Here is a 144,179-nt window from a genome sequence, read left to right on the forward strand (position 1 = left end):
TTTTCATCTTTGCTACTCTTTTATTTCCAGTTTCTGAAGGTTAGTCATTGAACTTTTTACTTTTTATTTCCTCTTTTTGTCCTCTAAATCTATATCCTGTCAACCTTCCTTTAGAAATATCTCTGAAATATGACTTTCTTACTACTATCAAACTACACCATGATGGTCTACCTGAATCTTATCTTTCCCAAATCCTTCCAGCTACCATGACACCAGGTTAATTGTATCAAACACCAATGGCCCTGTCCCTCATTCTCAGAAAATTACAGTAGTTAAAAAAAAAAGTTATGCCTTCTACAATCTTATCTACCTTATCTCTCTCTCCATTTCTGCATGAACTGTTTGTTCTAACCAGACTGGTCTTATTCCTCTATTGTGAGATACTTTACCTTTGCATTCCTGAGATTATGTTCTCATTCTTCTTCCACTCATCTCCACTTACTGAAATATTAACTATTCTCCAAGGACTAACCTCAGGGCCCTCCTTATCTGTTGGGTGAAACCATTTTAGGTCATAATGTTCTTTTCAGATGCTAGACTAGTCAGTCACTCTATGTGCTATTCATCACATAACTTCTTGTCTTGCTAGGTATATTGGACAAGGTTCTCGAGAGAAAGAGAAACAATATATTTATATATCCATATATCCTATTGTGTTTATTTACATCTTTATCTTTATATACTTATATAGATATGAGAGAATGGATAGATAGATAAATCTTGATTGATTGATTATCTTAAGGAATTTGCTCCCATGAGTGTGGTGGCTAGCAAGACCAAAATCCTCAGGGCAGGCTAAAAGGCTGGAAATTCTGGCAAGAAGTTGACATCTTGAGTCTGGAGGCAGAATTTTTTTCCTCATCACAGGACCTCAGTCTTTTCTCTTAAGGCTTTAACTAATTGGATGAGGCCTACCCACATTATGAAGGATAATCTGCCTTACTCAAAATCTACTGATTAAATGTTAATCACATCTAAAAAATACCTTCACAACAATATGTAGACTGGTGTTTAATCAAACATCTGGGTGTCATTATCTATCCAAATTGATACATAAAATCCACCATCACATTGGGTATAGTATATTTTTAGAGCATATATAAATATATATATATATACATATATATATATATATATATATATATATATATATATATATACACACACACACACACACACACACACACACACACACACTCTGCAATCAAATAGCTTTATGGAGAAGACAAAAATGTTTATGAAATTTGTCTATACTCAGCAATGATCTTCTTACTATTAGTTTGTTCACTTTGTAGCTTCTATAAAATTTATATCTTTCTTCATCTAATTAAAAAATCCCATGTTTTCCATCCAACCTGTCTATCTTAACTAGGCATCATATTATTCTTATTAACCATGTTTCAGAATTAATGCCACTCAAAAAATTTCTTCCCAATTTCCCATCTGACTTCCCATCTTGGCACATAAACCCAGAACACATTTTTAAGCAAGAGCCCTTGTAAACAAAATATATCTTTCTAAGTTTGTATTTTTTTGTATCCTCTATAATATTTGCTATGATAATCTACATAGTTATAAATCAGTAAGGATTGGCAGACTGACAGATTATTTAGGCCAACAAAGAGTTCTATTCTCACATTACCTACTAACTGTTAGATATTACTGCCTGATTATCTCATCAGTATCTCACATTTACCATGTTTCAAACCAAACTTCTTTTTCTTCCAAAACATTGGCTGATCTAGAGGAACAAGAAGTAGCCGTCATTGCCAACCTATATCTTCCTCTGTAATAATGACCTCTTCACTGTCCCATGCTCTTTCATCTTGTGTTCCTTTGTCTCATGCACTTTTATCTCCACCTGCCTGGGATACTCTTCTTGATCTTTACATGTCACTAGAGGCCTAGTGCACGAATTTGTGCACAGGTGAGGGCCAGCTGCCCGCCCCGATGGGGGCTCATTGGGCCAGGCCAGTGGGGGGGGGGGGGGGAGGGCAGGGGCCATGGGAAGTTGGCTGGTCAACCCTGTCCTTGGTTGGGGTATTGGTGGCTGATTGGGGCCCGGATCAGGCTGGTTGGCTGCTGCAGTGCACGTCATAGCCACCAGTCATTCTGGTCATTCTGCCATTCTGGTCACTGGGCTTCTATATATATATATATATAGATTCTCCTTGTAGTTCCACTTTCACCTTAAACACTATCTTCTAGAAGAGGTTTTCCCAGACTGAACAGGAGAAGCAAATCTGTCTTTTTATTTTTATAAACTAATGGCTTACATATCATATAAGCTCAACACTTTTTCAATGAATTCCTGAAGGAATATATTAAAGAAATATAATACAGTAACTAGGAATCTATAATAATAAAAGCATAATATGCTAATTAGACCGGACATCCTTCTGGATGAAACCAGGGCTGTGAGGGAAGCCCAGGTCCTGGGTGCCAGAGGGAAGCCAGTGTTGGCAGCCAGGAGAAGGAAGGCCTATTCTTGCACGGATTTTATGCATTGGGCCTCTAGTTGTAATATAAGGCACAATGTATCAATGCACATAATACAGATATGACCAAATCGCAAAAGGAGGTGATTATTTTCAGGTAGCAACAATGAGGTAATTGAATGAATGCCTTGTACTCAATGATTATTTATTGTCATTTACTATTATTTAAATGATTATCTACTGTGCCACTGACATATTAAAGAGATTAATTTTAGTTATTATAATTACTAATTCAGCTAACTAAAAATATTATGGGACTAAACAATAGAAAACTGGGCATACATAAACACTACAGATTTTTTTAAAAGAGTGTTTGTTTGGCTCAGTGAATTTTCTTTGCTCACCTTGTTTCCCGAGTGCAGTATGACATGAAGAACACAATGTGCTTTAGCTGGAAATTAACTGCTGTAATCAGATGTTACAGCATGATCAGAAAATAAGCTTTTTAAAGCATAGTTGTGAAAGTGTAGTTAGTTATTTGTTGAGAAGAGAAACCACACATGACTTTGATGTAAATGAACGGATCATGCATTTAATACGGTGAGCCTCAGTTGTTTTTATTTCTTTTTTTGAATATGAATCTTATTATATAATTGTTAATTTCCATAAAATGCAAATGATTGATAGAGTATATTTTATTATTTTTCCTACACATATGTCAAAATAATGAAATGATATAAAGTCAGTGTGGTAATTATAAAGATTTCCTATTTGGAGTTTTGACCATTGACTTCTAAAAAAGGAAGAGCATGCCTTCTTTCTCAGGCACTTAAAACTGACCCGTTAGGTCTTATTTCTTCATGAATAAACTTACTATTTCAGAGTGTTGGGGTTTTATTTCAGATGTTCCGGTAAGAATTAAATAGTACTTCTACTCTAGAGTTAAAATGCAGTTTCTCCATATTCTGTATAATCATCTCAATACACGAGGTTAACTCAAAACAAATGAGGTTCAGTCAAAACATCTCTATTACATTTGCATTGAAATGATAATTTATGTAAGTAATTTAGATCTTAAGACAAGCTAAGATTCTGAAGTGTCATCCAAAGGAAGATACATTATGCTTAATATAATTATAATGATGAGTGGGTTTTCAAACTATTCTATTTTTTAATAACTTAATTTATATATGGCAGAACTTCTAAATTGCTTACATTTGGTGAACTAGAGAGGCCTTTTCCCTCAAACTACTCACAGGCACTATTGCATTAATTTTTTAAAGAGAAAACTAAGCATGTGATAGTTTAAAGTTTTCATCAATTACAATCAAGCCAGTGGAAGAATAGAAATAAAATCCAATGTCCAAAAAAACTATCCATTGTCATGGAATTTTACATTCCTTCTTTTTTTTCCATTTCTATAATTTTCATTAGCTTTACATCTAAGCCCAAATGAGACAAGCCATAAATAATTCGGTGATAAAATCTAAAGATACATAACCAGAAACTTCAGTTGGGGTGGAGGGGTGAAGAGGCAGCATGATTTTTCAGAAGCTGTTAAGGATATAAAGAATGCTTTATATCAGCTAAATGATAAAACTTCACATAGTCATGATATATTTGTTGATATTTTATTTCAGAATAATTAAATTATAAAGAAGATGGCAGATTATGAAAAAGCTGAAGAGATGCAAGAAAATTGCCAGAGAAATAGGTAAGTTTTGCTCAAATCCTACAAAAAAAGTGTTCTACAACTTCATATACACCTTATCCTTTTCACAGCTGTAGCAAAAAGTAACATAATTTTTTCCAAAAATAACAGTGCTATTTGCATTTTGCTGTACTTCTACATAATCAGTGTTACAACTGGTTTAATAGTAATTTTAGGAAATGAATAGCTACAGGATTTATTGAGTTAGCACTTCAGATATCACGTCTTTTGTAGCTTACCAGATACATAGAATTCCATTTTAGATATATGGATCCTTCATTCCACTTGGTACATTTAATAAAATAAAATACTAAGTTTGATTATTTTTTCATTGAATGGATGTCTGTGTGTATGTGACTTATAAAATTTTTCTTCACCTATAATCCATTAATTTAGAGATTTAAAGTAGAAATGGTTTAAAATTTATTTCCACCTTTACCATAATAACTGGGTTAAATTTCAATGTATAAACTGTGAGCATCAGGTGGACACCTCTAGATTCTGTGATTCATTAATGCAGGGCTGCAGTAGCCAGAAAGGAAGCTCCCACCATACCTGTACTCTTCTTCACTTTCTTTTTTAAAAATTATTATTATTGTACAATATTTATTTTTATTGAATTTATTGGGGTGACATTGTTTAATAAAATTATATAGGTGTACAAGTCTATAATATATCATCTGTATATTGTATTGTGTGTTCACCACCCTAAGTCAAATCTCCTTCTATTACCATTTACCCCCCTATGCCCTCTTCTGCCTCCCCACATCTACCTTCCCCTCTGGTAATTACCATACTGCTGTCTGTGTCTATGAATATTTTGTGTTTGTATGTTTGTTGTTGTTTTTTGCTTCATCCCTTCATCTTTTTCACCCAGACCCACAACAATCCCCCAAACCCCTCTGAAAGCTGTCAGTTTATTCTGTATCTATGAGTCTTCACTTTCAACTCTGGTCTTTTAAAAGACTACCTAAGGGACACCCATCTAGCTAAGTCGCTAAAACGTGAGGTTCTTAAAAGACTACCCAACCACTCCTTTCAAGACTTTCCATGAAGGTCAATAGAGACAGAAATGTTTTCCTGAAACAAAATTTATCAAAAGAGAGCTTACTGGGTCTTAGACTTTAAACTCTGTGTTTAGAGTGGGTGAAGGTCTTTATGATCTTAAAGCACTTTTTGTCATCTATGAGACATTGCAGAGAAAATTGGCCTGTATATAAGTAAATTATTAACCTCAGGTGGAATAGAATTAAGTGACTTCTCATTTATTTTATAATAAAATAAAACAGAAAATAATAAGTATTGGTGAATATGTGAAGAAACCTTGTGCATGATTGGTAGGAATGTAAAATGATGCAGTTGCTATGGAAAACAGTATGATGGTTCCTTAAGAAGTTAAAAATAGAATTGAAAGCAGAAATTGAAGTTATATTTGTACAGCCATATTCATAGCAGCATTATTCACAGTAGCCAAAAAGTAGAAGTAACCCAAGTGTCCACTGATTAAGGAATGAATGGTTTTAAAAAATGTGGTATATACATACAATGGAGTAATATTCAGACATAAAAAGAAGGAGAATTCCAACATTTGCTACAACTTGAATGAACCCTAATGATATGCAAAGTGAAATAAGCCCATGAGAGAAGGACAAAATACTATAGGATTCCACTTATATGAGGCTCCTAGAGATTCAAGAGACAAAAAGTAGAATGGGTCCACTGGTGTGGCCCAGTGTTTGAGCATCGACCTATGCACCAGGAGATCCTCGTTCAATTCCTGGTCAGGGCACATGCCTGGGTTGATCGATGTTTCTCTCTCATGGATGTTTCTGTCTCCATTTCCCTTCCTATCTCTCTCAAATCAATAAAGACATTTTAAAAAAAAGTAGAATAGTGGTGGGCAGAAGCTGGCAGAATTTCTGTTTTTCAAGATTCATGGTATTCTGTGGATGGTTAGTGGTGATGGTAACACAACAATATGAATGTACTTGATACCACTGAAAAGTACACTTAAAAAGAGTTGCGATGGTAAATGGTAAATTAAATGTTTATGTGTATTTTATCACAATAAAAAAATTCACTCGAGATGTATATCTTCAGATGTTACTCTAATGTGGACTGCCAGTGACAACTTACTTTTCCAGGGATTATACTAAAAATCTTTGTATTGTCTATGATTAAATTTGTTTTTAAAATTGCAGTGTTGGTATAATTTGCTACCCTGGGTGAAATTTGACTCTTCAGCACACTTATAACTAGAAAATGTTGCAAATTACAACAATTGTAATGTTACCTTTTAAACATTTACTTTCCAGAAAACTGCAAGAACAACTGCCCAAAGTAAGAAACCAAGTTGTTGGACCTTTTGAGATAGTAAGTAACATCAGTTAGGAAGTATGCATATCAGAAAATTTTAGGGAATTGTCAGTAGTGTATAGAATGTTTGTTTGATAGTTTACAACCCAACAGGTCCACAATAAGGCATGGAAAAAATCAACACAAGAACTAGACAGTGATTCCAATTTGGGGAGGAGGGAGTGTGTGCATGTGTGTATGTGTGATACATAAATGTTATCAGAGGATATTTCTGAGTGGTATCCTCTATAATAAAGGGCTAATATGCTAATTAGACCGAACAGCAGAACAACCATCCGGACGACCTTCCAGACGAAGCCAGGGCTGCGAGGGCCGACCGAGGCAGGTGGGGCTGCAAGGGCCAAGCCCCTTGCACAAATTTTGTGCATCGGGCCTCTAGTGGAGTTATAAATGACTTTTACTATTTTGTTTACATTTCAATATTTTCCAGTGATATTGACAAAAGTTGCTTTTATTTTTAAAGTGGTATGAATCCTTTTTAAATAAAAAATAATTATCGAAATATTTTGTAAAGATTATGTATGCATAAGAGTATGTTTCAGCACAATTCTTCAGCATTATGGTTAAGGAAAATTTTCAGAAATGCATTCTCAAAACACCTCCTCCACTTAATCTAATCTTTAAATCAACCTATCAGATCAATATCACTAAAAATACACTTGAAACTACCTATTTTTTCAAAAGTCCATTTTTTTTTTAATTAAATTTTTATTGTTTGGATTACATTTGTTCCTCTTCCCCCCTCCCCATAACTCCCCTCCTTCCAGTTCCTGCCCCACCCTCCGCCCTCACTCCCCACCACTGTCCTCATCGATAGGTGCACGATTTTTGTCCAGTCTCTTCCCGAATCTCCCATTCCCCTTTCCCCCCCAAGAATAGTCAGTCCATTCCCTTTCTATGTCCCTGATTCATTATAAGCACGAGTTCATTCTGTACATCAGATTATTTATTCACTTGATTCTTAGATTCACTTGTTGATAGATGCATATTTGTTGTTGTCAATTTGTATCTTTACCTTTTTCTACTTCCTCTTCTTAAAGGATACCTTTCAGTATTTCGTGTAATACTGGTTTAGTGGTGATGAACTCTTTTAGCTTTTCCTTGTCTGTGAAGCTCTTTATCTGACCTTCAATTCTGAATGATAGCTTTGCTGGATAAAGTAATCTTGGTTGTAGGTTCTTGGTATTCAGCACTTTGAATATTTCTTGCCATTCCCTTCTGGCCTGCAACGTTTCTGTTGAGAAATCAGCTGACAGTCGTATGGGTATTCCCTTGTAGGTAATTGAGTCTCTTTCTCTTGCTGCTTTTAAGATTCTCTCTTTGTCTTTTGCTCTTGGCATTTTAATGATGATGTGTCTTGGTGTGGTCCTCTTTGGATTCCTTTTGTTTGGGGTTCTCCGCGCTTCTTGGACCTGTAAGTCCATTTCTTTCACCAGGTGGGGGAAGTTTTCTGCCATTATTTCTTGAAATAGGTTTTCAATATCTTGCTGTCTCTCATCTTCTGGCACCCCAATAATTCTGATATTAGTCCGCTTGAAACTGTCCCAGAGGCTCCTTACACTATCTTCACACTTTCGGATTCTTTTTTCATTTTGCTTTTCCAGTTGGGTGTTTTTTGTCAGATCTTTGGTTTGATTCTTGTGCTCCTCTGGTCTGCTATTGGGTATAATATTCTTTATTTCAGTCCGTGTATGCTTACTTTCTAATTTCTTTATCGTAGCATCGAGGGTCTCATTAGTTTTCGTGAGGCTCTGCTCAAGTTTATAACAAGCCCTCAAAATTGCGATTTTTAGCTCCATATCCTCCATTTCTGTCATGTTTTTTTGTCTCCGCATCTTTTATGCTTTCTTGGTGCACCCCCTTGTGGTCTTTGTGCACAGTCTTGTTCTAGCCAAGCCTTAATTGTTGTAGTTAACACTAGAGGGATTTGACCACCAGGCCGACTGGCTGTAGGAATCAGCTGTGTGGAAAACTTCAGTCCTCTGGGGAGGCGCTAGTACAGCCTTTGCCTGAGGCGATCCGGCAAATGGCTCTGCACAGGGCTTGGGCGGGGCGGGCTCAACAGGGCGGGGGGAGGGAGCAGCTATGGCTGCTCTCAGTCCGTCCCCAGGGACTCTGCCTCTCTGTCCCCGCAACCGCTGCAATCCTCAGAGGGACTGTAGCCAGACAGTCCCGCTTCTCCCGTTTGAGTCTGGGTCCCTGGAGACTCGCCCGGATCTGTAGCCCAGAGTCTGAGACTCTCTCCTGATTGAAAACGACAACCACGCCCTCAGCCACCAGCCCGCTTTGCGCTCACACCGCCGCACCACCGTACCTTTAAATTTTCCACACTGCGCCTCCTCTGAGCCTCGGTTTGCTGTTGTTTTTCCTTCTAGTTGAAGAGTCTCTCCTCAGCCAGCCTTCCTGTGGTTCTGGTTGATGTCCGTTCCGTCTTTTAGTTGTATTTTTGAAGTGGTTGTTTACAGCGGCATAGCCGGTGTTTACCTATGCCGCCATCTTCGATTCTCCTACCGGAAGTCCATTTTTTAAAAATCTGAGAAGTAGCAGAACATGTGAAACTTTATCAAGGAGATAACACACTACTCTGGAGATGGTGGAGGAGCAGATACCCTCTTATCTGTAGTAATGAGTACAATGGTATGGCAGTTAATTCATAAATATTTATTAGTGCATGAATGAAAGGAAAAACATTAAATTTTTTCAGTTTCCACTTACAAAATATGTACTAAGTTCCTGTTATTCAAATCTAATTTTATTTCAATAATATTATACATTTTATCTTGACCTCTCTCAGTAAGATAAATAATCCACATTTTCAAGTTCATGTTTTGGCTTTGGAATAATATTATGGGGACTTGCTATAGAATAGAATGTGAAGCAATCAATATTTGCCTTTCCGTTATTTCTTTCTTCTAAACAGCTTTGCAAATTATTGTAGACCTTAATTTACAGAATAGATGTTGTCCTAAGTAAAAAAAAATCTGAGGAATTTAAAATAAGAATGAAGAATATAATTTATTACATTTGGTGAACTGATTTTTACTAGTTAAGTACTGTTCATTGCACTTAGTTTTCATTGCTATGATGTAGATAAGCCTAGGGAATTGAAGATCATTGTCCATCAATCAAGATATTGTCATTGCAGTCTTTTGAAATATCTCAATTTATTCCAGAATTAACCAAATGGAAGGAAGTTTCTGATTCATATCCACATCTGACCTGACTTGTGTCACAGGTCTACAATTTTTACTGATTTTGCTACTTTATATTTTTCAATATACATTGTAATTCCTTAGAATTGGTGACTATTTTTTTTTTTTACTTTATAAATATTTTTCCATTGTTTTATTCTTTTATTTAGTCAATTAATTTATAAAATGACATTTACTTGATGGCAAAAACTGTAAGTTGGTTTTGGGTTTTAATTTTTTATAGCAAAATGCTACCCTATTTTGTTTATTTTCCTCAGTTTCGCTTTGCTGATGGGCTGGACATCACACTCATGATCCTGGGATTACTGGCATCAGTGGTAAATGGAGCATGTCTTCCTGTAATGTCACTGATTTTAGGAGAATTGAGTGATAACCTTCTTAGTGGATGTCTACTCAAAAGCAACACAAGTGAGTACAGTATTTACTTTTTTATATTGCTGGAGACTCAGAGGTGTTAAAACAGTGAGCTCATTATACAGATTATTGTATTGTCATACAATATCTACATGGTATGTATTAAAGTCATTCATTTTTCTATATTGCCAGGGATTAAAGAACCAAAATCTATATTCATCAATATTTTTCAAGGAAACAGAACCAACAGGATGAGTGTGTGTTTGTATACATACATACACACATTATATGTGTGTTTGTGTATAGAGACAGAGATACACATATGCGCGCGCACGCGCGCGCACACACACACACACACACACACACACAGGATGTCCCCAAAAAATGTATACATACTTTGAATGATTATAAAATCAGTATTTATTAGCATACAGTTCATATTCAAAATTTAAAAGAATCTACAGAAATTAATAATTTTCTATCAATGCCTGTATTCAAATTGATGACCATTCTGATCCAGGCACTACTGATAACATGAAGCAATGGAATCAATTTATTCAGTATTTGTGCACTCTCAATTCATCAACTGTTGCTGGTTTTGTGCCATAAACTTTATCTTTTATGTATCCCCATAAAAAAAATGTCTAGTCAAATCAGTTAAACCTGAAAAGGAGTGAAAATTAAGTGAGTTATCAGCTGCTAAAGTGTGCATACATTTTGGGGGACATCCTATCTACACTAATAAAAGACAAACATGCAAATTGACCAGACCTTCACTACACCTTAAGCCATGCCCATCAGCCAATCAGAGCGACTATATGCAAATTAACCCAACCAAGATGGCAGTCGGCAGCCATGAAGCTGGAGCAAGCAGGAGGCTTGGGTTGCCCCTGGCAGCCAAGTTTCCCGCCCCACCCTGGCCGGCTCTGAGCTCCACTCAAGGCTACAAAGTTTCAATTATAGAAGGTAAATAAATCCCAGAATAAAAAAAGAAAAAGAAAAAAAGGAGAGGCTTGGAGCTTCCATCGCCCGGGGGCTTGGCCAGCCTGAAACGGCCCTCAGCCCCTCACCCAGACTGGCCAGGCACCCCAGTGGGGACCCCCCACCCTAAAGGGGTTGTGGCCAGCCTGAAAACAGCCACCAGCCCCTCACACAGACTAGCCAAACATCCATGGGGTGAGGGTCCCCACTGGGGGGGGCTTGACCAGCCTGCAAACAGCCATTGGCCCCTCACCCAGGCAGCCAGGCACCCCAGTGGGGATCCCCACCCTGAAGGGGGTATGACCAGCCTGCAGAGAGCCATCAGCCCCTCACCCAGGCTGGCCAGGCACCCCAGTAGGGACCCCCACCCTGAAGAGGGTGTGACCAACATGCAAACTGCCATCAGCCCCTCACCCAGGCTGGCCAGGCACCCAAGTGGGACCCCCACCCTGATCTGGGACAGCTTTCAGGGCAAACCAGCTGGCCCCCACCCATGTACCAGGCCTCTATCCTTTATAATAAAAGGGTAATATGCAAATTAACCCTAACAGCAGAATGACTGGGAATGACTGGTCACTATGACACACACTGACCACCAGGGGGCAGATGCTCAATGCAGGAGCTGTCCCCTGGTGGTCAGTGTGCTCCTACAGGGGGAGCTCTGCTCAGCCACAAGCCAGGCTGATGGCTGCTAGCACAGCGGTGGTGGCGGGAGCCTCTCCCACCTCCTCAGTAGCACTAAAGATGTCCGACTGCAGCTTAGGTCTGCTCCCGCTCATAAGTAGACATCCCCTGAGGGCTGCCGGGCTGCCAGAGGGATGTCTGACTGCCAGCTTGGGCCCGATCCCCCAGGGAGCGGGCCTATGCCAGCAGGTGGACATCCTCCAAGGGGTCCCAGAATGCAAGAGGTCATAGGCCGGTCTGAGGTTCCCCCCGCCCCCAAGTGCACAAATTTTTGTGCACCGAGCCTCTAGAGAGAGAGAGAGAGGGAGAGAGATGAGATTTTAAGGAATTGGTTCACTCAATAATGGAAGCTGGCAGGTCCAAAATCTTCAGGGTGGGCCTGCAGGCTGGAGTCTCATGAGAGAACCAGTGTTGCAGTTCAAGTCCAATGGCCATCTATCTGCTCATCCTATATAATAAAAGCCTAATATGCTAAGTGTCCAGTTGTCCAGTTGGCCATTCAACCAAAGTGTAATATGCTAATGATATGTTAAGGCCGCTCAACTGCTCACTGTGATGTGCACTGACCACCAAGGGGCAGACAGTCGACCAGTCGCTATGACATGCACTGACCACCAGGGGGCAGATGCTCCAACCAGTAGGTTAGCTTGCTGCTGGGGACCAGCCAATTGGGACTGAGCGAGACAGGCTGGACATGCCCTGGAACCCTCCTGAGGTCCCTCCCTAGCTGGTCAACCTCCCACGTCTCTCCCCGGCCCCAATTGTGCACTGGTGGGGTCCCTTGGCCTGGCCTGCACGCTCTCGCAATCTGAGACTCCTTGGGGGTTGTTGGAGAGCTGGTTTCAGCCCAATGATGGAATTACCAGTCGCTATGATGTACACTGACCACCAGGGGGCAGATGCTCAACATAGTAGCTGCCCCTGGTGGTCAGTGCGCTCCCACAGCGGAAGCACCACTCAGCCAAATGCCAGGCTCACAGCTGGCAAGCGCAGTGGCGGTGGCAGGAGCCTCCCGCCTCCATGGCAGCACTAAGGAGCTGCTTAGTGCTGCCCATGGGGAGCAGGCCTAAGCCATTGGTCAGACATCCCCCTAAGGCTCCCAGACTGCGAGAGGGTGCAGGCCGGGCTGAGGGACCCCCCCCCCCGCTCAGTGCATGCATTTTGTGCACCGGGCCTCTAGTGATATATAAAAATAATCTGAGACTCAATATAGCTCAGCTTGTCTTTCTAGAATTTCAAATAATTTTCTATCTAAAATATGGCATAGGGAATATAGTCAGTCATACTGCAATAACTATGTATGATGTTAGATGGGTACTACATTTATCAAGGTGATCATTTAAGAAGTTATGTAATGTCCAATCACTGGGTTATACACCAAAACGAATATAATATTGTATGTCAACTATAATTGAAAAATAAATAATTATTTTTTTTAATTAAATCTTTATTGTTCAGATTACATTTGTTCCTCTTTTTTTCCCCCCCATAACTCCCCTCCTCCCAGTTCCCGCCCCACCCTCCGCCCTCACTCCCCACCCACTGTCCTCATCCATAGGTGCACGATTTTTGTCCAGTCTCTTCCCGAATCTCCCACTCCCCTTTCCCCCCCAAGAATAGTCAGTCCCTTCCCTTTCTATGTCCCTGATTCATTATAATCACCAGTTCATTCTGTACATCAGATTATTTATTCACTTGATTCTTAGATTCACTTATTGATAGATGCATGTTTGTTGTTCATAATTTGTATCTTTACCTTTTTCTTCTTCTTCCTCTTCTTAAAGGATACCTTTCAGCATTTCGTATAATACTGGTTTAGTGGTGATGAACTCCTTTAGCTTTTCCTTATCTGTGAAGCTCTTTATCTGACCTTCAATTCTGAATGATAGCTTTGCTGGATAAAGTACTCTTGGTTGTAGGTTCTTGGCATTCATCACTTTGAATATTTCTTGCCATTCCCTTCTGGCCTGCAACGTTTCTGTTGAGAAATCAGCTGACAGTCGTATGGGTATTCCCTTGTAGGTAATTGAGTCTCTTTCTCTTGCTGCTTTTAAGATTCTCTCTTTGTCTTTTGCTCTAGGCATTTTAATGATGATGTGTCTTGGTGTGGTCCTCTTTGGATTCCTTTTGTTTGGGGTTCTCTGCGTTTCTTGGACCTGTAAGTCCATTTCTTTCACCAGGTGGGGGAAGTTTTCTGCCATTATTTCTTGAAATAGGTTTTCAATATCTTGCTGTCTCTCATCTTCTGGCACCCCTATAATTCTGATATTGGTGCACTTGAAGCTGTCCCAGAGGCTCCTTACACTATCTTCGTATTTTCGGATTCTTTTTTCATTTTGCTTTTCCGGTTGGGTGTTTTTTGCTTCTTTGCATTTCAAATCTTTGACTTGATTCTTGCGCTCCTCTGGTCTGCTGTTGGGTGTCTGTATAATATTCTTTATTTCAGTCAGTGAATGCTTAATTTCTAGTTGGTTCTTTATCACAACATCAAGGGTCTCATTAGTTTTCTTGAGGCTCTCATCAAGTTTATCGGCAGTTTCTAGCAAATTATTGAAAGCCCTCAAAAGTGCGTTTTTTAGCTCTATATCCTCCATTTCTGTCATGTTTTTTTGTCTCCGCATTTTTTATGCTTTCTTGGTGCACCCCCTTGTGGTCTTTGTGCACAGTCTTGTTCTAGTTAAGCCTTGATTGTTGTAGTTAATACTAGAGGGATTTGACCACCAGGCCGAGTGGCTGTGAGAATCAGCTGTGTCTGCCATGGGAAAACTTCTGTCCTCTGGAGAGGTGCTAATCTAGCCTTTGCCTGAGGCTATCCGGCAAATGGCTCTGCACAGGGCTTGGGCGGGGCGGGTCACTGGGGATCAACAGGGCGGGTGGAGGGAGCAGTTATGGCTGCTCTCAGTCTCGTTCCCAGAGGCTCTGCTTCTCAGAACCCCAGCAACCGCTGCAAACCTCGGAGAGAAAGCTGCCCTCACGTTCTGACTGATGCTAGACAATCCCGCTTCTCCCGTTTGAGTCTGAGTCCCTAGAGACTTGCCCAGATCTGGAGCTCAGAGTCTGAGACTCCCTCCTGATTGAAAAAGACAACCGCGCCCTCAGCCACCAGCCCGCTCTGCGCGCGCACCTCCGCACCTTTGTGTTTTCCACACTGCGCCTCCTCTGAGCCTCGGTATGCTGTTCTCTTTCCTTCTAGTTGAAGAGTCTCTCCTCAGCCAGCCTTCCTGTGGTTCTGGGTGATGTCCGTTCCACTTTTAGTTGTATTTTTGTTTCGAGGTTCTAGCAGGGGAGCGCAGCTACTCGTATACCCTTGACCGAAGACCGGTCCTCTCCTCAGGGGGGAAGGTCGTCCTCTTCGACCGAGCGCGCAGCTTTGGGAGGGACGCACATGGATCGGTGAGGGAGGAGGGGGACACCCGCCTAGCCAGCCAGATCAGCCGAATCAACCCTGGCGATCAATGGGGTGACAGATGTCGCAGCCAGATCGCCCTCACATCCTAGTTGTATTTTTGAAGTGGTTGTTTGCGGCAGCAATCTCTGGTGTTTACCTATGCCGCCATCTTGGTCGGTCCAATAAATAATTATTTAAAAGGAAAAAAACAGAGAGGACAACCAAGATGGTGGCATAGATAAACACCTGAATTTGCTGCCCCACACAACCACATTAAAACTACAACTAAAAGACAAAACGAATATCATTTAGAACCACGGGAAGGCTGGCTGAGTGGAAATTGTACAACTAGAAGGAAAGAGAAAAGCACATTGAGTCCAGTAGGAGGTGCAGAGGTGTGGAGGTACCGAGGCACACACGAAAGGGGCTGGCAAGTGGAAGGGAGATAAAAACTCCCGACTGCTCTGAAATCCAGTTCGGGGTGAGAATTTGAGGACCCAGACTCATATGGAGAGAAACTGGACTGTCTGGCATCAGGCCGGAACGTGAGGGGGGTTTTCTCACAGAGGTGCTTGCAGCGGTCATTGTTCCTGCACAGGGCCACGGGACACAGACCCCGGGACCTTTCCGAAGCAGAGCAGACTGACAGCCATTGCAGTTTGCTTCGCCCTGGTGATTCCCTGAGACCCCGCCCCACCCAATTTACAACCCCACCCAAGCTGTGCACAGAGGCTTTTGCTTTTGAATGGCCTAGTCTTTCTCTGGCTAAAAACCTGGGCAGACTCAGTGAGCATCAAAGCCCCACTGAAGCAAGTCCTGCCCCATAAGGGTGTCTCCAGCACAGAAGTTCTCCCACCATAGACACAGCTGAATCTCACAGCCAACTGGCCTGGAGATCAAATCCTCCCAGTGTTACCTACAACAATCAAGGCTTAACTACAACAAGACTGTGCACACAGCCCACAAAGGGGTGCACCAAGAGTGTCCACCTCAGGTAATTAGGGAGGCTGAGCCACTGGGCCCTATAGGACACCTAGCACACAAAGCCACTCTATCAACACAGGAAAGCAGGCAAAATGCGGAGACAAAGAAACAGGTCACAAATGAAAGAAATGGAGGAAAGCAAACTACTGGATATAAAGTTCAAAACCATATAAGGTTACTCAAGAATCTTCTAGAAACCTCCAAGAAGTATAGTGAGACCCTCAAGGATATGAAAAAGGACCAATTAGAAATTAAGTATACACTGACTGAAATAAAGAATAATATACAGAGATCCAACAGCAGACTAGAGGATTGCAAGAATCAAGTCAAAGATTTGAAATACGAAGAAGCAAAAACACCCAACTGGAAAAGCAAAAGGAAAAAAGAATCCAAAAATATGAAGATAGTGTAAGGAGCCTCTGGGACAGCTTCAAGCATACCAACATCTGAATTATAGGGGTGCCAGAAGAAGAGAGAGAGCAAGATATTGAAAACTTATTTGAAGAAATAATGACAGAAAACTTCCCCCACCTGATGAAAGAAATAGACTTAGAAGTCCAGGAAGCGAAGAGAACCCCAAACAAAAGGAATCCAAAGAGGACCACACCAAGACACATCATAATTAAAATGCCAAGGGCAAAAGACAAAGAGAAAATCTTAAAAGCAGCAAGAGAAAAACAGTCAGTTACCTACAAGGGCGTACCCATAAGATTGTCAGCTGATTTCTCAACAGAAACGTTGCAGGCCAGAAGGGAGTGGCAAGAAATATTCAAAGTGATGAGTAGCAAGAACCTACAACCAAGATTACTCTACTCCGCAAAGCTATCATTTAGAATTGAAAGTCAGATAAAGAGCTTCACAGATAAGAAAAAGCAAAAGGAGTTCATCACCGCCAAACCAGTATTAAATGCTGCAGGGTATTCTTGGAGAAGGAGAAGGAGGAGGAGGAGGAGGAGGAGGAGGAGGAGGAGGAGGAGGAGGAGGAGGAGAAGGAGAAGGAGAAAAGGTAAAGATAAAAATTATGAACAACAAATACATATCTATCAACAAGTGAATCTAAAAATCAAGTGAATAAAAAATCTGTCAAACAGAATAAACTGTAGAATAGAATAGAATTGGGCATAGAAAGGGAGTGGACTGACAATTCTCAGGGGGAAGGGGGTCTGGGGGGTGCGGGAAGAGACTGGACAAAAATCTTGAACCTATGGATGAGGACAGCGGGGGAGGGGGATAAGGGCAGGGGGGTGGGAACCAGGTAGAGGGGAGTTATGGGGGGGGGGAGAGGAACAACTGTAATAATCTGAACAATAAATATTTATTTAAAAAATAAAAATAAAAAAGGAAAAAAACAGTGTTGGTTATGTCAGGATTTAATCAAAGGCTTGGGCCATTCCAGGCTATTTATCTGTAATTCAACCTTTAAGAAGAAAAAAATCAAGAATGGCTAAATCTTTTAGAGGTCTGTTTAGAGTTTCATTAATAGTATATAGACATACATGGCACTATGGAAATACTATAGCAAAAAAGCCGAAAAGAATATGCAGAAAAATTATAGTACTAGAAACAAAAAGCCTGAATAAAGATAGGGGGGGGGAATCTAGCAATCAGGTGTGGAAAAAGTGTTTTTGTGCTTCCTACAATTATAAATATCCTTCATGTATTGTTACCTTTGTAGCATCCTATTTTAGGGTCGTGTCCTTAAAGGTGACATTCTTTAGATGTAATTTCTATCAATTCTTCTATGCACCAATATAGTGAATATCCACTTTTTTTAATCTGGTGGATAGTATAAACATTAATAATTCCCGGATATGTTTTCCCCAAATTATACAGTAGGTGGTATCCTAATAGCTATTTATTATAACTAGGATAAATGTCTCATTAAAACCTGACTGTCTTTTAGACATAAGCCTAGTTTTATACAGTGTACTTTCCTCTGTGCCCTATTTGACTTTAAATCCTAATTTATAGCCTCTTGTTTTCCACCTGAAGGCTAATCTTTCTAGTGTCTCAATCTTATTTGAATGGAGTAAAGCCATTGCTTCTACCTCTGTCTTTGCATGTGATGATCTCCTGTCTACACAGTTAATAATTTTTTGATATTTTAATGATAGAAGCTAAATTAAGGATGTCATCATCTTTGTTAAACAAAAGAAACAGCCAATTCACTGAGCAAATATTTATTTATTTATTTTCTATTCTTTTTTTAAAAATATTATAATAAGTATTACAAAGGGTATTACATATGTGTCCTTCCCCCAGCCCCCGCCCTTGACAATCCCCTGCCCTCCCTTACCCCCCAGTGTCTTATGTCCATTAGTTATGCTTATATGCATGCATACAAGTCCTTCGGTTGATCTCTTGCTCCCCTCCCTTCTGCCCCCAACCGTCTCTGGCATTCCCACTGCAGTTTGACAATCAGTTTGAGGCAGCTCTGCCTCTGTATCTATTATTGTTCAAAAGTTTGTAATGGTCTTTATTATCCATGAATGAGTGAGATCATGTGGTATTTTTCCTTCATTGACTGGCTTATTTCACTTAGCATAATGCTCTCCAGTTCCATCCATGCTGTTGCGAATGGTAAGAGTTCCTTCTTTTTTACAGCAGCATAGTATTCCATCATGTAGATGTACCACAGTTTTCTAATCCATTCATCTACTGATGGGCACTTAGGCTGTTTCCAGATCTTAGCTATGGTGAATAGTGCTGCTATGAACATATGGGTGCACATATCCTTTCTGATTGGTGTTTCTGGTTTCTTGGGATATATTCCTAGAAGTGGGATCACAGGGTCAAATGGGAGTTCCATTTCCAGTTTTTTGAGGAAACTCCATACTGTCTTCCATAGTGGCTGCACCAGTATGCATTCCCACCATCAGTGCATAAGTGTTCCTTTTTCTCCACATCCTCTCCAGCACTTGTCGTTTGTTGATTTGTTGATGATAGCCATTCTGACAGGTGTGAGATGGTACCTCATTGTTGTTTTGATTTGCATCTCTCAGATGATTAGTGACTTTGAGCATGTTTTCATATGTCTCTTGGCTTTCTGAATGTCCTCTTTTGAAAGGTGTCTATTTAGATCCTTTGCCCATTTTTTGATTGGATTGTTTATCTTCTTTTTGTTAAGTTGTATGAGTTCCCTATAAATTTTGGAGATTAGGCCCTTATCAGATATGACGTTGGCAAATATGTTTTCCCACGCAGTGGGTTTTCTTGTTGTTTTGTTGATGGTTTATTTTGCTGTGCAGAAGCTTTTTATTTTGATGTAGTCCCATTTGTTCATTTTCTCTTTAGTTTCAACTGCCCTGGGAGCTGTATCAGTGAAGAAATTGCTTTGGCATATGTCTGAGATTTTGTTGCCTTTGGATTCTTCTAGAATTTTTATGGTTTCCTATCGTACATTTAAGTCCTTTATCCATTTTGAGTTTATTCTTGTGTATGGTGTAAGTTGGTGGTCTAGTTTCATTTTCTTGCATATATCTGTCCAATTTTCCCAACACCATTTATTGAAGAGACTATCTTGGCTCCATTGTATGTTCTTGCCTCCTTTGTCAAATATTAATTGAGCATATTGGGTTGGGCTAATTTCTGGACTCTCTATTCTATTCCACTGATCTATATGTCTGTTCTTGTGCCAGTACCAGGCAGTTTTGAGAACAGTGGCTTTGTAATACAGCTTGATATCTGGCATTGAGATCCCACCTACTTTGTTCTTTCTCTGGATCGCCACAGCTATTCGGGGTCTTTTTTTATTCCAGATGAATTTTTGGAGAGTTCGTTCTAGATCTTTGAAGTAGGCCATTGGTATTTTAATGGGAAGTGCATTGAATTTATAGATTGCTTTGAGTAGTATGGACATTTTGATGATGTTGATTCTACCAATCCAAGAACATGGTATGTTCTTCCATCTCTTTATGTCTTCCTCTATCTCTTTTTTCAACGTCCTGTAGTTTTCTGAGTAGAGATCTTTCACCTCTTTAGTTAAGTTTATTCCTAGGTATATTAATTTTTTTGGTGCGATGGTAAATGGGATTGTTTTTCTAATCTCTCTTTCTGAAAGTTCACTATTGGTGTATAGAAATGCCTCAGATTTCTTGGGGTTAATTTTGTATCCTGCTACATTGCCAAATTCATGTATTAAGTCTAGTAGTTTTTTGATGGAGTCTCTAGGGTTTTGTATGTATAATATCATGTCGTCTGCAAATAAGGACAGTTTTACTTCCTCTTTTCCAATTTGGATGCCTTTTATTTCTTCTTCTTGTCTTATTGCAATGGCTAATACTTCCAGAACTATGTTGAACAGGAGTGGTGAGAGTGGGCATCCCTATCTTGTTCCTGTTCTTAGGGGAAATGGTGTTAGTTTTTGTCCATTTAGTATGATGTTGGCTGTGGGCCCGTCATATATGGCTTTTATTATGTTGAGGTATGATCCTTCTATTCCCACCTTGCTGAGAGTTTTTATCAAAAATGGGTGCTGGATTTTGTCGAATGCTTTTTCTGCATCAATTGATATGATCATGTGGTTTTTTTCTTTCAATTTGTTTATGTGATGTATTACGTTTATTGATTTACAGATGTTGTACCATCCTTGCATCCCTGGGATAAATCCTACTTGGTCATGGTATATGATCCTTCTGATGTACTGGTGGATCCGATTTGCTAAGATTTTGTTGAGGATTTTGGCATCTATGTTCATGAGGGATATTGGCCTGTAATTCTCTTTCATTGTGTTGTCTTTACCTGGTTTTGGTATTAGGGTGATGCTGGCTTCATAGAATGAGCTTGGAAGTGTTCCTTCCTCTTGAATTTTTTGTAGTAGTCTGAGGAGGATAGGTTTTAGTTCTTCCTTGAAAGTTTGGTAAAACTCCCATGAGAAGCCATCTGGTCCTGGGCTTTTGTTTGCTGGGAGCTTTTTGATGACTGCTTCAATTTCTTCCATAGTTATTGGCCTATTGAGATTTTTAGATTCTTCCTGATTGAGTTTTGGAATGTTGTATTTTTCTAGGAATTTGTCCATTTCCTCCAGGTTGTCTAGTTTGTTGGAGTAGAGTTGTCCGTAGTATTGTTTAACGATCATTTGTATTCCTGTGGGGTCTGTTGTTATTTCGCCTCTATCGTTTCTGATTTGGTTTATTTGGGACCTCTCTCTTTGCTTCTTGGTGAGCCTGGCTAGAGGTTTGTCAATCTTGTTTATCCTTTCAAAGAACCAGCTCTTGGTTTCATTGATTTTCTGTATTGTTTTTTTGGTCTCTATGTCATTTATTTCTGCTCTAATCTTTATTATCTCCTTCCTTCTGCTCACTCTGGGGTTTTCTTGTTGCTCTCTTTCTAATTCTTTGAGTTGAAGAGTTAGATGATTTACTATCATTTTTTCTTGTTTTTTGAGATAGGCCTGCAGAGCTATAAACTTCCCTCTCAAGACTGCTTTCATTGTGTCCCATAGGCTTTGGATTGTTGTGTTTTCATTGTCATTAGTGTCCAGGATGTTTTTAATTTCTTCTTTGATGTCATTGGTAACCCAATCAATATTTAATAACATGCTATTCAGCTTCCAAGTGTTTGAGTATTTTGGGTTGTTTTTATTGTAGTTTATCTCTACATTATGCCATCATGGTCTGAGAAGAAGCTTTTAATGATTTCAATCTTCTTGAATTTGTGGAGACTTTGCTTGTGACCCAATATGTGGTCTATTTTTGAATATGTCCCATGAGCACCTGAGAGGAATGTATATTCCGCACCTTTGGGGTGAAGTGTTCTGAAGATGTCAATTAAGTCCATCTGATCTAGTGAGTCATTTAGGATTGCTGTTTCTTTGCTGATTGTTTGTCTAGCGGACTTATCCAGTGATGTCAGTGGTGTATTAAAGTCCCCTACTATGATTATATTGTTGTCGATCTCTCCTTTGATATCTTCCAGGAATTTTTTTATGAATTTGGGTGCTCCTGCATTGGGTGCATATATGTTTACCAGGGTTATATCTTCTTGTTGTATTGATCCCTTTAGTATTATGAAGTGGCCTTCCTTATCTCTGGTTATGGCCTTCACTTTGAGATGTATTTTGTCAGATATAAGTATTGCTACCCCAGCTTTCTTTTCCTTTCCATTTGCATGAAAGATATTTTTCCATCCCTTCACTTTCAGTCTGTGTGAGTCCCTTCTAATGAGGTGGGTCTCTTATAGACAGCAGATGTATGGGTCATGTTTTTTTATCCATTCAGCCACTCGATGTCTTTTGGTTGGAGCATTTAGTCCGTTTAGATTTAAAGTTATTATTGAAAGGAACTTGTTTGTAGCCATTTCTTTTTTTGTGTGTGGCTGTTTTCTTTCTGAGCTTGTTATTTCTTCTTTTTACACCAGTCCCTTTAGCATTTCTTGCATGGCTGGCTTGGTGGTGATAAACTCCCTTAGCCTTTTTTTGTCTGTGAAGCTTCTTATTTCCCCTTCAATTTTGAATGATAGCCTTGCTGGATAGAGTATTCTTGGATTCAGTCCTTTGCTTTGCATCACTTTGTAGATTTCCGTCCATTCTTTTCTGGCCTGATGTGTTTCTGTTGAGAAATCATTTGATAATCTAATGGGAGATCCCTTGTATGTAACTTTCCGTCTCTCTCTTGCAGCCTGTAAGATTCTCTCTTTGTCCTGAACATTTGCCATGGTAATTATGATGTGTCTTGGTGTGGGTCTTTTCGGATTCACCTTGTTTGGGACTCTCTGGGCTTGTGTGACTTTTTTCTTCCCCACTTCAGGGAAGTTTTCTGATATTATTTCTTCGAATAGGTTTTCTAATCCATGTTCATCTTTCTGTTGTTCTGGCACCCCTATTATTCGTATGTTGTTTCATTTCATGTTGTCCCAAAGCTCCCTTAGGCTCTCCTCCTGTCTTTTAATTTTTTTCTCCATTTGCAGTACAGTTGAGTGTGTTTTGCTTCCTTGTCTTCTAATTCACTAATTCGGTCCTCCGCTTCTCCCAGTCTACTGTTGATACTTTCAATGGTGTTTTTTATTGCAGCTATGTCGCTCTTCATTTCTTCTTGGGACTTACTTAAGTTGTTGATTTTTTCATCTGTTTCTTCTAGCTTCTTGCATAAGTAGTTGATTTTTTCATCTGTTTCTTCTTGCTTCTTGCACATCTGGTGTATGTATTCTAGGACCCTTATTGTGAATTCTTTTTCCATCATGTTGCATATCTCTGTCTCACTTAGCTGCTTTTCTGGCGAGTCCTCCTTCTCTTTCCTTTGGGGGTTTCTTTGTCTACCCATGTTTTATCTCACTGACATATCTAGTTGTTGAGTCATTCAGTGGCTGCTCCCTGGGTGGCAGTGGCTGTTCCCTGGTTTGCAGTGGCTCCTCGGGCTGTGGTTGCTCCTTGGGCGGTTGTGTTAGCAGCAGCTCCGCCGTTGATAGCAGGGCCTCTTGTGGGTGCTGTTCACAGTTGTGGTGGCTCTTCTGGCTGGTGGAGGGAGGCTTCACACACAGCAACTGTTCCCCAGGCAGAGCGTGTGGTGATCAGGAGGCCGCTGTTGCTTGAATCTGCTGCGTTGATTTAAAGGCACAAAATACAACACAACAAGGCACAACGTACCAGGCACTGAACACGAATGTATTTACAATATTACTAACCCCAAATAAAGGTGGCCACCCGAGCTAAGAGAGTTAGGAGATAAGGAGGAAAGAAGAGAAAAAGGTAGAAGAGAAAAAAGAAAGAAAGAAAAGAAAAAAAAAGGAGTGCAAAAATGAAATTGGAAAAAAGGAGGGGAAAAAAGAAGAGGGAAAAAAAAAGTAAGAGAGAAAAGAGAATGAAGTATAAAAGGGGAAGAGACTATTTATATGAGGAGAAAACTCCTATAGATCCGCCACTAATACCAACAAATTACAGCAACAGATTCCTGGAGATGAATACAAACTACAAACAACCAATAATATCAAATGATGCAAGGGAAAACAGAAGCACAGAAATAACCGGGGGGGAGGGGCAGGAAAATAAAAAGAATAAGCAGACTAACCTCACAAACAATCCTAAAAGAACCCCCAATATACTCGTCAATCAAGCAAACAACAATAAAACAATAGAGAGAGAAAAGAAGAAGAAGAAGAAAATTTGGATAGTGAAGGAAGATAGGGGAAAGGTGTATAAGGATTTAGAGCAGGGGAATGGACATAGGATATATAAGTAGGGTGAAATTTTGACAGGGGGTAAAAAGAATAGGGAAAATCTAAAGCTGGAGTAGGGTAAGAGAAACAGGACAACAAAAGGGAAAAAGTGGGGAAGAGGGTTTAGCACAGAGGCAAGTTGAGGTAGAGAAAAATGTTGCTAAAGGAACGATGAAAATAGAATGGAGAATATTAGTCCCAAAATAAAATAAAGACAAAATAAAATGACACTTTAAAAAATGGTAAAATGGTAGCGGTAATAATACTAGTTAAAAATAAAAATGTAGTAGTTGAAAGGGTAAAATCAGGTGATGGGGGAAAAAAAAGAAGAAAAAAAAAAGAAAAAAAATGTTTTCTTAGTTAAGAGGTGAAAAAGTAATTTAAAAAAATAAAAATAAAAATGTGCAGTACTGCAGGTGCTTCAGATCTTCTACTCTTCTTTTTGGCACGCCCAGAATTCAGGAGAATATTGAATTTCCCTCTGATACACTGTTCCTCCGTGTTGTAAGCCACAGTCCTGATTTTAAGGCAGGCCGTATTGGTTCCCTTATTGCCTTATCTGTATTTACAGAGGAGTCAGTTCGTGGCTCTGCCTCTGGTGGCAGTGTGTCTGGATTGACCTCCGAGGCTATAAGTTCTCTCTGACCAGGAGTTCTCTATTGTACCTGAACCAGCTCAGCCCAGAGCTGGTTCCCCAGGTACCACTCCCAGCTCTGTTTCCCAGGCTCCCCAAAAACGATCTTCCCCGACAAGCTCCGCTAGCAACTCCAACTGGGCAATCACATGCACTGGGATCAACAATCAAACTCACAGTTTTAAGAGGAAGTGTGTAAACAAGAGCCCGGGAAGCTGTGCAAACTCACAAGGCTCCACCTTCCAGAACTGCGCGGAGTCTCTGTGCGCTCTGGCCCCTGGCACCAAGTAGCGGGCCACCTAGGAGAATCTGAGGTTGCCTCTTTGCATCCAGTCCAACTATGGGCTTATTTATAGTGTTACCTTCTGCCAGCAGCCCTGCAGGAGCCCTCCCCACTTGCAGGTCACGCTGGCCTCTATGGGCGCGGATTTTGGGGGGCGCAGATTTCCTCCCGCACACGCGCGCGCGTTCCTCGCTCCAACCTGAATTGCAAACCGCACCTTTGGGGGAGGTCTAACCTTTCCGTGGAGGGAAGCAGGTCTCCTCTGAGTTCATGTAGTCGCGCTGCTTGAGAGCCGTTGCCTCTGGGTTAGTAGCTGATCTCTGGATGCGGATAACAGCTACTCAAGATGGCGCGGTCTCGCCGCTGAGCTGGCGCCCAGGGGGAGGTTTCAGCCTCAATCTCTAACCATCCCCATTTTCTAGGAGTTCTCTGTCTTTCCTGGCTGCAGACTGTCTCTCAGCTGAATCTCCTCTGTTTGTTCGGGCTGATTGTTACCCGTTTCAGCTGCTCACCCTTATCTGCTCCGGGACAAAGCACCAACACGTCCGTCTAAGCCCCCGCCATTTTTTCCCCTCCCTGAGCAAATATTTATTGACTGCCAACTATGTCTCTCTCTCTCTCAAAATGAGTGAATGAAGGAGGAAAGGAAGGAAAAACCATGCAACCTAAGGCAGTATCCTTGAGAGTATTTCTTCTGTTAGAGCAACTCAATAATTGATCACCTTACCAACTTTAGATAGGCTAGGCTAGGCTAGGCCAAACATAACTGATTGATATTGCTTGAATTTCAATTTTTGTTTTTGTTTAAGGTTTCTCCAGTTTTTCTGAGTTTCATTGTGGAATATACAGTAAACCTTCTAATATTGATTTTCTCGGGGATAATAGAGGAGGATTATTTGCTCCTACAAATGAAAATATAAATGTAGCTATAATTGATCAGGGACCCATTTTTGTGCCAACACTGAGCTTTTGTACATGCTACCTCTATTAATATAATCTCCAAAATGAGATGATGCCATTTTTATGTGATTCTGGATACCACTTCTAGAAATGTTTATTATTTTTATTAACTGCTAATCTCATTAAAACTTTATCCTAGGTTTTGATACTTCTATGTCAATTCTGAAATTTGGAATAGCTGCTTTAAAATTGTTTCCTGCCATAATTTTATAAACAGAATGCGAGGGAAATGATTGTTTGCATATAAATAATGATTATGGACAAGCATTATTATATGTGAGATATTTTGGTTATGTAAGTGATGAAGAGTCATGATGTTTGTAATTCACTTTAAATTTTTATTATGGAGGTTTAAGAAAGAATATAATAATAGTAAATATTGACCACTGTTTTGTGCTGTTGGTGAAATCATGATCTTGGTATATTAATTAATGTTTGATATATTTTTTACCAGATGATATAACTAAAAGTTTATATAGAAAAGTTGTAACTCAAGGAGTATTTTAAATACTGTTTTATTATGTTGCTATTCTTGTTATACTCAACATATTTCAATGAACTTTATTTACATTTTTCCCATGACTCCTGCTTCTAGAACTACTGCTTCTAGTTCTTGCTTTTCTTGGACTTTCTAAATCATTCCTTGTGGTATCTCAAACTGAATTCTAAATGCATGCTCTCAGCAATAAAGGAGAGCTTTATTACTATTAATTACACAATTGTTGCCTGAAATCAAAGATGTCCTAAAGAATTCTTTCCAAGTATGAGTTTCATGGTTAATATCAACTCATAATTTTTCACATTGCATGAGCACTTCTTGAGACCAGAGGTAATTATTTCAAATTTTATGTTAAAGTCATTAAGTTTCTTTTCTTAAGAATGCACTATATTTGGTTTGGAGAGTATGGCCAATTATAAATTAATTGCTTTTATAATTTAAAAAACTTTTTTACAGCAAATTATCGGAACTGTACTCAGTCTCAAGACAAGCTGAATAAAGATATGATTGTGTAAGTCAAAGTGAAATGTTAATATCATGAACATTGCATGCTGCTTTATATAATACTTATGAGGAAAACTGAAAAGTTTGATCATCAACATGACATATAAGGGATTAAAGCAAACATATCCTCTGATTTTGTTAGGCATATAAAATATTATTACATATTCTTTCTATTTGAAAGTTATGTAGGTTCATATGCTTTAAGTTTTACTTGACAAAATTACCATCAATAGAAAAGTTGTTTTAGTATTTTCATTTTTACACAAATTTTGCCTCCTAGAATGGGAGGTACATATCCTAGAGACTAAAGGACTTGTTTTTCCTTTTTTAAAATTATTTTTCTTAAACATCTTATAGAAAAAAAAATGCCACTTCTATAGAGTTTAAAAAACAAAAATAAGTGTGCAAAAAATAGTAAAAATAGTTGTAAAATGGTAAAATTTTATTGGCTAATTTTAGAGACTATTTCAGATGATTATAGTTCTTTTTAGACTAAAAATTGTAAAGACTGAAATAAGTAATTTATAAGGACATTTTTTGTTAGTAGTTTTATGTATTAAACAGCATGCTTTCCTCTCTCACATACACGGTGTCCAAAAAATGTATGCACACTTTGAATGATTATAAAGTCAGTGTTTATTAACATACAATTCATTCTCAATATTTAAAAGAATCTACAGAAATGAATAAATTTTTTTGTCAATGCCTGTTTTCAAACTGATGATCATTCTGGTCCAGGCACTGCTGATAACTCCACGCAATGGAATCGTAAACATCAAGCATCATTTTGCCTGTATTTGCAAGTCCTCAGTTCATCAACTGTTGCCATAAACTTTATCTTTTATGTGTCCCCATAAAAAAAGCCTAGTGGCACTTTAGGATAAATTTTCTTTGCTCAAAGCTTAGTCTGGTTTCATTCATTATTTCAAATCAGTTAAACCTGAAAAGGAATGAAAATTAAGTGAATTATCAGCTGTTAAAGTGTGCTTACATTTTTTGGGGGGGAGGGGGGGAGACACACCATATTGAGTTTGTTAGTTAAAGAGACACTACTATACAGGGTATATTCACTGGATTTCAGTAGTATCTCACTAAAACTATGAGTCCTTACTATAGACCAAGGTGATTTCTCATGTTTTCACCCAAGGGTGAAGCCTCTATGTTACACAATCCCAGGGGATACCTATCACATCACATCACAGTGACTCCCTCTAGGCCATCATTCCTTTTTTTAATTTTTAAAAACATTTTTTTAAATGATTTTAGAGAGAGAGGAAGGGAGAGGGATAGAGAGATGGAAACATCAATGAGAGAGAAACTTCATCAATTGGCTGACTCCTCCACACCCGCTACTGGGGATTGAGTTTGAAACCCAGGCTGACCAGGAATTAAGCCAGTGATATCTTGGTTCATGGGTCAATGCTCAACAACTGAGCCACACTGGCCTGGCATGGCTACATCCACTTTAGGTAGGCATGTTATCACTCTATCTCTGTCTCCATCTCTGGAATGCCAGTATAACTTTTTCAAATAAAAGTATTAAATAATTCTGAAAGGAGATATGTTTTAAAATACTAATTTCTGCCCTGGCCAAGGTGGCTCAGTTGATTGGAGCATCATCCTGTGCACCAAAAGTTTGTGGGTTTGATCCCCAGTCAGGGCACATACCTAGGGTGTGGGTTTGATCCTGGGTCGGGGACCTATGGAAGGCAAACAATCGATGTTTCTCTCTCTCTCTCTTTTTTCCTCCTTCCCTTCTTCCCTCCCTCCCTTTCCCTCTCTCTAAAATCAAGAAAACCTATCCTTGGATGAGGATTTAAAAAAATACTAATTTCTGCTAATAATATAAGAGACATACTCTAGATTTCTTATTAGGGAAACCTAAATTTTTACATTTAGTGCACTTCATTTTTTCTCATGGCGGCTTAATTTTGGTTATTTTATAGGTTTTAGCAAAAATTCTCTCAGTCGAGAAGCATCAATTAGACCATCAAACCTCAGAGGGAAGGTAGGGGAGGGTGGGGGTAAGGGGGAGAGATCAACCAAAGGACTTGTATGCATACATATAAGCCTAACCAATGGAGATAGACACCAGGGGGGTAAGGGCATGAGTGGGGGAGGGCAAGGGGGGATAAGGACACATATGTAATACCTTAATCAATAAAGAAAAAATAAAATAAATTTTCTCAGTCAAATATTGTGATAGGATATATATATATATATATGTGTGTGTGTGTGTGTGTGTGTGTGTGTGTGTGTGTGTAAAATTTTAAAATTCCAATTTAATAAATTTTGGAAAAGCAAATGTAAAACAACTTGGGCTTATAAAACCAGAATTTGCAATTATCTGTGAATAGTCAAAGACAAATCATAAAACCATTTTGATTTCAAATCCAAAGCAATTCTAATGGTTACAGAACCACTTTTATTCCCCCGGTGAGATTACAGTTGTTAAATTGTAACCATTCCCACTGTTACTCACACTCCTTCAGCTCCTTCTCCTAAGGCAGTGTTTTCACACCCAAGTCAAATTGCACAAACCAGGCACATTTTTCCTTTCCCAAAGCTTAGCAAGATCTCTCCTTTTGACTTAGACCAACAACTTCTATTTAAAAATAACTCCTCTTCCCCCAGTGCCTAAATCCACCCAAGTCTTCATCCTCCATAGGTTGTCTCCCCTTAGTCCCAGTTCCAGTAGGACAGGTCCTCCTCTAAAAGCATCAGTGAGGCCACACCAGTCACACATTGGCTTCTGCCTACACCAATGCCGACTGGGTTCCTAGTTGTCCAGCACCTTTATGCCCAAGAAAGTTATTGTGTTCTCCTTTCTCTCTTCCTCATTTCTTGCCACTATTCTCCTGCCTTTTCATGACATCTATGACACAAAATATCTGGCTATTCCTAGTCCTTCCTGTCTTGCACAACCCTTCATTGATAACCAAGAGACTGTAACTATCATTGCAATGCTGAAAATCTCTTGGTCTTTTCCCCTCTCAATCTGTATCTACCTCAATGAAACAGAGTCTCTTCCAAGAGTCAGGAGTCTTAAAGCAGTGACTCCTCTCTGCACATGCTCTGCCTCCTAACAGACCTCCTTAATAAGAATCTGTAACTTTAAGATGTCCACTGCTCTGTAAGATCTAGTCAGAACACCACAGCCTCTATCAATTGCAAGCCTGAGGGAAGATGCCAGGCGCATCAATTCTCACCAATCATTTCGGGTTGAATTAAATTAATATAGTACCACACTCTGCTCTTTACTACACTTCTTAACACACATATAACATCCACTTTAGTAGTTTGAGCCCAAAGCTCTTGAGAGCTCTCTTTCCCCCTTCTTTCAATATGCCTAGACACCATCCCATTGGGCCGAGGAAGCCTGTGCAGGCCTTCTGAGGATCTCTTAGAACTAAGTATCTAACTGGTTAAGTGTTACCCACAACTAGTTATATTTTATGACCTCGGTATAGCATGTGTTGCAGCATCACTCAATTTGCAATCAGTGAAATTTATCAGGGATCTTTGTTCCCTTAAATCTGATTTTAAGTGCTAATCTCTTATTAGCATTAAAAATGCTCCACTTTTAGTATGTCTATGCTAAATGCTCAATGTAGAAATGCTACTGGGAAAAAACATGGAAGATTTCTGTAAGAAAGGAACATGCTTTCCTTTCCAGCACAGCCAATGGGCTGAAGGCCTGTCTCTATTCTCCTCCCCAGTCTTTCAGCACAAATGTGATAGGCTCTTTTTGGTTTGGGGGTGTAGTAAGTAGGTGTTGGGGTTTTTTTGGTATCAAGGGAAAAGTTGTTCTTGTGTCTCACTAACATTTCCAATAATCTTTTTTCAGGTTGACCTTATATTATGTTGGAATAGGAATTACTGCCTTGGTTTTTGGCTACATGCAAATTTCCTTTTGGGTTATGACAGCAGCACGACAGACCAAGAGAATTCGAAAAGAGTTTTTTCATTCCATTTTGGCACAGGACATCAGCTGGTTTGACAGCTGTGACATCAGTGAACTGAACACTCGAATAACTGAGTAAGAGTATTCATGAATAGTATATCAACTTTGTTTTCATATCTGACATATAAACAACTTTGCTGCATTTATTTGTTTCAGTGACATCAACAAAATCAATGATGGTATTGGAGACAAGATTGCTCTGTTGTTTCAAAACCTGTCTACATTTTCTATTGGTCTGGTGATCGGCTTAGTGAAGGGCTGGAAACTCACCCTAGTGACTCTGTCTACATCTCCTCTTATAATTGCTTCAGCAGCCATGTGTTCTAGGGTAGGTAAGATGGCTAATGTGGTGTTGACTAGAAGTGGGAATGTGAATGAGATGTTTTACTGAGTTTGTCAGAAAGGCATTTCTGTTCATTTTTTATGTCTCAAATAGAAAGGGACATTATACATCAAAATTACTTTTGATTTTGTTTACAGTTAATCACCATTCTATCCTCAAGTTATTTGGCTATGGTGAGGCTGGTTTTAGTATCTTACTAACATTAAAAAATATTCATCTTCATTTAGTAGCCTAATGAAACTTCAGATGATATCATGGGTAAAGTATAGTGCCTTATATGTTCTAAATTCCCAGATAAATGTGTTGCAGTTTATTTCACTAGAACAGTATGAGAAAATCCTAAAACAGTAAATATTCAAATACTTTTTTATGTCAACCATTTAAAATTTAAAATGTTAAGTCTCTAAATTATATTTAAAATGTTTGCTAATGCTATTTCTATGTACTATGTAAAGCTCTTTAAATTTTTAATAAATTATGTATGTGCATTTTCAATTATAGTTTTAGCACTGTTATACTGTGAGTATACCACAAGATATTAACTTATTTACAGCCAAATTTTGAAACTAGTGTTATTTGTGAAGTCTAAAAGTCTAAAAACAACCAATACATCCCTAATAGCTCTCTCCAAATCATGTTTTTGGCAATTCTACCAACGTACATACTCATCTCCTAGATTTGAGGCAATGTACTCTTAAGGGATGGATAAAGTTTTTTAATTTTGCAAAGCTAATTATTTATTATGAAAATCAACACCACAAAATTCACTGAGTATATTTGCTAGCAATATACAAAGTGAACCACACAAGAATTTTTAGCAATGATAATATTTTGTGGTTGAATAATTCCTAAACAATAGACCCAAGTGTTTACACAGCAAATCATTATTTAGTGTGACTTCGAGTGTTGACCTAGTAACCCTTGTCAAAATCTTATTGAAATTAGAGCCTCTCAGGAGAAAGATTACCCACAGTATATTAGTAAGATCAAATCTTTAACTTAACTGCCCAGGGAAGTGACGAAGACAAGTTGTTTAAAAGGAACAGTAGTGGGGAATCTAAGTTCTGCTATTGTATTAACTGATTATGAAGAGGAATCAAGTAAAAGTAAAAGTTATTCAATTGACTAAAGAAGTCAGGTGGATAGTTTCTAGCTTCCTTCAATTTAATTTATTTAGCAAATATTTATTAAATCAATACGATACCCAAGGCTTTTTGCTGCTTCCCTTCTAGTGATATATCATCTACACTAATAAAAGAGAAACATGGTAATTGGTGTACAACCGCTACCCTTCCCATTGGCTAATCACGGGCAATATGCAAATTAGCTGTCAGCAAAGATGGCGGTTAACCACCAACCAAGATGGCGGCTAATTTGCATATTGCCGGCAGGATGGGGCAGCGCCATCGTGCCTGCCCCTCCGCCACCCAGGCCTGCTATCTGTGACCTGGATGGCGGGCGACCCAACCCAGGGCTGGCGGGGCGTGACCGCAGCTGTCCCCTACTGGCCAAGACCCCAACCGGCTCTCCCACCAGCAGACCGGGGCTGGCCTGGCGGCTTCGGCTTCCGCCCGCAGTCACACCCCCGAGACCCGCTGCTGCCAGCAGACCAAGGCTGGGGAGGCAGAGGCCCCTAACCTGCTCCCCCCGGCAGACTAGGGCTGGGGAGGCGGCTGCTGCAATCGCCCGCACTCACGCCCCAACCCGCCACCTGATCGCCCCCGACCCGCTCCTGCTGGCAGACCAGGACTGGCGGGTAACCCTGGACCCGCATTCCCGCAGGCAGACCCAGGCTGGCGGGGCAGCTGCGGCGTCTCCCCGCAGTCACGCCCCCAACCCGCGAGAGCGGGGAGAGGGTGGGGGGAGGGGGCGATCGCCCTCACTCACGCCCCCAACCCCCTGGCAGACCTGGGCTGGCGAGTTGCCCGGGACCTGCATTCCCCCGCAGGCAGACCCGGGCTGGCGGGGCGGCTGCGGCGTCTGCCCGCAGTCATGCCCCCAACCCGAGAGAGCATTTGGGGCAGACCGGGGCTCGCGGATTGCCCTGGACCCGCATTCCCCTGTGTGCACCTGCCCGTGGGATCACAGCCGCGATCACGGAGCAAGAAAGGGCGGTCTGCAGCCAGCCCCTGTGTGCACCTGCCCGTTGGATGCAGCAGCGATCACGGAGCAGGAAAGGGCGGCCTGCAGCCAGCCCCTGTGTGCCTTTCCCTAGGTAGCCCTGGGGATCCCACAGTAGGGAAGGGCGCCCCACCCTGGCCACAGCTCAGGGGAGAGTACAACATGCAGTGGAGGCCAGGAGCCTGAGTGATCAACAGAGAGGGGCGCCTGCTTGAAGCCTTCAGGGTGTGGCTGGTGGTAGGCCTCCAGCAGACGCACACACACACACACACACACACAGACACACAGCGCCTACTCTGAGCTTCCAATGTAGTTGGGAGCAGACCACCAGTGGACACACACACCCGGCAACTGCTCGGAGCCTATGTGGCGGGGCTGGGGGCAGGCCCCCAGCAGACACACACACACACACACACACACACGGGGACGGCTGCACCGAGCCTCTGCTGCCAGACTGTGGCCATCAGTAGGACATCCACTGAGGGCTCCCAGACCGAGGGGCAGGCTTGGCTGAGGGAACCCCCATCCCCCAGTGCACGAATTTCGTGCACCGGGCCTCTAGTAGAAATTATAATCTTTTACAGTAATTCATAAAATAATGGGTATTACTCAGCTTATGCTACCTTCTGAGTTTAACAACTGTCCAAGCATGTCTTACATAAAATCAGTTCCAATGATGTGAAATGTACTTTGAAAGTGAATAGATCTGTTATGTGAGTAGGCAGTAGTTAGACTCAGACTCACAGCACAGTGGACAAATTTCGTTGTTCCCTTTCATTGTGCCAATTACTAAATTAAATCCTTTACCAATTAAAGGAGTAATAAGTGCATATAATAGAGAAAAGGGCCCATTCTGATTTTAAAATTTTGAGAAATCACATAAACCTCCCTAATATCACAAAGAGTGACATTCTCCCCTCTTTGTCTCTGGAATCTCAGCTCTTAGTGTTTGGAGATAACAGCATTTCCTAGGAAACATTTTCTAGATAACAAATCAAATCAAGTTAAATTAAGCTTATTAATTTCCAGAGTATACCCAAAAGAACTGTATTCCTAATATCCTTCTCCAAATCAAGCCTTTATCAATTGTATTATATAAACACACACTTTCTAAGTTTTTAAAAATACAGAGACAAAACAGTAAAACTCTACTAGTAGAAAGCAAAAATAGAGATTTAGAGTCTAGGTTATGTTAGGTTAAGATCTTTCACTGCCGTGAGACTTTAAAAGTCAATTAAGCCTGGACAATGTGGCTCAGTGGCTGAGTACTGACCAATGAACCAGGAGGTCACTGTTTGATTCCTGGTCAGGGAACATGCCTGGGTTGTGGGCTCAATCCTCAGTAGGGGGCATGCAGGAGGCATCCAGTCAATGATTCTCTCTCATCATTGATGTTTCTCTTCTTCTCCCTTCCTCTCTGAAATCAATTTTAAAAAATCAGTTAATATATCTGGTCATTGGTTTCCTCATTTATAAACCAACAAGGTTAGATTAAGTGATATTAAGTACCTTTGCAATAATCCTATATAATAAAAGGCTAATATGCAAATCAACAAAACGGCAGAACGATAGGTTGCCATGGTGCACACTGACCACCAGGGGGCAGAAGCTCAATTCAGGAGCTTCCCCCTTGTGGTCAGTGCGCTTCCACAGGGGGAGTGCCACTCAGCCAGAAGCTGGGCTCACAGCTGGCGAGTGCAGCGGCGGTGGCAGGAGCCTCTCTCGCCTCTGTGGCAGCGCTAAGAAACAGCAAGCTGGCAGGTGGACATCCCCCAAGGGGTCCCGGACTGCAAGAAGGCCGGGCTGAGGGACCCCCCTCCCCCCCAGTACACAAATTTTGTGCACCAGGCCTCTAGTAAAATTATGTTATTCTAGATTCTACCTGAATTAAATGCTCTATATATTGTTACTACCCTCGGGTCATTCTTTGGTTAACTGTGGTTATGGTTTATTACAGATAGTCATCTCATTGACCAATAAGGAATTAAATGCCTATTCCAAAGCTGGAGCTGTGGCAGAAGAAGTTTTGTCATCAATTCGAACAGTCGTAGCCTTTGGGGCCCAAGAGAAAGAAATCCAAAGGTCTGTTCCTTTAATTATGACAATATATGCTTGGTTTTATTTTTTTACCACAAAGGCTATTATATTATGTTTTGTCTTTTAAAGATATACATACAATCTAAAAGATGCAAAGGATGTTGGCATTAAAAAGACTATAGCTTCAAAACTCTCTCTTGGTGCTGTGTACTTCTTTATGAATGGAACCTATGGACTCACTTTCTGGTATGGAACCTCCTTGATTCTGAGTGGAGAACCTGGTTATACCATTGGAACTGTCCTTGCTGTAAGTTGTATGTGAAAACAAAAGTAACTGGCCTAGATACATTTTTTCTTACTTAAGAGTATAGTAAAAATTTCTCTTTGAATAATATTTAATATTCAAATATGAATATCTTTAATAAACCTAGGAATATTTGTTTCCTTCAAATGATTTGTATATATCTTTAAATTTTAGTTATGAATGGCAGGATATATTCATCCAGCCTATCTTCTAAAAGCATCACACTTTTAGAAAAACCATAATTTAATTTTCCACTGGGAGATAGAGTTTTCTTAATCTAGTAGTCAAAAAGGCCAGTGTCTAGTGAGACTTCTTCCTTTCAGTCTTGCTGAGATGGCACTCTACATTCACCTTGCTAAATGTCTTCCCTCTGGAAATATTCTATAGATTGGACTCTTCTGTCCTTCTCTGTTCTTTCCACATATAGACATGTTTAAAACAAACTAGTCCCAGCCAGTGGCTCAGTTGGTTAAAGCATTGTCCCACACACGAAGAAGGTTGCAGTCTCGATTCCCAGTCAGAGCACATTCCTAGGTTGTGGTTTGATCCCTAGTTGGGGCGCATCCGGGAGGCAACTGATAAATGTTTCTCACTTTGATGTTTCTCTCTCTCTAAAATCAATGAATATATCCTGTGAGCATTTAAACAAACAAACAAATAAAATCATACTATATAAATAATTCTAAATTGTCCATATCACAATTTAGAATTATTTAAACTCTTAGGGTTATGCATTACATTTGAATTTATTCAGTTACCCTCCCAAGTTTCAACAATTAACAGATCATTTCAGGATTAAGAACTATTTGCCTTGCTAACTGAATTGATCTGGCCTATATATTTCAATTTATGTATGGCTCTCCTATTCTATATAGATTCTATTTCCCTCAGCTAAAATCATCTTCTGAATTTGAGACTCCCATAGTAAAGACTTTAAGCTATTCATTTATTTCATATAAATGAAACTTCAGCATGAAGAATTTATATGTGACTTAGGCAAATGACTATCTATACCTCAGTTTCCTCATCTATAAGTAGGGAAAATAGTACCTAGCTTGTGGGGTTCTTTCCTTATTTGAATTTTTGCAGAGATGTGTCTGTCTCAAAATGCACAGGTGTTCAATAAGGCAAGAGTTCATAAGAGTTTGGACAGAAATAGTACAATGTCTCTAAGTTAGTAAAATCAAACACATCCTTCTCTTTAAAGATCAAGGGGTCGACCAACAAGGAGGTGAGTGCAACTCACCTCCTCACTTAACCAGGTTCAGGTATGGCAGGCACTCCTCTGTAGCCACTTTTTCTGCTCAGACTTCCCAGGTGATAATGACAGGACTATGGGACAACCAAAAGTTGTTCCACATCAGGAAAAGGCCAAATATACTTGGATTGACTTGTTTCCTTTATATTTGTCAGCAGCTTCTATTCTCTCCTACATAATTTTTCTAATATTTGAGTCTTAACCAACTATATACTTTATTCTGTTGTCTCTCTTATATAACTGAGGAAAGATAAATATTATTTTTTTTCTTTTAGGTTTTCTTTAGTGTAATTCATAGTAGTTATTGCATTGGAACAGCAGCCCCTAACTTTGAAACCTTCACTATAGCCCGAGGAGCTGCCTTTAATATTTTTCAGGTTATTGACAAGGTAAGACTTCTGATTGCTTTGAAATATAACTAGCATTGCTGCAAGAAGGAAACAAAACAAAAAGATGGGGAAAATTCATATTGGGCAAATGACTATGGAAATTTGTTTTAATTCTTCTACAAGGAGATTATGTTTTATTAAAACCTCCATGTCTAATCAATGCCCTTCAAGCAAAAAGGAAAACATTATAAAAGAAAATCATCTTTAAACTATACTGTAGAAAGTAGAGATTTGTCAACTTATTCCTTTGAAGATTTATAGCATTCTCTTTGTTTTTCCAAGGAACCTGCTATAGATAATTTTTCAACAACAGGTTATAAACCGGAATGCATAGAAGGAACTGTGGAATTTAAAAATGTTTCTTTCAGTTATCCATCAAGACAATCTGTCAAGGTGGGTTAAAATTAATTACAGAATTGTACAGTTTTCTTATATTACCACCTACTGGCTAAGATCTCCTCTTATAAAATAATCTGGGATCAGTTTGGCCAAGATTAGCCACTTTGTTCAGAGACTTGGAAAGAGAGACAGAGAGAAAGAGGAAAGAGGTAATGGTGGGGAGGAAGGAAAGAAAGATCAGTAATGGACAGATAACTCTGGATGAGCTAGTTACATTTTGCAGCCTCTTTTCTATACTCAGCTGACTAAAGCATATTCAACTCCTTGGGATTCCTTCACTCTGGGTTTGGGAGCACACCAAAATATCTTGGATTGATGGTGCCACCTATTGGTGGTCCCTGGATGTTATCCCACCCAGCATAACTCATTTTAATCTACTTTCTAACCTCGGAGAATTATGCACAGGTTGAGCCTTTCACTCCTCCCTTTCCTAGGACTTTTACTGCACCAGCATATGTGCCTCAGTTACTTTCCCTCTCACTTTTACACACACACAAACACACTCATGTATGCACACGTAGCAGTTTATCCTTCTTCTGTCATTCAGCCTTTGACAAGTTCTTGAGAAAATATGTCTCTTCTATTGTCTTCCTCCTTTCATTTATTGTGTATTTCCCCAAAAAAGTAGTTAAAGAATGCAAAGAGTAACTACTAACAAATACTGTTTCATAGAAAAAGGACATGATTTTAAATGAAATTAATAAAATTGCTCATTATCAAACTATAATGCCTTTTAAAGTATATAGACAAATGCCCCCCTGTATAATTTGCATCAAAAAAGATCTACCTACTCCTGTTTCCTTATTTTTCTCTAAGTCTTTGATTGAAATTCTTTTTTCAACGCTCTTTTTTTAAAATTTCTTGTTACTTAATTACCATTATCACAGTAGTACTGTCTTCTCCCATCTTTTTTTTTTTTTTTAACAATAATAGAGGATTAACTCCATTTTGCAACTATGCTTGGGTTGTATTCCTGGAAACAAGCACCAATTGTGCTATTATATTGCAGGGTAAAGTGCTCTCTGGGTTTTAAACAACTATTTTTGAAATGAACTTTTGAAACATAGCTCTGTTTGTTAAGCTGGAGAATTTTTAAAAAGAAAAAAGTTCACTCATTTTAAATAAAACACAAATTCTTCTAGGAAAGAACAGAAACCCAGAAACCTACTCTAGAGTAAAAGTGCAGGTGGGGCAGGAGGTCCTCCCACTGGGGGTCCTGATTTCTCACCTCCTTTAAAGAATTTTTCTCTGCTTGGCCCTTTGAAGGTTTTATGTTTGGCTATTTAAAGGGTCTGTTTCTTTACAAATGGGGAGATCAAAGTGAGGGAATCCAAAGAAAGATTCCCATACTTGGGGCTAAATACATACAAATGCAAGAAAAGATAGGTGAGAATTTCTCAACAGGATTGCTATTGTCATTTGGGAGGTTTCTCTCACTTTGCAGGTTCTTGGAACACTAAATACTGGTTTTAACCCCCAGTTATTGAGAAAAATTTAAAGTGCTTCCCCTAAGCTGAAATGTCTCCATGGGATCCACCACTAGAAGGAGGGTTTCTATTGGTGGAATCTCATTCAGGGGAGTCCCTAAGAAGTTTCAACAGTTGTTTTACTTTGGAATATATTTTGCAATAATGTTAAATATATTCTAAAAAAGAAATTTCTTAAGTAGCTCACCAAGATATCTGGCAAGATTTCATTCCATTGTTGCAAATTAAAGGTAAAATTTTCACTAACTTGGTAATCATGAAATTCATATAAAGTATTTCAGCTGAAAATGTAGTGTGCTGTAGCTATTAATATTTAATAAGTAATCTTAATTTATATTTCTTCTTTATATAGAAAAATGATGAGAGATTCTTTTACTATTATTTTCCAAAATTATGTAGGTTATTATTATATATGTATGTGAAACAAACAAGATCGAAATTTGTTTTTAATAGCCACTGAAGAATTTGTTTTATGTTAAATTACATTAAATTTCTGAAAATATTAAACCATATTTTCATTTAACCTAGTTTTATGGAATTTCTTCCCATACATTCCAATAGATTCTGAAAGGTCTGAATCTCAAGATTAATTCTGGAGAGACAGTAGCCTTGGTTGGCCCCAATGGCAGTGGGAAGAGTACAGCAGTCCAACTTCTGCAGAGGTTATATGATCCCGAAGACGGCCTTGTAAGTGCACCTACCAATATTATGCAGAGTCTGCACAGTGAGATTTGGAAATACCACCTATTACAAAGATCTTACAGCTATGTTAACTTTTAATTTTTAACAGTGGAGCTCCAAGAGAAACAATATTGTTTTCTTTCCTACATATGCATTCATTCAATAAATATTTCTGAGCACTTATTATGTGCCAGTCACTGTTCTAGGTCTTGGGAATACATTGATGAACAAAGCACAAAAACCTCTGCCTTCATCAAGTTTACATTCTAATAAGTAGAGACAGACAATAAATAAAATAAGTTATATAATAGGTATTAAATGCTGTAGAGAAAAATAGCATAGTACTTTGTAGTACCCAGAACTTACCAAAAATTTCAGTTTCTCAAAACATCCCAGAAGGATGACATCTGTAGAGAATATGCTCTCTCATTTTTTTCTGTCACCCATAATGTTGCACTTAATTTTCTCACCCTTGTACATGGCATATAGAATGAGACTATGACAGTCACAGAACCATAATTTTTAATGCTTCTATTCAATTTCAACTGTTCTTTTTAAAAGAAAATCTACTCTCCAATAACCTGATTTCATTTAAATTTGACTTCCTAAGTAAGTTTTCATTTGGAGTCTTTAACACCCCACTCATGTATCCATGCTAATATTGAGTAAATTATTGGATAATCATTCTGTATATAAAGCAGTTGCACAAAATACCCTTGCCTAAACAAAATACCAGAGTTGGTAATAAAGAGAGACTCTAAGTTATATTTATCAAACATTGGCTTCTGTCATTGGAGTATGTTGGGGTGGAGAAGACAATTTACTATCCTATCTAATAATAGACAAACATGGTAATTGACTATACCTTCGCTATGCCTCCCATTGGCTAATCAGCGAGATATGCAAATTAACCGCCAACAAAGGTGGTGGTTAATTTGCATACGTAGGCGCAAAGCGGCAGAGCGAAGACTGAAGGTGGCTCCAGCCAGAGCGAAGGCCTGGGTCCCAGGTGCCAGAGGAAAACCGGTGCCGGCAGCCAGGGGAAGGGAAGGCCTATTGCACAAATCTTTTCGTGAAACAGGCCTCTAGTTATTTATAGCAATGAATGGGGTGTTGAAGAGAAGTACGGAAGGATATTTCCTAGAAAAAAATGAAAGATCACATCAGTCTAAAAATAACAAAACTGAAGTTTGTTACATGTATCTACACAATGATAGGGTATATATCTTTATAATACCTAGTTTGTGGATCTTAGAATGAAGATATTTAGATGACATAGTGAGATTTGAAGCCATTTTTTGTTGTTTTTTAATATTCTGTTTGTTCCTATCTACCAGAACAAGTCTTTTAACAATATAAATGCTATAAATATTTTATCAAAATATAGTCAGTCTTTGACCCCTGAAAACCCGTGTTTCTCAGCTTATGTTTTGAACTAGTAAAAAAAGACTAAAAACAGTGAAGTAAAAGGCATCACCACATGACTCATTCCTTTGGATTGGCAGATCACAGTGGATGGGAATGACATCAGAACTTTAAATGTGCAGCATTATCGAGAACATATTGGAGTGGTCAGCCAAGAGCCTGTTTTGTTTGGGACTACCATCAATAACAATATTAAATATGGACGAGAAGGCGTGACTGATGAAGAGATTGAAAAAGCAGCAAAGGAAGCAAATGCTTATGATTTTATAATGGAATTTCCCAATGTAAGTACACTATGTAGCCTGTATCCTTAGCATAGAGCTAAAGCACTATAGTATTCCAAAATGAAATAAAAAAGCAATAACTTCTCCAGAGCAGGAAGATGTGATTAATTTTTGAGTTGTCCTAAATGAAACATCTATAAATGAGAAAGCATGGTAACAACCAAAAAAATGCATAATTGAAAGATAAATTTTAAAAATCATATTTAGTTCTAATTGGTTCTCACTGTAAATGAAAAAAATAAAATAAAAATTATATGAGACAAAGCAGAGAAATTATGTCTCAAAAATGTTGATTTGCAAGGCCATCTTGTGGCTAAAAGTGGGAATGTCACACAAAATGTTCAGATTTGTTCTGTGATTAGGCAAAAGAATAACTATGATTGTTTTTTAGAAGCACATAGAGCTAACATTTGACATAAAATGTGAAATCATACTTGGAAATAGACATAATAAACTAATATCTTGGTATTAGGACATTTCCTAATGGGTATTTAGAACTGATTGCTGTAAAACCACTTATTTGCATTTTCAAAGTATTTGTTCATCAGTATCACTGAAATTGTTGTGGGGAGTACCCTGTGAAATATGAAAGGATAAGATTTGAAATTAAAATACAGACATAATTCCACCATCCCTGAAGGAAACAATAACAAAAAAGTTCATTTTAATGAGTATGTTTTACAAACTGCCCTCCATGAAGCATCATAATTTTGTTCATTTTTTTAATAAAAATTTGTTTTGCTAGTAAATACCTTCTATCCCCATTACCTAGTATCATAATTAAGACACAAAACTCATTAAAGACTTGAGGTCATTCTTTGTCTTATGGTTCAGGAAAACACAGATTTCCTTTCTTTGACCTTTTGAGACTTACAATGACTTCCTTTTCTCAAAACACCAGTCATCTTCAGTTTCCCACTTGGAATTAGGGAGCTTTCTGGTGCCTTTGAAATTATACCCTTAAGTTACTACTATCTTTTACTAAAAGTCTCATAGTTATACAAAAATGTCCCTTGATATAAATAGAATAGCAAATCTTTAAGATATAATCCAAAGAACAAATTAAAGATATTGGCTTATGATGTTGGAAACTAAATTTCACAGCCATGTTAATCCAGAGAAATAAGGATAAGCACAATAATAAACAAAAATTCCAAAAGTGGTTAATTTAGATAGGTGAAATATTTGAAAAAGCTATGCTCAAAATAAAACCACCTTACTTTTGTGATACCTCTGTGATATACATATATTTTTAATTATTATATTAGGATTAACTAATACTTGCTAGCCTTTTCCAATAAACAACCGTAAGTCTGGCTAAAATAGGACAATTGTTTCCCAGCAGTGGATAAAAGGTAGCATAAAACTGTGATTCCTGAGAGAAAGGAAGCTCATGAAGAAAGTCCAGGAATTTGCAGCATTCTGCCTGGGAACAAATTTCTGACCCCATCTCTGGGAAGTGGAATCCAGATGGAACATGGTCGTCCCACTGAGCTGAAAGACAGAATTACAGAGCAGCTTACGCAAAGGTAGAGGAAGTGAGAGAGCTGTGGAGTTGAGGTGGGGTCAGAGGTCCATGTAGATATCGCTGGGGAATCTTTGAGTATAACACTATCCAAGGCTTACCAGAGAGCAGCTGATACAAAGCTGAGAGGAGAACGGAGATGCTAGAAGTTGAGCAGGATGGTGGGGATGTTGAAAGCACAACCCAGCCAGAATGGAGAGATCACATTAACACCTTTTAAATACCTCAGGCATGTAGCTGAGACACCAATAAAAGCTACACGTTAGGAGTAAAGACCACACCTTAGAGTAGGGCTGGCTCTAGACCTGCCCTAACAAATTCTAAAACCAAGCCATAACAAGATCCCCAGAGTAGACATATCTTGGAGGTTGGGTCCTGCCAAGTTTCAAGACTTACTACAGATTTACTCCCAACAAATCATAGAACCAAGATTACACACGTTCAGGGCGCTAAGTCAATATCTGAATTACCCACTAGAATGAAAATCAACATTTTTTTCACAAGAAAACAAATTCAGAGTCTCTCCAACATATGCACAGAATTGAGTACATGTTCGAAAATAACTAGACATGCAAAGAAATAGAAAACTATGATCAACAGGCAAGAAAACAATTTAAATGTTTATGCACCTCAGAAACACTTCAAAATGAATGAGGACAAAAAAAGAAAGAAAAAAGATGCATCTGAAAGGAGAAATAGACAAATCCACAATTTTAGCTGAAGTCTCTAGTACTTAATAGAACAAATAGGCAAAAAGCAAGGATATAGAATGACCGGAACAATACTGTCAACCAAATAGTTCTAACTGACATTTATAGAATACTCTAATAATTATGGAATGCATTCTTCTCAAATGCACATGAAATGTTCACTGAGATAAACAATATTTTGGGTCATTAAAATAAAAATTAATAGCTTTGCAATTTCAAAGAAAAAATATAAAATATGCCCATAAAAGAATTAATAATAAAAATCCACAAATATTTGAATTTAAATAGGCCACCTCTAAATAATCTGTAGCTCAAAGAGGAAATTTAAAGGAAAATTTAAAAAATATTTTTATCTAAATAAAAATGAAAATGCAGTGTATCAATAGTGGGATACAGTTAAAGCACTGCCTTAGGAGAAACGTAGCATTAAATACTTATTTTAGGAAAGAAAAAAAATCTAAAATCTACAAACTCAGTTTTCACTTGAGAAACTAGAGTAAAAGAAGCAAGTCAAACCCCAAGCAAGCAGAAGGAGGGAAATAATAAAGATTAGAGCAGCAATTAGTAAAATAAAAAATGGAGAAACATTAGAAGGAATCATTGAAACCAAAAGCTGGTACTTTGATAAGATGAATAAAATCAGTAAAATTATAGCAGGGCTGATGAAGAAATAACAAAAAAGAACAGTAACTACCAATCTTGCCAGATTAAATATGTATATACCCCAAAAAAGTAAAAGAAGACCTAAATTGAAAAAAGTTTGAGGGGAAGTTTATTTTGCAGTAAACTTTTTCATACTCTTTTTCAGAATATCCAGGACAGAGATTGTGTGTAATGCATTAAATTGCTAATGAACATTTTTAATAGTAGTTAAGTATGTTTTTGTATTACATACTTTTAATGTGTTCTTTTAAAGATAGCAACATATTCTAAAAATTACCTAAAAACTTTGAAAATTCAAATTATTAAAAATCCTTGATATATCATATATTCTCATTTCTTTTATCCATAGCCAAATTTTTCTTAGGTCCTCTCTTTACTCAACTTTTTAATTTAATAGTTGTTTATTTTTATAAAGAATAAATCAAAGGTCAAAACCAGCCAGACTGGTTATTAAGCTGGTATTAAAACAACTAATTATTTGTCATTTCCTTTTCTAATCATTTGATCATGCTATCCTCTGTTTCTATACTCTTTCCTATTTTTCATTAGAAATTTAATACCTTAGTAGGGGAAAAAGGAACTCAAATGAGTGGAGGACAGAAACAGAGAATCGCAATTGCTCGAGCTTTAGTTCGAAACCCAAAGATACTGATCTTAGATGAAGCTACCTCTGCCCTAGATACAGAAAGCGAATCTGTTGTTCAAACTGCACTGGAAAAGGTAAGTGGGCAGACATATTTCTAATTTTTATATTCCTTATTCAGCATTGTTTTTAAATACAAGAAAGTATAGTACCATAGTACATTATTCATTAAGTTTAGTACCCTCCTTAACATATGCATGCAGTTTGTTCACCCTTTTAAACAGTTATGTGATGGTTATAGGAAATGATATGGAGAAGAGAAGAAGATGTTATAATTGGTGCTAAAAATATATTTGAGACTGATATCCAAGCAGTCATCCTATATAAATCTTCATTCCAATGGGTCTGCATTTCCACCTCCCCATAGTAACCCCACACCACTACTACCATCATGGTTATAACCATGTTCACCTTTGCCTTTTCCATACACAGCTATGGGATTCTCTTCTCTGACAGCTTTTCTTCTTTAGGGCAACCCTGGAGTATCATTTTAATTTAATTTCACCTCAAGTAGAGAAGCATACAGTGTGGTTTGACCTGCACTTGAACCATCCTACCCCTATAGTCCTGGGCCCTCAAACCTCATACTGACCTGCTTACTTCAAGCTGCTGCACATGCTTCATGGCCACAGTGCAGTCATGACTCTTGACCAAATTGTACTGCATCTGGAAGGGTGGTTGGCGGTGGTGGTATGAAGCCATCAGATACTTTTTCAATGGCCAAACCCTCTTTTTAATCATGGCCTCCAAACCCTTCAGAAGGCTTAATGTCATGTTTTACTTTGACCTTGTTTGAAAATGTGCTGGGATTTTTTTCTCAAGAAAAGGATAAAGTTTTTAAATATTGACTTTGAGGGAGCAGAAATGGTTGTTGGCAGCCAGAGTGCTCACTGCTTATTGAAAAATTTATTACTTACTATTATCAACTTGCAAATCAGATTGTATATGTTTTTTACCCTTGTTTCCATCACATGATGAGTATATCACATATTGCATGTGATATTTTTATTTTCATAAAATAAACAAGTGATAAGGAAATTCATGTTTATTGTGGACACTTTGCTAATTTGGTTCACTTGGGTGAAGAAGAAACAGTGATTCCCTCAAGGGCATGACTAATGCTTATTCATTTTTTATACTTATTATCTAGGACAGGGCTCTTATCTATAGAATGCACTCAAATTATGTTCAGAATTGTTGACGTTTCATTCCTTAGGGCTTGAATGTACTAAAAAGGATTACACTTAACATAACTATCTCTTAAGTTACATAAGACTTTTTTCCAGGTGTATTGAGGTATAGTTAACATATGTATATAAGATTTTTAAAAACATATTGTAATAGGCTCAGGAATTGTTTAAAGCAGTGTGGTTGGCAAACTGCGGCTCGCGAGCCACATGTGGCTCTTTGGCCCCTTGGGTGTGGCTCTTCCACAAAATACCGACTTCTGCACGTGGGCCACGACGTTTCAATCGCACTGTATTGTGCGCCCGCACGTGGTATTTTGCAGAAGAGCCACACTCAAGGGGCCAAAGAGCCGCATGTGGCTCGCGAGCCGCAGTTTGCCGACCACTGGTTTAAAGGTTAAATATCTCCATTGTCTTTTCATCCAGTATATTAATCACTTCAGGCAATCAAAAGTTATTTAAACTTTAGCCCTGGCCTGTGTTCTAAGTAGTTAGAGCATCAGCCCTTGAATCAAACTCTAAAAATCAATGGAAAAAATTTCTTCTGGTGAGGATTTAAAAAAACAACAACACTTGTTTAAACTTTAAAAATAAATAGTTGCATGGCAACATGATAAACTAATACACAATTTTTTTCCTGGTTAAAATGAAATCTACATCATAAGTAAAAAGAGAACAATGCAAAATATTTGTAAACTATGATTCCAATTACATAAAATAGTTGTATGAGTGAAAAAAAATGAAGGCAACATATATGAAAGTAATAAAAGTTGTGTGGCAGAATTATGGGTTTTCTTAAGGTTTTAAAAAAATTCATTGCTATTACTGTTTTTTCAGCTTATAAAGCAGGGTATTAAATCAACATTTGTAGAGATGTATACATGTGAAACTGCTTTAAGCAGTATTTGTTCTTTTGTGGGGTAATGGTAAATGGTAACAAATGGGGTGATGTAGCACAGTAAATTGGGTTCAATTAATTATATATGCCTCAATTTATTGGAAAATGACTCATGGTGAAGAGGAGAGTTAAAATATAGGTAAGTTAAAATATTTCTTCTTACTGATGCATCTCTCCATGCCCAGCCTTCACATATTCCTCCCAACCCTTTCTCTCCAGTACCCCATTGTCTTCCTTTTATATGAAGTTCTAGAACCAGTAAAACTAATCTGTAATGACTTTTAAAAATCATATCAATAGTTTCCTGGAGCAGGAGATGGGTTTTGATTAAAAAGGGACATAAGGGAACTATCACTCTTGATCTCACTAGGATTACTGCAATATGTAACTCCCTGCTTCAGCCCATGCCCACTTCAATCTTTTTTCAACACAGAGCCTTGTAATGCTATTAATGTGCAAATTTGGTCATGACATGCTTCTGCTTCAAATCCTCCAGTGACTTCTTATCTCACTCTTCACTCTAAATAAAAACCTAACTCCTTACAGTAAGCTACTGTAAGTTCTTTGGAATTAGGTACCAAACTCCTTCTGGAAATTCATATCCCTCCACTCTCCCCCACAGTGGCTGCTCCTTAAACATGTGATAGCACTTTTCATCAGCTAACATACTGTGCATGTATGTATTTATTTATTTTGTTGTCTCTCTTTCCCCACTGGAATGTCAACTCCCTGGCGGCAAAGGCTTTGATTCATTAACTGTAGTGTCCCCAGCACTAGAACCATGACTGGCCCTTAGTAAACAGGTAATAAATATTTGTTAAAAGGATTTTGGATGAGTATGATACAGAATAGCTCCAAGACCTGAAGTGCCCTTTTCTGGATTTCTTAATTGCCCCAAAATAGTTTTGATTCATTAATCTTGTTCAAGAAGAGAATCTAGGGCCCATGGATAAAGGTTAATGCCACAGGCTATGGGGTTCCACTCTGCTACTGGTTTGGACCTGGCATGCCAATGCAGCAAGCTTTCAGGCTGTCCCACTGTGAGGAGGCACAGCATGTACATCTTGAGGTCACTAGGGAAGCAGAGGACGCCCACACTGGTTTGGGAATAAGACCTGTAAAAGCTCTTTGAAATGTTAGAAGTGGAATACAAATCTAAGGAATAATTATTATTAAGAGAGGTTCAGCTATACCACATCAGTGGAGAACCTTTAAAAAGGCCTTTTACTAATTATGAGCGAAGTGTTTCCATCACGGTTTTATTCTTAGAAGAGATAGAACTGCTTCTATTGCAATCTTCTTGGGCTTTTCTTTATCATCACTGTTCTTTCCCATTATGTGCCTTTGGTTGGTGTTCCTCCAAGGACCTTTACATTTATACTACTTGGAGAACTGAACAATAAGAAAATTGGTATATTACAGTAAGCGGTGGGCTACTTTATTAAATTAAGCCCCAAGAAATGGTTACCCAAAGTTGAAATTAGGTTAATTATTGCACACACAGAGAGACATATTTTGGTGTATCTATGTCAGTTACATATCTTGCTATCTATGATATTGAGGATTTTTTTAGATTTTTTTTCTTTTTTTATCTTTTAACCATTTGTAGCAACACTATAATAATTGGGAACAGAAGGGGATTTCTGCAAGGGAATTTCCTTGGCTGGAATTTAGCCAGGAGAACAAAAGTAATAAAGAAACTACTTCATTCCCAAAGCATCATGGCGTATTTTATAAACCTGCTTATTCAAGCTCACATTTGTAAGGCTTGGTGTTAAATTATAGGCCACTAACTTCTTTTAGGGTAGTGCTTCTTCCCTTTTAATAATAGATCAGTGCCCCACTGAGACTCTTCAGAAAAATCTACAAATGCACTTATACACAGAGATTTACAATAATATTGAAGGGTTCATAGATTCCCTGAAGCCATTCATATATCATTATTTTAGGTGTAATAAAGGAATAAATGGATAATAATAGCTAAGAATCCAATGAGCCCAGTCGGTGTGGCTCAGTGATTAAGTGTTGACCTATGAACCAGGAGGTGACAGTTCGGTTCCCAGTCAGGGTACATGCCCAGGTTGTGGGCTCGATCCCCAGTAGGGGGCATGCAGGGGATAGACGATCAATGATTCTCTTTCTTTCATCATTGATGTTTCTACCTCCCTCACCCTCTCCCTCTCTGAGACCAATAAAAATATATTTTATAAAAAGAATCCAATGAGATGAGAACACTTATTCTCCTGCTTTACTGATGTACACACTGAAGTACATTTGGGCAATAGTGAAGTCAGAACCTGGACTGAGACATTCAGCCTTCATTCACATAACTTCCATGCTGCACTGCATCAAAATTATACATCTGTCAGGGACTGAAGCAAAATCTGAATACAGATCACTGTTCAAAACTAGCCTCTTATTAAATACTAGTGGCCTGGTGCACGGACTCGTGCACATTGAGAGGAAATTAATTAGAAAAAATATTTTAATATTGTTATTTGCCCTTTATAAAAGTGTCAGAGATGAAAGAAAATTAGTAAAATGTATATTAAAATAATATATAAATTGATTAATAAACAATAACAACATGATATAACAATAACAAAGACACATAAAAACAACAAAAACATGATATAAAAACAACATTGATAAAAACAATGACTGATAAATTGATTAAACTTATTCTAATAGCTCCCTGTATACCACATTAAGAGTAAAAACACTTTCAGAGTGTTTGACTAATTTACAATTGTGATGAAGTATTTACAACTTTAACATCACACACTCTTCGAACTTGAGAGAAAGCAACATATAATTGACAATGTCTGAAAACGGGTTCAGGTAGAAATATTCCTACTCTGTCTAGAGTTTGTCCTTGTGATTTATTAATAGTCATCACAAATGCTGGCATCACAGGAAGCTGTCTTCAAATTAATTTAAATGGGAGACCAGTGTCTGACAGGGATAAATCGATTCTTGTAATCGGAACAATCTCTCCTTCTGCAGATCCTGTTAATACTTCAGCTTCGATTATGTTAGGTCACAACCTTTTGATAATAAACCTATTACCATTACAAAAATCCCATTTACTATGATGATTTCTCAGTAGCATGGTGATGGCACCTACTTTCAATTTTAATTTATGACACAGCATTCCCAAAGGAGTAACACTATTAAGAAATTCAATGGGAAAATTTTCTTTTTCAGTATCATCCGTTGAATTGATGGAATCATCACTCAAATAGATGTGAAAATCTCCATCGAGTATATCCAAAATTTCTCAGAATGTCAACAAAAACAACCAAATTCACGATCAACAATGACAGATCAAAACACACTCGTGTGATTGGTGCCAGCAAGAGTGTTACATGTATTACACATGTGCGAGTCAACGTTTATTTTTAAATTGCAGTGCACGTCATATGTACCAACCAACCAGTCGGTCAGATGGTTGGACGGATGGTCGGTCACTTAGTCTTTTATATATATAGATAGAATTACTATATGAACAACAATTCTGTTTCTGGACATATACCACACAAAAAAATTGAAAGAAGTGACTCAAACAGGTATTTGTATAACAATATTCACAGTAGCATCATTTACAATAGCCAAAAGGTAGTGAAAACAACCCAAATGTCCATCGACAGATGAATGGATAAACAAAAATGGGTGTACACATATAATAGAATGAAATTCTGACACATGCTACAACATGGATGGATTTTGAGGGCATTATGCTAATTGAAATAAGAGGGATGAAGAAAAACAAGTTTGTATGATTATACTTAACTAGAGGCCCGGTGCACAAAAATTTGTGCACTCAGGGGGGAAGGGGGGGCCCCTCAGCCCGGCCTGTGCCCTCTCGCAGTCTGGGACCCCTCGGGAGATAACGACCTGCTGGCTTAGGCCTGCTCCCGGGTGGCAGAGGGCAGGCCCAATCCCTAGGTGCAGCCCCTGGTCGGGCTCAGAGCAGGGCTGATTGGGGAGTTGGGACGCCGCCCCGTCACGCACAGAGCAGGGCGGATCGGGAGGTTGTGATGCCACCCTCAGTCACGCTCAGGGTAGGGCTGATTGGGGGGTTGGGGCACCGCCCCCTATCACACTCAAGGCAGGGTCGATGGGGAGGTTGCGGCGCCACCCCCTGTCACGCACAGAGCAGGGCCAATCAGGGGGTTGGGGAGCTCTCCCCTGTCATGCACAGAGCAGGGCCGATCAGGGGGTTGGGGAGCTCCCCCCTGTCATGCACAGAGCAGGACCCACCAGGGGGTTGAGGAGCTCCCCCCTGTCACTCACAGAGTAGGGCCGATAGGGGAGTTAGGGCACCGTCCCCTGTCACACACACAGCAGGGCAGATCAGGGGGTTGGGGCGCCGCCACTGTCACACTCAGGGCAGGGCCGATGGGAAGGTTATGGCTCTACCCTGTCACACACAGAGCAGGGCCTGTGGGGCAGGGGTTGGGGGTGAGGGTGGGGCGCCGCACCCTGTCACACACAGAGCCGCAGGGCGATCAGGGGGCTTGGGCGCTGCCCCCTGTCATGCTGATCCGGTGCCAGGAGGTCTCGCGGCTCTGCTGATCCCAGTGCTGGGAGGCATATTACCCTTTTACTATATAGGATAGAGGCCTGGGGGCCGGCTGGTTTGCCCTGAAGGGTGTCCTGGATCAGGGTGGGGGTCCCCACTGGGGTGCCTGGCCAGTCTGGGTGAGGAGCTGAGGGCTGCTTTCAGGCTGGCAATTGACAGAAGCTACCAACCACTCCTTTTTTTCTTTTTCTTTTTCTTTTTTTTATTCTGGGCCAGCTTTAGCTCTGGCTCTAACTCTGAGGCTTCCACTGCTATAATCGAAACAATGTATAAATCTAGCTCTGAGATCCCGGCTGGCTGAAAGCTTTTTTCTGGGGTTTTGTTAGCTTCTATATTTACAACATACTTTTTTAGAGTTGCAACTCAGAGGCCGGCAAGTCACTGGAGCAAGCAAGCCTCATGTTCGCTTCCAGCTGCCTGGCTGCCGGCCGCCATCTTGGCTGACAGTTAATTTGCATAAGGATATGCTGATTAGCCAATGGGAAGGGTAGCGGTCGTACGCCAATTACCATGTTTCTCTTTTATTAGTGTAGATGAGATAGAATAGTCAAACTTATAGTCAGAAATAAAATAGAGGTTACCAGGGACTGAGAGAAAGAGGGAATAGAGAGTTATGGTATGAAGGGTACAGAGTTTCAGTAAGGGATAAAGAAAAAGTTCTTAAGATGGTAGTGGTGAATGTACTTAATTATACACTTAAAAATGGTTAAAATTTTATGTTATGTATATTTTACTACAGGAAAAAAAAAATAGCTATCTAAGCCTGAGTATAAAAGAATAGTGATACAAAAGAAATTAGCCTCTCAGATCTGGAAGGACCCTACCATTAAAAATGTTTAGAATCAGAAATTTCATGTTATACATATTTTACCAGCATTTAAAAACAACAATCTAGTCTCTTTCCAAAACCACTCTTCCCTTTTGGGAGAGAAACTCAAGCCATACCCCAAATGAGGCGCTCATGTAGGCTTATAATAGATGCACTTTTATTCCCTTAAACTGTATATATATATATATATATATATATATATATATATATGATTTTTCTTTTACAATTGAATTTAAATTATTAATTAGTAGGATATTTCTTAGTCAAAAATAAAATTAAAAGCTTTAAAAATATAGCAAAATATTTTTCATAATATGGATAAGTATCTTAGTGATTTCTATAAATTTAAATTATTCCTAAGTTTTGTCCTCCCTCACAAATAAGGAAAACTTCTATATATAAGATATTCATTTCATATAATTGCTACCAAATAAGATTATTTATAATGTATTATTTCTTGGTCATCATTCTGGCATAAGTATGATATTACTAAAAGAAAGATGAGCTATTTTAGCATTTTTCTCTTCTTGCCCACTACTTCATCATTTACTTTTTCTTGGAAATTTATCCACAAATATTAGTTTGTTAATAAAGTTAAATGAAGGAGAAAGATATTAAATGACTATAAATTATTTTTATTATTGCCAATTGCTAACTTATTGCTAAGTTATTTAGAAGTGAGAAGTGAGATTTCAGGCTATAAAAAGAACTACAGAATATTATTCTTTGTACACATGGTCTCATCTCAGCAAAGAGTGTAGATATTGAATGTGTTTTCCTTTCTAAAGGCATACATATATTCACATGAGTAGATTCCTAGAAGTTGAAAGGAAGGGATCGAGGAATAGATGAGTCACTTAAGTATGGTGGCTTTAAGTGCCTGACATTTTGCTTTTTTTCATCCCATTTTACAAAAGAGAAAGTATTCTTAGGAAGGTATAGTGACCTGACATTGGAACCAGTGTTGACCAAGCCAATTGGCTTTTGACATAGTGAGTTAGTTAAAACACCAGAAATTCCATGTTTCCCATATAACTACCATAGAGACCTTCTCATAGCAGATGGTCAATTTAAATTTGGTAGCTAAAAGAGGTGGAAATTTGTAAAAAAAAAAAAAAAAAAAGAAAAGAAAAAAGTAGTGAGAGGTTTTTCAGACTGTATTCTTGGAGTAGTGGGGACTAGGGTTTTCCAGGAGCCTCTTGAGGAGTAGAAGAAGGTGGGGAGATGGAGTTAGTTCCCCCACAGTCCGTTCAAGCAGAGCAGCCACCATTAATTGGTATGGTTTATTTAAATATATCAAGTTTCCACATGTGCTTTCACTTGCTAAAAGGTTTTGCTGCATGGGGCGACCAGGCCGGCAGGGTGGGGCAGTTGGGGGTGACCAGGCCAGCATGCAGAGGCAGTGAGGGGCAATCAGGCCAGCAGGGGGTGGCAGTTAGGAGTGACCAGGCAGGCAGGGGGGCAATTGGGGGCAATTAGGTTGGCAGGGGGTCAGTGAGAGGTGACTAGGCTGATGGAGGGGCAGTTGGGGGCAACCAGACTGGCATGGGGGGGCAGTTACAGGTGACCAGGCCAGCCGAGGGGGGCAGTTGGGGGAGACCAAGCCAGTAGGGGGACAGTAAGGGGTGACCAGGCTGGCATCGGGGGGCAGTTAGGAGCGACCAGGCTGGCAGGGAGGGGGCAGTTAGGGGTGATCAGGCCAGCCGGGGGGGGGGGGGGCAGTTAGAGGCAACCAGGCAGGCAGGCAGGTGATCAATTAGGAGCCAGCAGTCCAGGATTGTGAGAGGGATGTCCAACTGCTGGCAGTCGGACATCCCCCAAGGGGTCCTGGATTGGAGATGGTGCAGGCTGGGCTGAGGGGACCCCCTCGCCCCCTTTGTATGAATTTCATGCACTGGGTCTCTAGTGTTTATAATAAAGTTTAATTTATATTAGGCACAGTAAGAGATTAATAAGAATGACTAATAATAAAATAAAACAATTACTACAATGTACTGTAATAAAAGTCATATGAATGCAGTCTCTCTCAAAATGTCTTTTGAATTGCTTATTTCTGGATTTTCCACTTAATATATTTAGACCACAGTTGACTCAGGATAACTGAAATCATAAAAAGTGAAACCTTCAATAAGGGGTACCACTGTATGGGGAAAATGTACATTGATTCCTACTTGACATCACATACAATTCATTTCCAATGAAGTATAGATCTAAATATGAAACACAAATGATAAAGATTGTAAGGTAAAAGATAGAAAAACATCCATATGACGTTGGAGTAAAGATTTATTAGATAGGACACAAAAAATCATAAACTTATCACTAAAATTTTTTAATTATATTCATAAAAAACACCATTAAGAAAGTGAAAAGACAACCATTTAGAGGGGAAACATAAGTGTAAAACGTAGAATCTGACAAAGTACTCATATATAGAATATATAAACAATCCTGAAAACCGATGAGAAAACCTATAGAAAAAAAATGAGCAAAAATCTACAGTTTACAATCCAAATTGCCACTAACCAAATAAAATGTTGTTCAACTTTATCAGTCAAAGGGTAAATGCAAATAAAAGCCACAATATGATAGCACTCGTCTACCAGACAAAGACAGAAATTACTAAGTGTTATGAGAATATGGAGTAACCAAAATTCTCCTGCACTTTTGGAGGTTTATAAATTGGGACAACCACTTTGAAAAGCTGTTTGGCAGAAGCTTAAAAAGCTAAGCATATGACTCATTAATTCTTCTTCTAGGTATATAACTAGTAGAATTGTGTACATATGTTCACCAAATAAACATGTATAAGAACCTATTATGGGAAGAAATCTGAAACTACCCAAATGTCAATCAACATAGGATGGGTAAATAAATTGTGGTATATTTGCACAATAGAATTCAGCAATAAGAATGAATGATTCACAATTATATACAACAAAATAGATGAGTCTCAAAAACATAATCTTACACAAAAACACCCAGTCATATACCCTTCTATGACTGGGTGTTTTTGTTTAACATTATGTTTCCATTTATATAAAATACCAAAAGAAATCAAAATGAATCTATGCTGTTAGAAGTCAGGATCGTGATTACCATTGGTGTGTGTGAGCTGTGCAACAGTGATTGGAAGAGAGTCTGAGAGAGGCTCAGCTGATCTGTTTCTTAATCTGGGTACTATACATCTGGATCTATTCAGTTTGTGAAAGTGCATTGATTTATACACATAAGTGTACTTTTCCATATGTATATGATACTTGTAAAAAAGTGAAAAACACATTACCTTAAATCTGTACCCACCTAGTTAAGAAATATCCCCATTCTAAAGATGAAGAGCATGAGAAATAGTGAGTTTAAGTAGTTTCTTTTTAAATGTTTAAAAAATATATTTTTATTGATTTCAGAAAGGAAGGGAGAGGGAGAGAGAGATAGAAACATTAATGATGAGAGAGAATCATTGATCAGCTGCTTCCTGAACACCCCCTACAGGGGATCAAGCCCATAACCTGGCAGCATGTGCCCTGACCGGGCATCGAACCGGTCAACTCTTGGTGCATGGGATGATGCTGAATCCCCTGAGCCACACTGATCAGGCTACCTAGTTACTGTTAGTTACTAATAACCAGAGAGCTGTTAGGGACTCAGATTAAATGGTTTTTACTTTCCTTTCTAGTTCTAAGATACCATGGTTTTATAAATCCACCAATTCGGAATCTAATTAACTTTATGACTTCCTTCTTATTTTAATTTTCATTGGCCTTCCTAATGCATCAGTGTTTCCAAATGTCTATATCCAAAGTAACATTCTCTGACATTTAAAATATATGACAAATAGTTTTCTTGAATATTGAAGAGTTTGTTATTCTATTAATTTTATATTGTTCCTGTATTTATTGTTTTGTAGGCAAGCAAAGGTCGGACTACAATTGTGGTAGCACACCGACTTTCCACTATTCGAACTGCAGATCTGATTGTGACCATAAAAGATGGAATGGTGGTGGAAAAAGGAACACATGCGGAACTAATGGCAAAACAAAGTTTATATTATTCACTTGCAATGTCACAGGTAATGTTTACGTGACATAATGTTAGCAGGGTGTTTTTTTTTAACCAGAATCCCAACTCTGCAATTTAATCATTTTAGTCCTTGACTGAGTTATTTAAAAAAAAAATTTGCCTCAGTTTTCTAATCTCTAATGGGGAAAATAATAGTAACTTATTCATGAATTCCTGTGGGTACTAAATTGATTCGTTCATATACAGTGCTTTGAATTATTATTGACATAAATTTTATTATATTATAATTACTAGCATTAACATTATCCAATGAAACTTTTCAGAAAAGTTCAAACCTTGGAGATTAATGCTGTAGTTATTTGTCTTGAACATGCATGATTATTTGCAGACATATTCATTTAGTGATTTTCCACATGAAAATGAAATAAAAACAGATAGACATACCAAAACTTATTTTGTCTAGCAGCCTTCTCAGGAAAAGAAGTTGTCTTTGTCCTGTTAGAGCACCTTTTTAGAAAAATTTATTATTAAAAGAGGTCAAAATGTTACTTTAAACTTGTCACAAAGTAAATATCTCCTGAATAAAAAAAAAGCCAAATAAAAGCTTTCTTTCTTAGTACAGAAATTTATGGGGGGGGGGGGGGAGAAAGTGATAGCACAAAAGAATGTCTGATTAAAGATGTTAGGATAGTATAGGACTGGTTAAAGTTCATTGTACTTTGAAATGACTGATTAACAGTTGTTAAGCTTGTCAAAGAATCAGTGTCCCTGGGAAGCCTTTCATGTGTATATTCTCCTTTGTACCTAAATCCACCTATGTCTTTCATCTCTACTCCCCACCCTGATCTGGGCCACAATCACCCTGACTAGGCTCCTCAGTTCTGTCCCATTTCCCTTCCTCTCCTCTCTTCTCAGGGAAGTCAAATTTATTTACTCACACCACTCAGATGAGCAGACAATATCTAGCTCCTTACTTCATTAAAGCTGGTTTCATTTCTCTGAGTAGCAAGAAAAACAAAACTAGACTTAGAGCATTCTGGTTTAGAACTTCATCCTGTCCTATGGATTAAACAGTTCCATTAAGTTTAACTTGATATTTTTGGAACTCATTGTTTATGAACTGGCCCCACCACTTTTGCTTTTTAATCAGTTTGGAATGGGCAGCAGTGGCAGGCTTGGAACGTATTATTCTCCTGAGATCTTCCTGAGACTCAGGACCAGCCTCACATTTAAGTGCCTAGCTACATGTTAGAAAATTATAAGCTCCCCAAAAAGCTAGGAAGAAGGGATCAGAAAGAGTATCTTTGAGTCATCTCCCTCACAAAGCTCCTTTAACTAAGATCTGCCCCTGCTGGTGGAATAATTGTTTTTGATGAAGGCATTGTTTTCTCCAGTTAATTATACAGATCTTTAGGGAGAGGCAGGGGGTGTGGGGAAGGCATAGTAAGTCATTGTCACTCACTAACATTTTAGTATGAGTTGGACTTGCTCGTTATGAAGCCTGAAAACTTCAGCAAGACCTGCATAAGAATATACCACTTTCAATAACAGAGGCAATATTGTTTAGAGCAGCAGTTCTCAATCTGTGGGTCGCGACCCCTTTGGCGGTCGAACGACCCTTTCACATGGGTCGCCTGAGACCATCCTGCATATCAGATATTTACATTATAATTCATACCAGTAGCAACATTACAGTTATGAAGTAGCAACGAAAATAATTTTATGGTTGGGTCACAACATGAGGAACTGTATTTCAAGGGCCAGAAGGTTGAGAACCACTGGTTTAGAGGGATGTTTAATAAAGTTTCTTTGAATTTTTAAGGCATTAGTCTAATGGTAACCTGTATGTCGTCATTTAAGGATATTAAAAAGGCTGATGAACAGATGGAATCAGTGGCAAATTCTGAAAAAAATACCAGTTCAGCTCCTCTGTGCTCAATGAATAGCATCAAGTCACAGTTTACTGACAAGTCTGAGGAATCTACTCAACATAAAGAGGTAATGGTTCAACTATCAACAAGTTTACCCACATGTTCTCCAATGAATTTTTATTTAATCCGTACAATATTTAGAATGCATTTATGATAAAATGTTACTATAGCACTAAATTTATAAAACAAACTCTTTCCCAAACTTTACTGTAGCATCACTATGACACTGTAAGAAAGAGGCCCTCAAATAAGCCAGCACTTTTGTCAGAAGCCATTATGCAGACAAGAAAGCTATGAGAATGTTACATTATTCTTTCTTTCCTATGAGGCAAACTGTGGGTTAAAACAGTGGCTCAGGAATTGTGGTACAGATACTACCAGTGATGTTCAGAAGTAATTTGGGTCATATAAAGACCCAGATCCACCCCACTACCAGGACACAGGTAAGCACCAGCATATACAGGGTCTAGTCCTCTAATCCCAGGGCACAACCAGAGAGAGTGAGGAAAATGTTCAGAGAGTGCATTGAGGCCCAAAGTGCATCCTGGGCATGTTAAGAGAAAGGAGGCTGAAATAGGTGAGGTAAATTGGAAATTGAATAGAGTAGTACTGAGTGGTATGAGCTGTAAAGAGGGTTACAGCAGGGTGATCTCAACTAGCGGAGAGCCTGGGGGTAGGAGTGGGGAAGCAAGCATGAGAAAAAGTACTCCTTGCCCAAGTGAACAAAAGCTGTGTGCAGGAGGTTGCAGGCATCAGTGATCTGGCTGAAACAGGCCAGTGCTATCTGGTCCCCATGGTTACACCTTTATTGGACAAACGAAGAACTGGAGAAAGCACTTGGTATCCAAACACATGAGAAAACAGGCACCTAGCTCTCAGAAAACTGTAGGCAGAACAACGGAGAAAAGAGCTCACCCTGCAGGGATGTTCTCGGTGAGCCATCAGAAAGAGCAGGAAGAAAAAATGGAAGTATCCTATTTACAGGTTCTTAAATGATATGTGTCAGTTGAAGATAGAGTGTGATTTTAATGGCTGTCAAAGTAAATTTTAGAGCAAAAAGATCAGTTTACCAAGAACTGAAGAGAGAAATAGATAAATTTGCAATTATATTCAGAGATTTCAAAAGCACCCCTCTTTTAAATATTGATGGAACAAATAAACAGTAGTTCAATAGAGACAGAGATGGTGTTAATAGTACTGTCAACCAACTTGACCTACTAGACATTTATAAAAGTCTAGACCTGTCAATAGAAGAATACACATTCTTTTCAAATTTACCTGAAACATTTACCAAGATAGTCCATATACTGGACCATAACACAAGTCTCAATAAATTTTTTAAAATTCAGGTAATTCAAAGTATGTTACCTGACCAAAATAGAATTAAATAAAAAATCAAGAACAGAAAGTAGATAGGGATTTTTGGAAGTTAAAAAACACAGTTTTAAATAATGCATGGATCAAAGAAAAAAATCAAAAGAGAAATTCAAAAGTATTTTTAACTGAACAAAATGAAAATTTCAAATGAAGCACAAAAGGATATTAAGAAATGTATACTACTAAACACCTGTATTATATATAAAAAAGATCTCAAATTAATAAACTATAAACTTCCCCCTTAAAACACGAAAAGGAAAAGATTAACTACAAAGAAGAAGAAAATCAATGAATTCCAAAGCTGGTTCTTTGAGAACATCAATAAACTGAAAAACCTCTGGACTGACTAAGCAAGTAAAACTTAGAAAGAAGACACACATTACCAATATTAAGAATTAGAGCCGAAACCGGTTTGGCTCAGTGGATAGAGCGTCGGCTTGCGGACTGAAGGGTCCCAGGTTCGATTCCGGTCAAGGGCATGTACCTGGGTTGCGGGCGCATCCCCAGTGGGAGATGTGCAGGAGGCAGCTGATCGATGTTTCTCTCTCATCGATGTTTCTAACTCTCTATCTCTCTCCCTTCCTCTCTGTAAAAAAATCAATAAAATATATTTTTAAAAAAAAGAATTAGAGTGATGACATTACCACAGAAACTACAGATATTAAAATAATAATAATACAATCATATGAAAACATTTCTGCAAACAAATACTACAACTCCGATGGAATGGACAAATTCTTTGAAGGACACAAACTACCAAAGCCTACTCAAAACAATGTAATAGCTTGAATAATATTATATCTATTAAAACGAAATTAAGCCAAAACCGGTTTGGCTCAGTGGATAGAGCGTCGGCCTGCGGACTGAAGGGTCCCAGGTTCGATTCCGGTCAAGGGCATGTGCTTGGGTTGTGGGCACATCCCCGGTGGGAGATGTGCAGGAGGCAGCTGATCGATGTTTCTCTCCCATCGATGTTTCTAACTATCTATCTCTCTTCCTTCCTCTCTGTAAAAAATCAATAAAATATATTAAAAAAAAAAACGAAATTAAATTTGTAGTTAAAACCTTTTTATAAAGAAAACTCCATGCCCAAGTGGTTTTACTAGTGAATTATAACAAACAGAAAATGGAAGAGGAAGGAATTCCTATTCTCTGAGAATAACATTCATACAGTTTAATGGGAGTAAAGAAAAATATACATATTATTTCCTCTATGAGTCTTAGCTATCAAAACATGTGGGTTAATTTGAACTTTTTAATGGTAGCAACTGAGTGAAATGCCAAAAGAAGTTGCACAAATAGTCACTTTTAAGCAAGATTCCTTTGTTTTGAGGTCATCACCAGTAATATGGGCAGCAAAATCTTTCTAAGAAAAATTATTTCTACTGATTCACCTGTTGTATTTGATATTTTACATTATCAGTCTGTTTAAGATTGCTAACTTCCCTAGGTTCCATTATGCTCTCAAACTGGGGTTTTAACCAAGGTATTTTATTTATAGACAGGTCTCCCTGAAGCTTCACTGTTAAAAATTTTAAAATTAAACAAGTCTGAATGGCCTTCTGTAGTTCTGGGGACATTGGCTTCTGTTCTAAATGGAACTGTTCATCCAATATTTTCCATCATCTTTGCAAAAATCATAACTGTAAGTAAAACTAATTTGCTAATTGTCTCAACAATTATAAACAAAGTGTGGCCTGAGAGAACAGACCTATTGTACTCTGATCCAGCAAGAGGAAAATTGGGGTCCCCTCTACTGTGGGATCCATGACAAAAAGGTTAACTAATGCTCTCAGGGAACAAACCAGCCACTATTGTGACGTTTTTGGCTGGAACTTGTTGACTGGGCAATCAGTAAATAAATTGCTTTGTGTTCTAATTTTGACTCCAGTGCTGTATCAGCATTCCAAAGCATTGAAGCAATAAAATAGACAAATACAACTGCTCTTCTTTCTACTGTTCAAAACAATGGCCATTTTTTATTAACAGCCAGATCAGGGAGAGGAAAAAAGAGTTTTAGATTTTGCTGAGGGACCAAGGAAAGTTGATGGATTCAAGGATTTTACTAGAGCTATGTTAAGTTTTCATTCTCCCAGATTTGCACAGTTATGCCTTAATCAACATAGATGCCAATATGTACATGTATAATTACCAATTTTAGGAACAATTTCTAGGGACATGTGCAAAGTTCTCATATTGAAGGTAGTGCTCTAAATAGAGGAATACTAAGAAATCTGACTTATTGAAAATTATTGGAAATAATTCAAGCTGGTAGTTTCTTTGACAATACACTGTGAAAATAACAGGTAGAGGACTCATTTGTCTGATTTCATATATATATATCATCTTAAGTGAGAGAATTAACAGCAAATTATGCTTTTATCCCATTTAATAAACATAGAGGATAAAACAATGGTATACCTTATTATGTTGAAATTCATTTTTAAAATCCTGATGAATAGACATTTTAGTTTTTTCTCTCTTTCATATTTTCTTCCAATCACCTGATTTTTAAAAACTCTATTCTTTTTCAGATGTTTGAAAAAGATGATAAAACCACATTAAAGCGTGACGCAGAAATTTATTCCATGGTATTTATCATTTTGGGTGTTATTTGCTTTGTCAGTTATTTCATTCAGGTAAGATTTCAATGAATTAAACAAGTTTTAATGTGATTACTTATTTATGTTATCTTCTCTATTTGAGATAAAAATAACTAAATATAATAACTAAATAAAATATAAATAAGTAAATATAGTAACTGTTACAAAGAAATAGGAAAGAGTTAAGAATAAATGTAGATTTTCTTTTTGTTTTCCAGGGATTCTTTTATGGCAGAGCAGGGGAAATTTTGACCATGAGATTAAGGCACTTGGCATTTAAAACCATGTTATATCAGGTCAGTGTTTAGTGGATTTTTTCTTATTTTATTTAAAAATGTGCTTTTTAAATATTCTAGCTTTAAGTCAATTTCTTCAAGTCAATTTCTTGACATAACCTTTCTTTTGCTCATTTAAAAGCATGCTTTTTGTGTTCCAAGTGGCATCTGATGTCAGAATTCTTAAATTTCTGTAAGAGAAGCAAGTTCAAAATTGTATTCAAAAATACAACTTATAGAAAGCAGGATTTAGAGTCTGCTCCTCATTCCTTGCATATTTCTTGACAAATCTTTAATGTATAATGTAGTGTTCTAGGATCAGAATGGAAGCTCAAATTAAAACTAAAAAGGAAAGTTAAGAGCTACAACATCTTGAATAACATATATGAAAAAGAGTTAATTTCCCTTGTTCTCACCCATGTGCACAGCTTAAGTTTTTTTACTTCATACTTATTTATTTTTAAAAATCTTTATTGTTGAGAGTATTACAGATATACCCCTTTTCTCTCCCATTGCCCCCCTCCACCCAGTTTCTACCTTGCTCCAAGCCTTCACGACCTTTTGTCTCTGTCCAGTGGTAATGCATATATGCATATGAGTAAATAGAACAAAAATAAACTGATGAGTAAATAGAACCAGAGGCGTGGAAACAATCACTTCATATGTCTTAAAGCAGCCAATCGCTCCTTCCTCAGAAGAGTTCAGAATTCAGATAACATCAGTCTAGCTGGCAGATCGGCCTGCTGAACACTGGTGATCAATCACACTTGTGAAATAAATAAAACCAGGTGGATTAAGTAATAATCTTGAGAAGTGAGTCTTGGGGGCAAATGACAGGAATGTCTCCGTTTGGCACCTCAAAAATTCTTTCAGGAGGCTGAGGTGTATTGGGTTACCCTGAGAGCAGTAATCACTTGGAGCCCTTCACCACACTTTCAGCCACCAGAACTCACTGTGCAGGAACAAATAGCTTCCTGCCAGGTCATTTCTTTTCAGAAATAGAGTTTCTGTCACTCCAGCCAAGTCATCAAAACCAGATTTTACATCTTGTGACTTTTAGCAGTAGCGTTTGGAGGGCTGCTGTGTAACAAAACTCCTTCACTTTTGTGCACTTAGGGAACTAGGAGATACAAAATGCAACAAAACAAATGGGAGGTTTCCCGGAGCAACCTGATGCTCCAAAGTAGTTGGTGCCGGACACCCTCTGCTCAAAAAGGTCCAGGGACTGGAGACTCTCCTTAATCCAGAAAAAGGAAAATCTAAGGGATCATAAAACCACATAGTGCCTGTATGTCTGGCTCATGTCAAACTTGGAACTTTAGTTTTGTTTTTATTTTTTTTTTATTTATGAACACAATGTCTTTACTGCAAATTTCTGATGATATAAGGTGGAGTTTTAATTAACTAATACTGTGTTTCACACAAGTTGACAACATTTGCTCATTTTGTTTTTTCTTCGTGATTTATGTTTCTTCATGTTCGAGGATTTTCAGTTTCTGGAAATTTTTAAAAATGTTCCCTGATTGAATGTTTTAAACAAAAAGGGTATACATTTTAACCTTTAAAGCATTACTTTGAAATTCCTCTGTAGAGGTTCACAGTATGCTTTTAGTAGAAGAGTCTCAAGGTCACAAGCCACTTTAACTTGTAGATATTATTAATCCAATATCCTGATTGTTAATAATGGACACTGATGCTTGGCCTAGCATTAGCCTTGTGAACATAAGGACAGTAGCATTCATGGATAAAGTAGCTTCTGCTCATAAGAATGCACCAATCTCTAAGCCATAAACTCTGGTCCTTCAAAAAACATGCATGTACAGAGATACACACAGAATCTCTATGTTATTCATGTTTTTAAAATTCCCTCTTAAATTTAACTCAGCCCTTTCAGCTTAGTGTTTGTTTTCCCTTTTCATCCTTCAGCATTCTTTTTTGCTTCTTATCTTTGGGGTGTGTGTGTGTGTGTGTAATTGGAGGAAAAGCAAATAATAGTAATTTGGGTTTCTTTATAAATATCTTCCCAATTTCACTTTTGTCTACAGTGAGGGAAGCTCCTAATGTTTAGTTTTGCCTAACTCTTATTACCTGGTTTTTGTCCCAAGTGAAGACTTTTTAAGGCTTAGAAAGCATGCTGAGACTTGCAGTGCTTTATATAACCATTTTGAAACCTCATTTGAGGTAGAGGTATTTATGGAATCAGGTGTGTCTTTTTATAGGTATAAAATCCATATTTTATTTGATTACTTGTGCTTCTTCCAGTTAAAAAGAATGTTCTAATTGTTGCTGACTTTAGTGGTTGTAAATAATGCATTGCTAATTGTGTTTCAAAGCTAAATTTATACAGGGTGTCCCAAAAAATGTGTATACACTTTCACAGCTGAGAGCTCAATTTTGAAATGAAATGTATTTTAATAAACACTGCCTTTATAATTATTCAAAAGTGTGGATATACATTTTTGGGACACCCTATATTTCTTAATGATAAATATTGACCTATAGATCTATTGGGTTTTTGAACAGATTTGAACTTTATTTTTGCCCATTACTCTCTAAATTAGATTGGCTAAGTCTTCTGTGGGAATGTCTCTAAATCATAAGATGATGGAATTAAATGATGATCCCTAAGGGATCTCAAAGGGCTAATTCCAAAAGGATTTGAGGTAACAAGTACTGAAGCAGGAGAAATAAGTAATGAAACTCAACTATAATGCTTCAGTTAGATGGGAGGTAGTTGTTTAAAATCTCTGGCATCTAGTTGCCTAAGTTCAAATCCTGGCCTCAGCACTGGCCAGGTGTGTAGCCTGGGGCAAGTCATATTTAATCTCTCTGTGCCTCAGTTTCCTCATTTATAAAATATGGATAATAATAATATCTATCTCACAGAGGTGTGATAATTAAATGAAAAAGTACATACCAAGTACTTACATAGTGTTATTTATTTCTAGTAAAATGTTTGCAGGAAAAAAATGGATTTGTTAGTATAAAAAAAAACCTGATAGCCTTACTTATCAGAAATAGAAGAAGCAAGCTAATTTTTACTCAACACCAACTATGTTCTAGAAACTCTAAGTGTTTGAAAATATATATTGCCTATGCTGGAAAACAGTCCCTAGAGCGGTGATGGTGAACCTATGACACACATGTCAGAGGTGACGCGCGAACTCATTTTTTTGGTTGACTTTTCTTTGTTAAATGGCATTTAAATATATAAAATAAATATCAAAAATATAAGTCTTTGTTTTACTATGGTTGCAAATATCAAAAAAATGTCTATATGTGACACGGCACCAGAGTTAAGTTAGGGTTTTTCAAAATGCTGACACGCCGAGCTCAAAAGGTTCGCCATCACTGCCCTAGAGTGTACAGCTGCTGACTTGAAAAGCAATTCTCGCTGATTGAACACCAGATAATGACTAAGACTAGTCACATATGAATCCTATGCTTTGTGTTACTATAGAATCAAGAATGGACTATTCAGTAATGAATTCTCTTTCTACATTTTAAAATCCCATTATATAAAAATTCTCTATGCAACTCATGTCATATTGCAATATAAAAATAATTAGAAAATGTACAGTATATCTTAAATGTTTGTGTCTACAATAAAAACAGGCAATGTCTCCCAGTTCAAGCGTACTGTAGTATCACTGTGGTTGATGTGAGTTCCCAGTATGTTAGGCTCTTGACTGGGATTGTTTTCAAAGTGACTGTGTAGTGCAGATCCTGGTCTCCACAGGATGCCCTCTGGGCATCTAGGACCCTAAACTCTTTGGGACACTTTCCCATTCAAGGGCTTAGAGAGTAGTTCTGTCTTGCCAGGATTGTGCGCACTCTGGCTCCTGCCTTATTATTCCCTCTCGGGAGCTTTATTCTCACGTGACTTCATGATTAATGCACAGCCTTCTATCTGTTATGCTTTTGTTTCCTTAGTTGGCAAAAATCTGTATGTACTAGTAACCTAGGCACCAGGTTCCTGGCTGGGCTGCTATAAGCCCAGTTATTTAACTCACTAAAAACAAATCACTTTTCAGAGACAGTCTCCTGTAGTTTTAACCCACAAGAGATATGTGGTTTGAGTGAGTGGGAGGAAATACTCAATAGCTAATAAAATCAGAATTCCTTGGATTGAGAAGTTCTAAGTGCTGTCTCTATTTGCTGTTGAAAATGGAATTGGTTATAACATGTTGCTTTTATAGCTTATATTTTTATTACCTGTCTCCTTCTTCAGATTGCATGCTTCTTGGCTGCAGGGGTTTCATAGCAGCCTTTCTGCCTCCTTAGCTTCTCACAATGGTCAGTGCTTATAAAATGTAGGGGGTAATGCGAAGTGTCAGAGAAAGCCTTGCTTATGTGGGTCCTAAAGAGAAAAAGATAGTTTATTACTAATTGGCTTAAGTAGAAAGGTCTGGAAATATTTCTAATTTCTGTGGTGCATTAGCTTGCTTTTTAAATAGGGTCTGCTCTCCACAAATTACTTGTGGAGTAAAATTACAAATTACTTGGTGGTTCAAATTGATCATTTTTAACATTGATTATTCTAACAATACTAGAGGCCCAGTGCACAAATTCATGCACCAGTGGGGTCCCTCAGCCTGGCCTGTGGGATTGGGTTGAAACTGGCTCTCTGACATCCCCTGAGGGGTCTCGGATTGTGAGAGGGTGCAGGCCAGGCCGAGGGACCCACTGGTGCATGATTGGGGCTGGGAAGGGACTTGGGAGGTTGGCCAGCCAGCTGGGGAGGGACCACGGGAGGGCTCCAGGGCATGTCCGGCCTATCTCGCTCAGTCCCATTTGGCCAGACCCCAGCAGCAAGCTAACCTACCAGTCAGAGCATCTTCCCCCGGTGGTCAGTGCATGTCATAGTGAGCGGTTGAGCAGTCTTAGCATATCATTAGCATATTATGCTTTGATTGGTTGAATGGAAAACTGGACACTTAGCATACTAGGCTTTTATTATATAGGATTGTAGCATGGCAATAAGTCCAAGCTGTTGGACTTAAGTTTTCAGTTTATATCTAAGTATAGATCTTTGTGAAATAAGAAACAAAAGTCATTTGATCCATGATATTTACAAAAATTAAGGACATGTGAGTAAGGAGGCAGGTAAATGCCTTGTGACATACTATAGCAAAATAATAACTCAGAGAATCTTTTTGATACTTGTATGTTAATTCCCTTTTTTCTCTAGGATATTTCCTGGTTTGATGATAAGGAAAACAGCACAGGAGCCTTGACAACAATATTAGCCACAGATATAGCACAAATTCAAGGAGTATGTATATTGCTTTTATTTTTTTAAATGGCATATGTATGTGGTATGCATGTATGCACATGTGTCTGTGCATATACATGAGCTATACTGAGATGACCCACATCTTTAAGGAGACCAGGTAAGTCCCACGGCTAAAAAGAGATCTCAGTAAAAGGTGTAAGGAAGTTTTAATAAAAGAAGAGAGTTTAGCCCAGCCAGTGTAGTTCAGTGGTTGAGTGTCAACTCAAGAACCAGGAGGTCACAGTTTGATTCCCAGTCAGGGCATATGCCTGGATTGCGGGCTCGATCCCCAGTAGGAGGCATGCAGGAAGCAACTGATTGATGATTCTCTGTCATCATTGATGTTTCTACCTCTCTCTCCCTCTCCATTTCTCTCTCTGAAATCAATAAAAACATTTTTTTAATTTAAAAAGAAGAACATTTAGTTTTTTCTTCTCCCCAATAAATAAGACCTTACTTACCATAATGTCTAATAGGTTAGATTCATGTGCACATCTGGGAATGATTCTGTACTAGTTGTTATACAGATCAAGTTAGAGATATGTGTAATAATGACTGGTCATGTTATATATAAACAAAATATTTATGCACCATATTCAAAATTGATGACAGAATGACCAGTATAATGTATGTCAAAGTGATGCTTAAATAAGTATGGGGAGTACAGTAGTATGGAAGAGATAAATAATAATTTATTAATTTTTTTCCAGTTATTTTAGAAAATTAACCTTTGATCACAAGTGGGACTTCAACTATAATTGAGAAAATGAGTGCAAAACAAGTTTTCACACTTTTAACTTAAATGAGGTAAAGCTTCTAATCTCTGTTAAAACAAGAACTCTAGCAGTTATAGTATCCTTTTTCCTTATCATCAATGTGGGAGAAAAGGAAAGTTAATGATGCACCTCTCTCTGAATGACAAAATCTTAAAAGTATTTTTTATTTACAAATATTAAAATGTCAATTACAGCATTGCTGCCAGAGCAACAAATTATCAGCTGAAACAGCCCGTCAAAATTGCATTTTATGGAGGCTATTTCCATAGGATATAGCCATTATTCTAACTTATGTAACTTCCTCAAGACCTCGTTCAATATATAGATACAAGGGCAGATTTCTATTACCAGAGAATAGAACAAGTTGGTTACAGCTGTGAATATTTCAGTGCATCCAAATTGGTTTGGAAAAGTATTTTAATCATTTAGAAAGAGCTCAAGAGGAAAGGGGCATCACCTTCATCTTTTCCCAAAACTCTCTTTGGTAATTTTGAAGGCAAGGCTCTAAATTTCATTAGATAGTATTTAAATATTAAAATAGGGTTGAGCAGTTAAATTTTACTGGCATAAGTGGGGAAAATGATAGGTAGAATTTCACGTACTAAAGTAATGGGCATAGCATTAATAGCAAAAATATAATTATGTAAATGACAATGTCTTTTTTTCAAAATTCCAGGGTTCACCTCTTTAGACAAAAATATTAGTCTCTATAATTCCATTTGAATACCCATACTACACAATTTGCTGTTTTCTTCTTTACTGTGGGAATATGTTTTTCTTACTATCTATCATTTAGATCTTTTAAGAATTCAGTGAAAAGGCATTCTTACTGGCAGCTGTATTTTATATGTGAGCTATCTTCTCTTTTAGCAAGTATTTACTTTAACAAAAGAACAGATTAGGATTGAAAGACCAACATTGTTTTCCTTAAATTAATTAGTTGTTTCTAATAAATAGTGTTGTCTCTCATCAAGAGAAATTAATGAGAATATGTGTGAGCCTAATTCCTTATAAGCATCTGACTAATACAACTTGATCACTTGAAACTTTGTTGCAATTGTAAATGTTGGTCTCATAATAACATTTGGACAGATCATTTTCATTGAATGAGGAGAAGTAGCTAAAGAAAAATGGTTAGAATACTGATGGTAGATTTTAAAATTACTGAATTTAAAAATCAAAACAGCCAATGAAGGATTTCAAGAGTGAAACTGTGTCTACTAGCATGTAATTCACATAAGTCCTTGCTTTGCCATAGAAAGATAAATTCATATCTAACATGAATGGATACTCTTTTTATCTAAGGAGGAATTATTTATCAGTCCTATTTGTCCACTATTTCTTTTCTCACAAAGGCACACTACCCTATGAAATAATTCAGGTTCATATTCCTATCATAGCAATTTAAGATATATTCATCTCAGTTTCTTCATCATCTAATTTCAGTTACATTTTATTTTATCAAATGTGTTAGGGGGAATGTTGATAAAATAGTTCCTTAATAATAATAAATATTATTTTGAAATATTTACTAATGACCAAAAAATATATGCCCCTGGCCATTTTTAGAAACTCTGATACTTTGAGAGCCATGAAAAACACATGTTAGTAAAATAAAGTAATAGGACAACATGATTCCTGAAATAGTTCAACAAATACAACTAATTTAGCTGTTCTTATTTCAGCCTGAGGTCATAGTGTATTTCCAGTATATCTGTCAAGAGAGTATTCTCTGTGTAAAATGTAGTTTTACTAAAGGTATAAGGCCATTTTAGATCCTTTGGAAGACTAGATTCCACAAAATTACGAAGATATTATTGCTGTATCTTTTAGCAACCCCTTTTCATCAACCAAAAGTCTTATCTCATTTTTGTCCACAAGGAAGTATATTATTGACACTACACTTGATGTAATACTGACAGACACAAATATAAGTTACAAGAATTCTTCTCATCATAAATATGATTATACTGCCCAAAGAAATAAAAAAACTCATTAATTCCAAAAGCCCAATGAATTGATTAAGTGTAACTAGGTCAGTGGTCGGCAAACTCATTAGTCAACAGAGCCAAATATCAATAGTACAATGATTGAAATTTCTTTTGAGAGCCAAATTTTTTAAACTTATATAGGTAGGTATATTGTTATTAACTTAATTAGGGTACTCATAAGCTGGCCTTCGCTAAAAACGGACGCGACTAGCACTAACCACTGCACAATGAGACTGCTGGCTGACTGGCTCACTCAACTCGTGCATGAATCATGTGCGCCTCCCCCACGCTGTGTATCCCATGGCCCGCCTGCACCTTGTCTCCCGTCGCCTGACCAACCAACCGACCTACACCCCTCACTTCTTCTAACGCCACTTCTTCAAAATAGACTTGCCCAGGCCGAAAACCGACTTCTGCGCATGGGCCAAGAAGTTTCAATAACACTGTATGTGCACGCCCGCACGTGGTATTTTGTGGAAGAGCCACACTCAAGGGGCCAAAGAGCCGCATGTGGCTCGCGAGCCGTGGTTTGCCGACCACTGAACTAGGTTATCATTACATGGACAATAGTGACCTCATTTCTTGACTTAACATTTTGACATGGGAAATACATAAAACAGCTTGTCATTATTTGTGATTCAAAGAATGTTAGTAGGGTGGAGGGGGATGGGAGAGGGCAATGGGGAGGGACAGGACATATGTAATACTTTCAACAATAAAGATTTATAAAAAAAATTTAGTAATCATCAAAATAACTTTACTATAGTATAAGTGTGGCATATAATCAAAATGACTTTATCATAGCATAAATTAGACATATAATTTCTGTTTTGCCTTCATTTAGAGGCATTATCAAATCTACAGCAGCAGAAGCTAATATCCAAAGCCATACTGGTTAAAGGTGGTTCTTCTTGTAAAGAAAAATTTTAATCTCAGCTCTGAACTCAAAATATTGCAATGAAACTATCACTGCTAACCCCTCAAACAATTGTGTAGTAAGGCAAGTCAAGATAGTCAGCTTCTGTTTTTGACAAAAATGGAAATAAAGATGGTTAAGTTTATAAGAGCAAATGAACATCATCATCATCAGACTGGTCCAATAATGTGTGATAAATTCAATGATTTTCCACTAAATACTTGCTGATGAATAATACGGTGAATAACAATATTAAACACCTTATATTTTCACATATATTTGTCCAACTAAGTCTTTTTTTCTGCTCTACAAATATTTTTCACCACCATCAGTTACAATACATTTTGCAGATTCCACTTCAGGTGTACTGACTTAGGTTTTTCTCAACTTCTTTGAAAATATTCTCACCTGTAGTTGTTCCATGCAGATTACTCATTGAAGTTAACTTTTCAGTCACTTCAAACTCAGCATTGGCTCCTCAAAAAACCCACAGTTGAGCAATATCAGTAACATATGTCAACCCATCAAGAGCCAGGTAAAGCTAATCAAAATAATCCACCTTGGTTTTTAATTGACTATTGTTATTGCTGACAAAGTTCTCAGCTTTTTGAGCAACTTTTCTCACAAAAACACTAATCATCTGATGTAAGTTTGTGCTATCTAAACAAATTTGTTTCCACTGCAGCAAACACAATTTAATTAACTCATTATCCATAAATGACTTTATTTGCTTAGCTAACAAATGAGCCACTCAAAAACTTAATTTCAGCCTCATTTTCACTTTTTAGTTTTATGAAGAAATTATGCTAAGATGAGATACTTCACTTAAATTTTCTAATTTTTCTGAATGTTGCTTTTCTATGAATTAGGAATATTGTGATGAGTGCTTAGTCTGGTAATGTTGATGTATTTTGTACATTTTTAGTACTATATAGTGTCATGGCATCATAAACACAATGCTATGGCATCTAATTATAACACAAAGTAACCCACAGTCCATTGTTCCTTAAAAGCAGGACATTCAAAGTCTTTTCCTTTCTTTTTTTGAGATGTTGAAAATGCACTAGTAATTTTTTTAAAATTAGGATAAAATGTCAGTATAGCAATACATGTGGCACTCCACATGCTGTCAAATTGTAATCACCTCACAGATTTGTCACATGCTGAGCAGCAGTACAAAGTAAGGAGAGTGACACATAAGGTTTCTCTAGCAACTACTCAACTCCATCATTATAGCACTAAGACAGTCACAGACAACAGGTTCCAGTGAAAGTTTATTCCTAGACACTGAAATTTTCATTTGTAGAATTTGATATGGGTCTTTCTGATATCTGCATTATCTCTTAACTTTGAAATATATATTATCTATATATATAAAAGCCTAAGCGACCAAACAACTGAGTGACCGGTGGACCAGTCACTATGATGCACACTGGCCACCAGGGGACAGACACTCAACGCACAGGATCGGGCTCCCTCCTGTCTGGATCGGACCTGCGGGGATCAGGCCAAACCCGGCTATCTAACATCCCCTGAGAAATCCCAGATTGTGAAAGGACGCAGGCCAGGCCGAGGGACCCCACCAGTGCATGAATCCATGCACCAGGCCTCTAGTACAATAATAATAACTTTTAACATCATTGTCTGCTAACTCTAACATTTGTGTCAATTTTGGGTCAATTTTAATTTATTGCTTTTTATGCTCATTGTGGGTTTTATTTTACTGCTTTTTGCATACCTGCAGTTTTGACACACTAAATTTAACATTTTTGAGTACTGTATATTTTTATATTTTTATATATCTGGTTTTGCTCTGAGATGCAATTACGATACCTTAGAAACAGTTTGATCCACTTGGGTCTTGATTTTAAGGTTTATTAGGCAGGACTACAGCCTACTATTGAAGCAAAATCCTTCTACATATTCTATTCAACATTGTGAATCATGAGGTTTTCTGGTCTATTCCCAGCCACCATTCCCAGCCCTCACACATATATTACTCAGCTAAGTTTTGAAGGAGGACCTTCTGCAGATATCCAGATTTCTCTTTCCGTATACCTCTCTTTGGTGTTCTCTGCAACATATTCTAGCTTTCTTCCGTGACCTCTCCAGAGCTCAGCTACATTTACTCAAGTTAGGGCTCTACTCTGTTGGGCTCTGTCATAATTAACCACTTCTAATCTGAAGCCTGACTGCTCTTTCAAGGGGTAAGCTAGGATAATCATAGAGCTCACCTACTTTGTTCCCCATCTCTGCCCTTGACTGCCTTAAGTTCAGTACCTTGAAAACCACTGGTTCATAGTTTTGTCTATTTTTTGTTTGTTTTAGATGGGAGCATAAAACCATTCCAATACTCCATGTTAGCCAAAAGCAGAAATCCGATATATAGAACTTTATTTCTACAATTGTGTACTGAGTTTCCTTCCCTTTATTTTCTTACACTAGCCATTCCTCTTTGTATACTGTAATTTTCTTAGAAAAGTTGTATTCCTCACATTTAGCATAGTACCTAAGAATTGAAATATACTCTATAAGTAATTATTATCTAAAGAATTATTTAATCATGATTTTCTGCTCTTAATTTCCAAGAAAAAAACAACTGTATTGTTGTGCATGTTTCTAAAGGATCTAAGGAAGTTTCATTACACTTATTCTGATTCCAGTTCTAAATTCATTCAAGAGGCACATTATTTCTCTAGATCTTTAAGACCATTTTCCATTAGTTCTTACAGCATTTTTCAAAGCCAAATGTCTGTTATTTTCTATTAATTCTTCATGGAACAGGACAAATATATTCAGACTTTTTTTGTTCTACCTCCATCACCAAAAGGCAAGGTTTGTGGCCTGTTCTTAGCTGAAATGACTAAACATTTCAAGAAGTTTCTGGTACCTTAAACTAAAATACCATATAAAAAGGTATATAATCTTATTTTTAAGCAGCAGATTAGTACACAAATGGAAACCAAAACACTTTGCAAGTCACTTTGTAGAAAAGTATGTGCCAACAAACACTCAAGTAGAGGACTATCTCACCAAAAATTGGTCAGATTTACATTTAAATGTTTTGAGAAATGAGGTTGATATGCATGGTCTTTAAACTAATTTGAAGTGACCATCAAATGTTTATTTTGTCTGGCTCAATTAGTATCTCTACCTCTACCTCTTTCTCCAACACACTGCATAATTTAATACATAAAAACATTTATCTCCTCATCCTTAAACTCTCAGAGACATAAGTCAGCATTAAGTACCAAATGATATTCCTACTTTAGCCTCATAGGCTTAGAGCTCATGTTTAATACCCTAAGACACTTAAAATAGGTTTCTGTCTACCTTAATTTTCAGTATTTAGTGATTGGTTTGCTATTTGCTGTTGTTTGTTTTTACTTTTTTGGAGTTTTCTTTGATAGCTTAGTGAGAAATTGGGAAATAGTGGATCGTTGCCAAATGCAGTCTTGAAACTGAAGCCACAAAAGATTTTTTAATGACATTACTAACTTGGGAGTACTTAAGTGAAAATTTATATGACCTTTTTTAAAAATATGTATATGTTTTATTGATTTCAGAGAGGAAGGGAGAGGAAAAGAGAGAAACATTAATGATGAGAGAGAATCATTGATCGGCTTGCCTCCTGCACACACCCTGCTGGGGATCTGCAACCCTGGCATGTGCCCTTGACTGAAATCCAACCTGGGACCTTTCATTCTGCAGGCCAACACTCTATCCACTGAGCCAAACTACCTAGGGCTGATAGGATCTTTTAGAGAAGCAATTTGACACTAGCTACCAAGAATGTAAGAACACATACTGTTTTACATATGAGTTCAGACTAAGAATTTAACAGTAGAAAATAAAATATAAGCACAAAGACTTCACACAAAGGTCTTCATTATATCTTCATCATTAATAGTGAAAACTAGGAAACAACCTAAATATTTTTGAATACTAATTATAATGATTCAGGAAAAAGCTTGTAGTATAATGTAAAGGGATAAAAGCAGGATAGAAAAAGCTACATACATATAATAATCCTACTTGAATATGTATCTATGTCTAGAGGGATGTAAGTTTTAGCATTATCTAAATCTTTTCCAATTGTCATACTTTCATGATCAGAGCAAAATATGTTTTAAAATGTGATTTGAGCCCTGGCCAGGTAGTGCAGATGCTTAGAGCATAGTCCCAATAGGCCAAGGTTGCAGGTTTGATCCCTGTCAGGGCACCAAAAAAAGAAGGAAAAAAAACTGAATTGATATCTTGGTTGATTATAGTTGTGTTTCTATGTAAATAAGGGTCTCATTTTTTTCAGAAGAATTTAACATTTTGTTAATTATGTTTCACATGTCCTATTGAAAGTTGATCCATAAGGCATGTAGTTCCTAGAAAATAGTTGTAAAGATATTTCTATTTAAATTTTTTAAAAATTTCTTTTGTACCATGATGTTTCCAACTCCTTTTCTACTTTGATATTGTTTCTTTAGACTTTGCATAGTGAGACCAAGTTATAAAGTTCAGAAAGGGAATGTAAGACATCATATCCAAAGTGTACATTTTAATGAATGTCCTCAATTATTCCATTCAACTCCACCATGGCATAGTGGCTAAGAGTGTCAGTCTTCCATCAGTGCAGGCGGAGGGGAGGACTGGGGTTATAGCCCACATACCGTGAGTGGGCATCCATGTGTGGCAGCAGCCTGGTGTGGGAATGCCGAGCCAGAGCAGAGTGAGGCAGATGCCCATGCAGGGCAGAAGCAGCGGCCATAATAGCAGAATGGTTATATACAGAGGGATTGATCACATGAGTCTATTAAAGAAAATGAGAGCCAGGTTTCTCACTGCTGAAAGGGGGACAACAAATGTTGGAAGGAAGAATGCTGAAAATAACCTTGTGGTGTTGGATTGGAACTGTATTGATGTGAACTCACACATTTCAAAAAATATAACTAGAGAAATAAATGTAGATTTCAATGTGTGCATGCATCTGTAAACACACACACACACACACACACACACACACACACACAAGTTCTAGCCACTGACATTTCACTAATAATAAGCACAATTGGCACCATATATTGACTTCTAAATCACATTCTCCACTAAAAGGAACCAAGGTTTCTTGGAGAAGACAGATTCCAGGAGTAGGGACTGGAAAATCTTTTTGTGTCAGAAAGTATTTAAATCATGATAGGAATATGTCAAAGAACAACAATATTGGACATAAGGTAGATAAATAAAGCATAATGAGTCCATAGCACAGGACATTTTTAAAATATGGGTATTACTTAATCCCTAAATATAAATTCAAAGTTAAAATCTAAGTATAAATCCTAAAAAAGAAAGCCTACCTTGTTTTTCAAGAAACTATAATAGCAATTCTTACAAATTTTAGATTAACTGACTTTTTTTTTTTACAAAATATGTCTGATTATAGGCAACAGGTTCGAGGATTGGTGTCTTAACACAAAATGCAACTAACATGGGACTGTCCATTATTGTGTCCTTCATATATGGATGGGAGATGACACTCTTGATTCTGAGTATTGCTCCAGTACTTGCTCTGACAGGAATGATCGAAACCTCAGCAATGGTTGGATTTGCCAACAAGGATAAACAAGAATTTAAGCATGCTGGAAAGGTAAAACAAAGACTGTTATTATCATCATAACATTTTAAGAGAAAACAATCAGAGCCCCCATCTTTATAATATGCTAATTTCTTTCCTTAGGAATCTGTAAAGTGGTAGATATGTATTGAAATGCACACATACAAGTCAAAGATGGGGTATAGACCTTTTATAGCAATAGGGTGCATGATTTAGACCATGAACTCTGGAGTCAAATTGGTTGAATTAGAATCCACATTCTATCACTAAGAAATGTGTGATACAAGCAAGTATGTCAACATTTCTGGACTTCAATTTCTTCATCTGTAAAGTGGGAATAATAGTATCCACTCATACATTTTTAAATTACACAAAACACTTAGCATTGTTATATGCAGAACACTTAGAATAGTATCTGGACCCAGCATGTCAAACTCACGGCCTATTTGCATGTGGCCCACAACAAATATTTTGCGGCCTAGCCAATATAACGATACGTAAGAAATGTTTTAATAAAAATTTTGTAACTTAATCTTTACAATATTCTGTTACGTGTAATTATTAATAACGGACTACAAAATTCGCTAATGACTGATTACTATAATTGTGTTACATTCATTTCCCTTACGCACCGCACTGCCTCACCATTTCTCTCCACTAATAGTAGCAGCAAATATTTTAGCAGCCGATTGCTACGTCATTAGTCTTGTACTGCAAGCATGTCAAACTCAAAGGCTAACACGGTCCAAATAAACAAGGTTTAAGTTTATGTGGGCCACAAAAAAACAAAAGCTTCAATTTTCATAGAAACGTAGGTTTATTTCGAGAGAGACATGCTGAATATAAAAGGCTGAAATAAATGAGTAATCATTAACATAAAATAATAGAACATTTTAATAAAAATCAATATTCTTTCTTGAACATTAACTTACCAGACACGGAATAACTACACAAATTAATAAGTGTAATGCAAATAAACCTATTTTTCTTGTTCTCTGAAAGCGAAATATTTCCTGTTGCACACACCAAACAAGTCAGTACAAGACTAATGACATGGCAATCAGCTGCTAAAATATTCGCTGCTGGTATTAGTGGAGAGAAATGATGTGCCTGCGTGTAAGGCGCGTAAGGGAAATGAATGCAACATGATTACAGTAATCAGTCATTAGTGAACATTCTAGTTTGTTATTAATAATTCTGTATAACAGGATATTGTAAAAATTAAGTTATGAAATTTTTATTAAAACGTTTTTTACATACTATTATATTGGCTGGGCCGCAATAATATTTGTTGTGGGCCACATGCGCCCGTGGGCCGTGAGTTTGACATGCTTGTTGTACTGACTTGTTTGGCGTGCACAACAGGAACTATTTTGCTTTTGGAGAACAAGAAAAATAGGTTTATTTGTGTTACGCTTATTAATTTGTGCGGTTATTCAGTGTCTGGTAAGTTAATGTTCAAGAAAAAATATTAATTTTTATTAAAATGTTCTATTATTTTATGTTAACGATTACTCATTTATTTTAGCCCTTTGTATTCAGCATGTCTCTATCAAAATAAACCTATGTTTCTATGAAAATTGATGCTTTTGTTTTTTTGCGGCCCACATAAATTTAAACCTTGTTTATTTGGCCCATATTAGCCTTTGAGTTTGACATGCTTGATGTGAACAGTAAGTATTCAGTAATGTCAGCCATTGTTACTGTTACAATCTCATGGGGGATTGCTAACATGTGATTCCTTATTCTCTGATTACTGAATAATTACATTTTCTTGAACAGTTCTGGGTATTTTATTTTTCAAAAGAAAGAAGAAATATAAGATTTATTGCATACAAAGTGGTGCACTTTTTTTAATTGATAGTGACTAAGACAAGGTTTTAGACAAGAACTATTTTTATGCTGAGCAATTTAATTTCTTGAAAAATGCTTTGATATATTTAAGCTTTCAGCATCAATTATATCCATAAAAATAATAATTATATTGGGGATTGAGGGAAACATTAGTACTGTATCATTACATCTAACAATTGAAAGGGGTGTCATTTGATTTAATCAGGCACCCAAAGTAGGACTCCCTGTCAACCTGTCAAGTGTCCATCCATCTCTACCCACCCATTCTCTCCAGGGGCAGGCAAGGCAGCACATTACTTTCCCAGTTCTTGTTTTCTTTCTTCTTTTTTCTTTTCTTTTTCTTTGTGTGTGTGTGTGTGTGTGGCCTTCCATCCTACTCTCCTTGACTTTCATTTTGGTACAGGTCCAAAGCCTGTTTCTTATGACTGCCTTTTGGATGATGCAGCAGGTAAACAAGGAGTCTTATCTTGGCCATCCATCCCCAAGTCTTCAAGCTGTTCTCAAGATATGGTTGTAGAGATCTTTATAACACTGGTAAATATCCTCTGAATATGAAAATGATTTTAATATCACTTATGGTTGCCCAACCAGTGTGGCTCAGTGGTTGCGCATTGACCTATGAACCAAGAGGTCACAGTTCAATTCCTGGTCAGGGCACATGCCCAGGTTGTGGGCTCGATCCCCAGTAGGGGGCATGCAGGAGGCAGCTGATCACTAATTCTCATCATTGATGTTTCTATCTCCCTCTCCCGTCCTCTCTAAAATCAATAAAAATGTATTTATAAAAAAATACATATTTCTTACAGTCTGTAAAACTGACTGTGTTGCAGTTGGCACATTATAAATAGCATGAATATTCATGAAGAGGGATGCCAAGCACATGACTCATCAAAATCTGGTTTGTATGACCCTGGGGCTTTTCCACCTTTCTTGTATTAGATAAGGACCTTTGGAATGTATGCTTGGGCAGTACAGACTGAAATACTTATATATATTTGCCTCAGACATAGTGAAAAGTTGTTTGCTTAACTCTACCTGTATGCAAGTGATCACAACTTCCAAATCAATGGGACCCTAATTAATTATATTTTACTCATCTTAATTTTTATGTCATGAACTTTAGTTGTATCTGTGCCTTTTGACTTTTCCTTTTTATATTATTAGAGTAACCACAGAATATACAATCAATAACTTCAATAAAAAAGGCAATAGCATATGTAATACTCTTTGTAATACTTTAAGCAATAAAACAAAATTAAAAAAGAAAAGGCAGTAGCTTTCCCAGTACCTTTAAATCAGTCAATTTACCAAACATTAAAACTTCAAATATGGGCAATAAAACATGTTGCTCCTTCTTTGGTTGCATGTGTCGATTTTGACAAATCACCAAATGTTTTATTTTCAGACTTAAAATGGCCATATTAGTGTTTTTTAAAGACTATTTTCTAAGGTTCTAAATTGATAATAGTCCTTTCTCCATTGTGAAAAATGATCAGAGATTTTTAAAAATCATTTCTATTATTTTCTCAAGGTTTCAGCATTCTTCTCCATTTATCTTGCATACCACAGAATGTTACAAATTGAGGTTTCTTTGAGTTCATTTTGAAATTAATGACAATTTTGAACAAAACATCAAAATTGAGAGTAGAATCCAGGTTTCCTGACAACAGTCCAGAAACCTAGTCCTTTCCTGTAACCCAAATTCTCCTTCAAAGACCATTTGGTGTCCACCTAAATCTTGCTCAGTCCCATAGCCCCCTCTGCCAATCTGGAAACAGAATGTAAAAGTAGGAAGGTTCCTTTCCAGTAAACATGTGTTCTCATGTTCCAGAAGTGAGTCTAAGCAAAAAGTCTCCTCCATTTTGGATCCCACATAATTACTCCTTTTTAAAAACTGTATAAATATGGGAAAGCATTCATTATATTTTAATTAAATATTTTTTAAGTTCACAGATATCAAAATGAGAAATGACTATAGCTTATAAAGAATTCTGTAGCCATACCCATGTTCCTTTACTGCAATGTTCCTGAGCCTTTTGATTGCTATTTGCCTTTCTGTGCTAAAATAAAATAGTTATTTATTTGATTCTCTCTACTGTCTTCTCCTTGAATTATCTCGTAATTCATAGGGCAGTTCCTTTGCATAATTACATATGAACATAATGCTCACTTATGTTTGATCCTATCCTTCTGCCTATGGAACCAGTTTAATAGAAATTCAGTGAAGATTTGACAGGAACTAAATTTAGGCCAGTGGACTAAATCTTTAAAAATTTTCCTTGAGGCTGTTATCCTGAAATGTTATTTTCTTATGTTATTTTGGGGAAAGAAAAAAGGAAGCTAAAAAAACTCATTAGGAAAACTGACTGAGTTGATGTACTCAATATATCCCTTGTATAAATGACTGAAATTCACAACCAGGAGAATTTTACCATTATTAATTTTATTTCTCTCTTTTACTGTCCTATTTTATAAGATAGCAACTGAAGCTGTGGAGAATATACGTACAATAGTATCATTGACAAGAGAAAAAGCTTTTGAGCAAAAGTATGAGGAAACGCTTCAGACTCAGCACAGGTGATTGTAGATCCATACTGACTCCATTAACTATAGTTTGCTCCTGTAAAGGCTGTACTCCTGATGACCCCAGTGATTTTCCTGCCAATCCATTTTCTCTGGAATCTTTCCTAATAATGCCATATCATAATTTCTCATTGGCTTCACCAAGAGGAGACTAAAAGAGGAATCAAAAGCAAGCACTGTTAGAATATGTTTCAGGTCCTCCCACATTGCCATGTGCTTTTACTAAAGTGTGTAAAAGCACCTTTTCTTATTTTCCTAAAGTATGACTGGAGAAATATATTCAAGAAAAAAAAAGTGCTTAGCCTTTTAAATTGAATCTCTAAAATGGTTCACATTTTTAAAACTAATATATACATAATAAATATGATCACCCCTTTTAATTTTAAACTAGTCATCCTCATCACATTTATTCAGTGATACTTTTTGTATTACTTTATCGGAGAGGTAGTTTTGTACTCTGTTATGCACATGCTTGTGGTTGGTACTGACCTTTAATTTCACTATTTAATCTCCTAGTGAAAGATTGGGATAGAATATATTTTAAATATTTCTAAACCAGATCTCTTTCATTAACTCTTTCATTAACTGTCCTCTGACAGACTTATCTATTCATTTGAAAGTAAATAGAGGCAATTTGTTATACTGAATTAAGTGTATAGCTATAAGCCCTGGCCGGGTAGCTCAGTTGGCTAGAGCATCATCCCAATACACCAAGGTTGTGGGTCTGATTCCCAGAAAGGGCACATACACGAAGCAACCAATGACTGCATAAATAAGTGGAATAATAAATAGATGTTTCTCTCTCAAATCAGTTTTTTTAAATTTTAAATGTATAGGTATAGAGAAAATCATTACATTTTCTGTTTTCTCTATAATAATTTTTAGTAGTTAAAAAATAACTAATTCTTAGAAAAATGTACGTCCCCTAAATAACATGTCTAATCTTCTATATTCATTACTCAATGTTTATTAAAATGTTCTTGGTATACCTTATGACCCATTACTTAGTAAACTTTGTGCATTTCAGAAATACCCTGAAGAAAGCACAGATCATTGGAATCTGTTATGCATTCAGCCATGCTTTTGTATATTTTGCCTATGCAGTGGGGTTTCGATTTGGAGTCTATTTAATTCAAGCTGGACGAATGACCCCAGAGGGCATGTTCATGTAAGTTGTACAAAAATATAAACCCTGTAAATGAGTCATGTACTTAAATTGACCAGAAATGTGTCTAGTTTATAGCATTATCATTTGAATCATATATGTGGGGAAAGCATGCTGGGGAAACTTCTTAATGTTTTTCTGTTTTTTTATATATGTAAGTGTAGACTAGCTGGTAAAATACTGATAGTGATATAATCTGAATTCAGTTCCTAACTAAATTGCTCCTGTTTCAGTTTATTAGAATTTGGGAATGTCGGGAGGGGTAAACTATGCCTCTGGTCATCCCTTCCTCTGGAATCTGTGAGGCTTCATGGAACTCTCAAAGTGGAGATGGTTTTATCAAATACTAGAGGCCTGGTGCATGAAATTCGTGCACGAGTAGGGTCCCTAGGCCTGGCTGGTGATCAGGGCCAATCAGGTTCCCCGCCTCCCTGCCTCCTCCTTCTCTCGCTCCTTCAGCACCCCGCCACCACCACTGGTCACCCGACATGTTCCACGCCACCCCCTGATGGTCAATGCATGCCATAGCAAGCAATCGAACTCCCAGTCTCCCTGTCAAACTCCCAAGGGGACACTTTGTATATTAGCCTTTTATCTATATATGTAAAACCGTAATACGCAAATAGACCAGACGGTGGAACAACCGAACAACCAGTCGCTATGATGTGCACTGACTACCAGGGGGTGCGTGTGGAACATGGTGGGCGTTGGCCGTGGCGGGATGGTAGAGCAGGTGTGTGGGGGTGCCAGACCAAGGGAGGGCACCGGTTGCTGTCATCAGGGCAAGCCTCTCATGATTACTAAAAATTCTTTGCTCCCACATGCCGCAGTCCCACCCAGCTTTCACACTCATTGCCAGGACCAGCCCCCCTTGCACCCACAGCTGGCACCAGAACCACCGCTCACACCTGCTGCTGGCTCCCAGTGCCAGTCCTGATCTCTCGGCGCCATCAGCAGTGCGAGCTGTGGCTGCTGGCCCCGATCACCCCTGAGGGCTTCTCCACTTCTCCCTGCTCCTGAGGAGCAATCAGGGTGGCAACCACCGCTTGCACCCACTGATGGTGCTGGCCCTGCTCGCACCTGCTGCTGGCACTGGCCCCAGTCACTCCGCGCTGTCAGTGGGTACAAGCGGGGCTGGTGCCATCAGCATGTGAGAACAGTGGTGGTGGGAGCGGGGCTTCTGGCAGACAGGGGGCCAGGGGCCACGGCAGGAGGGGCCAGGTGGTGGCGCAGAGGATGGGCTGAGACCCGCCCCTATGCCCACTGCAGCTTCGAGACCCACAATTCCTTTCAAGGTGCACGAATTCATGCACTGGGCCCTTAGTGTATATATAGATGACTGTAAATCAGTCTTCCTTCTGTCTCATACAATCATTTCCCAGGTCTCTGCCAACTTGCCTCTTTCTCACCATCCAGGCCTCTGCTCCTAAGTGCATTCTTCAGAGAGACTTACACTGATGGCCCTAAGTAGTCCCCTAGCCTCTCCTCATCATCACTCTCTATTCTATTACCATGTTTTATGTATAACACTTACCACTATATAAAATTACCTTTTTTGTTCCTTATTTATTGACTGCATAGACTGTAAGCTCAGGGAGAGCAGAGCTTAACCTGTTTTGGTCACTAATGACCAAATGTTGCCCTAGAACAAAAAACAAAAGCTTGGCACATAGTAGGCACATAATAAATATTTATTGAATGAATGACTAAATCAAAAATAAAAGAGGAAATTTAGACTGCATAATTAAGCAGTCTAGTCATTCCTGGAAATGTGCTTCCAGAGTCAATGTTTTCACATTACTCCTGTTTTTCAGATTCTTCTATTTTTCTTCCCTTCTATATCCACACGTCTAATACCAGGTACTTTGGTAGCAGGACTGGATCTAAGGCAAAGACAACTATTTATATAAAAATAGAATGTTTGTAATTGGGAGTCTACTTCTACATACTGAGATTTGTTTAGATTAAAACTAAGTAAAGAATGTTCTTAGTTAAAGGATGATACAACCTTGCCCTGGCTGATATAGTTCAGTGGTTAGAGCATTGGCTGAGTGCCCCAGTTGCCAATTGATGTATCTCTATTGATACATCTCCGTCTCTGTTTCCCTCTCTCTCCTCTCCTCTCCCTCCCTCCCTCTCTCCTTCCCCTCCCCCCCCCTCCTCCTCCTCCTCCTCTCTAGGGCTCTCCCTCTCCCCCTCCTGCCACTCTCTCTCTAAAAAAAAAAAAAATCAATGGAAAAAATATCCTCAGGTGGGGATTAACAAAAAAATCAATCATACAACCTGAACATCATGCTGATCACTATCATGCCTGCAAGTGAAATCAGGCAGGATGTTTCTTGAAAAGGGCCTATGAAGATGCCAACCATTCTGTTCATATGATAATCATGATAACAACAAACCTTACTCAAGTATTAAGGATTTTTCATGCATTATCTGACTAGTCTTCTCAACTACCTTGTGAAATGTTATAATGCCCATTTTACAGATGGAGAAAATTAAGACTCAAGAAGGAAATTACCTAACTTGCCCAAAGTCACTTAATCAGCAAGTGGCAGAGCACAGACTTTAGTTCATGATTCAGCATGACAGAGGCTTTGCTTGGTAGACATTTTTTATTATCATCATTATGATTACTATTGTTACTAATTCTGTAGACAGTTTTGCATAGAATCTTTCTGTAAAATTATATTTTTAAAAACTTCTTGCTTAGTTTTCTGAACATTTGAATATCTAGGACTGGACTGATTCTTAACATAAATGGAACAAGTAACTTGTTTAATGTTATTTTATGACCCTAAAATACAAGAGAATCAAAAGGCCCCAACACAAAAATTTCTTCTTCTTCTGGTGTACCACATTTCATGAATTACTTTCATTAAATTCATAAAAAGGTTAATTTCTGGAGACAAGCATTTTAGCTCTCAGAACATATATAGAATGTTAACATAAGAGTAATGATTAATGAAGACTATCACATTGGTATTTCCCAGTGTCCTGAGGAAAGAAGCAGGGGGCTATCTGAGCTAAGGCAACTAATATCACATTTTGAGTTTCAGACAACCAGTCTACAGACAAAATAAGGATACCCATACTTTTATAGTATGGGCAAAGGAGAGAGTCTCTGGGAAATATGGGTACATGGCTGTGCAAAAAATGTGAACAGATGGGGTTTGTCTTCAACATCAAAGTCTCCAATCTTCTTAGAAACCCAATGTAGCCACCAACTACCATGAATATGTCACAAGTGTCTCTTTAGATACACTAAATTACACCTGGCCTATTAGACTGTGCCTTCCAGAATCTAGGGTGATAGACAGCTTTCTATCTAATCAACTAACTGAATGGAAGAGATTACAAAGAAACTCCCTCCTACTAGAATCCTCCTTAAGTAAAAAGAACTTTGTGTCATTCTCTAAATCAACAGTGTCCAAACTCACCAATCATGGAGCTGATTAAAATGCAGTCATCTGAAGCTCCCCCCACAAATCTAACCCAGATATTTGTAGATCTGGTATAGGGCCAGGAATCTACATTTTACCAAATATTCCAGATTATTCTGAGGCACAGAATCTGAGGATCACACTTTCTTTAAGAAATAGGGGTATGGGACCCTAGCCAGTTTGGCTCAGTAGATAGAGTGTCAGCCTGTGGACTGAAGGGTCCCTGGTTCAATTCCAGTCAAGGGCACATGCCTTGGTTGCGGGTCCGATCCCCAGTGTGGGGCATGCAGGAGGCAGCTGATCAATGATTCTCTCTCATCATTGATGTTTCTTTTTCTCTCTCCCTATCCCATCCTCTCTGAAATCAATAAAAATATTTTTTAAAAACATTTTTTTAAAGAAAGAAATAGGCCCTAACCAGTTTGGCTCAGTGGATAGAGCGTCGGCCTGCGGACTGAGGGGTCCCAGGTTCAATTCCAGTCAAGGGTATGTACCTTGGTTGCGGGCACATCCCCAGTAGGGGGTATGCAGGAGGCAACTGATCGATGTTTCTCTCTCATCGGTGTTTCTAACTCTCTATCCCTCTCCCTTCCTCTCTGTAAAATATCAATTATTTATTTAAAAAAGTAAGTTACAGGATAGAGCACCAAAAAAAAAAATTAAAAAAAGAAAGAAAGAAATAGGGGGATGGGGACTGAATCCCAGCCTGCTCTCCATAGTTGCTTAAAACCTTAGGGTTTTCTTTTGGCCACTACCAGAAACCTCCTAGAATTATATAAAAATTGGGGAAGTCATATTCTAGTTTATTGTTAAATATTAAGATGTCTTATTCACCCTATAAAATGAGAATGTATTTTCATGATTTATAGCTATAAGGATGGATAAGTTGTCTCTCTTTCAGAAATAATAGTGTGCCTTAAAGGGAGATGCATAAAGGGAGTTTTAACAGCAGAATCCCTTGATGTGCTCATAATATGCTTATCAGCATGGCTAATATCAGCCTTAACTTTTTCCTCCAAAAAAAAAAAAAAAAAACAAGGTGGGGCAACATACATTTTCTATGGTAGAAGCTCTCTTTATCTCCGTTGTTATAGAAGTTTCTCTCAGATGAGCATTTTTTAAAAGGTGATTCCATTTTCACTTTGCTGCCTTGCAACAAATGCACAGGCATTTAGACCAGGGGTCCTCAAACTACGGCCCGCGGGCCACGTGCGAATACAAATATTGTATTTGTTCCCATTTTGTTTTTTTACTTCAAAATAAGATATGTGCAATGTGCACAGGAATTTGTTCATAGTTTTTTTTTAAAAACTATAGTCCGGCCCTCCAACGGTCTGAGGGACACTGAACTGGCCCCCTGTTTAAAAAGTTTGAGGACCCCTGATTTAGACAATCTCTTGTTTAGGTTCTCATACACATATATGTTTAGTAAAATTCTCCCCTCTGCCTCTGTTAGCCCAGGTAACACTTTTGACTCACTTCCTTATAATTGTGCACACTTTGGAAAATACAAAATAATTTTCTCCTCTCTGATTTTTAGTTTCTAGCTGACTTGCCCTTTGCAATATAGTTTAGAAACTATTATTGCCTAGCAGAGGTTTCTGTTACTCTTCATACCCCCACTACTGAGCTTTCCTCTCTGTTTCTCCTTTGCTATACATATTAGCAGGAAGCTAAGTAGAGCACATGGCTAAGAAAGAATCAAGGCCAAGACAGCCTTCAGTACAGTAAGAATAAAAGCCACAGCTTTGAAAACTGCCTGAGAGACAGAGCCAGGCTGCTTTCGTATTGTGGCCTCATCCTCCAAAAATCCAAGTGCAGTTCCTGACAGGAAATCATATAAGACTTTGAATAGTCAAAGTCTTTACTGACCCAAACAGGCAGGTTTTCAATAAATATTGATAGTTGGTTGATAGCTTGAAATAATAAGGGGTAAAGATGCAAGCTAGGCCTTCACCACCATCTTTGCTCTGCTAGGCTGGGAAGCCCTGGAAGAACTGTGAGTTATCGTTGCAATCAGGAAAGTAACCTTAGTTAGCTAAAACAAGGAGAACAGGAAAGCCTTCTTTTAGTGTTCACTGCAATGGCAGCCACCCAACTCCTGTCCTCCCCAGAGATTATCCAGAGGAGAGGAGGACAAGATAAGAAGTCTAAATAGAGGGATCAATGACTGAAGGGATGTAAAGGAGACAAATCAAGGGAGATTTGATATTTAGGGCCTTCTGAAGATGCTAATACGGGGAAACAAGTGATAACAAACTCCAACAAGCACACATTTAGAGTTCAGGCCAGCTTTCCATTCCAAACAGCACCATGTAAGGGAAAACAATGAACAAGGAAGTTCAAGTTCCAGTCCTACAGTTTCACAGTTATGTGACCCTAGGCAAATGGCTTGATTTCTTTAGGCTAGAGTCTCTTCATTTGTTAAAAAGTTATATGAGTTCCTGCCCTCCTTATCTCCTAGGTGATCAGATGGCATCACTTATATGAAAACATTCACTAGTTAGGACCTTTGATCTGTGTCTCTTATCTGGAAGAGAAACTTTTAAGATTACCTGAACTTCAAAGGTTATTTCGGTGTACAAAGCAAGGGACAATAACTATGTGGTAGAAAATTACAAGAAAGATCATTATTGGGCCTTCAGCATTAGTGGTGTTGTCTGGGTCAAAAGATGATATTCCTGTGCCTGCTTTTTCCTTTACTTTTAGAGCTCCATTGTTTGAAATGAACCTAACTAGATTCAAATGCTTTGTCTTTTGATAGAGTTTTTACTGCAATTGCATACGGAGCTATGGCCATTGGAGAAACACTTGCTTTGGCACCTGAATATTCGAGAGCCAAATCCGGGGCTGCACATCTGTTTGCTTTATTGGAAAAGAAACCAACTATAGAAAGCTATAGTCAAGAAGGGAAAAAACCAGTAAGCACAACTGTGATTTTAAATGTCCACTTATTGTTCATTGTCCATATTAAGCTAATCTCTAGACTGGACTGTGTCTGGGTAGCGAAGCTGAAGGAAACCTGGGCTTTTAAGCAACTCTGTGAAGTCCAGTAGTGAAGACAACAAGAAGCGAAGATATAAAAATCTAAACAAAAGTAACAGAAACCAGTGTGCAGTCAGCAGCTCCACAGAGAGGAATATGATGTTTAAAATTAAAGTAGTGTGGAAACATGTTCAGTTTTCAGAAGGTGCTAAGTCAATGTGCTATAATGTGTTACAACTTTTCTAAACACTGCCAACTTTCTTCACAGGACATATGTGAAGGGAATATAGAGTTCCGGGAAGTCTCTTTCTTCTATCCATGTCGCCCAGATGTTCTCATCCTCCGTGGCTTATCCCTCAGTATTGAGAAAGGGAAGACAGTAGCATTTGTTGGGAGCAGTGGCTGTGGGAAAAGCACTTCTGTCCAACTTCTGCAGAGATTTTATGATCCCATGAGAGGACAAATAGTAAGACTTAATTTAAATACAACTTATCTGGGGATTAATGGTGCTATTCTTAAACGTTCTCTTGGGCTTAAGTATCTTCACTGGTTTGGGTAGGGCAAACAGTACAGTAGTTAAAAGAAAGAAAAAAAAACTATCCCTTAACTAAAAGGACAAGCAAACCAATAATAAGAATGATGGATAGGACTTTGATGCTAAGTGTAAAGACCCAAAGATTCTTCAGCCATTATGGCGGTAGAAATTTTCATCTTATAAGCCATGGAATTCTTTTAAAATACAGGTGTTGGAGGACCGGCCTAATATCCATGCCCAGGCTCTTTATTCGGTTCTGGTTTAAGAGAGAGGTAATAGTTTCCTCTGCCTCCCTGGCTCAGGCTTTTTGCTGTTCCCACTGACCATCTTCAACCCTTCCACCTCCAAATCCCAAAACTTTGTGCATGATTAGGGCTAATCTGAATCAATTCTATTAAGTCCTGCAATCTGATCTCAAAAAAAAAAAAAAAATGCAACCTCTCCCTCCTTTGAACTCCAAAGACTGTTTTTCTCACCTGGGACTTTTCTTCCTCACAGTATATTCAGGTTTTCACTAATCCTCTCCCCGCAACCACCACCACATTACACACACACACAAACACAACCTCCTGTTCTGCCTCTTTCTTCTCACAACAAAGCATAAGCCTCTAAAAGTCAGACTTCTATCAGTCCTTATTAGTCCTATTCTCTTGCAATTTACAGTCTTTTCCCCATCACAGATTCTCAATGACTGTTTGCAAAATGGAATGGTCTAAAATGGCTCCCTTTTTACCAATAAGTCCACAATGAGTACTAGTATTAGGGTACCACTCATCTGTCTGCACATAGCACATGACAAGCCCTCCTTTAAAACCCCCAATGGTTTCCCATCACAGTTAGAGTAACCCATAGTCCATAGCATCAATCAAGATCCTTCATGATCTGGCACTTGCCTCTCTCTCCAAACTCCTTCCCTATCACCCCTCCCTCCCCGCCCCCCACCGCCCCCCAGCTCATTGTACCCTGTGTGTCTGTGTTCTTTAAACTTACTTATGGGTCTTTGATCTTCCATGTTAGAATGTTTTTACTCTTCTTTGCTGGCTCCTTCTCTTCATTCATGTCTCATTCTAAATGCTACTTTTAGGTAGGGCTTTTACATAACCCCATAGAAAATAATGCATCCACCCACACTCATCCCACATCCCCACATCCTCAGTCATTCTCTCTGCCATTATCCCTTCTTTATGACACTGTCTTTTTCTGGTTTGAGTTCTTTGTTAGTGTGTTTATTGCCTGCCTCTCTCCACCAGAATATAAGGTGCAGGAGGGCAAGAGCTTTGTCTTATTTACCACTATTTCCCTGGTGCCTAAAGAGCCCCCTCACAGAGTAGGTTGATTGATGTTATATGGACATATAAACAAACATGGCTGTGTGCAAAATGACATATTTCTACCTGTGGGCTTCTATATCAGTCATACTCTCTTTCTGGGCTTTAATAAAGTGGGGTCCTGTTACGGTGGAGGTTGGTCATTTTCCACATGACTTTAGTACAGAGCAGCAGGCTCTACTCTAGACTCTGGGTTGGTCTCTAGAATATATGGCCATTCCTAGAAATGTCAGGTAAGTTTAGGAGTTGGCATTTTAGTCATTTACTCGCTGTCCACTTGTATGAGACATATGATTTACGAGCCTTCCTTGGGTAACATTATACTACTAAATAGCTTGAATGCCTAACCTTCTTGTTATGATTTGTGTGTCTGAATACAGTGAACTGTAACATGATACAGTGTTGGATCTTCACATACCATTCTCCATTCTGGTTTTGGCAGCTATTTGATGGTGTGGATGCAAAGGAATTGAACATACAATGGCTTCGTTCCCAAATAGCAATCGTTTCTCAGGAGCCTGTGCTCTTCAACTGTAGCATTGCTGAGAACATCGCCTATGGTGATAACAGCCGTGTTGTGCCATTAGATGAGATAAAAGAAGTAGCAAGTGCAGCAAATATCCATTCTTTTATTGAGGGTCTCCCTGAGGTAAGAAAATATCTGAAATCTTGAACTTCAAAGCTGCCAAATTAGCCTAAGTAGTTCAGTGAGGTTAAATGGTTGTTTTACGTGCTCCTTGTGTTACACAATGTATTTATTACCAGCACCTAATGTAAAGTTATATGTAAAAGCAAAGTTTGAAATTTTGATGTGACTGTTTTTCCAAGACCAAACTATTTTAATATTCACTGAATTAATATGTATTATTATTCTTCCTCACAGCAACTAGAGGGATCCTTTTAAAACATTAGTTTTTATGTTAAAAACAATCCTGGTTGAAAGCTTCTTAATGGTATCCCATAACACTTACAATAAAGTCCAAATTCCTCATGTGACTGGTGAGGCTTTCTGTGACCTGGCCTCTCCAGCTCCTTCCTCACCATGTGCTGGCTCTGCTCTAACCACACTGGCCTCTTTTCTGTCTCATGAACATGTCAAGTTCTTTCCTACCTCAGGACATTTGCACTTGTTTTTTCTTCAGCTGCGATCTCCCTTCCTCTAGCTCTTTGCAGAACCAGCTGCTTAACTTTCAAGCTCTTTCAAATTTCACCTTTGTAGACACCTTCCTGGACACCTTATATAACCTTTGGGGATCCAGGAGGGTGAATATCAGGGAGTTGATTTGAAGTGTGCTAAGGGTAATACATCTGTGGTGTATGCCATGCAGATGACCTTTAGGCATTTGGAAATATCAACCTGGAGCATGGGAGATGAGTTGCAACACCACCTTGGTCTTAAGGCTCCTATGAGAAATAGACCAGGTGTAGATGCCCCATAGTCCCCACAATAACATACAGTGACAGCTCAGTGAAGCCACATCATGGCTTCTTAAATAGGACTTTGACCACTGGAACCACCCTGCAATTTCACCCCAGGGCCGCCGGGGATTTTCCAGAATGCAACTGATTTAGGATTAGATCTTTTTTATGTTCCCACCAGGACCCAAGTAGCTTTTAGCCCCAGGTCCGTATTAAGAAGCCATTGCCCCTTCATCTCATAAAACAGGTGATTTCAGGGCATTCACCATCTCAGTGTTTGCCAGAAAATTGATTTATGTTTTCGGTTTAAACAGGAAAGAATGGAACTCTATGATTCTTCATTAAAGAACAAAACCGTCAGTTTAAGTATCTGAAAATGTTTTTGTATATCTACCTTTATATCTACATTTATAATCTGTTCTGCCTATGATAGGCAAAAACAACTGAATTTGATTTTCATCCAATTCATTCTTGAGACTTACATTGTCCTATAATCCAGAGAAGGCCAAAAATGCAAAGTGATTTCTAAGCTAGTCTTGTACCTTCTTCAGCTACGTGGAAAAATCCATGTACAATTTAAGTGAGACTAGTTAAAAGAGCTACAACCCCATTATCATTCCCCATTCTCTGTTTTTGGTTTGAGGTTAGATCTCTAATTTAGATGGGGATTTTGCAGTGTGTGGAAATTAATGACACAGTTTTTTCAGATGACCCTACCCTATAATTCCAAATTTTACAAAATACATTTTAGGAGGAAGGGGTCCAGCCTGCTGGCATTCCCAGATAAAATCTCAGAGGAGATAGTTGAAGTATGTTTTCTTTGTACAGCATTTCACTGCCGTGTTGGGGCTAGGCCCCAACATTTCACTTCAGAAAAAAACACTTTCACTGAGCTTTAGTAATTCAGACATCCATTGTTTGATATAAAGAAATCAACTGTGCATTTTAAGTTAAAAAATGAGTTTTGAATGAAGTAGACACATTTGTCATAAGGCTATGACATAGGCTCTCTCAATACCAGCTTTGCCCCAGTCAGATGTGAATGGAAAGGCAATTGATTCAAGCATCGCCATGGTACCAAGACAGAATGAACAGCATATAATCACATGTTGCATCTTCTCTGTGGTGTGGCTACAGGATCCACCTTTAGAAGGCTGTACACTTGGACTTGCCTTCCAGTAGAACAGATCCATCCTCCCATTGAGTACCATAGGCGTGCATTTGTTAGATAAATGGCAACCACTACTAGAAAGCAGTGTGAAACCCTGGAGGGAAGAAGAGCCAAAAGGACAATCTAGAAAGCAACCAGGAGGCTGCTTTCACCAACTGAACTGACCACTTGTGATTTAACAGACTCCAAAGGCTACAGGATATGAGAAATTCCCTTTGCCCATCTATAGAGGGAAACACTGGAGAAGGGTAATTCATTAGTAAGTCGGAGAGCTGTGGAAACACTGTGAAGTGCTAAATGTCACTATCAAGATGCCAACCTAACTTATTGCCAGGCAGCACCCTGACACTGAGTACAGCATCCTGGCATCTGAAGAGATATGCCTGTAGAAATTTAACAAGAGCTAAAATGAAGGGACCCAATAATTTCCTTGTGTTTAGATACTTTAAATCATGTTGACCTGAAAATAGAAGGTAATGTAACTTAATGGAAAAAGATTTTTGTGTACTTGGAACTTTTTTTGCCAATTGTTTTTTTCTCTTATGCTTTAATTCAAACAATTCCTTTGTAGGAGCATAATGGCAAAGGTCTGTTGCCTGTGACTAGATTTGATATGTAAATGAAATGGTCGTGTTTATTGCTGGTTTAGCATTCATTTGCAACAAAGCACAAGAATATATTTCAGTACTTGTTGGGACACAAATTTTCCAGAGTAGCAAAATTTGAAATATTTAGATGGTTCTCAAATATTTAGTTGCCATGCTAATTTCAATAACCAAGCCTTACTTTCTTAACTGCATGTTCCTGTAATAGAAATACAACACACAAGTTGGACTGAAAGGAACACAGCTTTCTGGCGGCCAAAAACAAAGACTAGCTATTGCAAGGGCTCTTCTCCGAAAGCCAAAAATTTTATTGTTGGATGAGGCCACTTCATCCCTTGACAATGAGAATGAAAAGGTAACATCCTCTTTTTTCATCTCAGAATATAATATCACATATGAGAGTGAATAATCATGGGAAAAAATGAAGGGCAGTTTAGAGAAAGAAAGGCCTGGAGATAATTGTAGTCATAGGGTCACCAGTTCTAATTATGGTTAGAGGCTGGTGAAGAGATGGGGGAAGTGGGAGGGAGTTGGGACACAGGGCATCTCGTGTTCTAGAAAGGTGTTCTCTCTTGAATTTGTCTCATTATCAAAAAGAGGGTCCCGATACTTGAAATGTTTCTCCATTCAAAGAAAAAGCACAAGAAAATTAACTTTTCTATTTTGTTATTAGTCCCATAAAGCCAAACAAATTAATAAGGCAATCTACCTGTGTAACAGAGTGCTCTACACTGCAGTGTGCGAGCCTGCTAGTTACTCCACCTTCTATAATTAGCTTAGTTTGGGAAGGAAACAAGGAAGCAAACACGTGTGACAGACCCATACTGCAAACTCTTCAGATGTTTGATTTTGCTATTTCCTTGTCCCCTAGTAGTTTCTTACACCTATTAGGCACTTATTTGTTAAATGAACATTGGTCAAATAAGAGATAATCATTAATACAGGGTAAGGCAAAAGTAGGCTTACCGTTGTTCATATGGAAAATAATACAAGAATAAACTGTGTTTCCCATACTCACACCTGTAAACCTATGTTTGTCCTACCTTGTATTTATTGAGTACTCATTATTATATGCTGTCATCTCAAGCCTCATAGCAATTCAATGAATTAGATTATTTTATCATCATACTCATTTTACAGATTAGAATACTGAGGCTTAGAAAAGTTAAGTGACTTCCCTAAATTCTAATAGAGGCTGCCTGATCTAAGAACTCATGTGGTTAACCCCACTCAAATGCTGTTTGTAGATTATTATCATTCTTGATTTCCAAGGAGACCCTGTGTGATGAAAGAAAAACTTTTTTTATCAGATATCTAGGCTGTTACCTTGGATTCATCAGTTACTGGCAGTGTGACCTTGGTCAAGTGACCAGGGCTTTTCAAATCTCAGTTTACTCATCAGAAAAGTAAAAATACCCCCACCTTACAGGATTATTGCAAAGATTTAAATGAGCTATCCATCATTTGAACATTTTATATATTCAACAAATATTGCTTTTTACCCTCCAGTCTCATTTCCTTTACACAGCCTTATAACCTCTTTGCAGCTAAGATGCTGTTTTAGTCAGGAAAGTTTTACAGATAAATTTGATTCCCCCCCCCCAAAAAAAAAAAAAAAATATATATATATATATATATATATATATATATATATATATATATATAATGAGAAGAAAGAAAGTAAATTAGATAATTCTACTTCCACAGAAATACACTTTCTGACTTTGAGTTTGGACCACTTACTTTTATATACAACCATTTCATTTTTATTTATTGTCACAAAACCTTGTCCAATTAAGTCTTAAAATATCCATAATTGCTTTTTCTAGATTTCTACTGAGTAGGATGACTATTTCTCAAAGTAGGGCAACTTCCTTGGGAATAAGCAAATACACCAAGAATGTTATTAGATTTCCTTAATTGGTTTGATTTGGGCGAGTTTGTTAGCATCTAATCTGAGCTGGTGAACACAAATCCTTCTCTCTTCCAGGTGGTTCAGCAGGCCCTTGATCAGGCCAGTAAGGGGAGGACGTGCCTAGTGGTGGCTCACAGACTCTCCACAATACAGAATGCAGATCTGATAGTGGTTCTGCACAATGGAAAAGTAAAGGAGTGGGGAACTCATCAAGAGCTCCTGAGAAACCAAGACATATATTTTAAATTAGTAAATGCACAGTCGGTGCAGTGATGCTACTGGAGTTAGCACATGTTTTGATCTTTGTGTAATGCAAAGAGAGAGTACTTAGTAACCATGTGGCATGCTTTGATCTCTTTGACTGTATATATCATATCTAGAATCATGCTCTTCAAGTACAGACATGTTCTGTTTACATACCATCTTCCCTTCAGGTTTGTAAAAGCAAACAAGAATGTTCTAAATTCGTCTGAGTGAGACAGTGCCTGTATGCTTCACTTGATAAAAATGCTCTAGCATACTTGCTTGTAAAGCAGCTTCTGCAAAGCGAATCTATTTTCCATTGACTTCTGCATAAAACCGGGAATATGCTCCAAAAGGGAAAATTTATCCAGTTAACTAAGCTGAAAGATTTTAGCAAAGAAAGTGTAAGATGTAGTTGGGCCTGTGGCATTACAGGAAAAAATGACTTTAATTTGAAATTTTCAGCATTTTGTAACACATATTAGAATACTATGAACTAATCCTTCAGACCTTAGGAATTTCTCGCATAATATCTGTCTCAGTGTTTCTCTCTTAATGAATGTCCACTATTTCCAAAAAGTATTTCCCTTTGTTAGGGAGATAGGAGGATTACAATGTAAAATTTATGACAAATTAGGTAGTTATTTCCACTTCATCAGTAAGTGAAATGCCTCACATGATCCACCCTGAATATTCCATTATTCTGAGTTTGGGGTTTGGCAGAATAAGTCACAGGCCCACCAGTGTATGAACACTTATTTACTTAAAATAAGAGCTACTTTTATTATGGGTGAACGATTAAAAATGCCTTTATTATTACTGAATCAAGTAAATTTGTTTAAATTTTATACATACCTTATTTTATGTATATATGATTTAAAAGTTCTGTATAAATAACAATATTGGTCATCTGAGTCGTGTTTTCCATTTACTTAAATATAGTTTCATCTAGTGACTTTATTTCTATTCTTAATTCTATTTCTTTTCATTTACAGTAACACTGCAGCCAGCCTCTCTAGAGTGCACTCTGTCAGTCATCCACAATCTTGTGGAGAAAATTAAAATGATGTATGTATTATGCCACTTTTTAAAATGCAAAACAAAGATAGGGTTGGGAGTTTGAGAACCAGATGTAGTGTTCAGAGGCATTGGCACTGAAAGCCTTATGGCCACTGTGCTATGCATGGTGGTTTCTCTTCCCAGAGAGGATGGGCCGGAGGAAAGGGCCGTGCAGTATGACGTGCAGAAAGCCTCTGCAGGGGAACTGGGCTCTGGGTTCTAATCCCTACACTCTCCATCTAATTCATAGCCCTACTTAATTTTGATTAGCATTTTATTTAAAAAGATTCTAAAGGATGCTCTACAGGCAGCATTCTCTTAAATGAAGTCACTGCCTTCACTGGAATAAGCAGATATGCTGAGAATTGGGGTCCCAACAGCTTAACAGGATCTGTGGGGCTATCAGCTGATAAAGGCAGAAAGTAAGTGGAGGCCAGCTGCTTTTTAGGGACTGCCATTTTTAACAGTTTAAAATGCAGTACTGTTCTTAAATGGTTTTAAAATATGTTCTAATTAAAACATTGGTCTTAATGGAATAAAGCACCTGTCCCTAAAGTTATTTCAACCAGCTATGGAATTATTTTGATGAGCTCAGAGTTTGAGGAAAACTTGTAATAATATTTTCAAAATGAACAATCATTTACACACACTTTATTGGTTTTATAAGTCTGACTTCTTAATCTTTATACTTTTTCTTAAAGGAGGGTATTCTATATCTGAAAAAGAATCTAAATTAAGAATTGACATTTTTATCTTTAAAAACAACAAAGAAAATAGCAGATTTAAATCTAGTTTTTAAATTTTAAATCACTCATTAAAACACTTATAAGTTAATTATTAAATAATAATACATTAGGTTTGTAGTTCACAACTTGGTATTTCCTTAAGGGCATTAAGCAATGAAGGCCAGATTATTCAGGGCACCAAGTCAGTAAATTAAAGATATGTTGTCTTCTTAAAGGGCCTTGGATATAGTAGATGTTCAATACTAAATACTATGAGATTCAATTCAAAATAACAACTATCGAAGCAAGTGAAATTATTGATACTAAAATGAGGCACACATATTTACTGAAAAGCAAACCTGGTGAGCTGCAAATTGTTTTTGCTCCAACAATCACATAGATTTCTCCACTATCCTAGTAAGCCAAAATGACATAAAGCAAAGAAGTAGCATTCATTTATATGGAAAAACCAGACCCAACAATAACGTACCAATTCATACCAAATGCGCTTAATTACATTCAGTTTTACACTAAGCATAACACCCTTATGAGCTCTCTTAGGCTTTTCTAGTACCTTAGGACATATCTTGCTAACAGATGCACAAAATAAATCAAAATAATGCCCAGATCACAGTTCAAAGCCTTGGCCACTTGATGCTGAGATGCTGAGTGCGGTTCCGGAGCTTGGTGGTGCCACTCTCACTGCTCAATAAATGCTGAACACTAATTTTACTTTAAATCTTTTTTTTTGTAAAATTGAAAAATCTTTTCAGGTTTCTTTTGAAGAGAGAAAACAGATACTAATGTGGGTCTTTCCTAAAAAAAAAAAAAAAAAAAAAAAGTGGCGTAACAGGAGATTTCAGAAAGCAGGGATACCTGTATCACCATCTCCCTGATCATAGTATGATCAGTCATTGTCGACCATTGGATAATATACTACTATTCTTGGCTAGCTTAAGTCCATAAAAACTTTTTCTTTCCATTCACATAGTAAATGTAATTTTAATTAAGTTTTCATTTAATTTTTAGTCTTATCATAGTTCAAGTTGGTTTTATTTAATTTTGAAATAATTTGGTACTAGAGCATACATTGCTGAATTTCACATATTGTCTTATTTCCCACAGGGCTTATCTAAATTATAATCCCCTAATCTTGAATACTTCCTGGTCTCAGGAAAACACTGATTTCTGCCAGTTATGATTTACGGTCTAATACTTATCCAGGTTGACCTCAATTTAAACTCGTCTAAGTATTCTTGGCCCCTGCTTCTCCTTTGCCTTTGAGTTTGGATATACAGTAGTAGCAATGGACACTAATGAAGCACCAGTTTAAAAAGAAAGTGGGGGGGGGGGGGGAGTGAAGGGACCTGTAAATACCTGGCCTAGAAAACCCTAAATTCAACAAAAGGTAGTTCACCAGAGAGGTCAGGATCTGTCACACAGTCATCCTCTACATGTTAGCGGGTTACAGTAGCCTTCAACCATCACATCACATCTTATCCTTTGCACCACCTTCCTTCCTGGCGAGGGGGGGGGGGGCGGGGGGGCGCTGTTCAGTGAGTCTAAAATAATTGCAACACCAATGAAAGTACCAGTGGAATAGAAAACATTAGGTCAGGATAAGGCATGGCACAGGTATTAGTGAAAAGAATAAAAAACAAACCCTACCATGTCACACCTGTGTTATAACTAACCCAGCCAGCCTACTTGACATCTTGCCACTCCTTAAAATAAGCTGTGCTGTGTTTTCATGTTAAGTCAGCTTAGGTTAATAGCTAATAACCTGGTTTTTAGTCACTATTATATGCATAGAGTGGCTTTGCATAGAGTAAAGCATAGAGTATGCACAGGTGCTTTGAACATGACCTGTTGTATAAAAATATTTCCTGTTAGCGTTGAGCTATGTATTCATTGTTTTAATTTTGAGGTCTTATTCCAAGTGGGTTTGTGAAGTAGAATCATAAGAATTAGTCAAGGAAGGAAACTGGGAAAATTGAAGTAGAAGAATGAGGATAGAGTGTTGAGGAGACATAGCTTTCAAGCCTTATTTCCTTACTATTAGCAATAATTACCAGAAATTTAAAAGTTTATTTAAAAGCCATTTCTTAAAAATAAAGTACAAATCACCAAACATCTCTGCATAGTACCTCAAGTAACACAACGTTATCTCTTTCTAGCACAACCACACTGATGAGACACGTATTACTTCCCTATTGTTGCTCTAACAAATTACCACAGACTTAGTGGATTAAAGCAACACAAATTTATCTTACAGTTCTGGAGGTTCAGAAGTTTAAAGTCAGTCTCTGTAGGCCCTGGGACCAAATCTCTTCCTTGTTCTTCCCAAACTTCTAGAAGCTGCCGTTGTTCTTAGCCTGCATCCCTCTGATCTCTGCTGCCATCATCACATCTCCATCTCTCTCTGGCCATGACTCAGCCTACTGCAAAGGCTATCCATTGAAACTCTTATTCCATAGAGAAGACAAGACAATTTTTCACACATTTGCATTGAGTAAAAGTTCAGAGAGAACCCTGAAAACACCCAGTCCAATGTCATCATTATAGGTTGATGAGAGAGTAAAAACCCACATTTCCTGCCTCCAAGTCCTGTACATTTCCATTGCAACCTTCTATCCTCATTGCTAAGCCAGGATTTATAATGCAATTGTCTTTCTCTCTTTACTTTTGCTGTTGGATGTGCTATTTTCTTTTATTCTGAGACTAGATTTATTAAGTAGAAGTTTATACTGAGTTCTACTTTCCTAACCTTAGTCTCTCCACTAAATAACTTTATGTGCAAGCAAGTAAAAACAGTATCCTTCATATTATAAATATATGTGTTTCACACACTTCTGATTTTTTAATTTCACACACTTTTTAATTTTTCTGAAACCATTTTAAACTACTGCTTTTAATGAGAGCTAACATTTTTTTTTTGTTGGTAAAATTTTCCACACAGGCTTGAGATAAGCACTTTATGTACATTATTTCTTTAGTCCTCACATCAACTTTATAATGGCACATGTTAATATTATCTCTCTTTAAAGAGAAGAAAACTGAAGCTTAAGGAAATTAAGTAACTTGTTGAGACTTGGACTCTGGGATGCATATCCTTGTCTAACTCCGAAGCCTTCATTCTCAATCATAGCATCAAGGACCTCTTTCTAAAATTTATTCAGAAAGATTTCTGTCTGAATTGAGAACACAGTCACTGCTCACAGGAATACAACAGGTCAATGTGAAGATAAAACCAAACTTTGACAGCAGTTACATAGTCTAATAAAATTAATCAGCCACACCCTAAAAATACTCTCTACATTCACACCATTAGTACAAGATTGCATTCAGCCCAAGGTATGAGATCTATTTTTTCTTTAGAGTTTACTTACCTGTATAAGTGTTGTGGATTTGAACATTTTTTACATGGACAAAATTGCAGAAATATGAGAATTCCAAGCTAAAAAAATGTTTTAGAGAGGCATACTTTTTAGACAAAAAATATAGTATCTGTGATTATTATGTCTATGGAAATATACTGAAATATTTTAATTATTTGGGCATGTTATCTTAATGATTTATAATTATCAAGGTCAAATTTAATCCTATAAAAATTTTTTCTTTTTAAACTGCTTTAGTTTATTGAAACTTTAGAAAAACAAAAGTTAGACAATTTGGTGTGTGAATAACTGTAAATGAGTAATTACTGCTGCATTATTAGACTGAGGGAAAGAATGGTCTAGTACTGTGGTCGGCAAACCGCGGCTCGCGAGCCACATGCAGTTCTTTGGCCCCTTGAGTGTGGCTCTTCCACAAAATACCACGTGCAGGTGTGCACATACAGTGCGATTGAAACTTCTTGGCCCATGCACAGAAGTCGGTATTTTGTGGAAGAGCCACACTCAAGGGGCCAAAGAGCCGCATGTGGCTCACGAGCCACGGTTTGCCAAGCCACAGTTTGGATCTGTGTTTTTGTAAATGATGGAATGATTGAATGTTATTCTTTATAAGCCAAGAAAATTTTGCTATTGAATGGAGGTATTTGGTTTGACCATCATCAACTCTGTTACATCACAATAATCTATACATATAAAAGCCTAAGTGACAGGCTGACCATTTGACCGGTAGCTATGACATGCACTGACCACCAGGGGGCAGATGCTCAACGCAGGAACAGAAACCATAGGCATGGAAACATGGAACAGATTGAATCTCAGAGGGAAGGAGGGAGGGGAGAGGGTGGGAAGAGATTAACCAAAGATCTTATATGCATACTAGAGGCCCGGTGCACAGATTCATGCACAGGTGGGGTCCCTCGGCCTGGCCTGTGTCCTCTCGCAATCCAGGACCCCTCGGGGATGTTGGAAAGCCGGTTTCGGCCCAATCTCTGCAGACCAGGTTGAGGGATTCGTGCACGGGACCTCTAGTATATATAATAAATGGCTAAAATATTTTCTGCCCAATTGAGAGTCAAGAAGAGATTGTATAAAAAAAGATTGAAGTTGATTACCAAAGTATTGTGAATAATTGGAGAAAGAGAGAGAGAAGAAAATATTTGAAAACAACAAAATGTAATACACTACAGCAATCAATCAGCTTAGTACTGGAAAAAAAAAATATTCCACCATCAAATCTTCAGAAAACCTAAGAAAAGAGGTACAAATTTAAATTCCTAGTCCCATGGCCCCAATTCAGGTAGAATTACACCTTTGCCTACATTAGTTTCATAAATTCCTTTAGTCCCCAATTTCTTAGGGCTAAGTCCCCTGAAAGGAAAGGGGTTAATGAGTGATATATTAGCCAAAAAGGAAGAGAAGGTCATGGAAAATTAGAACAAGGTCAACAGGGCTCCCAAAAATGGAGAAAGGAGAAAACCTCCAAAGTAACAAAGATAAATGCCTTCCATTATAAAATGTAATTTTCCTGGTATTAGTTGTAGCAATAATAAGATTAATAATGTTAAATAAGCTAGAACTGCTAAAAATAATTCTTATTCACTGAGCACTCATCTATCAGACACTGTGATTGAGACCTATAGGTATTAACTTACTGACAATAGGACACATCCCAGTATTTTTCATATTTTACTAAATGGGAAAACTGAAGCACAGAGTAATTAAGGAACTATCCCAAGGTCAAACACCAAGGAAATGACAGAATGAGGCTACAACCCAGAAAATCTGACTCCATTGTCCACACTCAGCTGATCCATTCTCCCTCTACGATGGAACAGGAAATGCTAGGGTGCTTTGGAGTTGTTCACTTAGAAAGCAACTTGCTGTTTGCCTCCTCCTTACACTGAAAAAATACAAAGGTGGATAGTTCCGCTTTGGTTAACATTCTGGTGTGAAGCTGGACTTTTTTTTCTACCCACATACATTCTGAAAAAATTCTCATACAAAACCCAAGTACAACTTGGAAGGGTTAGAAATGCAGCTGGTCTGGCAGTTAGCAATTTTCCCCACTACTCTTCAGTCTCCCCTCCCTTCAGACACACACACAAGTGTAGGGGGAGATTAGGCCCCGGTATCAACATAGGTTGTCTCTCACTGTTGAATCATCCCTGTTATCTTTATTTTCAGGGTGTTTATCATAACGCTTTTGTTCTATTTGCCTCCCACTTGCTGGTGCATCATTCCTCTCTCTGGTTAAGATAGAAAAGAATCTTGATAGCTGTATCATGCTGAAACAAAGACAGATTCACAAATGTAGCTGAAAAAAAGTAGTGACATATACATTGGGCAAGTGTTGACTAAGGTGGAGTCCTCAAAACTGGTTCAGGTTTACTTAACTATTCTGAGGCTCCTATTCATACAAATGACTTTGGGAATACTGTGAAATAATGCCTCAAGTAAAGCAATGAAAGTGGGGTGTTTAATGATTGACTATAACGTTTTATGTATTGTCAGAAAGCCATTAATCTAGACAAAATTAAAACATTTGGCATGAGCACTCATCTATCAGACACTAGTAAACTATATCACAGAGCCAGCATATACAAAATAAGCAACAGAAGTGCAAACATAACATTTTGATTATACACTTCTGAAATGTGAGGGTCAACAGTCTCATGTTTTTCTCTTATGTTACATATTTCAAGTTGCTCCTTCAGTAAGAATGGAATCTTCACAGAAACTCCAATCCGTCAGACAAGAGTTACCTCTTCTTTCTCCATGTTCATTTTTATCAAGGTAGATTATAGAGCCAAAGATAAGATACTTTATTTACTCCAGTAAAATTTTTCTAAAATGTGTGACATTTTAGTAGAAATACAAAATAAGGACTCAGAGGACCTCTAGCTCTAAATCTGGGGTCCAGTTACAGGCGGCAGGTGCCAATTGAAATGAATATATTTTTTAAGAATGATAGTCTGTATCAGAGTCTCAAAGGGACTTGTTAACAACAACAAAAAGGTTGAGAAGCATTGTGATAGACCAAATAAAAAACCTGTCTCTGAACCAAGTCACTTTATATAGAATTCTTGAATAAAAGTTGTAAACAGCCCTAACCGGTTTGGCTCAGTGGATAGAGCGTCGGCCTGCAGACTGAAGGGTCCCAGGTTTGATTCCGGTCAAGGGCATGTATGTTGGTTGCAGGCACATCTCCAGTAGGGGGTGTGCAGGAGGCAGCTGATCGATGTTTCTCTCTCATCGATGTCTCTAACTCTCTAATCCTCTCCCTTTCTCTCTGTAAAAATTCAATAAAAGATGTTTTTTAAAAAAAGTTGTAAACATGAGCATGGATAGAAATATTAATCAAGACTAGTAAGTGGTAACTTAAAACTTATTTTCTCTTTCACAGTATAGTTTTTAAAAGGTATAGGCTCTTGTCTCCTTTTTTTGGTGAGGGGAGTCTCTTTGTAGTTTCAGTGTGTTAAGAATTTCTTGTATATGATTAAAAGAAGAAAGAACTTTTCTAAATCTCTATTTACCACCATCAGTGAACTCTGGTGAAAAAAAAAGTATTGATTTTAGAAAGAGAGGGATATGGAGACAGAGAAAGAAACATCCATGTGAGAGAAACAAGGATCAGTTGCGGCCCACACACACCCAGACAGGGACTGAACCCACGACCAGGGCATGTGCGTCTACCAGCCAGGGCCATCAGTGAGCTCCCTTAGTTTGTTATACACAATAGAATATTTAAATTTACTTAATAATCGAGTAACTTTATTTGGAGGACAAACTAAATTAACCCCTGTCCCCTTGTAACAATTTGAGATAAAAATAGATTAGTCTTAATTCCCAGTAAATATATTTACACTTGCAGGCCAGGCTTTAAATTATTTTAACACACTTTGAACATTTTAAAATTGTAATACTATAATGCCTGCATATTGTTAAATATTTAGTTAATTTTATAGTCATAAGGGCAGGATGATAGGGCGATTTTTATTTTTTTCAAACAGTATTTTTTCCTTAAAGAAAGAATGCCAGAAATAACTTCTATTTTACAATTACAAGTTCTCAGATTATGACTGTGATTCATGATCATGCTCAAGGCTTATTTTTAACACAAAGACTTTTAAAATTTTTGAACAAAAGCAAATATTTAATGTAAAATAGCACTATAAGTTAAACTTTTATCTCTACAAAACTTCAGCTGAGGCTATATTAAAGATATGATCTAATGTGATATGATCTAAGGAGTCCAATCTGCTCATATTTGTCAAATCATATTACCTTCATCCTAATCCAAAAACTTTTTATTCTAAGAAACTATATTTTAAAGACATATCCCTGAGGACTAGCTTTCCAGTAACTTACTAATTTAGTACATAGTCTCTGCATAGACAAGCTGACCAAAAGAAGTTGACCAAAAAGAGGTTAACATTTTGCTAAGCTACACTCTACCACAGTGCAACATTTATTGCCTTTAACTATTTTTAAAATTATATACCAATATTGATATCTTAGGGTTGACAAACATACCATTGTAATATAGGATGTTGACAATAGGGAAAACTATTAGAACTCCCTGTACTATTTTTACAATTTTTCGGTAACTCTAAAATTATTTCAAAATGAAAAGTTTAGTTTTAGCCAAAACCGGTTTGGCTCAGTGGATAGAGCGTCGGCCTGCGGACTGAGAGGTCCCTGGTTCGATTCCGGTCAAGGGCATGTACCTGAGTTGCGGGCACATTCCCGGTGGGGGATGTGCAGGAGGCGGCTGATCGATGTTTCTCTCTCATCGATGTTTCTAACTCTCTGTCTCTCTCCCTTCCTCTCTGTGGAAAATCAATAAAATATATTAAAAAAAAAAAAAAAAGAAAAGTTTAGTTTTTAAAAAAAATGAAGTAAAAGGAAAAAACCATATCACTACTTTTAGAGTGTTAAATAATAAGAGTAGTTCCAAAACTACTTCACAGACATAAATACCATTTCTGTAACAGGGGTTACTATTACTAGTATATCCTTCTTTTGAAACAAAAATTTTCTCTGGAAAACAACAGGTGAAATTTTGGAACACTTCACTGACTCTGACTTTCCTGGGTGTACATATGAAAACATTCCCGTGAACATGTCACTAAGCAGAATATGTTCACATTTAATGATTATGCCATATACTAAGTAAATTAAATAATATGCTTCCTGCAAAGTATATTCAACTAAAGAATATATAATGCCCAAGGTTGTTTCACCACTCTCTATTCATATTACCACATTTGCTTGTAATAATAAACTAAAATATGTCACTATTGAGGGCATGGGAAATATATATGTACCTTACTAGAACCATTGCAGTTTTAAGCCAAATATGTATTTATTGGGAGAAAGAACAAAACTTAGTTTGCTTAATAATGCCTACAAGAAGCTTATTTTCTTAAAGTTTGGAAATGTAATTTAATATTATGAAAATGATTGTTTTCCCCTAAATAGAGAATTCATATATGTATAAATTCTGTTAAAATGTATGTAATTTGTTGACATTTTTTAAACATCATTAAATTGATGCAAATGTCTTATAAATGCATTCCCACCTGCCACTGGGCTCCCTGCCCCCCTCCTCCACCGCTTGCAAAGACCATTGTTCCTTAAATTGAAAGGGGAAAAAAACTGCTTATGCAAAAAAGAAAGAAAGGAAGCCAAAATAAGGACTAAGTATGTAAGAGAGAAATGAAGCATTGATCAGTGTAGAAGAATGAGCACAAAACTTCCTGAAGTGATGGGAAACCTGATGATAGGTTACCTGCATAATTAGGGACATTAAATTAGGTGCAAAATTGAGTAGTACAAATCCTTTAATTTCAGTTGAACTAGACAATCACCTGAACTTTTGAGCGGGGAGGTGAGTGGGGGGTGGACATCTACTTTCTTCTATTTCTATGCTTAAAATGGAGTGGCTAAAAAACTTAAAGCTGGAAGGATTGGTTATCCTCAAGAACATAAGGATAACCCCAGGTGAATTAGTGAGGTTTTTCCCAACATTCTCTTAGAGTGGCAAGGTGAAATGAACATAATGTTGTAAATCAACTCATTGTTTGGGCCCTTTCAAATTAGTTGCCAAGAGAGGAGTGAAAACTTGATAAGCAGGCTCCAGTTTCTATGTGTTGATTTAGAAATCTTAAAGCTGTGGGAGCTCAATTTATTTAATGGAAGAAATTTAAAGGGAAGAAAAGTAAACAAAGAAAATGCTATGCAATGAAACTGATGTAAGCGGAGTATAAAGGGTTTTCTTTAAAAAGCAAAACAATAGAGTTCCACTGTGCTTTCAAATTAAACATTTAGATTTCTTTGATTTAAGTTAAGAGTCTGACTTCCTTTTGAGTTTCAAGATGTTATGACCCATTGAAATATTCAAACTGTTGATGCTGTTTCTTATCTGTCTTGGGGGGGAAATGAAATATAAATAAAAATCTTAAAGGGTTAAGTCCACATTTCTCTAATAGATGACTATTTTGAATGAAACAGCAAATGCATTTTTTTTTCCTTTTCCTTTTAACCTCATCCCCATGGAAAGTCTATTCTGAACTGCAAACTAGCTAGGTTGCAAACACTGATCGCTGCAGCTTCAGGTCTTGACCGTTTTACTCAGGAATCAAGCAAGAGGAGTAATTCACCAAAATAAGTGAAAAGAGGTGGCAAGGCTAAGTCCAGGTATTTGGAGGCAAATCCCAGGAAATGTCTTTTTTTCCGGGAAAACAGGGCCCCAGCTTTCATCAATGTGTACTTTGTCCTGATAGGAATGCATACTTAAGCACCAGAGCAAATGTTGTTTTGCCCTCAAACAAGTTTCTTTAGTAGAGATTTTTAAAGTATTTCAAAACACAAATAAAACTTAAATGAAAAAAGTGACGCTAAACTGCTTTGCGGGGGTCAAGAAAGAGGAGAGCAGGGAAGGACTAGCTCATCTGCACCGAGATCTGAAAGACACTTGTAGCTTACATGGGAAGCTTCATTTAGCATTGAGCGACCAGGAAATTCTGTTCCTTCTGATGGCGCAGTGGGAATTCCCACTCCAACAACCCATGAAATGTTACTGCATAATTATTCACCTTCGGAGGCCCATTAGAACTTATCAGCAGAGAAAGAAATTTAATTTAAACTCACCCTTCTGTGCTAAAGAATGACTGGGACAGAAGATCAAAGCGGGGAAACTTTGTCCTCCAGTGGTTTGCAACACCTAGGCCCAACAGGGTGAGAAAACAGGCATTCCAGCGCTCCCCGGCCTTCCGGACCAGGGGAGAGGGGTGGGGGCAGGGCTCCAGTCACCAGCAGAATTGAGGGAGGAGGGCCCTGGTGGCTCAGGAGCTCCTGGAGGCCTTCGTGCTTCTGTGAGCAGCTGCAGAGGCTTCGCATTGGAGGCCCTCACTTCAGACCAGATAGGTTATCCCCCTGACTTCCCCGCTACGGGGATACCAGGCAGGGGAGTCTGTGCACTTAGCCACAGGCCAGCCATAGCTGGAGCCATGGCAGACGTAGGTGTGCAACTCAGAACACCCTGGACACAGGTGTTGAAGATGTTTATGCTCCTGCTCATCACAGGGTGCCTTAAATGCATACAGCTGGTGCAGGCACCACCATCGATAAGTGCCGAGTTTAATCTTTGGCACACCTCGAAGTACAAGTGGGACCATAGATCCACCCTGCACGATGAGCTTCTACAGGAGGGCCTACCTCCTAGAGGCGCCTGAGACAGGCACGGGAGAGAGCTTCACAGGAGCTAGTTTCTTCCTCACCTTCCTTCCTGAGCTCTAAAGGGAACCTTTAAAGGGAATATGGCGCTTATTTCAAACGGAGTTGATCCACCTCTCCTCAGATTGTCACCAGAATATAGGGCCTGGACAATGCTGCTAGCACCCCCCCATATGCCCAGCTTCCCACAGGGTCCCGAGGCAAGGAGGGAGAAGAGGAAGGCTTCCTACGAGAGGTTATTGGGGTTTAGGTACAACGTGGTAAAGAAAGGCTGAGTTCTATTCAACAGGTACAGTGATCATACAGCCACAGTTATAAAATGCTCCGAGGTGGCTAGAGTGTTCTTTGATTCCCGAAATCAAAAAAGGGCAAAGATTTTCCACAGCCAATCACCCTTAATCTCGCTTCCTTTATAATAACAGCGTAGGAAACGGTGTGCAAGTTCCTTCCTTCGAGTCTGGCAAACCCATAATAAAATGACAATAAAACTTCCCACCGATGGAGGAGCCAGCACTTCGTTGAAGGCCTTGCGGGAGGGGAGGCAGACGCCAGTGAAATCCACCGTTTGGACAGGAAGTTAGGGGGGGCAGGCAGTGGTCACTCAGGCCAAGAGAGAAGCCCAAATTTGGGAAGAACAACCTTGGCCAGTCTACACCAGCAAGATGCAACGTGGGCCGTGCCACCCTGACAGGGTGAGACAGAGGCCGCAGGTCCAGGCGCTCACAGGATGGCCGAGGGCAGCGGCAGATGCTGGGGATTTGGAGAACCTGGGAAGGGAAGAGAAGGGCATCCTCCACCCCAGTCCCGCCCCCGGAGGCTCCCTGCAGGGATCCCCAGGGTGGGGTCGCGCGGGGCCAGAGGCTGGGGAAGCGCAGGCTGGCCCGCATTGCCCGCCCAGGGCAGGCTGCAGAGCAGGCGCGGGGCACAGGGTGGCGCTCGCTGTCCGCGGCGCCTTTGTGTGCGCAGGAAGCTGGCCCGGCAGCACAAGGTGGACCGCGAAGACCCCAGGCCGCTCCCCCGCACTTCTCTGCAAACCAGGGCTGGCGGGTGCGCGGGCAGTGCGCATCGCCTACTCGGAGCCCTTCCGGGGGGCCTCGGGGGTCCTTCTGGGAGCAGCGTGCTTGTCGCGTCGAGGAGCGGGGCGGGAAAAGGAGAAAAGAAGAGGCAGCGTTTTGAAAGGCTGGGAGTTCTCCTGGGCTCAAGAGCTCCCCCTGAATTCACCGACAAGGAAAATGAGGAAACTTTGGGCAGTCCAGACAGACCTCAGCTAAGAGCCCCGCAAGAGAAGCAGAGGGCGCCGCCGCTGTCCCCTCCGCGCAGCAAGAAGTGCTGGCCCGAAAAGCAAAGTTAGGGAGTGAGGGGTTAAAAGAAGCCCCAGGAAGTGGACTTAAAAGAACGGCCTGCGAACAGCAGTGGAAAGCGGCAGCTGGGAGCCGGCGCTTGAGTCCTGCTTTCTCAGTCACCCCCACGCTCCCCGCGGTCCCCAGAGCTCTTAAAGCCCGGCGGTCGTTAGGAGCCGAAGCAAAATGTAGATGGCTGCTTCCTCGCCGCCAGGAGACTCCGCAGAAAATTAAATTAAATTAAACACGCGCCCAGGGACCAGAGAAAATAGATCCCCCTCCCCCCGACTAGAGCAAATCAACACTTGTGTGCACAGGGAGGGCAGCGAACCTACAGCGATGCCCACTGGCGCGCATCACCTTAAGCGGCGGCCGGAGCCCAGGAGAGCGAGGAATTACCGGCTCCCCTTTAATCCGGAAACAGGGAATAAATAGGACACAAGCACATTCTGAATCTTATTTTTTTTTTTTCAACAACAGCATCAATTGTGTATGGAGCAAAGTCTTCAAAAGATGCCACCCAGAACAACAGTCCTAACTTAAAAACGAGCAGAGCTTTAGTCTACCCTTCACGCCTTTTGCTTCTTAACATGATTTTCTTTCAATGCAGTGATAGAATTAACTACTGGCCTATTTTTTTTTAGAAGGGCAGACAACTGTAGAAATCATGTTTTTAAAAAGAGACTTGATCATACCTAAATTTTTCTTAAGAGTATAGGGAGAAATAATAATGCCCGTTTGGATAGAAGCAACAAAAACTCAGCAGGAAGATAAAACCTTTCTTTCCCCAAATTACCTGCACCAAATCAACCCCCCTTTGAGGCTATTTGTATGAAAAATTGAGCAAAAATGCAGAACTTCTTTCATTATAATATTTACCTCTACCATTTTAGGTGAGAGGAGAAAAATCAAATCCATACTTTTTTCTTCTAAAGTCCCTACCTTAATTTACCAACCTAAAGGATCATCTGACCTTTTAGCTAGTCCTCTAAAATAAAATATTTACTTTAAAGAAATTCCTCCACAGGCCTGCTGTAATATTGCATTCAAGAATCTCACCAAAAGATCTGAGGGGGCTGAAAATTTTGATGGCAGGATTATCGATCTGCCCACTCAGGAGTCCAGTCTCATCACCTGCTTGTCTTTAATTCTTAATTTCAGCATTCTCTCCATCAGGGAACCTCAGTTGAGAAGTTATACCAAGATTGGAGTAAGAGGACAGTGGAAGAAAAGCAAATCCATCCAGGAACTTTTTCTAAAGAGCAGTTGATAATAGGAGAGTAAGTAACTCATCACGTTTGCTTAAATTAAATTTCTATCATAAAATATTTTCCTTGATAGTCCAGCCTCAACAAATCACAGTCATGTATGTCCCTAAGGGAAAGAGAACATCCTCAAAGAAGTTGAGCCAGAAAAGGAGAAAGCAGAATGAGGAAGAAACACTGAAGTTTGGGGAAGAAATGAGACAGGTCAACAGAAAGGCTGGATTGAGACTGGACTGATATACGCTGGCCTGACCTCTGGGTCAACAAGTAGTTTAACTCTACCTTGATCTGCAAGACTGGAAGCTTGTCCCTTGGTTCAAAGTGAAACCCAGCATTTGGTTTCATTTGAGTGAGCCTCCAAGGCACTGTTAGAGGTGCTTTATCACAGACAAGGCAGGGAGAAATCACAATTTTGCATTCACCCACCATCCATCCCCAAAAGGGAACCCAGCCCACCCTGCAGAACAGCAATCCAGAAATACTGTTCAATAGTCATCACAACAAAATACACCAACACTAGAAGGGAAAGGAGTAGCGGAAGAAAGTGAAAGTTTTCCATTTACACTACAGAAAAATCCGTCCCCCGTCAACCACCCCCAAGAAATCATCTTCTAGACAATATCTTTGCCATCATCCACCTCTTAAATCAAATGTGATCTGTATGTAATGCAACTGATATTATAAATGCACCAAGCAGCTTTCCTTACCTGCCACTACATTTAACTCCTTCAGAACCGTTTCCTCCTCAGCACTGCAACTTTCAATAAAAAAGAAACAACACTTAAATTGTGTTCTGCATGTTATTCCTAGGAAGAAAGTGACAGAAAGAGACTATTTTACTTAAAACCAAAGAATCAGAGCAACTTGCTTTCCTAAAACCACAGGGATTGAAGATCACAAATATTTGCAAAACAGCAGGATCAAGACAGTCTGCTACTGAAGCCCAAACTGCACTGTCCTAAAATATTTTACCCCCAATTGATTTTTCCTTCTAAATGTACAATATTCATAGCACTCTGTATTTCCACTTGTTTATATGGGTAATAAGGACTTAATATACCTTTCAATGGAAGGTTTTCAGTTTGAGATATACACCAAGACTGAACTTGGGGTGAGGAGAATGCAAACGGAAAGAAAGAAGCTAAACTGAAAAGAATCTGAACACACTAACTTTTTATTCAATTTGATTCAAAATAATATTACTCTAATAGTGAAATAGTTTGATATAATAACAATCAACATTTAAAGTAATTTTTTTATGTTTCAAAGTATGGCTCAAGGAACTCATTGCTTAAATGCACTTAGACATAACAAGACAATTTTTTATTGGCATCATTGACACCTGTGAACAATAGCCTAGTAAATAGATTAAGGTTTAACCTTCCTTTTCTTTGGTGGCTGTTTAGAGACTTTAAAAGAACAGATAACTCATTTCAGCAGGAATCTACTACTGATATTTACCTCTGCATAATCTTCAGCTAAGACATGGAATGCCAAAAACAAGCTTTTGTTAGCTTGACCTCCTCCACCCTCTAACAACAAAAGTTATCCCCGAACCCATGTTTTTATTTTAGATGTATTGATCTTCCAGTGTAAGTCCTGCCCTTTTAAATACCAAATGCGATCAACCTGAGTCCTTCTGGAGAGTGAGAAGGAAGCAAAAACGGGAAATTTCTTTGAATTGTTTGGTGAATTAGTCCAAATTTTGAGAGGTCAGTAAATCCTGATGCTTTGAGCTAAATCTACTGGTAAATAATTAATTACATTTCTTAGACACTATAATCTTCATCTTGGTAAATAGAGAAAACAGTTTTGCCAAATAAATCATTCTATCTAAGTAATATTAAAGGCAGTTATTTAAATATTACCACAAAACAGGATTATATTTTGTTTAAATAGACATTTAACTGAAAACAAAATGCAAATGTCCATAGTTTAAACAGGAAAAAATACAAATTAACTGGCCTAGTCTTTTATCTGAGTTTATTAATACCATTTAAAATATTACAAATAAATCAATTACATCTCATGCATTTAAAATGCAAGTCTAAAATGTTCTAGAGAAAGGCTTTTCATTTCAATGTGAAATATCCAAATTATTTCAACATTACAATGAGCAATTAGTTTGCAGAATTTGCAAACATTTAAATGTAGTGTCAGGAGTGTTTGTTAACAGTTAACAATATTACCTTCAGGAAATACACAAAGGCCAAACTTAGTTGAGTTTCACTTGGACAATTTATTTAATACATGGGTTTTGGCAAACCCAGTTATGAAATATAGGAGAACTCTCACTTTAACTATACCTGAACTGCCAGCAAATGCAAATAAGTACATGCTCCATTAAATTAAATGTCACCCCACATTTATCAAATATTGTCTTAATTACAGTTTGATAGCTATCTAAATTAATATTCGAGCAACACTAGGCCCTGAAAGTGCATTTGTGGCTCTGCACCTCCAGAAGTGAGTTCAAAAAACCTGCAGTCTTCAGAACTGCAACAATAACTCTTAATATTTTCTTGTAACCAAAAAATCAAGTTTACTTCGATATATTTTCAAATATTTACTGGAAGTAATGTACAAGAAAAATACTATACAAAATCGTCTCCTGGACAGCTGCACCTCGCACCCATACGCTGGTGGGGTTATAGTTAATTGGTAACTAATCTAGAACGATTCTCCTGTGGTACAAACCATTAGGTTCAGATACATTTTACAGAGGTGTTTCCCCTCCCCCTACTCTCCCTCTTTTGGCATTTGAATTTAAACTACAGCCTCGTCTGATATCAACGATAGCTTCTTCACTTGTTTATAAGTTTAAATCACACAAAAAAGTTTCCAATGGATTGCAAGAATTTACAGATATGGGTACTATACAAATTGATGTCTGGGCTAGCAAAAAAAAGTGGGGGGGGATTAGGCTGGGGGTGGTGAAAAACGAGGTAGAAAAGGACAAACATGGAGATAGAGAATCTGTTCTCACCGGAAAGGGGTATTTTTGCATAAGAAAGACACCTACCCTCACCCCACCCCCACCCCATAAGTTAAATTAATTCGATCAAAATAACTTTGGGATCAGTATTAGCACAGTTTTGAGAGAAAGACTTGCTCACTGCTAGAGGAAAAGCTATCTAGGCGGGAAACCAAGTGAAGGGATGCCTTTTTTTTCCTTTAGGGTTTTAGTTTTAAAAATGTTATAGAGATGAAAGACGGCTGCTGTAGGATTCACCAAGACTGCCCTTAGTTGAAACTTGCATCGGTTCCAACTCAGGGAACAAAGAAAAGGGGGCAGAGCTGAAGGTGGGACACTGAACTCAGCAAACTCCGCATCTCGGCGCGGACAGGAGGGCGCCCGCACAGAGCTCGCATCGCGCGGCGCAGGGCGGGCGTTCGGGCGCCTTGTCCGCGGCCGCCCCGGCGGGGATGCCCCGCGCGGGCCTCCTGCCTCGCCCTCCCCAGCCCGAGCTCAACCTGGTTCCACCGAATTGCTCCGGCCCCGGCGCAGGCCTGTCTCCCGGGCCCTTGAAACCGTTCAGCTCTCCATCCAGGGCCGCTTCCCTCCAGAAGGCCCTTCACACAATGGGATGGAGGGAGGGGGACAAAGGGAGGAGGAGGATTAAGGCCCGGCGAGGCGCGCGTTCGGGCTGTGCGGGCCTCAGACGGTGCCACCGGGTGGAGAGGGAAAGCCAGGGCCCCGGCCGGCAATGCGTGTTACTTACATGTCCACATCCCCTTTACAGAGTTAGGTCCCAGAGGGAGTTAGACTAGAGGGACAGAGAGGCTGGAGCGGAGGCCGGGACAGACGGGGACCAGGCGGAGCGGGGTGGGAGGAGGTCGAGGGGAGGGACAGGCGCGGGGTGCGCGTCACTCCAGGCCGTTGCGGTGCCCGGGCTCGGGGGGCTGCAGCAGCTCCGGGGAGTGGCAGGGCGGGCTGCCCGCGGCGCTGTGCTCGCTGTCGGTGTCGCTGCCCTTCTTGCCGCCGCTGCCGGAGCCCGCGGAGCCGCCGCCGCCGCTGTGCGTCTTCACGTGCTTGCTGAGGTGGTCGCTGCGCATGAAGCGCTTGTTGCAGACGGGGCAGGCGAAGCGCTTCTCGCCCGTGTGGGTCCGCAGGTGCCGCTGCAGCTCGTCGGAGCGCGTGAAGCGCTTGCCGCAGAAGAGCCAGTTGCACACGAAGGGCCGCTCGCCCGTGTGCCAGCGCAGGTGCGCCTTGAGGTGCGACGTCTTGCCGTACACCTTGCCGCAGCCCGGGATGTGGCAGCTGTGCAGGCCCTTGCGCCGCAGGCTCGCCCCCGCCGGGCCCAGCCGCTCCGCCTCCTGGCAGTTGGGGCAGTCGCAGGTGGCGCGGCCCGAGTAGCGGCGGGCGGAGGAGCGGGGGGAGCCCCCCAGCGGCGCCGACGGCCCCGCGCTCAGCATGGAGCCCCCCGCACCGGCCAGCGGCGACGGGGCCGAGTCCGGGTAGGCGCCGGGCAGCACCGGCTTGAAGCCGTCCATGAGGTGCTGCCCGGCGGGGCTGAGCAGGTGCGAGGAGGCGCCGCTGCTGAAGGCGGAGTGGCTCAGGCCCGAGTAATCCGAGTTGTAGCCCCCGAGGGGCGAATGCAGCGAGGTCTGGAGCCCCCCGGCGGCCGGGTGCAGCGAGCCCGGCAACGCCGCCGCGCCGTTCGGGTTCTGCACGTCGATCCAGCCCGCGCCCACGTCCCACCAGCTGGAGGCGCCGGCCGAGCCCACGTCGCCCGCGGCGCCCAGGCCCGGGTGCGAGGGCTTGAACCACGACTCGTAAGGGTGCGCCATGCCCACGCGCGGGTAGATGCCCTGCAGCCCGTCCACCGAGGTGTGCACCTTGGAGATGAACACGGGCTGGTGGGAGCCGTCCTGCGAGTGCGCCGAGGAGCCGCCGCCGCCGCCGCCGCCCCCGCCGCCGCTGCCCCCGGAGACGCCCGGGGCTGGGAAAACCGAGTAGTCGTTGGCGAAGGGCGAGGTGGAGGCGGCGGCCGCGGCGGCGGCAGCGGCGGCGGCGGCGCTGCTGGAGGTCAGGGAGAAGGCGCTGGAGCCCGGCGAGCCGCCGCAGCTGAACGAGTCGGACACCAGGGCCGCGGCCGCCGCCGCCGCTGCCGCCGCCGCCGCCGCGGCCGAGGACGAGCCGCCGTTCCGAGAGGCCCCCGACACGCCGAAGCTCGAGAGGCTGGAACCCACTACATTGCAGCTGCCGGAGGAGGACGACGAGGAACGTTTCCAGGGGTGGAAGCCCTTGCCGAAGGAAGAGGAGCTGTCCGAGAGGGAGGAGGGCGACGGGCTGGGGCTGCCGATCTTGTTACAGGTAGCCGCGAGCATGGCCAGAGGAGTCGATCCCAACCGCGGTTCTTCCTGCGGGAAAGGGGGAGAGGGAGAGGGTGGGGGAGGGGTGGCGGGCAGAGGGCCGGTGGGGGAGGGAGGAAAGACAGCGGCATCAGCTCTCCGGGAGCTCTCCGGACGCCCCGCTGCACCCCGTGTCTCGCTGCGGCGCGCCGCCACCAACTCACCTGGCTCCCCCAACAGCCCCGGCGCCCGGCTGCTTCCTACTCTACGGGAGGGGACAAGTTTGGCTGCCGGCGTCCGATTCGGGAGCAAAGCGCCATGCTAAAGAAGAGTCGGACAGAGAGGCTCACCTAAACGGCACTCCCGTGCCCCCGAGGCCCCGGGCGCTTCGAAACAAGCAAGCGAGCCAAAGTCCAGATTCGGGGGAGAGGAGTTTCCTTCGCCGAGAAGCCCGGGGGCAATGATTGCATTGCTTTTTAAAGCGCTCCCCGTGTAATCCAGAAAGAGTCTCGAAAATCCTGTTCCGGCCCCCAGAAACCCCTCCTGGGCTGTGTCTCCCGGGCCCAAAGCGGTCAAACTAGAAGGCTGGCTCACTTACTCTTCCTGCTGTTCTTTTAATTTTCTTTATTTTTTTTTAAAAAAAATATCTACAATAGTAAAAAATAAAATAAAATGAGACGGGTTCAACGTACCTGGAAGACAAGGCGGACTGCGGGATATTTTAAGGGGATGAGGGAAAATCTGCAGTTTGCCCAAGAGGAAAAGCTCGCTCTCTGTACCCCCGAGACCGTCGCCTGTAAAATGGGCAGGGCGCAGGTCTCCCGGGCGGGGAGCGACCGGGCGCGGCGCGGCGGCTCGTCTAAATGCCCTGCGAACCTTTTCCTGCGCCGAAAAAAGTGACTCTGCCCCCCTCTCCCCCTCTTTCTTTTCTCCAAACTCACTTGTATTTAAAGAAGAAGAAGGGGGGGGGGGGGGGGGCTGGAAAAAACTCTCAATAGAGACTGATAGCCCGTGGCCTGGCCGGGGCGACTTCCACCCCCTCCGATCGGCAATCAAAGGAAACTAATGAAACCAGCAAGAGAAAACCCTGAGACTCACCCCTAGAAGTGAAGTTGCCATCACACAAAAGTGCCCTCCTCCTCTCAGAGGATCTTTTTTATATTGATAAATCAGAGGCAGTGTTTTTTTTAGAGGTGTGCAATACAATGATCAGTTCCGCCCATTCCGCCACAATTGTAGCTCCCTCTCCGGCTTTGAAGTGCCGCGGAGGCGCGGCCAGCCAATCTGCAGCCTCGCCGGGCCGCGCCGCGCGCGCGCCGTGAGGTCATCGGCGCCGCCGCCGCCGGCCGCCCGGGGAGGGGGTGGGGGGGCCCGGCGGGAGGGGCGCGGGGGCGGCGTGTGAGTGTGTAACAGTGTAGCCGTGTGCGTGTGTGACCGAGCTGGGAGGCAGTGAGCCCCGGGAGGAGGGTAGGGAATGTGAGTGTGGCAGTGGAACAGTGGTGAAGGAGGGGTGCGGGAAGGGGAGGGACAGTGCCGAGAAGGGGGGGGGGGGGGGTGACAGTATCCCTGCGTGTGACCAAGGGGAGGGGAGAGGGACAGATCAATAAAGTGGTGAGGGGAAAGGTGTGAGTGTGCTCTAGGGTAACCGAGTGACAAACCCAGGGAGGGAGGGGGAGGTGGGTGTGAGTGTGTTTGGTGGGGGAGAGGGAGGAGTGTGAAGCTGTGTGTGTCAAAGAGGAGGGAGGGTGGATGCGTGTGCGCGCTGGGTGTGGGGGAGAGGAAGGCTGTTTGAACGTGTGTGTGTGTGTGTGTGTGTGTGTGTGTGTGAAAAGCCGGGGGTGGAGAACAGGAACAGTGCAGGAAAGTGCTCATACGCAAGAGAGAGTAGAGATGGACGATTTGAAGAAGGCATCTTCGAAGTTGAGCGAGGGAGGCTGGGTCCACAAATACGCACCAGCGCCATCCCTGTCGCCAACTTCCTCTGGTTCCTTGTACCTAACATCTCGAGTGATCGTTTTCTTAACTTCTTAGACACCGTCACTGCATCTATTGAAGAAAATCGCACTGATTCCTACTTTTCCTTTCCCGACTCCGTAGCGGAAGGGTGGAAAGGTGGGGAGCTGGGGGATGTTTTTAGGGGTGAGTGAGGGCGTGTGCGCGCCTGCGTCCAGGAGTTGTTACTTTGATGCGGTGGTTTTCTTGTCCTTTTTTCCCTCCCGAGGTGGGTTCATCTTTGGAAGTGCCAGTCTCACTCTAGGGGACGGGGTGTGTTTGTCCCCTGGCGATGAGTAAATTTCAATACAAAAGGATTAGGTAGAGAAAGGGGCGAGAGAGCATTGTTTTTCCTTGGGGTGAGAAATTGAGGAGCGTTTTGTGGAATTTAGGAGTCTTCACAGGAAATCACCACTGCCTCTTTCTGAGGGGAAAAAAAATTAGGATTTTGATTGATATGTGTGGGTTTTATTTATCTGAGAATGGAGACAAGGTTTTGACAAATCTTGGACCACATATATGGAGGCGTCTGTGTCTGATAGTGTTTGGGCCAGATATCTGTGAATGCGTGTGCATGTTAATAGATGCACTCAGTTCAAATTCAGTGGGTTTTAGTCACTTGCTTCCATTTGTGTTACTAGTTGCCTTCAGAAATGTCATTACAATTTCACTGCCACCACAAGGAAACATCTTAAACCACAGAAAGCACCACACCAGTGTAGCAAAAAGTCCACAGCCCTTGGCGCCCTATTGAATATTCATTTGGGTTTTTTTTAAGTAATTCATATTTCTAAGCAGTTATAAATGCTCTCAGAAATCTAATTTTAAAGCAGAATTGATTAAAATGTTACTAGCTGGGAGAATTGTTTGGTTTTTACTGGATAAACATTTTTTAACACTCGCAGAGCTTCTAGAGATGTTAAAAAAAAAATGAAAAGAAAAGAAAAGAAAGAAAAAAGCCCTCCTGGGGTTTACTGAAATCCAAAGTCAGGTAGTAATTTGTGTAAGTTTCATTGAGCAGAGTTGAGGCTGATGTTGTGGTGTAAGAGTGTGTGTTTCTGACCCCTTTCAACATTGTTGGGATATTGACTGTACATCATATCTATTGATTAAGGGGGTAAGGTACACTCTCCGACTTTGAAGTAAGTGTGAAGTAAATTAATGAACTGCTTTCTTTCTCTGAAGGCTGACGCTTACCATAAATGTCATGTTTCTCCCTGCAAGCCACTCTGAATGATTTTAGCGTGTTGAGAAGGCGTGACAGGCCAGCCCAGAAGGAGGAAGGGGTGGGGGAAGGAGGGAACTCCGTTTAACAAATAAAAGAGAATTAACTTCATTGCTTTGGTCTTCTTCTATAATGATATTCATTTTAAGGACCTAATACACAGTTGTTCAAATTTAGGGCTTAATTCTAATCAATACCGGCACCCTCCAAGGTGGGGGGGGGGGCTTTGAGGGAAGACTCCCTTTACGAATAGTTATTTAATCTTTTTATCTTCCTATCTTCTGGAAGTAAGCAGGACTGTCAAAAAGTTAAATGCTGATTCTGAGAGTAAACAGAGGCATTAACCACTGTTTCTTGAAACATTACTGTTTTGAGATACCTACTTCAAAGTCTTTTATTTCTATAAATTCACTTTAGAATCATGAATTCTTCCTATGACAATGGGCCACAAAGTATGTGTGTATTCTTCAATTCACATAAGGTTGGCTTGCATTTGGGGGGTTTTCACAGGGGGTTATATGTGGATCTTTCTTCATAAGAAGATTATATAACTATATATTTATTCCACTTACTCCCATTTTAAAAGTTAGGTATTTATTTCATAGTACTAGTATTGGTCAAAGGGCATTTTTTTCTTAGACTACCCTCCCAATAAGTGGTTAGTGCTTGTCCTACAAGGTAAGACAGCCAGAGTAAAAAAGGAAAGATAAAGAAAATTATATAATTGACCAAACACTAAAACAGCAATAATGTTGCTTCTGGTTCCAGTGAAACTAGTCTAATGGCACCTCTTTCTCTACGTTCCACAAGTGACTCCCATCTTTTTACCCGCCCCCCCCCCATAAGGGAACGTCTGAAATTCATTGTAGATACATCCTGTCTAGCAAAACATTTCACATTGCATAGAACTCAGTTTACCTTTTGATATTGATCCTTACTCCTGAGTATTATACCATGATACTATAGAGGTCTGGATGGGAAAGGGGGAGGAAGGTAAGAGCAGGCTTTCTAACAAATTAAAAGTTTCCCCCACTCCATATGAAGTTGAATGTGCTGGCAGGGAGGGGTAGATGGCTATTCTGCTGTTTCTTGCAAACCTGTGGGATCCACTTCCAATAAAGCTAAAATCTATTAGCATTCTGTATGCATCTGCAGCATAAATTTCATTTGAATTTCAAATTTAATAAACCAGGAGGTTTTTAATCATCCCTGGTTTTATTTGTTTGATATTAACATGCTTATTGACCGGGTCTGGTGACCAGTTTGATCATTACAGGACAGCAAAAAGTTAATTAAAACGACCACAGCCCCTTAATCATATCATCTGTCTCATCCATGTCCTTCTCTTTATTACCGGTGATGATGGATAGTCTCCCAGATTAATTTCTCTGTTTCTTCGATTTGGACAACAGCTTTTGGGACCTAATTTACATCCCGGGAACAACTTGCTCAAGTATATCTAACACCTTGCAGCTACAATATACATCAACATCTCCTTAGATGGAACAGAAAAGGAGGGTGTGTGTGTGTGTGTGTGTATGTTTCAGGCGGGTTTGAAGACTAGTCAATGTTGCGACTTGGAGCGGGTTATGCTTTCGAAGCCAAAGACATAGAAGATCCTAAAGCAAATTAGAGGCCTCGATCCCTGCTTTTCCTTTTCAGAGAGTGGGGAGTGAAATATGCCTCTGCTGTTGGGTTAAATGGATTAAAATGTGTAGGCACAGCGACAAGTAAATAAAGCTATTTGTAACCATTGAAGTACAATTAGGGATTTATAGTCGAAAACATCAAAGTTCTCCAGGCTTTCAAGTGTCCGGCATCACATCTACATCAAATACGGTTTTCAACGTAAGTGTGGTCCGGTCCGGTACATACAGAGCACTGAAAAAATAAATAAATCGGGGTGTGTGTGTGTGGGGGGGGGGTGCACATGAACTACATAGGCGCTACCTCTGCTGGGTACGCGTAAGCCGGGCTCCGCGCAGCCGGCTTCCTGAGAGTTGGCACCGACGCGCAAGCTCTGGTAGCAGATGGGCGAGCCGACCGAGTGGATGCGGTGCTGCCCCGCATCCCTGCCGGGCGCCTCCCCGCCCCCAAATAAGAAAGCGACCCCCAATCCCTGGCCACTGTGCGGGGACCTTGCGCGCGGATGCGTTGGCTTCCAAGTAAAGCGGGAGGAGGGGTAGGGAGCGAGCCCAGCGCCGCCGGCGCCTGCGGAGAGGAGCGGGCCGGGCCAGGTTAGGGGTGTCTCCTGGTGCGGAGCTCACTGGACAGTTTCTTTCCTGCTGAAAAGGACCTGTGGGTTCCTGAGGGGGTGCCCCTTGCTGTCCACTCCCGCTTGCGGACGGCTTGACTAGGGAGTTGCCTAACGTTTCCTGGGAAGGGAGGCAATAAAAGCTCTCGCTGGTGGTAGATTGTGGAGCGGTAGGAGGGAAGGGATCAGGCGGCAGAGCCCAGAGAGGGCTGTGTTTTCCTGATTGGAAAATGGGAACTTCCACGCTGAACAATAGCCCCTATTAGTGAGGTTATTTGGTTTCAAACTGTCCGGCCAATTTTATAGCCGAGCCCTTCCTTCCCTGGTCCTGCTTAATTGGATGCATTTGTTGACCACAGCAAAGCCATAGTGACTTGTCCCACAGGCTCTCCGAGTGGGTGCAAAGCCTTGCCTTGGGGACTCTTTTTGAGTACCTGGGACCACTCGAAAAAAATCCCTCCTTTTTTTTCTTAATTGGCTCTATATTTTTCTTCCACATCCCACTGCTTAATATTTTTTATTCTCTGCCACTTCAAAAAATCCCAAAGTTAGAGATGGCTTTAACTAAGAGACTGTCTCATCTAACTCAGGATATCCCCTGTTTTGTGCTTTGATTCACTGGGGCATTCAAATTCAGAAGACAAGGAGGACTTTCTCCACGCATCAATCCTATGAATATGTAGGTACATTCATAGGCATCGGTAGGGAAAATGGTATCTAAACTGGTATCTCTCTCTAGTAAAGGAAGAAAAATATATATTTCCTTACTTGTTCTCTACATGCATAATTTCATGTCCTCAGAGTATGTTGATATGACTGAGTGCTGGTTCTACAGGCAGGCGTGTACTCGATGGTATATTTCATATTCATCTCTGCCAGCCCACAGATGAAATTGATAATGAATTCTACAGCACTTCATGGTCCCCCTTCATCGTGCAAATGAAGAAAACGTGTGAGGAAAAGAGAGTTTGCCCCTTTGGGGTGAATGGTGTGTGTGGTGTGTGTGTGTGTGTGTGTGTGTGTGTGTGTGTGTGTGTGTATTCTTGTTTTGCAAAGCAAGAGAGAATCAGAGGCTGAGGCATTCGGACCAGTTCCTCTCACTGATTTCCTAGAATGGATTTGTTTAGGCTGTTTTCTCTTCTGTTGTTATATATCACTTTCTCACAGCTAACATGCAGAGTTAAAAACTACTAAATTCTTAACCTCAGCGCTATTGATTTCTTTTCATTCCATTCTGTTACTAGAGGAGGTAATGCTCCCAGATTACCCCGTCGTCTCCTCCAGACGGTTGACAATTGCAATCGCAGTTTCGGGAAGATAAATGTTACTTTGGGAATTGTGTTTAATTACAAATAATCTAGGCGCTGCACCGGGTCTCTGGCTTTAACCACACATGTGTTCACGTCATTGTACAAGGCTTACAAACGGGTGATATATATATATATATATATATATATATATTTGGGGGGTGGTGATAGTTTTGAAAGGGGGTACAGTTCGCTTTTCTAAAATCAGGGAACAAACTAGGATGCGCCCACTTGGGGTTTTTCAAGGGACCCTGAGAGGTAACCCAGATCAAAATAACACCAACAACGAAAAGTGTTGGGCCTACGAATACTTGAAAGCTTAAGAAAGAAAGAAAAACTGCCACTGGCATTTACCTTTAGGTCAATTTTATGAAAATAAAAACCTGAAAATAACCACTCTTTGCTAAGTTCTTAAAAACCCTTATACAAACCCATTTCTGTAGAGAGCGTTTTTGAGCGCACGTATTCCTTTTTTGTTTCTGACAGAAGTTATGTAGATTTCCCCTGAAATAGCCCAATGGGTGTTTTTTACAGTTCCTCTTGTCACTCAGCTGCTACCTTTGTGTGCCTCATTCTTTGCTGATACGGCAGCTCAGTTAGTGCTGTTTGTGTGTGCTCGCGTTTTTCCTCTAATAGTCTTATTAACACGAGAAAAGGTGGCGAACAGGTTATTCTCTTAACCTGACCTGGCTGTAAGAGTAAGATGAGCAGCACTGAACAGATGTCCCCATTTAAGCCGTTCTTTTCCCACATGCCTGCTGGATATTGCAGGCGCGCAGGAAGCTCGCTGCAAACCTGGCCCATTTCAGGCCATAATGGCCACGTTATTTCGGCCCAGTGAACATGAACAAAATCGCGTGCTTTAGAATCATTCGACTCTGAGTCCAGGAAAAAGCGGGGGGGGGGGGCGGGGGGAGCGGTTGGTGGCAGTGGGGGTGGCTAGGGAGGGGCATGTCTGTGGGGAGGGGAGGGTGGGGAGCCGATTTCACCTCGGATCGCAGGAAGAGAACTTGCTCAAAAGAATTTTCCCCCAGCAAAGATGGTATAATTTACAGCGCAATTTAATAATCCGAGGGGCAATGCAAAAGCCCTTTGCGTTGTAAACCGCTTCTAATTACCTGCCAGAGCAATTAGCTGACTATCACGAAGAAATTAGATCGCTCAATGTAGCATAAATAATGTGAATAATTTTGTAAGAAGAATGGAAAGCGAGACCTGGTGTTTCTTTATAAGGAAATAACACCTCGTACTGTATGAGCCCTCCATGAACACATATTAATGTCTAGGCATGCATGGCAATGAGTCCGAGCAGGGCCCCTGGCTGCGGTTCAGCACTTCCCCGTTTACTATGCGGGGTGAAAGTCGGCTTCCAGGCCTCCGATCTCCAGCCTTCCAGCTCACAGTAATTAACACGTAGCGACTTCAATGGGAAAACCTGTTTTCCAGATGATTTTTACAATGCAGCTTTATGTCTCATTTGGCAGTTTAAAGAGCTGGAGTTGTTTTCTGGCTGCATCCCTGCTATCATCTGTTGAGCATATTTTGCTTAGAATATTGAATCCCAACCAAAACTTGGGTGCAGGGCTTTCACTAAGTTGTTTTTTTCTTAAGAAGTAGGGATGGCAGAAGCCACTGTGAGGACACGAAGGCAAATCATTCCCGTGGGGACGTGAAAGATACTTGCTTCCTTGAAAGAGGTTGCCAAGTATATCGGAATGTTTTTGTGTGCTTCGCTGTGACTTTATTTCAAAAAACGACGCCACGCGAATGCTATATGTAACTCATATCACTTGACTTGGTGTCTCCTAGAAGGGGGGTTGCATGGGGAGTTCACCCAGGCTAGCAAAGCGTTGTGAGAGTAAAGCAGCTAATTTTGGAAACTGCCAGTACATTTAGGGATCTGATAACTGCCACCAAGCTCCTTGTAATTTAGTGGGTTTGTAAATTACAAATGAGAAGACAACTTCAAAAGATGTTTGGAAATCGAATGTGTGCTCCAACACCTACACACACAAGCTGTTGCCCACAGCTCCCCACACTTGCCAGTGCCTCCAAAATGAAGGGAGTCCCAGCCCCAGTCTCCCCGGTAAATGAGATGAATCACACGTTTGGGTCAAGTTGAATCAGCCCGCAGAGTTTCCCTGGGAACCAAACTGGATTGGACCTGTGTGTTGGCCACAGCAAAAGGTGTGGTGCGGGTCCCGCATTTGCTTGGTCCTGCACAGCCTGTGGGGTGAGTCCTGCCCCAGGAGCCCTCCTAGTTTAGGGTTAGCGTCCCCACACCCCACTCATCCCTACACATGAACGCTGCAGCCAGGTCATTTCTAAACATCTTCCACGCCTGGTGGCAGGGAGTTTTGCAAGACTTCGCCATGGTCCCGGCCCGACTGGCTGCACACGCCCAGTTTCCTCGTCCAGAAAAGACAGAGAGGATTTTGCTGGGGACTGAGTAGTTCTAGATGGAAACAGAAGGCATCACAGTGATTAATTTCGACAACCCAGGCTGCGAAATGGATCACTGCTGTTTATGGCCTCACGTCTATGCACCATCTTAGGCTCTTTCCCCCCTTTAAATAGAGGGGCACTGGGTTAAGAGGCAGGATATAAGCCTACAGAGAGTGGGACACATGGAACAGATGGCGCCCCCACTTTGGACGGTGTTTAAAATATCCACATCAGCTCTAGGAAATTCGTGACGTGATGCCCTAATCACTGGGTTCAAGGGCATCTACCCTACCCTATTCAAAGTCCCTCTTCCAAGTCCAGACAGAAACGCCCATCTTAGACGGTACAGGGTACACGTTTTTATTTAAGGATTGACAATATCGACTCCAGTACTCAGCAGAGGTTATTTAAGAGGAAAAAAAATCTTGATTTTGCTTATGGACTCTGGAGAAGCCATAAATGTTGCTCAGATACTGAGGAGGCATTTTCCTACAACCCTTACCCGCAGCTCGGGGTCTCCCCAACCCTTAGCACCACCCCTCCCCCAATGCTGCCTTGAGGATTCCCCATCTTAAATAACAGGGACCCTGCTGGCCATCAAAGGAGGCTGCCCCATTTTAATTCAAAACAAGACCCGGGATTGTAGGACCTCAGCGGGTGGGAGAGTAGGGATCAGACCTTTTCCTCTTGAGGTGTCTGCACTTACACCCCAATAGTCTATGTAGTGTCCCCTCCCCTTTGTCTTTATTTAAAGGATTCCTTTCACATTTTTTGCGATGCTCCTTCAGGTGAAGGGAATAAGATGAACTGATGACGACCATGCCTGTAATTGCTCTAAAAACATTTTCCAATGGGGCCTGGTAAAGCAAACACCTGGGTCTTTGATGGGCACTGAAGAAAGCAAACATTGGAAGAACCAAAGTCTGCCACTTTGCAGTCTGCACTAAGCATTTACAGCCCTGAAATGGACCGCTCACTGCCGCCCAACGGCAGCGATTAAGGACAGAAAGTTCTCGTTTTTCTGTAGATGGTGCTTCAGATAGTTTTGTAGATTATGTCTATTTTAACGTAGGTGAGCCCTCCAATCCCCACCCCCACGAAGCTGGAAAAAGCGATTGTTGCAAAAATGGGACCATTTGATAGTATTATCCAGGGTCAGTTTACTCGAAGCTTTCTAGATAAAAATGTTGGAAGGGCTTATGGATCCACTTCAAAACCTTGTCTCCTTCGGTTCAAGAAGTCCTCTAAGCTGAGAGACAAAAGGAAGTCAGTGATTTCTACAATTCTGGCATACTGGTCAAACTCTAAGAAGAGGTGTGCAGCAAACTATTAAGAGCCAAAGTCAAACCAAAAGCAGCATTTTGTTGTTGCTAAAAGACACCTGCACTATTGATATTATCGACCTACTGATATTAGGTCATTAAAGAGTATTTGGTTCAAATTTCAGTCTTGTAATAGATTTTAGCAGATTTAACTGAAAACAAGCCAATTAACATATAGTCTTTAAAGTTTCAAGATAAGCCTTCGGTACTAGTTTGATCAGGTGATTTGCTGTTGACTTACCAACAAATCACAACTATTTCTTAAATTCAAGCTTCCGTGATTGGAATTTCTTTCTCCTTTAGCTAGCTACCTAATATTTAAGAACAGGAATTCCCACACGGTTAGACACAGGTGGGAACATTGTAGGTTTAGAAGTCTGCGGAAGGAAATAACCACCCGGTGTTAACGCGAAAAAGCCGAGATATGGCCCAGTTTGTACCTCAGTTGGAGGTAACACCTGGGGGCCCGGCTGTCCCAGAATCACCGAAAGCATCGGCACCCGCCAGGCTCCGCGCACAAGCGGGCGGGCCGAGGCCGCCGTCCGCACCGGAGCCGGGGGCCCGCGCGTGCCCGCCGCGGGCGGTCCAGGCCCCTTCCGCGGCTCCACGCGCCCCGTGCTGTTTTGCGCTACAGAGTTTACCAAAGGCCTTGAGTCCCTTTCCTGGGCCAAGGCCGGCTAAGGGGTCCGGCCAGGAGACGGGCTACGAAACCGCGAGGCCAGAGCCGAGGGCTGGATGCGGGCAGAGAAGGAAGAGGCGGGACAGGCGCCCTCACGCCGCCTCCCACGGGCCGGACGCCCGCGCCCTCCGGACAGAAGCCTCCCCAGACCTCGGCGTGGTGGCTCTCCTGCCCCGGGGGCTCTAGGATAAGAGGTGAGTGCGTCGTGGCCAACTTCCCCCCCGTCGCAGGGCCGGGAAGAGACTGAGCGACGGAGTCGGGGTCGCCTCGGGAAGGCGTCCCAAGCCCGGGCGGCGGGGCGCGCAGGGCGTCTCCGGGAGCCGGAGCGCGGCTTCGCCCAGCCCCGCGCGCACGCCCCGCGCCCAGCAGTCACACTGCTCGCCCGCCCCTTCCTTCCCGCTCGCCCCTCCCTCCCCTCCCTCCCCTCCGGCCTCCCCTCGCCCCACCCGCGCCGGCCGCCGTCCCAGGTCCCCGCGCCCCCCAGGGCTGGCCCCGAGCGCAGGCCCGCGCCGCCTCGCACCTTCTGGCCCGGGCGCCGCCCGCCCGCGGGGGGGCCGGGAGGCAGCGGGCGCGGGAGGCGGGAGGCGGGGGCGCGGGAGGCGGGGGCGCGGGAGGCGGAGGCGCGGGCGCCGGGCTCCGCCGCGGCCCGGCCCAGCCCCGCCCCGTCCCACCCCTGGCCCTCCCCTCCGCTTAGCCGCGCTCCCCCTGCCGAGCGCCGCCCGCTCCGCTCCCGCCCGGCTCGGACCCCGCTGGCCCCGCGGCTCCAGGGCCGGGAAGCCGCGTGGGCTCCCGCCAAGGGGGAGGCGCCACTCCGCCCCGGGGCGGGGGCTCCGCGCGGACTCGCGGGCCGGCCACACCAGCCCCTTCCCGCCGGCCGGGCGGGACGGCAGTCGGTGTGCGGCGGGTCCCCACCCCGGCGCTCAGCCGTCCGCCCCGCTCCGCCTCTCCCCTCCCCGTCCCTCCTCCTCTCCCACCCCCCGAGGGCTCACACAGCCGGCGGGCGGGAAGGTGCCGCCCTCGGGGCGGACGGGGGCCGGCCGGGCGTGAGGGGCTGCGGCCGCCGGAGGGGCCCGCGCGCCCGGGCGGCTGACCCAACTCCCGCTGGGCGGCCTGCGCGGCGCGGGGCGGAGGAGGCGGCGGCCGCGAGCGCCGGGGCGTGTGGACCGGAGGGGGTCGCGGGCAGGTCAGGCAGCCGGGGACCACCCCACCGGGCCGTAGTTGAGTCTCCCGTCCTGCCGGTCTCCCCTCCAGATGTTGCCGGCCTGCACGGCTAAAGCATCCCGAGGAAATGTATACGCTCGTTTCTCTGTCGGCGATAATCCGTCAGAACCACCCGAAGGCTCGTTAACGTGCAGATGGCTGGGCCTGGCCCCCGAGGGTCTGCTCAGTCGGTCCGGGGTGGGAGCCGGGCCTTTGCGTCTCTAACTCGTTCCCACGCGAGGCCGAGGCTGCCGGGGCGGGTCCCGCACTTCGGAGTCGTGGCTCCCCCGCCCTTCTCTCCGCTCCCTGACTGTGTGGGAGCGGGTCGCCCCGGGGATCTCAGGCGCACTCACTGCCAAGGTGGTTTTACCTCTTTGGAAGGTCACCTCTCTATTGAGTACCGACTGGATTTTCTGGCCGGAAGCCCACAGTTTGAGGCTGACCCCAGGCTGGAGTGTAATTCCCGGCCGGTGGTGCTTGGGAAAGCGAGGCTGGATAGACGTGGACCAGAGAAAGCCCTCGCCTCTCATTCAGAGCCGACCTGGGCAGGTGGGTCTCACTGCTCCCGCCCAAATTCAAAAGAGAATCAAGGATAGAATGGTAGTTTCCTGTCTTATAGGGTTTTAGGTACTTTTTTGTTCAATTCAATTCTCTGAATATTTTTGCATGTTTTATATTTTACTGAGGGTTGTAAATCATTTGAAAGCAGTGCAAAACAAACAAACAAACAAACACACACACACCTAGGTTTCAGGGAAGATATTTGAATGAAACTATTTTTAAAAGTCACATTACTGTTGAAAAAGTCTCTCTCTCTCTCTCTCTCTCTCTCTCTCTCTCTTAAAAAGAGCATATCTATGTATTTAAAGGGAACTTAATTAATTTTAACACTTTAAACATCTCCCCGTCCTCTCAAATCTGGTTCCTCAAAAAAAAAAAAATTTAAAAAAATCTAGTGCGAAATATATTTTCACATTTCAATCCAGTTAGTTGAGGAAAGTTGAGAGTTAGTTGAGGAAAACTACCCAAAAAGAGACCCACTAAACTTTCCTTATTCCCAGTGGGCGGTGTTAATCATCTGGTTTGAACCTTGTAGTTTTCATTGTCAAATACTTGGGTTCTCTCAAAGGGAAGAAAGTTGGGGACTTGCATTCACTGTTTTTCAAGAGGAGATTAAACACAAAATCGATTTAATGGAGCATCTGTAATCTTAAATACAAGAAGTCAAGAGCGAAGGCTATAATAGAAAGGTTAGCTTTCCTCCATTGTTCACACAATCTAACTCATATTTTTGGAACTTAATTATCAATGAAAGCTACTGCATCAATGCAATACTGTATAGGCAAATTACAAGAACCTTTTACTTTTCCCAATTGGGTTTAAATTGCAAATCTTAACACTGAACAGTGTGCTTCTGGCACTGAATATTCAATACAGTGAAATGTGTTTTAAGTGAACCACCCAAGGGCCCAGAAACATTTGCTTAATAATGATACTTTGCAATTCTATAGGGCCTTTCAGGCAAGGATCTCAAGTGGAATGCTCTTTAACTATACCCTGCATGGGAAACCTTGGGAATATTTTAAAGTGCTCACTTAAGGCCTACTGGAAAGAATCTTTAGTATAGATTTCACAGTATGGTTTTAAGAAATGAGGTACCACAGAATTTTCAGTCTCAGGGGTATCAAATTCATGGGTGTTTGATGGGTACTGAATATTTATTAGTTATTCTATGTAAAGCTGAAAATGTGTATTTCCCCCAACTATTTATTTTGAAAGTTTTCAACCTATGGAAAAGTTGAAATGATACTACAATAAAACATTTAATTTCAGTGAACACCCACATTCCTTTCATTTATGTTAACATTGTTACCATTTTGTGCTTAGGTTCTCTAACTTTAGATAGATAGATAGATAGATATTGACATAGTATATCCAAATAGATGGGTAGATATAGGATATAATTGTTTGCTTGTTTGTTTAATCATGCACATACATATACTTCTCTCCCCACTCATTTAGTAAATTATGAACATCATTGCACTTCTAAATTGCTTCAGCTCACTTCTCCTGGTTGAAGGGCATTCTTCTACCCAACTATAATGCCAATAAAAAGAATTTAAAAAAAATTCAGTGACTCTTTTTTTAGTTCAGAATGTCCATAAATCTTATGAGTATTGTCTGTGAACTTAGAAAATGAGATCTAAGTCAATGCTAGTATAAACAATTCTAAAATGCTATTCTGTTACCTAGGCAACTTGGGAATTTGAAGAACCTGAGGTTCTGATTAAGGAATTGCTATAGAACTAACATATATTAAGTGTTTTGAAATCAGATTTCAAAAACAATACAAGAAACTGAAAGTCTTTTTTAAAAAATATATTTTATTGATTTTTTACAGAGAGGAAGGGAGAGGGACAGAGAGTCAGAAACATCAATGAGAGAGAAGCATTGATCAGCTGCCTCCTGCACACCCCCTACTGGGGATGGGCCCGCAACCAAGGTACATGCTCTTGACCAGAATCGAACCTGGGACCCTTCAGTCCCCAGGCCGATGCTCTATCCAGTGAGCCAAACCAGCCAGGACCCGAAAAATCTTTTTGACATGCTTATGGAACACAAAAGAAGCATTTATATTCCAATTCAAGTTCCCCTCCCCCATTAATCTGCTTTTACCTTAATTAATGTTTGATCTAAATTATCAGAATAATGGTCTTAATTATCCACTTCATTTTGGTAGCCAGTGTAGACCAAAGTGAAAATAGCATTGGCAGTTATGTACTTTGAGAAGTGTATGTAGACAATTTACATAATTTAGCTAAAATGGCCAATTAATAGGTATCATTATGAATGTCTAGACTTAGCTTTTATGGGTAGGCAGAAGAACTAAACCTCTCCTTTTTCCAATGGTTGCCCTCCTCCAGCTTTAAAGATTCGTATTTTTCCTGTATTGAATAAAATAGTCTCATATTTTTAATAATATAGGCATGTTAATTAAAAGTAATTATCCAAAGACTGTCAAGTATATCTTACTGCTTCTTATAAGTCCTTGAATTATGACATAACTTAATGTGTGATTTATCCCACTTTTAGAAATATATATAATTGCATATTTACCTCTGTAGTGTTAGCAGTGCCTTATACTTAACATTTACTCATTAGCCTTATTCTCTCTTCTATAGAAAGTCAACTTCTAACTGCATGAAATTCCTGGAGCTTAAAGCCATCTTTCAAATAAATGTGGGTAGGGTTTTAGGTGTGATATTCATACAGCTTTATGTAATAATGAGTGGGGACATTAAATTTTATGCATACATTTACCTCCTTGGGTCAGAATCACTGTTACTTTGACTATTTAAATGTAATTTTATGTTTTATTTTACTCTTATGTAGTTCACATTTTTAAGCATGTTTTTCTACACTATTTCAATAAAGTCTTCATCTTCTAAAGCTATTTGTCAACGCAAAGCAAATGTGTTGATGGTTGTGTTCGTTCTATTAAAGAACTGCAATATGAAGAATCATCAGAACTTAACCTTCAGAAATGTATGGCTTAGATACAATACCAAGTTTTTGACAACTACTTACAGTTATTGTCTCTGTCCCTGGGACATTTGTTTTTACTGATCTCTGAAAGAAATTGAGAATAAAAATACTTCTATAATCGATATGCCTTTCCATACATTTGGAGAAGCTGTAAATATAATGACTGAACTACAAATCAGGAAAACTGATTTCTGTTTTCAATTTGACTGATTCTTTGTATGAGGTTAAATAACATATCACTTAAGCTGCTGAGCCTCAGTTTGTTCATTAATAAAATAGAGATATTACTTGCCCTGTCAACTCCATAAGATAGTTCTGAGGTTCCAGTGAGATAAGATTTACGAATTATCCTATTTGTCAAGTACCTACTCCAGACAAACATAAGCAATAGATGCCTATTTCAAGATATTTGTAGTCCCTGAGTAGGAGAGCAAAAGTGCAGGGTGTCACCAACACAACATATGGTTGAGAATTGAATATGTGTTTAATGAGTTGTACAAATCATTACTTTGGATCCATTGGGAGTTGCATGAACACACAACTAGGGGTCTTTGGTGGATTATAAGAAGATACATGTAACAGAGGTGGAACATTTTGAGGATTACAATTTTTACTTTTCAGATTTTTGATGGGTAAACCTACGACACACACAGAGCAGCCCTTATTATTAGACACATTTGATAAGGCTAAAAATGGAGCAGTAGCATACAATACATTTCTAAGGAAAAACGAATTGTTGGTGTTTTGCTTGGATTATCAGGTAAAATGATGTTCTGAGACCTAATCAGCAAATACTGCCTTATACCGGTATCTTATATATAAAGACAGCTGGCTTCAATTTTTTTTTTTTTAATTGAAGTAAATGGGGCTCCAAGTCTGTCATCCTCTTTTGTTTGTCAGGGATGAGGTCCTGCCCACTTTGGGGCTCTGGCTCTACATCTGTCATTCCATTCACCAATGAGTCTCAAAGTCGGGACACTACAGCTGTCCTATTCTTTTCAGCCTTTTCTGGGATGGAAGAGATGAGACAACTGGCTGGCTGGTCAAGGCCTCATCACATATTCAGCAAGTCTGTACGAGCACTCTCGTGTAATTGCATTGTTCTTCCCTTTATTTGTAGAGCAGAACTTTTCGATTTAAAAGGTCATTGGAATGTTTATTTTACTGTGTGTCCCTATTTAATTATTTTGCTATGAATTGCATTTGTTAATAAAACAATGGTGTCAAACTGTTAGCCATAATTTATGTTCTACCATGCTCATGTGAGCATTTGCACAGACAGAAGTAGTGAGTGAATGGAAGAGGAAAGGAGGATCCAGTTGGAAGGTTCTAGTTAGGTTTCTTTCCAAATAAGGACTATGCTTTTGACTTTCCAAAAAAAGACATGTAGCAAAGAGTCTTTTGTGTTTGGAAGTAGCATATTCTATTAATTTGGTATTAAAGGCTTGGATCTGTTGCAGGAACTAGAATATACTAGTAGAGAATCAAATGGTTTAACTACTGATTGGTGACTGGGCTGGTTCTGGCTAAACTCTGCAGCTTTCAGTTGGATGGAGTTGGTGGAGACAAGATTAAAGTTCATTTGGGCTTTCTTTTCACTGGCTTTTGAGTGTGCGTGTGTTTGAATTAATCTTTAATCATCCCAATAATCCTGATGGAAAAGTGCTAATTCTAAGGTCACTCCACAGATGGGTTTGAGCAGTCCTGTAGGAACAAGCTTTAGAGCCAACAAACAGCAAACCAAGTTTCAAGGAAGATACTCCAAACACAAATTATGGGAGAGACAGATTAATTCCGATGATAGTTTCCATTTGGAAATTCAAGTTTATTTCTATATCTAAGAGTATTTTGCCAAAGAATTCCATGCCCAACTAAACTTACCATCGGAAACTTAATGGCATAAATAATCAAGAATATAAGGTTTCTGCACATACGAATACATTAATACACAGAAGTTGAGCAGAGTAGCTGGTATTAAAGCTAAATCAGAGCCGAAACCGGTTTGGCTCAGTGGATAGAGCGTCGGCCTGTGGACTGGGGGGTCCTGGGTTCGATTCCGGTCAGGGGCATGTATGGGCACATCCCCGGTGGGAGATGTGCGGGAGGCGGCTGATCGATGTTTCTCTCTCATCAATGTTTCTAACTCTCTATCTCTCTCCCTTCCTCTCTGTAGAAAAATCAATGAAATATATTTAAAAAAAAAAAAAAAGCTAAATCAGAAAAAAAGTTGAAGATTTTTCTTTTTAATTACTGGGGGTGGGGGGGTAGAAGTCCTTTTGTCATTTGGAATATTAGTCAACTATGAGTGCAGTACTGTAGATTTTAGCAAGATGGGAGTCATTACATCTAAATCTGGCTGTGTCTGCATCAGAACTTGAGCTTCGTATAATTCTTAGGTTTGCCCATTCTTTTTCTTTCAACTTTGTTCCCATTTTAAACTGTTTAATGTTCAACAGCAGAAAAAAAAATCAGAAAAATGCCTTATTCCATTATGTTCTACCCAAATACCCAGGAAGCATTGGGCTGAGGCATCTCTAAGGGTGCTGTCTGGTAGTCCTTTCTCAGCTGCCATGAAGTTTGCATCATCTTGACACACGGTCATTACATCCTTTGGCTTCTCCCTTGAGTCTCATTCGTTTTTAACCCTGGCTATACTTTTCACATTCTCTTGAGAAGGTCTCAGAAATCCTGTTATCTGGGCCCAACAGTCAGAGATTGATTTCATTGGTCTGGGATGTGGCCTGGGCATTCAGATTTTGAAAGTTCCCCAAAAGACTTTGGAGAAGTGATTCTAACCTGCAGCTGTGGTTAAAGAACCATTGACTCAAGGGTGTGCTATTATGAGTGTGCTCAGATTTCACAGTTTAGCAGTTCCTCTCCAGGTCTTCCCTGCATGTCTTCAGTAAGGGGTGGAGCAGGTAGGGTAGGTTACATGAATCCTGAATGGGACCAAAGTAAACAGGACTCAGAGCCCTGTAGTGTAGAATATCTTTTCTCATTTAATTACTTCAATATCCTATACTAAATGCCACCATTGCTGTCAGAGATTTTTAAACTCTTTTAAAGAGCATTATTATTTCCTAATGTAATACCATGTACCTAGAAGCACTTAGCAGGTTTATTTAAATAATAGCTAATTTATCATTCTTTCTTTATACCCATCCCTCATGTACAGTAGACTCAACCTAATTTTATTATTAAGAGGAAAAGGCATAAGTTCACATTTTTTTCACTAATAGTTATAGGGAATCTTCTCTCAAACTTTTACCTGCAGAAACTAAAAGCCTCCTCGTGTATTGGTGATTCTTATATTTTGCTTTACCTTTTTTTTAAAAAGTAACTTTCCTACTATAACTTACTGGTTAATTCTCTGAGGTTTTCTAGGCAGACAATCTACAGGTAATCATAATTTGATCTTTTCTGTAATTATAGTTCACAATCTCTTACCTGCAATCCAGTTTGAAAATGGAAAGTTTGTAAGATTGGCACTAAAACCTGACTTGAATAAATGTGAGGCTGTTTACAGTCTTTATGCTTCCATTTTGTGTTAATGTTCATACATTTTAATGTAGAAATATTATGGAATATAGAATGCTGAATCAGTTTCTGTTATTACATGATATACAGTAAATTAACTTTTCTAAAATATGAAAACTTCTAAATTCTGTAACACATCTAATTCCAGAGGAATGTGGAATGCTTTATCTTGATATGTTCAATTTTTTATCTCTGTATCTAGTCATATTTAATGTCTAACTCCCTATTTGATTTTTTGATCAAACATATAATGTAAAATTATAACTATTTTGTGAGTGCATACGTCATTAAGTTCTTTTTTTAGTAATGATGAGGTTGATTCTGCCATATTTCTTGAGCAAAAGAAACAGCCATTGATTGCAACAAAAGCTTTATGTGTTGAAGAGAAAAAATTGTATTGGAGTGAAGTTGACTAGAGCTTGGTTTTACTCAACCATATTTAAAATGCTGACACAGATTCTGAAAAGTAGCATGGAATACTTTGTCTTCATTTCACCTAACTGCAGGCCACTGGGAAGTTATATAACTGAATATCGGGTAGACATAATGATCAGATTATATATATAATCTATTCAGTTACATATTAACTGCTGGTGGTGATTATTTTAAATTGCAGTATACTCACTATGGGGTTGTGTGTGTGTGTGTGTGTGTGTGTTTAATAAAGACAACTCTATTGTCAAAAGCTACATCAATGTAAGTAGTCTCTGAAGAAAATATGATTTGGAAACTTCTAGTTAAATATAGCAGATTGAACATTCATACTTTTCTGTCCTGTTGCCAGAAACTTATCAAAATCATAATGAAAGGATATAAGAGAGCAAAGTAGAACCAGAAAGCAAACTAAGAAACAAGTATTCATGGAGTCCAGGAAACAATGCAACCAAAGAGAAGAAGTGAAGGTATTTGGTTTAGAGAGAGCAATCAATCCAGATTGAAACAAGAAGCTCTGGGAGGGAGGAGAAAAAGAACTAAATGAAATGGAGGTAAGCAAGTTACCAGATACAGAGTTCAAAACAATTGTTATAAGGATGATCAAGGAAATTAGTGAGAACTTTAACCAAGAGAAAGCAACCATAAAAAAAGGACAGAGACCATACAAAGAACTAGTCAGAAATGAAGAATATCTGAAATGAAGAATGCACCAGAAGTAATCAACATTAGGCTAGATGAAGCAGAGGACTGAATCAGAGATTTGGAAGAGAAGGTAGCAGAAAACACCCAATCAGAGAAGCAAAATGAAAAATAATTTTTAAAATGAGGAGAGCCTAAGGGACCTCTGGGACAACATCAAGCGTAGCAATATCCAAATCATAAGGGGTACCTGAAGGAGAAGAGAGAGAGCAAGGAATTGAGAACCTATTTCAAGAAATAATGACTGACAGAAACTTTGGAGGGAAGACTTCAAGAGAAAAAAACAAAACACTCAAAAGTAATAGATTATTTGATGCCCATAAAAATTGATGAGTTTTGACAAATCTGTTATAGCATTTGGAGAAAAAATAGCCAGAAATATATAAACCAGTGTTAAATCAATGAAATTAGCAACTTTAGGCAAAACAAAGAGGTTAGTGAGAGGGGAAACATAATCAGAATATAACTGTTGCCCAGCCAGTGTGGCTCAGCGATTGCGTGTTGACCTATGAACCTGGAGATCACATTTTGATTCCTGGTCAGGGCATATGCCTGGGTTGCGGGCTCGATCCCCATTGGGGGCATGCAGGAGGCAGCCGATCAATGATTCTCTCTCATCAGTGATGTTTCTGACTCTCCCTCTTCCTCTCTGAAATCAATAAAATAATAATTTTTTAAAAAGAATATAACTGTTGTCTTAATAGTAAAAAATATTTACTAGTTATTGCTCTAAGTAAAAATTTTGATATACTATATTGGTAAATGAGGAAGGTATATGTGTATTTTTTTGAAAGAGATGAGATGGTATAAGATAGCTCAATCATTATTCATATCATCCATAATAGGAAATCAATAAGTAACATTAAAAATATGTATTTGTAATTTGAAAATATGTACTTAATTACTGAAAAGTGGTTACTTTGAGCTGCAGGATTTGGTGTGGGGGGTGGAGAGACATGGGAATGGGATGGGGAGCCTTTTAATAGTATTCAATTTTTATATCATTTGCATGTATTACATAGATAAACATTAAAATTAATTTTAATAGATACCTTAAAAGAAAACAACATGTGGTTTGAGGAAATACTCTCAAATTGTTATTTCACATCCAAAACAGTTAACAGATACATGTGTGATTTTTTTTTTTAAAAAGGCTTCTCAAATCTAAATATTCTTGTTAAGTTGTTACTTTTGGGAATGCTAAAGCTAAAGTTCTCAAAAACTCAGTTCTATGGGTTCAATTCCAATCAAACCATGAAAAAAACAAAACAAAACCGGTTGCCGCCACCACTGCCGCCATCGGGCCAGCCCCTCGGGTTTCAGCGAGGCTGAGTGACGCTCTAGAATGGGAGACAAGCCAGTTTGGGAGCAGACTGGATCCAGCTTCATGCAACATGACTACCAGTTATTTGATAACGACAGAACCCAACGAGGCGCAATTTCATGGACGCATCATGGCGTACGCGGGAAGGACAGCAGTTCCAAGGGAAGGCTGCCATTGTGGAGAAATGGTCTAGCCTTCCGTTCCAGAAATCCAGCCCAGCACCACGGCACAGGCCCACCAGCCCGCGCCAGACAGCTGCATCCTCAGCATGGTTGTGGGCCAGCTCAAGGCCGATGAAGACCCCATCATGGGGTTCCACCAGCTGTTCCTATGGAAGAACATCAAGATGCTTGGGTTTGCACCAGTGACATGTTCAGGCTTGCCCTGCACAACTTCGGCTGACCTCCTCCCAGCCAGGACTCATGCTGTTTCCTCCTCCCTCCTCTTCCAGATACACACTCCTCCCGATGCTCCAAACAGCATACACAAATGAGCAGGACCGAGGTGGGAGCGGGCGCAGGGCGCTGCCGCCGCCTAGGTACTGTGCATGATGTTTAGACGCTATACTAATGACATCTGACAGAAGCTTGTGTTGTACCAGCGCATGCCTTGGAAAGACTTAAGTAACGCAAAAGGTTGTCTTCTTTTTTTTTTTTTAAATCAACTGACAAGTTGCTCTAGTAACCCAAAGAAGTTAAGGAGAAAGCAGCTGCCTCACCGTCCAGATACTGATTTGTTCAGATGTTTCAATGCCTCATGATACAATAAAACCACAACAATTTTCTTAAAAGTAAACAAAAAAACAGGTCATAACAATGGAGGAAATAACTTACATATTTTGGCTTTTATTCCACCTCTTTGATTTCTTAGTGGCAAAGTACAGTAGAAGCAATATTCCTGGGTTTGAATAATATGATAGGTGATCTTGGGCTAGTAGCTTAACTTCTCTAAGCACTGGTCTCTTCTCTAAAATCAGATAAGAGTCTCCATCTCATAGGGTAGTTGTGAGAATGAAATGAAATGAAATGAAATATATTACTTAGCAAAATGTTTACAATGTCACAAGCATTTATTAAATTTACTACTGTTACTCTTTATTTCCCCTTTTCATTTTTCCTAGAAAAAAAAAAGGGGGGTATTTAGTTCTGTTACTATGTGTTGCCTTCTACCACTGGGTAATTAGCCTATTTTTTTTAACTTGTTCCATTAAATAATTATCTTGTTATCTCTAACTACATTCATTTATATAAACAAATGATTTATGGGCCATTATATGCTCTACAACTAAACTAATTTCTTAATGTGTCTTTATTATATATTATGCAATAACTGGTAACTAGTTTCTAATGTTCTGAGGGAGTAAATTTAGTAGTAATTATAATCATGTAGGACTTCCATTTGTCAAGTTTAAATTGGCATATATATAAAATCTGATTAAACCTTTGATGAAGTGCGGCTAATTTATTATCCCCATTTGGCAGATGAGCAAACTGAGGTTTGAAGACAGTATATAATTAGTTACAGGCTATGTAGTTTATGTCTTTAAGAGGCGCTTCATTCTGTTCTAAGTATAATACATTATATGCCTCAGTTCATTGTAACTTTATTTTAGCACTGTCATAGGTACTGATGAATAGGTAGTGAAACAAAGTTTCAAAACTTGAATATATAATCAGTAATAACTTTATGCCACAAATTGTATGGCATTTTAAAATCCTAAATAACAGCGGGGCTACCTTTGGTTGCTTCCAGGTCAGTAAAGCTTTTCCCCATTGATTGCTCTGATTGGTTTATTTATGTGTTTGTTAATTCAATAACTACCAAGTGCTGTCTGTGTGTTAGGCGCATGGCTTGGTGCTGGATATCCATAGATGAAAAGGTATGTTCCTTGTCCTCCAGCAATCTAGTGGGGAGGTCTATTCGTACACATGTGTAACCAGTGCTATGGAGGACATCATGCAAATGCAAACTAGGCTCTTGGAAGAAAAAGCACCTAGGAGTCTCCAGAGCAAGTCAGTCCATCGTGGACTATCCAGGAGCAAAGGACCCCTCCTCTGGAACTTGCCCACCTCTCTTTGAGAGGTGACCCCAGGCAGATTGCTTTGGCATTACCTTTGTTTAAAAAAAAAGTCATTCCCGCCCTAACCTGTTTGGCTCAGTGGATAGAGCATCGACCTGAGGACTCAAGGGTCCCAGGTTCGATTCTGGTCAAGGGCATGTACCTTGGTTGCGGGCACATCCCCAGTGGGGAGTGTGCAGGAGGCAGCTGATCAATGTTTCTAACTCCCTATCCCTCTCCCTTCCTCTCTGTAAAAAAATCAATAAAAAAAAAAAGTCATTCCCAAAATGACATTTCCCCATTATTTCTGGCAGTAGCCTTCTTGACAGCTCTCACTGTCTCTAGGTTCCTCTGTTACATGGGACAATCTACACTAATAAAAGAGAAAGATGCAAATTGACCATACCTTCGCAATGCCCACCAGCCAATCAGGAGAGAGTATGCAAATTAACAAAGATGGGTTAATTTGCATATGCAGGCACAGAGCGGTTGGGGATGGGGTGGGCTTTCCGCACTGCCCCAGCCACTCAGGGCCTCTGGGCAGCGTGGGAAGGCAGAAAGGCGGCTCCGGCCAGAGCAAAGGTGGTGCTGGGCAGCCAGGGGAAGGAAGGCCCATTCTTGCACGAATCTTCGTGCATCGGGCCTCTAGTATTCTAATATCCATCTTAATCTTAATGAATGGGCCTCTAGTTGCCAGGGCCTTGGCTTGTTGGCATTGTGTACCAATTTTGAAGTGAGTAGCAGACTGTGGTTCATTATCTGGGGTCCAGTTTACCAGAGGCACTTGAGAAACATGACTGCAAATTCCATGCTTCATCACCACACTATACTTCTTACTACCTCTGACCCCACATTTTTAATATCTAAACAGGAGGCATATGGGATCTGTATAATGATCCCATAATGACTCTTCATTCACTAATTTGTGTTGCCCTGTCCACTGTTCTTGTGAATTCCTGACACTGGAATTTACAGAGAGGAATAGTGTGACCACAATGGCTAATACCTCCTGGAAAAGTTTAAGGTGGAGTGTACTGACTAATAGTACAGTGATTTGAATGTTGGCTCTTGTTTATGGTCATCTTGTGTGAATGACCTAACTCTAAGGCTCGATTTCCTCATCTATAAAAGGAGGATATAGCAGTATCAATTTCATGCTGGGGTTGAGAGGAATAAACCACCATAAGTACCTAAGGCAGACTGGCTGTTTGCTCTGTATATACTGGGTATTAATTTTTGCAGAAATCCAGAAGGCAGAGGTTACCAGCATGTTTTCCTGCATTTTGCCGTTAGTACGGTCTTTCCGAGGACTGTGCTACTTCTCCAGTGTGTCTCATCTTGGTATTTGCCTCACTTTCAGAGACTGGATCTGCAGATGGCAATGTTCCTACTGTCCTTCACCTCTGAAATTGCAGCTACTGTGGGGTTTTATAAGTTAATCTAGGGAATGTATTAATTGGGACATTGGACACTGGCTGAATTCACTTTCCTGGTGGTTACCTCCCAGGAATCCTTTTATATTTTTGTTTCAACTTGTAACCACAATTATATGGTAGCACCAAGCAAAAATGTATACAGAGACTCAAAAATTATGAATAGATTACTACTATCATTCCCAAAAGTGTGTGTTTAAATGTCATTTTTATGCAGTATGGAAAACCTAATAATTAAGAGTGTGACAAACAATTGCTTTTTCTCTATTATATAAGCAGAGTAATGGATTGCTGTGACTATGAAAGTGCAAACAATTTTTTTCTGAGTAATAACTTTATGCCACAAATTTCATATATAATGTGGAATATTTTTTATTGAATCATAATGTATAGCTTAATCATATATTCTATAAGAATCCCAACATTTTAACTGTAAAATTTCAGCTACAAAAGATCAATATTTGATTACTTGTATTTTTTTAAAATTTTTTAAAAATATATTTTATTGATTTTTTACAGAGAGGAAGGGAGAGAGATAGAGAGTTAGAAACATCGATCAGCTGCCTCCTGCACACCCCCTAACTGGGGATGTGCCCGCAACCAAGGTACATGCCCTTGACCGGAATCGAACCTGGGACCTTTCAGTCCGCAGGCCGACGCTCTATCCACTGAGCCAAACTGGTTTCGGCGATTACTTGTATTTTGATAATAGATATTTTACATTGTTTTAAAATTTTTTCTCTCAAACTTAATTTTTATTATGTAATTTTATTAAAGCCTTAATCAGCAAGCAGAATTTTCTGAATGTCTGCTTAGTCCCCCCACCCCCAGTTTTATTGAGAAATAATTTACATACATCACTGTGTAAGTTTAAAGTGTACAGCATGATAGCTTGATTTACATATATTGTTAAATGATTACCACAATAGGTTTAGTTAACATCCATCATCTTATTTAAATATAATAAAAGAAAAAAAATAATTTCTCCTTGTGATGAGAA

General features: G+C 39.8%; 2 protein-coding genes and 1 pseudogene across 5 annotated transcripts; 2 read left to right on the forward strand and 1 right to left on the reverse strand.

Annotated features, from left to right (window-relative positions):
• The first annotated feature begins 4,099 nt into the window (after window positions 1-4,099).
• Window positions 4,100-96,936, forward strand: ABCB5 (ATP binding cassette subfamily B member 5). The gene is made up of 27 exons (XM_070425151.1): window positions 4,100-4,152; window positions 6,465-6,522; window positions 9,995-10,145; window positions 27,112-27,166; window positions 31,007-31,198; window positions 31,280-31,451; window positions 35,545-35,669; window positions 35,754-35,931; window positions 37,462-37,575; window positions 37,858-37,968; window positions 40,023-40,148; window positions 41,648-41,851; window positions 45,299-45,469; window positions 56,799-56,960; window positions 58,772-58,909; window positions 61,721-61,864; window positions 62,754-62,858; window positions 63,041-63,118; window positions 68,289-68,372; window positions 77,490-77,693; window positions 81,991-82,091; window positions 83,125-83,265; window positions 89,470-89,626; window positions 89,959-90,156; window positions 91,996-92,202; window positions 94,957-95,103; window positions 96,739-96,936. The coding sequence occupies exons 1-27, from the start codon at window positions 4,100-4,102 to the stop codon at window positions 96,934-96,936; spliced, it is 3,774 nt and encodes a 1,257-aa protein (XP_070281252.1).
• Window positions 96,937-114,980: 18,044 nt separating this feature from the next.
• On the reverse strand, window positions 114,981-118,909 carry SP8 (Sp8 transcription factor). Of its 4 annotated transcripts, XM_070425154.1 has the most exons (3): window positions 118,821-118,909; window positions 117,947-118,043; window positions 114,981-117,791 (listed from the first exon to the last, which is right to left on the reverse strand). In XM_070425154.1, the coding sequence occupies exon 3, from the start codon at window positions 117,756-117,758 to the stop codon at window positions 116,295-116,297; it is 1,464 nt and encodes a 487-aa protein (XP_070281255.1). In that variant the 5' UTR covers window positions 117,759-117,791; window positions 117,947-118,043; window positions 118,821-118,909; the 3' UTR covers window positions 114,981-116,294. The 4 variants fall into 4 exon arrangements, with proteins under 4 accessions (XP_070281255.1, XP_070281254.1, XP_070281257.1 ...); XM_070425153.1 differs by lacking the exon at window positions 117,947-118,043; XM_070425156.1 differs by lacking the exon at window positions 117,947-118,043 and having other exon boundaries at window positions 114,981-117,787; window positions 118,821-118,892.
• A 20,799-nt stretch (window positions 118,910-139,708) lies between these two features.
• On the forward strand, window positions 139,709-140,089 carry LOC139016981 (nuclear transport factor 2 pseudogene; annotated as a pseudogene).
• Window positions 140,090-144,179: the final 4,090 nt, after the last annotated feature.

This window comes from Myotis yumanensis, unplaced genomic scaffold (assembly GCF_028538775.1).
Source record: "Myotis yumanensis isolate MYYU_CA2020_CCGP unplaced genomic scaffold, mMyoYum1.0.hap1 SCAF_9, whole genome shotgun sequence".
NCBI classification, from domain to species: domain Eukaryota; kingdom Metazoa; phylum Chordata; class Mammalia; order Chiroptera; family Vespertilionidae; genus Myotis; species Myotis yumanensis.

Coding starts and splice junctions, on each gene's coding strand:
- ABCB5 (XM_070425151.1), top strand. CDS start 4,100: ATGGCAGATTATGAAAAAGCTGAAGAGATGCAAGAAAATTGCCAGAGA. Junction 56,961..58,771: donor ATTCACTTGCAATGTCACAG/GTAATGTTTACG, acceptor TCGTCATTTAAG/GATATTAAAAAGGCTGATGA. Junction 95,104..96,738: donor TTGACAATGAGAATGAAAAG/GTAACATCCTCT, acceptor TCTCTCTTCCAG/GTGGTTCAGCAGGCCCTTGA.
- SP8 (XM_070425153.1), bottom strand. CDS start 118,841: ATGGCAACTTCACTTCTAGGG. Junction 117,792..118,820: donor TGGCAACTTCACTTCTAGGG/GTGAGTCTCAGG, acceptor CCTTTCCCGCAG/GAAGAACCGCGGTTGGGATC.